Consider the following 144,179-nt stretch of genomic DNA (forward strand, 5'->3'; position numbering starts at 1 on the left):
GAGTGTCAAATTCATGTGAATATTTTCATATTAAGATTGTGGTGATAGGGTGAAAAACCTATGATTTTTTTTACAAAAGTAGGTTTCACATATTGTGCAAATTATCGATCTCAGTGGGCAGAGCTTAGAGTTCCATCAACCTTTTTTGTTTGGTTTGAGCCAAGGAAAGCAAAAGAAGTGGAAATGTATCTCTATGCTTTATACTGTGGGAGATAATCACAGAAATGTAAATGGCTGTGCTATAGCGCCACCATGAGGCCAAAGAAGGCCCCAGTACCTGTTACTTTGTATAATATTGATGCATAATCAATCAGTCAGACTGGAGGGCTACAAATTAAAGTTGTGAAGTAATGTGTGAAGCTTTGTTGTTAGTGGAATAAGTGAATGAAAGCACAGGTGTATGTGAAGTTTGGTATAGACTGAACTAGGTATTGTATTTTTTACTGAAGGGTTCAATGGATCTGAAGGTCCATTTCTTTGCAGGTTTGATTAAAAGTCTGTCACTTTGCAACATTTTAAAGACAAATTAATGGTGTTTAAAATGTACAAACTGACATAATGAATTTTACCTGCACTGATTATATGATATAACTGCAAGTATTGCTTGCTTTGCACATGTGTAAAATTTACAAAGTGGCAATTTTGGCTCATAACCTCTTGAATCTGAATTCAATATACAAGGTTTTTTTGTACTTACTTGAATATGTGTAAATTTATGTTTGGATATGAACTACTTTTCCTGTCTTTCACTTCACAAGGCCTGTCGTTATATGTTAATTAGAGAATTCTGCACTGTAGAGCCTCCTGATCTCCATCAAACTTTGCAAGGAATGTCAGAATTGTCATAGCGTATATGTTTATATATCTCTGTATTGATTTGAACTACTTTTCCTGACCTTTGTCTATATGGATTTAAACACAAAAATTTTTGATTATATGCATAGTAGTTAATTTAGTCAAACCCATAAGTACAACATGAGAATGGCCTCAAAACTCTTTAATTGCTCTCAATTATAGTGCCACTGTTTTACCTGGAGCTTCACAGTTGGGAGTTTTGGTACCAGGTGGGGTGTTGGTTCCTTCTATCTTCTGCCCTGTACTGTTCACACACCAGCAGTATCCTGTGGAGGGGTGGCACTGTAGAGGCCTGTAGTGACCTTCCTCATCACACTGAGGGATGAAGGCTCCTATCATGTGTTTGACCGTCACATTGTCCCTCTCCTGCTCACACTTAGTCTTAGGATGATCTGATGAGGATACATATACAGATAGCGGGAGAATAAAGTCATCATATTAGATTGATATTGTCCTTCACAGGGCCTCAAATTCTATACACAGACTTGAGTAAAATCTGAGGAGCACTTCATCTGATATTTTGATATTTTGTTCTTTAGCGTATGCTAATTTTATGCTGTAGAGCCTCCCGATGAATTAACTGTCTCAAACTTGCAGGCCATATCAGACTGTTGTTACATGTATGTCTGTGAATGTTTCTGTTGATGTGAACTACTTTTCATGACTTTTGCCCATGTATGGATTCAAACACAAGGCTTCTGCTAATATGCAAAACAGGTGATTTTCACTGATCGGCCTCTTGAGCGTCTGTCTCTCCCAAATTTGGCACTTAACATCACAGTCACTTACAGTGCATGTCATTTATCTGTTGATGGGATCTACATTTCATGATTTCTGTCCATTTAGATATGAGCATGCAAGGCCTGTGCTAATATGCAAAATAGGCAATTGTGCATTTTAATGCCTCTCTGTGACCGATTTGTCTCAAACTTTAGTTTTCCTCAAAATGTTATACTGTGAATAGATCTGTTCATTTTGGTCAAAATCACTCAAACTGTCAGAGCTTCAGCAATAGAGTATCCTGAGCATCTATGTCAATGCCTCTTGGTGACCGATTTGTCTCAAACTTTGTAGTTTTCCTAAGCATGTTATACCGTCATAAGATTTGGCCATTTTGGTCAAAATCACACAAACTGTCATGGAGTTTCAGAGATACAACTAAGAAAAGTCATACAGGAATGCATTTGATTAATGGGTTGCAGCCACATGCAGTAAAAAAATCAATATTTTTTTTATAATATTTTAGTTTAAGACTTTGATGGTTATTGCAAGTCCTAATTTGATGTAACTGAATAAAAATCCTAGGGCTAGCTTGAAAAGTGCAAATTTTCTATAATTAATGATCCAAAAATAGCATACATTTCTGAAAGGCAGTTATAAATGCATTGTTGTTAGCACTCCTGCAAAGAATCACATGCATCCAATATTATGTTCCTAAATTAAAATTTGTTGGAGATATACTTGATTATCTTGAATAGGGCTCCCTAATGCCAAATGTTTTGAAACTTTACAGAGTAACAGAATCTTTCAGGATCCACAGCAAATAAGTTTCATCATGATTGGTCAATTTGCAGCATTTCAAATTTCTAATGAAAGCTAATTGGCTGAGTTTTAATTGTTCATGCTAAATATGCTAACTTCCTGAATGATTCATTTGCGTATTGCAGCCATATTGTTTGACAATTTCAAAATGATTTTGATAAATATTGAGTGTCAAATTCGTGTGAATATTTTCATATTAAGATTGTGGTGATAGGGTGAAAAACCTATGATTTTTTTTACAAAAGTAGGTTTCACATATTGTGCAAATTATCGATCTCAGTGGGCAGAGCTTAGAGTTCCATCAACCTTTTTTGTTTGGTTTGAGCCAAGGAAAGCAAAAGAAGTGGAAATGTATCTCTATGCTTTATACTGTGGGAGATAATCACAGAAATGTAAATGGCTGTGCTATAGCGCCACCATGAGGCCAAAGAAGGCCCCAGTACCTGTTACTTTGTATAATATTGATGCATAATCAATCAGTCAGACTGGAGGGCTACAAATTAAAGTTGTGAAGTAATGTGTGAAGCTTTGTTGTTAGTGGAATAAGTGAATGAAAGCACAGGTGTATGTGAAGTTTGGTATAGACTGAACTAGGTATTGTATTTTTTACTGAAGGGTTCAATGGATCTGAAGGTCCATTTCTTTGCAGGTTTGATTAAAAGTCTGTCACTTTGCAACATTTTAAAGACAAATTAATGGTGTTTAAAATGTACAAACTGACATAATGAATTTTACCTGCACTGATTATATGATATAACTGCAAGTATTGCTTGCTTTGCACATGTGTAAAATTTACAAAGTGGCAATTTTGGCTCATAACCTCTTGAATCTGAATTCAATATACAAGGTTTTTTTGTACTTACTTGAATATGTGTAAATTTATGTTTGGATATGAACTACTTTTCCTGTCTTTCACTTCACAAGGCCTGTCGTTATATGTTAATTAGAGAATTCTGCACTGTAGAGCCTCCTGATCTCCATCAAACTTTGCAAGGAATGTCAGAATTGTCATAGCGTATATGTTTATATATCTCTGTATTGATTTGAACTACTTTTCCTGACCTTTGTCTATATGGATTTAAACACAAAAATTTTTGATTATATGCATAGTAGTTAATTTAGTCAAACCCATAAGTACAACATGAGAATGGCCTCAAAACTCTTTAATTGCTCTCAATTATAGTGCCACTGTTTTACCTGGAGCTTCACAGTTGGGAGTTTTGGTACCAGGTGGGGTGTTGGTTCCTTCTATCTTCTGCCCTGTACTGTTCACACACCAGCAGTATCCTGTGGAGGGGTGGCACTGTAGAGGCCTGTAGTGACCTTCCTCATCACACTGAGGGATGAAGGCTCCTATCATGTGTTTGACCGTCACATTGTCCCTCTCCTGCTCACACTTAGTCTTAGGATGATCTGATGAGGATACATATACAGATAGCGGGAGAATAAAGTCATCATATTAGATTGATATTGTCCTTCACAGGGCCTCAAATTCTATACACAGACTTGAGTAAAATCTGAGGAGCACTTCATCTGATATTTTGATATTTTGTTCTTTAGCGTATGCTAATTTTATGCTGTAGAGCCTCCCGATGAATTAACTGTCTCAAACTTGCAGGCCATATCAGACTGTTGTTACATGTATGTCTGTGAATGTTTCTGTTGATGTGAACTACTTTTCATGACTTTTGCCCATGTATGGATTCAAACACAAGGCTTCTGCTAATATGCAAAACAGGTGATTTTCACTGATCGGCCTCTTGAGCGTCTGTCTCTCCCAAATTTGGCACTTAACATCACAGTCACTTACAGTGCATGTCATTTATCTGTTGATGGGATCTACATTTCATGATTTCTGTCCATTTAGATATGAGCATGCAAGGCCTGTGCTAATATGCAAAATAGGCAATTGTGCATTTTAATGCCTCTCTGTGACCGATTTGTCTCAAACTTTAGTTTTCCTCAAAATGTTATACTGTGAATAGATCTGTTCATTTTGGTCAAAATCACTCAAACTGTCAGAGCTTCAGCAATAGAGTATCCTGAGCATCTATGTCAATGCCTCTTGGTGACCGATTTGTCTCAAACTTTGTAGTTTTCCTAAGCATGTTATACCGTCATAAGATTTGGCCATTTTGGTCAAAATCACACAAACTGTCATGGAGTTTCAGAGATACAACTAAGAAAAGTCATACAGGAATGCATTTGATTAATGGGTTGCAGCCACATGCAGTAAAAAAATCAATATTTTTTTTATAATATTTTAGTTTAAGACTTTGATGGTTATTGCAAGTCCTAATTTGATGTAACTGAATAAAAATCCTAGGGCTAGCTTGAAAAGTGCAAATTTTCTATAATTAATGATCCAAAAATAGCATACATTTCTGAAAGGCAGTTATAAATGCATTGTTGTTAGCACTCCTGCAAAGAATCACATGCATCCAATATTATGTTCCTAAATTAAAATTTGTTGGAGATATACTTGATTATCTTGAATAGGGCTCCCTAATGCCAAATGTTTTGAAACTTTACAGAGTAACAGAATCTTTCAGGATCCACAGCAAATAAGTTTCATCATGATTGGTCAATTTGCAGCATTTCAAATTTCTAATGAAAGCTAATTGGCTGAGTTTTAATTGTTCATGCTAAATATGCTAACTTCCTGAATGATTCATTTGCGTATTGCAGCCATATTGTTTGACAATTTCAAAATGATTTTGATAAATATTGAGTGTCAAATTCGTGTGAATATTTTCATATTAAGATTGTGGTGATAGGGTGAAAAACCTATGATTTTTTTTACAAAAGTAGGTTTCACATATTGTGCAAATTATCGATCTCAGTGGGCAGAGCTTAGAGTTCCATCAACCTTTTTTGTTTGGTTTGAGCCAAGGAAAGCAAAAGAAGTGGAAATGTATCTCTATGCTTTATACTGTGGGAGATAATCACAGAAATGTAAATGGCTGTGCTATAGCGCCACCATGAGGCCAAAGAAGGCCCCAGTACCTGTTACTTTGTATAATATTGATGCATAATCAATCAGTCAGACTGGAGGGCTACAAATTAAAGTTGTGAAGTAATGTGTGAAGCTTTGTTGTTAGTGGAATAAGTGAATGAAAGCACAGGTGTATGTGAAGTTTGGTATAGACTGAACTAGGTATTGTATTTTTTACTGAAGGGTTCAATGGATCTGAAGGTCCATTTCTTTGCAGGTTTGATTAAAAGTCTGTCACTTTGCAACATTTTAAAGACAAATTAATGGTGTTTAAAATGTACAAACTGACATAATGAATTTTACCTGCACTGATTATATGATATAACTGCAAGTATTGCTTGCTTTGCACATGTGTAAAATTTACAAAGTGGCAATTTTGGCTCATAACCTCTTGAATCTGAATTCAATATACAAGGTTTTTTTGTACTTACTTGAATATGTGTAAATTTATGTTTGGATATGAACTACTTTTCCTGTCTTTCACTTCACAAGGCCTGTCGTTATATGTTAATTAGAGAATTCTGCACTGTAGAGCCTCCTGATCTCCATCAAACTTTGCAAGGAATGTCAGAATTGTCATAGCGTATATGTTTATATATCTCTGTATTGATTTGAACTACTTTTCCTGACCTTTGTCTATATGGATTTAAACACAAAAATTTTTGATTATATGCATAGTAGTTAATTTAGTCAAACCCATAAGTACAACATGAGAATGGCCTCAAAACTCTTTAATTGCTCTCAATTATAGTGCCACTGTTTTACCTGGAGCTTCACAGTTGGGAGTTTTGGTACCAGGTGGGGTGTTGGTTCCTTCTATCTTCTGCCCTGTACTGTTCACACACCAGCAGTATCCTGTGGAGGGGTGGCACTGTAGAGGCCTGTAGTGACCCTCCTCATCACACTGAGGGATGAAGGCTCCTATCATGTGTTTGACCGTCACATTGTCCCTCTCCTGCTCACACTTAGTCTTAGGATGATCTGATGAGGATACATATACAGATAGCGGGAGAATAAAGTCATCATATTAGATTGATATTGTCCTTCACAGGGCCTCAAATTCTATACACAGACTTGAGTAAAATCTGAGGAGCACTTCATCTGATATTTTGATATTTTGTTCTTTAGCGTATGCTAATTTTATGCTGTAGAGCCTCCCGATGAATTAACTGTCTCAAACTTGCAGGCCATATCAGACTGTTGTTACATGTATGTCTGTGAATGTTTCTGTTGATGTGAACTACTTTTCATGACTTTTGCCCATGTATGGATTCAAACACAAGGCTTCTGCTAATATGCAAAACAGGTGATTTTCACTGATCGGCCTCTTGAGCGTCTGTCTCTCCCAAATTTGGCACTTAACATCACAGTCACTTACAGTGCATGTCATTTATCTGTTGATGGGATCTACATTTCATGATTTCTGTCCATTTAGATATGAGCATGCAAGGCCTGTGCTAATATGCAAAATAGGCAATTGTGCATTTTAATGCCTCTCTGTGACCGATTTGTCTCAAACTTTAGTTTTCCTCAAAATGTTATACTGTGAATAGATCTGTTCATTTTGGTCAAAATCACTCAAACTGTCAGAGCTTCAGCAATAGAGTATCCTGAGCATCTATGTCAATGCCTCTTGGTGACCGATTTGTCTCAAACTTTGTAGCTTTCCTAAGCATGTTATACCGTCATAAGATTTGGCCATTTTGGTCAAAATCACACAAACTGTCATGGAGTTTCAGAGATACAACTAAGAAAAGTCATACAGGAATGCATTTGATTAATGGGTTGCAGCCACATGCAGTAAAAAAGTCAATTTTTTTTTATAATATTTTAGTTTAAGACTTTGATGGTTATTGCAAGTCCTAATTTGATGTAACTGAATAAAAATCCTAGGGCTAGCTTGAAAAGTGCAAATTTTCTATAATTAATGATCCAAAAATAGCATACATTTCTGAAAGGCAGTTATAAATGCATTGTTGTTAGCACTCCTGCAAAGAATCACATGCATCCAATATTATGTTCCTAAATTAAAATTTGTTGGAGATATACTTGATTATCTTGAATAGGGCTCCCTAATGCCAAATGTTTTGAAACTTTACAGAGTAACAGAATCTTTCAGGATCCACAGCAAATAAGTTTCATCATGATTGGTCAATTTGCAGCATTTCAAATTTCTAATGAAAGCTAATTGGCTGAGTTTTAATTGTTCATGCTAAATATGCTAACTTCCTGAATGATTCATTTGCGTATTGCAGCCATATTGTTTGACAATTTCAAAATGATTTTGATAAATATTGAGTGTCAAATTCGTGTGAATATTTTCATATTAAGATTGTGGTGATAGGGTGAAAAACCTATGATTTTTTTTACAAAAGTAGGTTTCACATATTGTGCAAATTATCGATCTCAGTGGGCAGAGCTTAGAGTTCCATCAACCTTTTTTGTTTGGTTTGAGCCAAGGAAAGCAAAAGAAGTGGAAATGTATCTCTATGCTTTATACTGTGGGAGATAATCACAGAAATGTAAATGGCTGTGCTATAGCGCCACCATGAGGCCAAAGAAGGCCCCAGTACCTGTTACTTTGTATAATATTGATGCATAATCAATCAGTCAGACTGGAGGGCTACAAATTAAAGTTGTGAAGTAATGTGTGAAGCTTTGTTGTTAGTGGAATAAGTGAATGAAAGCACAGGTGTATGTGAAGTTTGGTATAGACTGAACTAGGTATTGTATTTTTTACTGAAGGGTTCAATGGATCTGAAGGTCCATTTCTTTGCAGGTTTGATTAAAAGTCTGTCACTTTGCAACATTTTAAAGACAAATTAATGGTGTTTAAAATGTACAAACTGACATAATGAATTTTACCTGCACTGATTATATGATATAACTGCAAGTATTGCTTGCTTTGCACATGTGTAAAATTTACAAAGTGGCAATTTTGGCTCATAACCTCTTGAATCTGAATTCAATATACAAGGTTTTTTTGTACTTACTTGAATATGTGTAAATTTATGTTTGGATATGAACTACTTTTCCTGTCTTTCACTTCACAAGGCCTGTCGTTATATGTTAATTAGAGAATTCTGCACTGTAGAGCCTCCTGATCTCCATCAAACTTTGCAAGGAATGTCAGAATTGTCATCGTGTATATGTTTATATATCTCTGTATTGATTTGAACTACTTTTCCTGACCTTTGTCTATATGGATTTAAACACAAAAATTTTTGATTATATGCATAGTAGTTAATTTAGTCAAACCCATAAGTACAACATGAGAATGGCCTCAAAACTCTTTAATTGCTCTCAATTATAGTGCCACTGTTTTACCTGGAGCTTCACAGTTGGGAGTTTTGGTACCAGGTGGGGTGTTGGTTCCTTCTATCTTCTGCCCTGTACTGTTCACACACCAGCAGTATCCTGTGGAGGGGTGGCACTGTAGAGGCCTGTAGTGACCCTCCTCATCACACTGAGGGATGAAGGCTCCTATCATGTGTTTGACCGTCACATTGTCCCTCTCCTGCTCACACTTAGTCTTAGGATGATCTGATGAGGATACATATACAGATAGCGGGAGAATAAAGTCATCATATTAGATTGATATTGTCCTTCACAGGGCCTCAAATTCTATACACAGACTTGAGTAAAATCTGAGGAGCACTTCATCTGATATTTTGATATTTTGTTCTTTAGCGTATGCTAATTTTATGCTGTAGAGCCTCCCGATGAATTAACTGTCTCAAACTTGCAGGCCATATCAGACTGTTGTTACATGTATGTCTGTGAATGTTTCTGTTGATGTGAACTACTTTTCATGACTTTTGCCCATGTATGGATTCAAACACAAGGCTTCTGCTAATATGCAAAACAGGTGATTTTCACTGATCGGCCTCTTGAGCGTCTGTCTCTCCCAAATTTGGCACTTAACATCACAGTCACTTACAGTGCATGTCATTTATCTGTTGATGGGATCTACATTTCATGATTTCTGTCCATTTAGATATGAGCATGCAAGGCCTGTGCTAATATGCAAAATAGGCAATTGTGCATTTTAATGCCTCTCTGTGACCGATTTGTCTCAAACTTTAGTTTTCCTCAAAATGTTATACTGTGAATAGATCTGTTCATTTTGGTCAAAATCACTCAAACTGTCAGAGCTTCAGCAATAGAGTATCCTGAGCATCTATGTCAATGCCTCTTGGTGACCGATTTGTCTCAAACTTTGTAGTTTTCCTAAGCATGTTATACCGTCATAAGATTTGGCCATTTTGGTCAAAATCACACAAACTGTCATGGAGTTTCAGAGATACAACTAAGAAAAGTCATACAGGAATGCATTTGATTAATGGGTTGCAGCCACATGCAGTAAAAAAGTCAATTTTTTTTAATAATATTTTAGTTTAAGACTTTGATGGTTATTGCAAGTCCTAATTTGATGTAACTGAATAAAAATCCTAGGGCTAGCTTGAAAAGTGCAAATGTTCTATAATTAATGATCCAAAAATAGCATACATTTCTGAAAGGCAGTTATAAATGCATTGTTGTTAGCACTCCTGCAAAGAATCACATGCATCCAATATTATGTTCCTAAATTAAAATTTGTTGGAGATATACTTGATTATCTTGAATAGGGCTCCCTAATGCCAAATGTTTTGAAACTTTACAGAGTAACAGAATCTTTCAGGATCCACAGCAAATAAGTTTCATCATGATTGGTCAATTTGCAGCATTTCAAATTTCTAATGAAAGCTAATTGGCTGAGTTTTAATTGTTCATGCTAAATATGCTAACTTCCTGAATGATTCATTTGCGTATTGCAGCCATATTGTTTGACAATTTCAAAATGATTTTGATAAATATTGAGTGTCAAATTCGTGTGAATATTTTCATATTAAGATTGTGGTGATAGGGTGAAAAACCTATGATTTTTTTTACAAAAGTAGGTTTCACATATTGTGCAAATTATCGATCTCAGTGGGCAGAGCTTAGAGTTCCATCAACCTTTTTTGTTTGGTTTGAGCCAAGGAAAGCAAAAGAAGTGGAAATGTATCTCTATGCTTTATACTGTGGGAGATAATCACAGAAATGTAAATGGCTGTGCTATAGCGCCACCATGAGGCCAAAGAAGGCCCCAGTACCTGTTACTTTGTATAATATTGATGCATAATCAATCAGTCAGACTGGAGGGCTACAAATTAAAGTTGTGAAGTAATGTGTGAAGCTTTGTTGTTAGTGGAATAAGTGAATGAAAGCACAGGTGTATGTGAAGTTTGGTATAGACTGAACTAGGTATTGTATTTTTTACTGAAGGGTTCAATGGATCTGAAGGTCCATTTCTTTGCAGGTTTGATTAAAAGTCTGTCACTTTGCAACATTTTAAAGACAAATTAATGGTGTTTAAAATGTACAAACTGACATAATGAATTTTACCTGCACTGATTATATGATATAACTGCAAGTATTGCTTGCTTTGCACATGTGTAAAATTTACAAAGTGGCAATTTTGGCTCATAACCTCTTGAATCTGAATTCAATATACAAGGTTTTTTTGTACTTACTTGAATATGTGTAAATTTATGTTTGGATATGAACTACTTTTCCTGTCTTTCACTTCACAAGGCCTGTCGTTATATGTTAATTAGAGAATTCTGCACTGTAGAGCCTCCTGATCTCCATCAAACTTTGCAAGGAATGTCAGAATTGTCATCGTGTATATGTTTATATATCTCTGTATTGATTTGAACTACTTTTCCTGACCTTTGTCTATATGGATTTAAACACAAAAATTTTTGATTATATGCATAGTAGTTAATTTAGTCAAACCCATAAGTACAACATGAGAATGGCCTCAAAACTCTTTAATTGCTCTCAATTATAGTGCCACTGTTTTACCTGGAGCTTCACAGTTGGGAGTTTTGGTACCAGGTGGGGTGTTGGTTCCTTCTATCTTCTGCCCTGTACTGTTCACACACCAGCAGTATCCTGTGGAGGGGTGGCACTGTAGAGGCCTGTAGTGACCCTCCTCATCACACTGAGGGATGAAGGCTCCTATCATGTGTTTGACCGTCACATTGTCCCTCTCCTGCTCACACTTAGTCTTAGGATGATCTGATGAGGATACATATACAGATAGCGGGAGAATAAAGTCATCATATTAGATTGATATTGTCCTTCACAGGGCCTCAAATTCTATACACAGACTTGAGTAAAATCTGAGGAGCACTTCATCTGATATTTTGATATTTTGTTCTTTAGCGTATGCTAATTTTATGCTGTAGAGCCTCCCGATGAATTAACTGTCTCAAACTTGCAGGCCATATCAGACTGTTGTTACATGTATGTCTGTGAATGTTTCTGTTGATGTGAACTACTTTTCATGACTTTTGCCCATGTATGGATTCAAACACAAGGCTTCTGCTAATATGCAAAACAGGTGATTTTCACTGATCGGCCTCTTGAGCGTCTGTCTCTCCCAAATTTGGCACTTAACATCACAGTCACTTACAGTGCATGTCATTTATCTGTTGATGGGATCTACATTTCATGATTTCTGTCCATTTAGATATGAGCATGCAAGGCCTGTGCTAATATGCAAAATAGGCAATTGTGCATTTTAATGCCTCTCTGTGACCGATTTGTCTCAAACTTTAGTTTTCCTCAAAATGTTATACTGTGAATAGATCTGTTCATTTTGGTCAAAATCACTCAAACTGTCAGAGCTTCAGCAATAGAGTATCCTGAGCATCTATGTCAATGCCTCTTGGTGACCGATTTGTCTCAAACTTTGTAGTTTTCCTAAGCATGTTATACCGTCATAAGATTTGGCCATTTTGGTCAAAATCACACAAACTGTCATGGAGTTTCAGAGATACAACTAAGAAAAGTCATACAGGAATGCATTTGATTAATGGGTTGCAGCCACATGCAGTAAAAAAGTCAATTTTTTTTAATAATATTTTAGTTTAAGACTTTGATGGTTATTGCAAGTCCTAATTTGATGTAACTGAATAAAAATCCTAGGGCTAGCTTGAAAAGTGCAAATGTTCTATAATTAATGATCCAAAAATAGCATACATTTCTGAAAGGCAGTTATAAATGCATTGTTGTTAGCACTCCTGCAAAGAATCACATGCATCCAATATTATGTTCCTAAATTAAAATTTGTTGGAGATATACTTGATTATCTTGAATAGGGCTCCCTAATGCCAAATGTTTTGAAACTTTACAGAGTAACAGAATCTTTCAGGATCCACAGCAAATAAGTTTCATCATGATTGGTCAATTTGCAGCATTTCAAATTTCTAATGAAAGCTAATTGGCTGAGTTTTAATTGTTCATGCTAAATATGCTAACTTCCTGAATGATTCATTTGCGTATTGCAGCCATATTGTTTGACAATTTCAAAATGATTTTGATAAATATTGAGTGTCAAATTCGTGTGAATATTTTCATATTAAGATTGTGGTGATAGGGTGAAAAACCTATGATTTTTTTTACAAAAGTAGGTTTCACATATTGTGCAAATTATCGATCTCAGTGAGCAGAGCTTAGAGTTCCATCAACCTTTTTTGTTTGGTTTGAGCCAAGGAAAGCAAAAGAAGTGGAAATGTATCTCTATGCTTTATACTGTGGGAGATAATCACAGAAATGTAAATGGCTGTGCTATAGCGCCACCATGAGGCCAAAGAAGGCCCCAGTACCTGTTACTTTGTATAATATTGATGCATAATCAATCAGTCAGACTGGAGGGCTACAAATTAAAGTTGTGAAGTAATGTGTGAAGCTTTGTTGTTAGTGGAATAAGTGAATGAAAGCACAGGTGTATGTGAAGTTTGGTATAGACTGAACTAGGTATTGTATTTTTTACTGAAGGGTTCAATGGATCTGAAGGTCCATTTCTTTGCAGGTTTGATTAAAAGTCTGTCACTTTGCAACATTTTAAAGACAAATTAATGGTGTTTAAAATGTACAAACTGACATAATGAATTTTACCTGCACTGATTATATGATATAACTGCAAGTATTGCTTGCTTTGCACATGTGTAAAATTTACAAAGTGGCAATTTTGGCTCATAACCTCTTGAATCTGAATTCAATATACAAGGTTTTTTTGTACTTACTTGAATATGTGTAAATTTATGTTTGGATATGAACTACTTTTCCTGTCTTTCACTTCACAAGGCCTGTCGTTATATGTTAATTAGAGAATTCTGCACTGTAGAGCCTCCTGATCTCCATCATACTTTGCAAGGAATGTCAGAATTGTCATCGTGTATATGTTTATATATCTCTGTATTGATTTGAACTACTTTTCCTGACCTTTGTCTATATGGATTTAAACACAAAAATTTTTGATTATATGCATAGTAGTTAATTTAGTCAAACCCATAAGTACAACATGAGAATGGCCTCAAAACTCTTTAATTGCTCTCAATTATAGTGCCACTGTTTTACCTGGAGCTTCACAGTTGGGAGTTTTGGTACCAGGTGGGGTGTTGGTTCCTTCTATCTTCTGCCCTGTACTGTTCACACACCAGCAGTATCCTGTGGAGGGGTGGCACTGTAGAGGCCTGTAGTGACCCTCCTCATCACACTGAGGGATGAAGGCTCCTATCATGTGTTTGACCGTCACATTGTCCCTCTCCTGCTCACACTTAGTCTTAGGATGATCTGATGAGGATACATATACAGATAGCGGGAGAATAAAGTCATCATATTAGATTGATATTGTCCTTCACAGGGCCTCAAATTCTATACACAGACTTGAGTAAAATCTGAGGAGCACTTCATCTGATATTTTGATATTTTGTTCTTTAGCGTATGCTAATTTTATGCTGTAGAGCCTCCCGATGAATTAACTGTCTCAAACTTGCAGGCCATATCAGACTGTTGTTACATGTATGTCTGTGAATGTTTCTGTTGATGTGAACTACTTTTCATGACTTTTGCCCATGTATGGATTCAAACACAAGGCTTCTGCTAATATGCAAAACAGGTGATTTTCACTGATCGGCCTCTTGAGCGTCTGTCTCTCCCAAATTTGGCACTTAACATCACAGTCACTTACAGTGCATGTCATTTATCTGTTGATGGGATCTACATTTCATGATTTCTGTCCATTTAGATATGAGCATGCAAGGCCTGTGCTAATATGCAAAATAGGCAATTGTGCATTTTAATGCCTCTCTGTGACCGATTTGTCTCAAACTTTAGTTTTCCTCAAAATGTTATACTGTGAATAGATCTGTTCATTTTGGTCAAAATCACTCAAACTGTCAGAGCTTCAGCAATAGAGTATCCTGAGCATCTATGTCAATGCCTCTTGGTGACCGATTTGTCTCAAACTTTGTAGTTTTCCTAAGCATGTTATACCGTCATAAGATTTGGCCATTTTGGTCAAAATCACACAAACTGTCATGGAGTTTCAGAGATACAACTAAGAAAAGTCATACAGGAATGCATTTGATTAATGGGTTGCAGCCACATGCAGTAAAAAAATCAATATTTTTTTTATAATATTTTAGTTTAAGACTTTGATGGTTATTGCAAGTCCTAATTTGATGTAACTGAATAAAAATCCTAGGGCTAGCTTGAAAAGTGCAAATTTTCTATAATTAATGATCCAAAAATAGCATACATTTCTGAAAGGCAGTTATAAATGCATTGTTGTTAGCACTCCTGCAAAGAATCACATGCATCCAATATTATGTTCTTAAATTAAAATTTGTTGGAGATATACTTGATTATCTTGAATAGGGCTCCCTAATGCCAAATGTTTTGAAACTTTACAGAGTAACAGAATCTTTCAGGATCCACAGCAAATAAGTTTCATCATGATTGGTCAATTTGCAGCATTTCAAATTTCTAATGAAAGCTAATTGGCTGAGTTTTAATTGTTCATGCTAAATATGCTAACTTCCTGAATGATTCATTTGCGTATTGCAGCCATATTGTTTGACAATTTCAAAATGATTTTGATAAATATTGAGTGTCAAATTCGTGTGAATATTTTCATATTAAGATTGTGGTGATAGGGTGAAAAACCTATGATTTTTTTTACAAAAGTAGGTTTCACATATTGTGCAAATTATCGATCTCAGTGGGCAGAGCTTAGAGTTCCATCAACCTTTTTTGTTTGGTTTGAGCCAAGGAAAGCAAAAGAAGTGGAAATGTATCTCTATGCTTTATACTGTGGGAGATAATCACAGAAATGTAAATGGCTGTGCTATAGCGCCACCATGAGGCCAAAGAAGGCCCCAGTACCTGTTACTTTGTATAATATTGATGCATAATCAATCAGTCAGACTGGAGGGCTACAAATTAAAGTTGTGAAGTAATGTGTGAAGCTTTGTTGTTAGTGGAATAAGTGAATGAAAGCACAGGTGTATGTGAAGTTTGGTATAGACTGAACTAGGTATTGTATTTTTTACTGAAGGGTTCAATGGATCTGAAGGTCCATTTCTTTGCAGGATTGATTAAAAGTCTGTCACTTTGCAACATTTTAAAGACAAATTAATGGTGTTTAAAATGTACAAACTGACATAATGAATTTTACCTGCACTGATTATATGATATAACTGCAAGTATTGCTTGCTTTGCACATGTGTAAAATTTACAAAGTGGCAATTTTGGCTCATAACCTCTTGAATCTGAATTCAATATGCAAGGTTTTTTTGTACTTACTTGAATATGTGTAAATTTATGTTTGGATATGAACTACTTTTCCTGTCTTTCACTTCACAAGGCCTGTCGTTATATGTTAATTAGAGAATTCTGCACTGTAGAGCCTCCTGATCTCCATCAAACTTTGCAAGGAATGTCAGAATTGTCATCGTGTATATGTTTATATATCTCTGTATTGATTTGAACTACTTTTCCTGACCTTTGTCTATATGGATTTAAACACAAAAATTTTTGATTATATGCATAGTAGTTAATTTAGTCAAACCCATAAGTACAACATGAGAATGGCCTCAAAACTCTTTAATTGCTCTCAATTATAGTGCCACTGTTTTACCTGGAGCTTCACAGTTGGGAGTTTTGGTACCAGGTGGGGTGTTGGTTCCTTCTATCTTCTGCCCTGTACTGTTCACACACCAGCAGTATCCTGTGGAGGGGTGGCACTGTAGAGGCCTGTAGTGACCCTCCTCATCACACTGAGGGATGAAGGCTCCTATCATGTGTTTGACCGTCACATTGTCCCTCTCCTGCTCACACTTAGTCTTAGGATGATCTGATGAGGATACATATACAGATAGCGGGAGAATAAAGTCATCATATTAGATTGATATTGTCCTTCACAGGGCCTCAAATTCTATACACAGACTTGAGTAAAATCTGAGGAGCACTTCATCTGATATTTTGATATTTTGTTCTTTAGCGTATGCTAATTTTATGCTGTAGAGCCTCCCGATGAATTAACTGTCTCAAACTTGCAGGCCATATCAGACTGTTGTTACATGTATGTCTGTGAATGTTTCTGTTGATGTGAACTACTTTTCATGACTTTTGCCCATGTATGGATTCAAACACAAGGCTTCTGCTAATATGCAAAACAGGTGATTTTCACTGATCGGCCTCTTGAGCGTCTGTCTCTCCCAAATTTGGCACTTAACATCACAGTCACTTACAGTGCATGTCATTTATCTGTTGATGGGATCTACATTTCATGATTTCTGTCCATTTAGATATGAGCATGCAAGGCCTGTGCTAATATGCAAAATAGGCAATTGTGCATTTTAATGCCTCTCTGTGACCGATTTGTCTCAAACTTTAGTTTTCCTCAAAATGTTATACTGTGAATAGATCTGTTCATTTTGGTCAAAATCACTCAAACTGTCAGAGCTTCAGCAATAGAGTATCCTGAGCATCTATGTCAATGCCTCTTGGTGACCGATTTGTCTCAAACTTTGTAGTTTTCCTAAGCATGTTATACCGTCATAAGATTTGGCCATTTTGGTCAAAATCACACAAACTGTCATGGAGTTTCAGAGATACAACTAAGAAAAGTCATACAGGAATGCATTTGATTAATGGGTTGCAGCCACATGCAGTAAAAAAATCAATATTTTTTTTATAATATTTTAGTTTAAGACTTTGATGGTTATTGCAAGTCCTAATTTGATGTAACTGAATAAAAATCCTAGGGCTAGCTTGAAAAGTGCAAATTTTCTATAATTAATGATCCAAAAATAGCATACATTTCTGAAAGGCAGTTATAAATGCATTGTTGTTAGCACTCCTGCAAAGAATCACATGCATCCAATATTATGTTCTTAAATTAAAATTTGTTGGAGATATACTTGATTATCTTGAATAGGGCTCCCTAATGCCAAATGTTTTGAAACTTTACAGAGTAACAGAATCTTTCAGGATCCACAGCAAATAAGTTTCATCATGATTGGTCAATTTGCAGCATTTCAAATTTCTAATGAAAGCTAATTGGCTGAGTTTTAATTGTTCATGCTAAATATGCTAACTTCCTGAATGATTCATTTGCGTATTGCAGCCATATTGTTTGACAATTTCAAAATGATTTTGATAAATATTGAGTGTCAAATTCGTGTGAATATTTTCATATTAAGATTGTGGTGATAGGGTGAAAAACCTATGATTTTTTTTACAAAAGTAGGTTTCACATATTGTGCAAATTATCGATCTCAGTGGGCAGAGCTTAGAGTTCCATCAACCTTTTTTGTTTGGTTTGAGCCAAGGAAAGCAAAAGAAGTGGAAATGTATCTCTATGCTTTATACTGTGGGAGATAATCACAGAAATGTAAATGGCTGTGCTATAGCGCCACCATGAGGCCAAAGAAGGCCCCAGTACCTGTTACTTTGTATAATATTGATGCATAATCAATCAGTCAGACTGGAGGGCTACAAATTAAAGTTGTGAAGTAATGTGTGAAGCTTTGTTGTTAGTGGAATAAGTGAATGAAAGCACAGGTGTATGTGAAGTTTGGTATAGACTGAACTAGGTATTGTATTTTTTACTGAAGGGTTCAATGGATCTGAAGGTCCATTTCTTTGCAGGATTGATTAAAAGTCTGTCACTTTGCAACATTTTAAAGACAAATTAATGGTGTTTAAAATGTACAAACTGACATAATGAATTTTACCTGCACTGATTATATGATATAACTGCAAGTATTGCTTGCTTTGCACATGTGTAAAATTTACAAAGTGGCAATTTTGGCTCATAACCTCTTGAATCTGAATTCAATATACAAGGTTTTTTTGTACTTACTTGAATATGTGTAAATTTATGTTTGGATATGAACTACTTTTCCTGTCTTTCACTTCACAAGGCCTGTCGTTATATGTTAATTAGAGAATTCTGCACTGTAGAGCCTCCTGATCTCCATCAAACTTTGCAAGGAATGTCAGAATTGTCATCGTGTATATGTTTATATATCTCTGTATTGATTTGAACTACTTTTCCTGACCTTTGTCTATATGGATTTAAACACAAAAATTTTTGATTATATGCATAGTAGTTAATTTAGTCAAACCCATAAGTACAACATGAGAATGGCCTCAAAACTCTTTAATTGCTCTCAATTATAGTGCCACTGTTTTACCTGGAGCTTCACAGTTGGGAGTTTTGGTACCAGGTGGGGTGTTGGTTCCTTCTATCTTCTGCCCTGTACTGTTCACACACCAGCAGTATCCTGTGGAGGGGTGGCACTGTAGAGGCCTGTAGTGACCCTCCTCATCACACTGAGGGATGAAGGCTCCTATCATGTGTTTGACCGTCACATTGTCCCTCTCCTGCTCACACTTAGTCTTAGGATGATCTGATGAGGATACATATACAGATAGCAGGAGAATAAAGTCATCATATTAGATTGATATTGTCCTTCACAGGGCCTCAAATTCTATACACAGACTTGAGTAAAATCTGAGGAGCACTTCATCTGATATTTTGATATTTTGTTCTTTAGCGTATGCTAATTTTATGCTGTAGAGCCTCCCGATGAATTAACTGTCTCAAACTTGCAGGCCATATCAGACTGTTGTTACATGTATGTCTGTGAATGTTTCTGTTGATGTGAACTACTTTTCATGACTTTTGCCCATGTATGGATTCAAACACAAGGCTTCTGCTAATATGCAAAACAGGTGATTTTCACTGATCGGCCTCTTGAGCGTCTGTCTCTCCCAAATTTGGCACTTAACATCACAGTCACTTACAGTGCATGTCATTTATCTGTTGATGGGATCTACATTTCATGATTTCTGTCCATTTAGATATGAGCATGCAAGGCCTGTGCTAATATGCAAAATAGGCAATTGTGCATTTTAATGCCTCTCTGTGACCGATTTGTCTCAAACTTTAGTTTTCCTCAAAATGTTATACTGTGAATAGATCTGTTCATTTTGGTCAAAATCACTCAAACTGTCAGAGCTTCAGCAATAGAGTATCCTGAGCATCTATGTCAATGCCTCTTGGTGACCGATTTGTCTCAAACTTTGTAGTTTTCCTAAGCATGTTATACCGTCATAAGATTTGGCCATTTTGGTCAAAATCACACAAACTGTCATGGAGTTTCAGAGATACAACTAAGAAAAGTCATACAGGAATGCATTTGATTAATGGGTTGCAGCCACATGCAGTAAAAAAGTCAATTTTTTTTTATAATATTTTAGTTTAAGACTTTGATGGTTATTGCAAGTCCTAATTTGATGTAACTGAATAAAAATCCTAGGGCTAGCTTGAAAAGTGCAAATTTTCTATAATTAATGATCCAAAAATAGCATACATTTCTGAAAGGCAGTTATAAATGCATTGTTGTTAGCACTCCTGCAAAGAATCACATGCATCCAATATTATGTTCCTAAATTAAAATTTGTTGGAGCTATACTTGATTATCTTGAATAGGGCTCCCTAATGCCAAATGTTTTGAAACTTTACAGAGTAACAGAATCTTTCAGGATCCACAGCAAATAAGTTTCATCATGATTGGTCAATTTGCAGCATTTCAAATTTCTAATGAAAGCTAATTGGCTGAGTTTTAATTGTTCATGCTAAATATGCTAACTTCCTGAATGATTCATTTGTGTATTGCAGCCATATTGTTTGACAATTTCAAAATGATTTTGATAAATATTGAGTGTCAAATTCGTGTGAATATTTTCATATTAAGATTGTGGTGATAGGGTGAAAAACCTATGATTTTTTTTACAAAAGTAGGTTTCACATATTGTGCAAATTATCGATCTCAGTGGGCAGAGCTTAGAGTTCCATCAACCTTTTTTGTTTGGTTTGAGCCAAGGAAAGCAAAAGAAGTGGAAATGTATCTCTATGCTTTATACTGTGGGAGATAATCACAGAAATGTAAATGGCTGTGCTATAGCGCCACCATGAGGCCAAAGAAGGCCCCAGTACCTGTTACTTTGTATAATATTGATGCATAATCAATCAGTCAGACTAGAGGGCTACAAATTAAAGTTGTGAAGTAATGTGTGAAGCTTTGTTGTTAGTGGAATAAGTGAATGAAAGCACAGGTGTATGTGAAGTTTGGTATAGACTGAACTAGGTATTGTATTTTTTACTGAAGGGTTCAATGGATCTGAAGGTCCATTTCTTTGCAGGTTTGATTAAAAGTCTGTCACTTTGCAACATTTTAAAGACAAATTAATGGTGTTTAAAATGTACAAACTGACATAATGAATTTTACCTGCACTGATTATATGATATAACTGCAAGTATTGCTTACTTTGCACATGTGTAAAATTTACAAAGTGGCAATTTTGGCTCATAACCTCTTGAATCTGAATTCAATATACAAGGTTTTTTTGTACTTACTTGAATATGTGTAAATTTATGTTTGGATATGAACTACTTTTCCTGTCTTTCACTTCACAAGGCCTGTCGTTATATGTTAATTAGAGAATTCTGCACTGTAGAGCCTCCTGATCTCCATCAAACTTTGCAAGGAATGTCAGAATTGTCATCGTGTATATGTTTATATATCTCTGTATTGATTTGAACTACTTTTCCTGACCTTTGTCTATATGGATTTAAACACAAAAATTTTTGATTATATGCATAGTAGTTAATTTAGTCAAACCCATAAGTACAACATGAGAATGGCCTCAAAACTCTTTAATTGCTCTCAATTATAGTGCCACTGTTTTACCTGGAGCTTCACAGTTGGGAGTTTTGGTACCAGGTGGGGTGTTGGTTCCTTCTATCTTCTGCCCTGTACTGTTCACACACCAGCAGTATCCTGTGGAGGGGTGGCACTGTAGAGGCCTGTAGTGACCTTCCTCATCACACTGAGGGATGAAGGCTCCTATCATGTGTTTGACCGTCACATTGTCCCTCTCCTGCTCACACTTAGTCTTAGGATGATCTGATGAGGATACATATACAGATAGCGGGAGAATAAAGTCATCATATTAGATTGATATTGTCCTTCACAGGGCCTCAAATTCTATACACAGACTTGAGTAAAATCTGAGGAGCACTTCATCTGATATTTTGATATTTTGTTCTTTAGCGTATGCTAATTTTATGCTGTAGAGCCTCCCGATGAATTAACTGTCTCAAACTTGCAGGCCATATCAGACTGTTGTTACATGTATGTCTGTGAATGTTTCTGTTGATGTGAACTACTTTTCATGACTTTTGCCCATGTATGGATTCAAACACAAGGCTTCTGCTAATATGCAAAACAGGTGATTTTCACTGATCGGCCTCTTGAGCGTCTGTCTCTCCCAAATTTGGCACTTAACATCACAGTCACTTACAGTGCATGTCATTTATCTGTTGATGGGATCTACATTTCATGATTTCTGTCCATTTAGATATGAGCATGCAAGGCCTGTGCTAATATGCAAAATAGGCAATTGTGCATTTTAATGCCTCTCTGTGACCGATTTGTCTCAAACTTTAGTTTTCCTCAAAATGTTATACTGTGAATAGATCTGTTCATTTTGGTCAAAATCACTCAAACTGTCAGAGCTTCAGCAATAGAGTATCCTGAGCATCTATGTCAATGCCTCTTGGTGACCGATTTGTCTCAAACTTTGTAGTTTTCCTAAGCATGTTATACCGTCATAAGATTTGGCCATTTTGGTCAAAATCACACAAACTGTCATGGAGTTTCAGAGATACAACTAAGAAAAGTCATACAGGAATGCATTTGATTAATGGGTTGCAGCCACATGCAGTAAAAAAATCAATATTTTTTTTATAATATTTTAGTTTAAGACTTTGATGGTTATTGCAAGTCCTAATTTGATGTAACTGAATAAAAATCCTAGGGCTAGCTTGAAAAGTGCAAATTTTCTATAATTAATGATCCAAAAATAGCATACATTTCTGAAAGGCAGTTATAAATGCATTGTTGTTAGCACTCCTGCAAAGAATCACATGCATCCAATATTATGTTCCTAAATTAAAATTTGTTGGAGATATACTTGATTATCTTGAATAGGGCTCCCTAATGCCAAATGTTTTGAAACTTTACAGAGTAACAGAATCTTTCAGGATCCACAGCAAATAAGTTTCATCATGATTGGTCAATTTGCAGCATTTCAAATTTCTAATGAAAGCTAATTGGCTGAGTTTTAATTGTTCATGCTAAATATGCTAACTTCCTGAATGATTCATTTGCGTATTGCAGCCATATTGTTTGACAATTTCAAAATGATTTTGATAAATATTGAGTGTCAAATTCGTGTGAATATTTTCATATTAAGATTGTGGTGATAGGGTGAAAACCCTATGATTTTTTTTACAAAAGTAGGTTTCACATATTGTGCAAATTATCGATCTCAGTGGGCAGAGCTTAGAGTTCCATCAACCTTTTTTGTTTGGTTTGAGCCAAGGAAAGCAAAAGAAGTGGAAATGTATCTCTATGCTTTATACTGTGGGAGATAATCACAGAAATGTAAATGGCTGTGCTATAGCGCCACCATGAGGCCAAAGAAGGCCCCAGTACCTGTTACTTTGTATAATATTGATGCATAATCAATCAGTCAGACTGGAGGGCTACAAATTAAAGTTGTGAAGTAATGTGTGAAGCTTTGTTGTTAGTGGAATAAGTGAATGAAAGCACAGGTGTATGTGAAGTTTGGTATAGACTGAACTAGGTATTGTATTTTTTACTGAAGGGTTCAATGGATCTGAAGGTCCATTTCTTTGCAGGTTTGATTAAAAGTCTGTCACTTTGCAACATTTTAAAGACAAATTAATGGTGTTTAAAATGTACAAACTGACATAATGAATTTTACCTGCACTGATTATATGATATAACTGCAAGTATTGCTTGCTTTGCACATGTGTAAAATTTACAAAGTGGCAATTTTGGCTCATAATCTCTTGAATCTGAATTCAATATACAAGGTTTTTTTGTACTTACTTGAATATGTGTAAATTTATGTTTGGATATGAACTACTTTTCCTGTCTTTCACTTCACAAGGCCTGTCGTTATATGTTAATTAGAGAATTCTGCACTGTAGAGCCTCCTGATCTCCATCAAACTTTGCAAGGAATGTCAGAATTGTCATAGCGTATATGTTTATATATCTCTGTATTGATTTGAACTACTTTTCCTGACCTTTGTCTATATGGATTTAAACACAAAAATTTTTGATTATATGCATAGTAGTTAATTTAGTCAAACCCATAAGTACAACATGAGAATGGCCTCAAAACTCTTTAATTGCTCTCAATTATAGTGCCACTGTTTTACCTGGAGCTTCACAGTTGGGAGTTTTGGTACCAGGTGGGGTGTTGGTTCCTTCTATCTTCTGCCCTGTACTGTTCACACACCAGCAGTATCCTGTGGAGGGGTGGCACTGTAGAGGCCTGTAGTGACCTTCCTCATCACACTGAGGGATGAAGGCTCCTATCATGTGTTTGACCGTCACATTGTCCCTCTCCTGCTCACACTTAGTCTTAGGATGATCTGATGAGGATACATATACAGATAGCGGGAGAATAAAGTCATCATATTAGATTGATATTGTCCTTCACAGGGCCTCAAATTCTATACACAGACTTGAGTAAAATCTGAGGAGCACTTCATCTGATATTTTGATATTTTGTTCTTTAGCGTATGCTAATTTTATGCTGTAGAGCCTCCCGATGAATTAACTGTCTCAAACTTGCAGGCCATATCAGACTGTTGTTACATGTATGTCTGTGAATGTTTCTGTTGATGTGAACTACTTTTCATGACTTTTGCCCATGTATGGATTCAAACACAAGGCTTCTGCTAATATGCAAAACAGGTGATTTTCACTGATCGGCCTCTTGAGCGTCTGTCTCTCCCAAATTTGGCACTTAACATCACAGTCACTTACAGTGCATGTCATTTATCTGTTGATGGGATCTACATTTCATGATTTCTGTCCATTTAGATATGAGCATGCAAGGCCTGTGCTAATATGCAAAATAGGCAATTGTGCATTTTAATGCCTCTCTGTGACCGATTTGTCTCAAACTTTAGTTTTCCTCAAAATGTTATACTGTGAATAGATCTGTTCATTTTGGTCAAAATCACTCAAACTGTCAGAGCTTCAGCAATAGAGTATCCTGAGCATCTATGTCAATGCCTCTTGGTGACCGATTTGTCTCAAACTTTGTAGTTTTCCTAAGCATGTTATACCGTCATAAGATTTGGCCATTTTGGTCAAAATCACACAAACTGTCATGGAGTTTCAGAGATACAACTAAGAAAAGTCATACAGGAATGCATTTGATTAATGGGTTGCAGCCACATGCAGTAAAAAAATCAATATTTTTTTTATAATATTTTAGTTTAAGACTTTGATGGTTATTGCAAGTCCTAATTTGATGTAACTGAATAAAAATCCTAGGGCTAGCTTGAAAAGTGCAAATTTTCTATAATTAATGATCCAAAAATAGCATACATTTCTGAAAGGCAGTTATAAATGCATTGTTGTTAGCACTCCTGCAAAGAATCACATGCATCCAATATTATGTTCCTAAATTAAAATTTGTTGGAGATATACTTGATTATCTTGAATAGGGCTCCCTAATGCCAAATGTTTTGAAACTTTACAGAGTAACAGAATCTTTCAGGATCCACAGCAAATAAGTTTCATCATGATTGGTCAATTTGCAGCATTTCAAATTTCTAATGAAAGCTAATTGGCTGAGTTTTAATTGTTCATGCTAAATATGCTAACTTCCTGAATGATTCATTTGCGTATTGCAGCCATATTGTTTGACAATTTCAAAATGATTTTGATAAATATTGAGTGTCAAATTCGTGTGAATATTTTCATATTAAGATTGTGGTGATAGGGTGAAAAACCTATGATTTTTTTTACAAAAGTAGGTTTCACATATTGTGCAAATTATCGATCTCAGTGGGCAGAGCTTAGAGTTCCATCAACCTTTTTTGTTTGGTTTGAGCCAAGGAAAGCAAAAGAAGTGGAAATGTATCTCTATGCTTTATACTGTGGGAGATAATCACAGAAATGTAAATGGCTGTGCTATAGCGCCACCATGAGGCCAAAGAAGGCCCCAGTACCTGTTACTTTGTATAATATTGATGCATAATCAATCAGTCAGACTGGAGGGCTACAAATTAAAGTTGTGAAGTAATGTGTGAAGCTTTGTTGTTAGTGGAATAAGTGAATGAAAGCACAGGTGTATGTGAAGTTTGGTATAGACTGAACTAGGTATTGTATTTTTTACTGAAGGGTTCAATGGATCTGAAGGTCCATTTCTTTGCAGGTTTGATTAAAAGTCTGTCACTTTGCAACATTTTAAAGACAAATTAATGGTGTTTAAAATGTACAAACTGACATAATGAATTTTACCTGCACTGATTATATGATATAACTGCAAGTATTGCTTGCTTTGCACATGTGTAAAATTTACAAAGTGGCAATTTTGGCTCATAACCTCTTGAATCTGAATTCAATATACAAGGTTTTTTTGTACTTACTTGAATATGTGTAAATTTATGTTTGGATATGAACTACTTTTCCTGTCTTTCACTTCACAAGGCCTGTCGTTATATGTTAATTAGAGAATTCTGCACTGTAGAGCCTCCTGATCTCCATCAAACTTTGCAAGGAATGTCAGAATTGTCATAGCGTATATGTTTATATATCTCTGTATTGATTTGAACTACTTTTCCTGACCTTTGTCTATATGGATTTAAACACAAAAATTTTTGATTATATGCATAGTAGTTAATTTAGTCAAACCCATAAGTACAACATGAGAATGGCCTCAAAACTCTTTAATTGCTCTCAATTATAGTGCCACTGTTTTACCTGGAGCTTCACAGTTGGGAGTTTTGGTACCAGGTGGGGTGTTGGTTCCTTCTATCTTCTGCCCTGTACTGTTCACACACCAGCAGTATCCTGTGGAGGGGTGGCACTGTAGAGGCCTGTAGTGACCTTCCTCATCACACTGAGGGATGAAGGCTCCTATCATGTGTTTGACCGTCACATTGTCCCTCTCCTGCTCACACTTAGTCTTAGGATGATCTGATGAGGATACATATACAGATAGCGGGAGAATAAAGTCATCATATTAGATTGATATTGTCCTTCACAGGGCCTCAAATTCTATACACAGACTTGAGTAAAATCTGAGGAGCACTTCATCTGATATTTTGATATTTTGTTCTTTAGCGTATGCTAATTTTATGCTGTAGAGCCTCCCGATGAATTAACTGTCTCAAACTTGCAGGCCATATCAGACTGTTGTTACATGTATGTCTGTGAATGTTTCTGTTGATGTGAACTACTTTTCATGACTTTTGCCCATGTATGGATTCAAACACAAGGCTTCTGCTAATATGCAAAACAGGTGATTTTCACTGATCGGCCTCTTGAGCGTCTGTCTCTCCCAAATTTGGCACTTAACATCACAGTCACTTACAGTGCATGTCATTTATCTGTTGATGGGATCTACATTTCATGATTTCTGTCCATTTAGATATGAGCATGCAAGGCCTGTGCTAATATGCAAAATAGGCAATTGTGCATTTTAATGCCTCTCTGTGACCGATTTGTCTCAAACTTTAGTTTTCCTCAAAATGTTATACTGTGAATAGATCTGTTCATTTTGGTCAAAATCACTCAAACTGTCAGAGCTTCAGCAATAGAGTATCCTGAGCATCTATGTCAATGCCTCTTGGTGACCGATTTGTCTCAAACTTTGTAGTTTTCCTAAGCATGTTATACCGTCATAAGATTTGGCCATTTTGGTCAAAATCACACAAACTGTCATGGAGTTTCAGAGATACAACTAAGAAAAGTCATACAGGAATGCATTTGATTAATGGGTTGCAGCCACATGCAGTAAAAAAATCAATATTTTTTTTATAATATTTTAGTTTAAGACTTTGATGGTTATTGCAAGTCCTAATTTGATGTAACTGAATAAAAATCCTAGGGCTAGCTTGAAAAGTGCAAATTTTCTATAATTAATGATCCAAAAATAGCATACATTTCTGAAAGGCAGTTATAAATGCATTGTTGTTAGCACTCCTGCAAAGAATCACATGCATCCAATATTATGTTCCTAAATTAAAATTTGTTGGAGATATACTTGATTATCTTGAATAGGGCTCCCTAATGCCAAATGTTTTGAAACTTTACAGAGTAACAGAATCTTTCAGGATCCACAGCAAATAAGTTTCATCATGATTGGTCAATTTGCAGCATTTCAAATTTCTAATGAAAGCTAATTGGCTGAGTTTTAATTGTTCATGCTAAATATGCTAACTTCCTGAATGATTCATTTGCATATTGCAGCCATATTGTTTGACAATTTCAAAATGATTTTGATAAATATTGAGTGTCAAATTCGTGTGAATATTTTCATATTAAGATTGTGGTGATAGGGTGAAAAACCTATGATTTTTTTTACAAAAGTAGGTTTCACATATTGTGCAAATTATCGATCTCAGTGGGCAGAGCTTAGAGTTCCATCAACCTTTTTTGTTTGGTTTGAGCCAAGGAAAGCAAAAGAAGTGGAAATGTATCTCTATGCTTTATACTGTGGGAGATAATCACAGAAATGTAAATGGCTGTGCTATAGCGCCACCATGAGGCCAAAGAAGGCCCCAGTACCTGTTACTTTGTATAATATTGATGCATAATCAATCAGTCAGACTGGAGGGCTACAAATTAAAGTTGTGAAGTAATGTGTGAAGCTTTGTTGTTAGTGGAATAAGTGAATGAAAGCACAGGTGTATGTGAAGTTTGGTATAGACTGAACTAGGTATTGTATTTTTTACTGAAGGGTTCAATGGATCTGAAGGTCCATTTCTTTGCAGGTTTGATTAAAAGTCTGTCACTTTGCAACATTTTAAAGACAAATTAATGGTGTTTAAAATGTACAAACTGACATAATGAATTTTACCTGCACTGATTATATGATATAACTGCAAGTATTGCTTGCTTTGCACATGTGTAAAATTTACAAAGTGGCAATTTTGGCTCATAACCTCTTGAATCTGAATTCAATATACAAGGTTTTTTTGTACTTACTTGAATATGTGTAAATTTATGTTTGGATATGAACTACTTTTCCTGTCTTTCACTTCACAAGGCCTGTCGTTATATGTTAATTAGAGAATTCTGCACTGTAGAGCCTCCTGATCTCCATCAAACTTTGCAAGGAATGTCAGAATTGTCATAGCGTATATGTTTATATATCTCTGTATTGATTTGAACTACTTTTCCTGACCTTTGTCTATATGGATTTAAACACAAAAATTTTTGATTATATGCATAGTAGTTAATTTAGTCAAACCCATAAGTACAACATGAGAATGGCCTCAAAACTCTTTAATTGCTCTCAATTATAGTGCCACTGTTTTACCTGGAGCTTCACAGTTGGGAGTTTTGGTACCAGGTGGGGTGTTGGTTCCTTCTATCTTCTGCCCTGTACTGTTCACACACCAGCAGTATCCTGTGGAGGGGTGGCACTGTAGAGGCCTGTAGTGACCTTCCTCATCACACTGAGGGATGAAGGCTCCTATCATGTGTTTGACCGTCACATTGTCCCTCTCCTGCTCACACTTAGTCTTAGGATGATCTGATGAGGATACATATACAGATAGCGGGAGAATAAAGTCATCATATTAGATTGATATTGTCCTTCACAGGGCCTCAAATTCTATACACAGACTTGAGTAAAATCTGAGGAGCACTTCATCTGATATTTTGATATTTTGTTCTTTAGCGTATGCTAATTTTATGCTGTAGAGCCTCCCGATGAATTAACTGTCTCAAACTTGCAGGCCATATCAGACTGTTGTTACATGTATGTCTGTGAATGTTTCTGTTGATGTGAACTACTTTTCATGACTTTTGCCCATGTATGGATTCAAACACAAGGCTTCTGCTAATATGCAAAACAGGTGATTTTCACTGATCGGCCTCTTGAGCGTCTGTCTCTCCCAAATTTGGCACTTAACATCACAGTCACTTACAGTGCATGTCATTTATCTGTTGATGGGATCTACATTTCATGATTTCTGTCCATTTAGATATGAGCATGCAAGGCCTGTGCTAATATGCAAAATAGGCAATTGTGCATTTTAATGCCTCTCTGTGACCGATTTGTCTCAAACTTTAGTTTTCCTCAAAATGTTATACTGTGAATAGATCTGTTCATTTTGGTCAAAATCACTCAAACTGTCAGAGCTTCAGCAATAGAGTATCCTGAGCATCTATGTCAATGCCTCTTGGTGACCGATTTGTCTCAAACTTTGTAGTTTTCCTAAGCATGTTATACCGTCATAAGATTTGGCCATTTTGGTCAAAATCACACAAACTGTCATGGAGTTTCAGAGATACAACTAAGAAAAGTCATACAGGAATGCATTTGATTAATGGGTTGCAGCCACATGCAGTAAAAAAATCAATATTTTTTTTATAATATTTTAGTTTAAGACTTTGATGGTTATTGCAAGTCCTAATTTGATGTAACTGAATAAAAATCCTAGGGCTAGCTTGAAAAGTGCAAATTTTCTATAATTAATGATCCAAAAATAGCATACATTTCTGAAAGGCAGTTATAAATGCATTGTTGTTAGCACTCCTGCAAAGAATCACATGCATCCAATATTATGTTCCTAAATTAAAATTTGTTGGAGATATACTTGATTATCTTGAATAGGGCTCCCTAATGCCAAATGTTTTGAAACTTTACAGAGTAACAGAATCTTTCAGGATCCACAGCAAATAAGTTTCATCATGATTGGTCAATTTGCAGCATTTCAAATTTCTAATGAAAGCTAATTGGCTGAGTTTTAATTGTTCATGCTAAATATGCTAACTTCCTGAATGATTCATTTGCGTATTGCAGCCATATTGTTTGACAATTTCAAAATGATTTTGATAAATATTGAGTGTCAAATTCGTGTGAATATTTTCATATTAAGATTGTGGTGATAGGGTGAAAAACCTATGATTTTTTTTACAAAAGTAGGTTTCACATATTGTGCAAATTATCGATCTCAGTGGGCAGAGCTTAGAGTTCCATCAACCTTTTTTGTTTGGTTTGAGCCAAGGAAAGCAAAAGAAGTGGAAATGTATCTCTATGCTTTATACTGTGGGAGATAATCACAGAAATGTAAATGGCTGTGCTATAGCGCCACCATGAGGCCAAAGAAGGCCCCAGTACCTGTTACTTTGTATAATATTGATGCATAATCAATCAGTCAGACTGGAGGGCTACAAATTAAAGTTGTGAAGTAATGTGTGAAGCTTTGTTGTTAGTGGAATAAGTGAATGAAAGCACAGGTGTATGTGAAGTTTGGTATAGACTGAACTAGGTATTGTATTTTTTACTGAAGGGTTCAATGGATCTGAAGGTCCATTTCTTTGCAGGTTTGATTAAAAGTCTGTCACTTTGCAACATTTTAAAGACAAATTAATGGTGTTTAAAATGTACAAACTGACATAATGAATTTTACCTGCACTGATTATATGGTATAACTGCAAGTATTGCTTCCTTTGCACATGTGTAAAATTTACAAAGTGGCAATTTTGGCTCATAACCTCTTGAATCTGAATTCAATATACAAGGTTTTTTTGTACTTACTTGAATATGTGTAAATTTATGTTTGGATATGAACTACTTTTCCTGTCTTTCACTTCACAAGGCCTGTCGTTATATGTTAATTAGAGAATTCTGCACTGTAGAGCCTCCTGATCTCCATCAAACTTTGCAAGGAATGTCAGAATTGTCATCGTGTATATGTTTATATATCTCTGTATTGATTTGAACTACTTTTCCTGACCTTTGTCTATATGGATTTAAACACAAAAATTTTGATTATATGCATAGTAGTTAATTTAGTCAAACCCATAAGTACAACATGAGAATGGCCTCAAAACTCTTTAATTGCTCTCAATTATAGTGCCACTGTTTTACCTGGAGCTTCACAGTTGGGAGTTTTGGTACCAGGTGGGGTGTTGGTTCCTTCTATCTTCTGCCCTGTACTGTTCACACACCAGCAGTATCCTGTGGAGGGGTGGCACTGTAGAGGCCTGTAGTGACCCTCCTCATCACACTGAGGGATGAAGGCTCCTATCATGTGTTTGACCGTCACATTGTCCCTCTCCTGCTCACACTTAGTCTTAGGATGATCTGATGAGGATACATATACAGATAGCGGGAAAATAAAGTCATCATATTAGATTGATATTGTCCTTCACAGGGCCTCAAATTCTATACACAGACTTGAGTAAAATCTGAGGAGCACTTCATCTGATATTTTGATATTTTGTTCTTTAGCGTATGCTAATTTTATGCTGTAGAGCCTCCCGATGAATTAACTGTCTCAAACTTGCAGGCCATATCAGACTGTTGTTACATGTATGTCTGTGAATGTTTCTGTTGATGTGAACTACTTTTCATGACTTTTGCCCATGTATGGATTCAAACACAAGGCTTCTGCTAATATGCAAAACAGGTGATTTTCACTGATCGGCCTCTTGAGCGTCTGTCTCTCCCAAATTTGGCACTTAACATCACAGTCACTTACAGTGCATGTCATTTATCTGTTGATGGGATCTACATTTCATGATTTCTGTCCATTTAGATATGAGCATGCAAGGCCTGTGCTAATATGCAAAATAGGCAATTGTGCATTTTAATGCCTCTCTGTGACCGATTTGTCTCAAACTTTAGTTTTCCTCAAAATGTTATACTGTGAATAGATCTGTTCATTTTGGTCAAAATCACTCAAACTGTCAGAGCTTCAGCAATAGAGTATCCTGAGCATCTATGTCAATGCCTCTTGGTGACCGATTTGTCTCAAACTTTGTAGTTTTCCTAAGCATGTTATACCGTCATAAGATTTGGCCATTTTGGTCAAAATCACACAAACTGTCATGGAGTTTCAGAGATACAACTAAGAAAAGTCATACAGGAATGCATTTGATTAATGGGTTGCAGCCACATGCAGTAAAAAAATCAATATTTTTTTTATAATATTTTAGTTTAAGACTTTGATGGTTATTGCAAGTCCTAATTTGATGTAACTGAATAAAAATCCTAGGGCTAGCTTGAAAAGTGCAAATTTTCTATAATTAATGATCCAAAAATAGCATACATTTCTGAAAGGCAGTTATAAATGCATTGTTGTTAGCACTCCTGCAAAGAATCACATGCATCCAATATTATGTTCCTAAATTAAAATTTGTTGGAGATATACTTGATTATCTTGAATAGGGCTCCCTAATGCCAAATGTTTTGAAACTTTACAGAGTAACAGAATCTTTCAGGATCCACAGCAAATAAGTTTCATCATGATTGGTCAATTTGCAGCATTTCAAATTTCTAATGAAAGCTAATTGGCTGAGTTTTAATTGTTCATGCTAAATATGCTAACTTCCTGAATGATTCATTTGCGTATTGCAGCCATATTGTTTGACAATTTCAAAATGATTTTGATAAATATTGAGTGTCAAATTCGTGTGAATATTTTCATATTAAGATTGTGGTGATAGGGTGAAAAACCTATGATTTTTTTTACAAAAGTAGGTTTCACATATTGTGCAAATTATCGATCTCAGTGGGCAGAGCTTAGAGTTCCATCAACCTTTTTTGTTTGGTTTGAGCCAAGGAAAGCAAAAGAAGTGGAAATGTATCTCTATGCTTTATACTGTGGGAGATAATCACAGAAATGTAAATGGCTGTGCTATAGCGCCACCATGAGGCCAAAGAAGGCCCCAGTACCTGTTACTTTGTATAATATTGATGCATAATCAATCAGTCAGACTGGAGGGCTACAAATTAAAGTTGTGAAGTAATGTGTGAAGCTTTGTTGTTAGTGGAATAAGTGAATGAAAGCACAGGTGTATGTGAAGTTTGGTATAGACTGAACTAGGTATTGTATTTTTTACTGAAGGGTTCAATGGATCTGAAGGTCCATTTCTTTGCAGGTTTGATTAAAAGTCTGTCACTTTGCAACATTTTAAAGACAAATTAATGGTGTTTAAAATGTACAAACTGACATAATGAATTTTACCTGCACTGATTATATGGTATAACTGCAAGTATTGCTTCCTTTGCACATGTGTAAAATTTACAAAGTGGCAATTTTGGCTCATAACCTCTTGAATCTGAATTCAATATACAAGGTTTTTTTGTACTTACTTGAATATGTGTAAATTTATGTTTGGATATGAACTACTTTTCCTGTCTTTCACTTCACAAGGCCTGTCGTTATATGTTAATTAGAGAATTCTGCACTGTAGAGCCTCCTGATCTCCATCAAACTTTGCAAGGAATGTCAGAATTGTCATCGTGTATATGTTTATATATCTCTGTATTGATTTGAACTACTTTTCCTGACCTTTGTCTATATGGATTTAAACACAAAAATTTTGATTATATGCATAGTAGTTAATTTAGTCAAACCCATAAGTACAACATGAGAATGGCCTCAAAACTCTTTAATTGCTCTCAATTATAGTGCCACTGTTTTACCTGGAGCTTCACAGTTGGGAGTTTTGGTACCAGGTGGGGTGTTGGTTCCTTCTATCTTCTGCCCTGTACTGTTCACACACCAGCAGTATCCTGTGGAGGGGTGGCACTGTAGAGGCCTGTAGTGACCCTCCTCATCACACTGAGGGATGAAGGCTCCTATCATGTGTTTGACCGTCACATTGTCCCTCTCCTGCTCACACTTAGTCTTAGGATGATCTGATGAGGATACATATACAGATAGCGGGAAAATAAAGTCATCATATTAGATTGATATTGTCCTTCACAGGGCCTCAAATTCTATACACAGACTTGAGTAAAATCTGAGGAGCACTTCATCTGATATTTTGATATTTTGTTCTTTAGCGTATGCTAATTTTATGCTGTAGAGCCTCCCGATGAATTAACTGTCTCAAACTTGCAGGCCATATCAGACTGTTGTTACATGTATGTCTGTGAATGTTTCTGTTGATGTGAACTACTTTTCATGACTTTTGCCCATGTATGGATTCAAACACAAGGCTTCTGCTAATATGCAAAACAGGTGATTTTCACTGATCGGCCTCTTGAGCGTCTGTCTCTCCCAAATTTGGCACTTAACATCACAGTCACTTACAGTGCATGTCATTTATCTGTTGATGGGATCTACATTTCATGATTTCTGTCCATTTAGATATGAGCATGCAAGGCCTGTGCTAATATGCAAAATAGGCAATTGTGCATTTTAATGCCTCTCTGTGACCGATTTGTCTCAAACTTTAGTTTTCCTCAAAATGTTATACTGTGAATAGATCTGTTCATTTTGGTCAAAATCACTCAAACTGTCAGAGCTTCAGCAATAGAGTATCCTGAGCATCTATGTCAATGCCTCTTGGTGACCGATTTGTCTCAAACTTTGTAGTTTTCCTAAGCATGTTATACCGTCATAAGATTTGGCCATTTTGGTCAAAATCACACAAACTGTCATGGAGTTTCAGAGATACAACTAAGAAAAGTCATACAGGAATGCATTTGATTAATGGGTTGCAGCCACATGCAGTAAAAAAATCAATATTTTTTTTATAATATTTTAGTTTAAGACTTTGATGGTTATTGCAAGTCCTAATTTGATGTAACTGAATAAAAATCCTAGGGCTAGCTTGAAAAGTGCAAATTTTCTATAATTAATGATCCAAAAATAGCATACATTTCTGAAAGGCAGTTATAAATGCATTGTTGTTAGCACTCCTGCAAAGAATCACATGCATCCAATATTATGTTCCTAAATTAAAATTTGTTGGAGATATACTTGATTATCTTGAATAGGGCTCCCTAATGCCAAATGTTTTGAAACTTTACAGAGTAACAGAATCTTTCAGGATCCACAGCAAATAAGTTTCATCATGATTGGTCAATTTGCAGCATTTCAAATTTCTAATGAAAGCTAATTGGCTGAGTTTTAATTGTTCATGCTAAATATGCTAACTTCCTGAATGATTCATTTGCGTATTGCAGCCATATTGTTTGACAATTTCAAAATGATTTTGATAAATATTGAGTGTCAAATTCGTGTGAATATTTTCATATTAAGATTGTGGTGATAGGGTGAAAAACCTATGATTTTTTTTACAAAAGTAGGTTTCACATATTGTTCAAATTATCGATCTCAGTGGGCAGAGCTTAGAGTTCCATCAACCTTTTTTGTTTGGTTTGAGCCAAGGAAAGCAAAAGAAGTGGAAATGTATCTCTATGCTTTATACTGTGGGAGATAATCACAGAAATGTAAATGGCTGTGCTATAGCGCCACCATGAGGCCAAAGAAGGCCCCAGTACCTGTTACTTTGTATAATATTGATGCATAATCAATCAGTCAGACTGGAGGGCTACAAATTAAAGTTGTGAAGTAATGTGTGAAGCTTTGTTGTTAGTGGAATAAGTGAATGAAAGCACAGGTGTATGTGAAGTTTGGTATAGACTGAACTAGGTATTGTATTTTTTACTGAAGGGTTCAATGGATCTGAAGGTCCATTTCTTTGCAGGTTTGATTAAAAGTCTGTCACTTTGCAACATTTTAAAGACAAATTAATGGTGTTTAAAATGTACAAACTGACATAATGAATTTTACCTGCACTGATTATATGATATAACTGCAAGTATTGCTTGCTTTGCACATGTGTAAAATTTACAAAGTGGCAATTTTGGCTCATAACCTCTTGAATCTGAATTCAATATACAAGGTTTTTTTGTACTTACTTGAATATGTGTAAATTTATGTTTGGATATGAACTACTTTTCCTGTCTTTCACTTCACAAGGCCTGTCGTTATATGTTAATTAGAGAATTCTGCACTGTAGAGCCTCCTGATCTCCATCAAACTTTGCAAGGAATGTCAGAATTGTCATCGTGTATATGTTTATATATCTCTGTATTGATTTGAACTACTTTTCCTGACCTTTGTCTATATGGATTTAAACACAAAAATTTTGATTATATGCATAGTAGTTAATTTAGTCAAACCCATAAGTACAACATGAGAATGGCCTCAAAACTCTTTAATTGCTCTCAATTATAGTGCCACTGTTTTACCTGGAGCTTCACAGTTGGGAGTTTTGGTACCAGGTGGGGTGTTGGTTCCTTCTATCTTCTGCCCTGTACTGTTCACACACCAGCAGTATCCTGTGGAGGGGTGGCACTGTAGAGGCCTGTAGTGACCCTCCTCATCACACTGAGGGATGAAGGCTCCTATCATGTGTTTGACCGTCACATTGTCCCTCTCCTGCTCACACTTAGTCTTAGGATGATCTGATGAGGATACATATACAGATAGCGGGAGAATAAAGTCATCATATTAGATTGATATTGTCCTTCACAGGGCCTCAAATTCTATACACAGACTTGAGTAAAATCTGAGGAGCACTTCATCTGATATTTTGATATTTTGTTCTTTAGCGTATGCTAATTTTATGCTGTAGAGCCTCCCGATGAATTAACTGTCTCAAACTTGCAGGCCATATCAGACTGTTGTTACATGTATGTCTGTGAATGTTTCTGTTGATGTGAACTACTTTTCATGACTTTTGCCCATGTATGGATTCAAACACAAGGCTTCTGCTAATATGCAAAACAGGTGATTTTCACTGATCGGCCTCTTGAGCGTCTGTCTCTCCCAAATTTGGCACTTAACATCACAGTCACTTACAGTGCATGTCATTTATCTGTTGATGGGATCTACATTTCATGATTTCTGTCCATTTAGATATGAGCATGCAAGGCCTGTGCTAATATGCAAAATAGGCAATTGTGCATTTTAATGCCTCTCTGTGACCGATTTGTCTCAAACTTTAGTTTTCCTCAAAATGTTATACTGTGAATAGATCTGTTCATTTTGGTCAAAATCACTCAAACTGTCAGAGCTTCAGCAATAGAGTATCCTGAGCATCTATGTCAATGCCTCTTGGTGACCGATTTGTCTCAAACTTTGTAGTTTTCCTAAGCATGTTATACCGTCATAAGATTTGGCCATTTTGGTCAAAATCACACAAACTGTCATGGAGTTTCAGAGATACAACTAAGAAAAGTCATACAGGAATGCATTTGATTAATGGGTTGCAGCCACATGCAGTAAAAAAATCAATATTTTTTTTATAATATTTTAGTTTAAGACTTTGATGGTTATTGCAAGTCCTAATTTGATGTAACTGAATAAAAATCCTAGGGCTAGCTTGAAAAGTGCAAATTTTCTATAATTAATGATCCAAAAATAGCATACATTTCTGAAAGGCAGTTATAAATGCATTGTTGTTAGCACTCCTGCAAAGAATCACATGCATCCAATATTATGTTCCTAAATTAAAATTTGTTGGAGATATACTTGATTATCTTGAATAGGGCTCCCTAATGCCAAATGTTTTGAAACTTTACAGAGTAACAGAATCTTTCAGGATCCACAGCAAATAAGTTTCATCATGATTGGTCAATTTGCAGCATTTCAAATTTCTAATGAAAGCTAATTGGCTGAGTTTTAATTGTTCATGCTAAATATGCTAACTTCCTGATTGATTCATTTGCGTATTGCAGCCATATTGTTTGACAATTTCAAAATGATTTTGATAAATATTGAGTGTCAAATTCGTGTGAATATTTTCATATTAAGATTGTGGTGATAGGGTGAAAAACCTATGATTTTTTTTACAAAAGTAGGTTTCACATATTGTGCAAATTATCGATCTCAGTGGGCAGAGCTTAGAGTTCCATCAACCTTTTTTGTTTGGTTTGAGCCAAGGAAAGCAAAAGAAGTGGAAATGTATCTCTATGCTTTATACTGTGGGAGATAATCACAGAAATGTAAATGGCTGTGCTATAGCGCCACCATGAGGCCAAAGAAGGCCCCAGTACCTGTTACTTTGTATAATATTGATGCATAATCAATCAGTCAGACTGGAGGGCTACAAATTAAAGTTGTGAAGTAATGTGTGAAGCTTTGTTGTTAGTGGAATAAGTGAATGAAAGCACAGGTGTATGTGAAGTTTGGTATAGACTGAACTAGGTATTGTATTTTTTACTGAAGGGTTCAATGGATCTGAAGGTCCATTTCTTTGCAGGATTGATTAAAAGTCTGTCACTTTGCAACATTTTAAAGACAAATTAATGGTGTTTAAAATGTACAAACTGACATAATGAATTTTACCTGCACTGATTATATGATATAACTGCAAGTATTGCTTGCTTTGCACATGTGTAAAATTTACAAAGTGGCAATTTTGGCTCATAACCTCTTGAATCTGAATTCAATATACAAGGTTTTTTTGTACTTACTTGAATATGTGTAAATTTATGTTTGGATATGAACTACTTTTCCTGTCTTTCACTTCACAAGGCCTGTCGTTATATGTTAATTAGAGAATTCTGCACTGTAGAGCCTCCTGATCTCCATCAAACTTTGCAAGGAATGTCAGAATTGTCATCGTGTATATGTTTATATATCTCTGTATTGATTTGAACTACTTTTCCTGACCTTTGTCTATATGGATTTAAACACAAAAATTTTTGATTATATGCATAGTAGTTAATTTAGTCAAACCCATAAGTACAACATGAGAATGGCCTCAAAACTCTTTAATTGCTCTCAATTATAGTGCCACTGTTTTACCTGGAGCTTCACAGTTGGGAGTTTTGGTACCAGGTGGGGTGTTGGTTCCTTCTATCTTCTGCCCTGTACTGTTCACACACCAGCAGTATCCTGTGGAGGGGTGGCACTGTAGAGGCCTGTAGTGACCCTCCTCATCACACTGAGGGATGAAGGCTCCTATCATGTGTTTGACCGTCACATTGTCCCTCTCCTGCTCACACTTAGTCTTAGGATGATCTGATGAGGATACATATACAGATAGCGGGAGAATAAAGTCATCATATTAGATTGATATTGTCCTTCACAGGGCCTCAAATTCTATACACAGACTTGAGTAAAATCTGAGGAGCACTTCATCTGATATTTTGATATTTTGTTCTTTAGCGTATGCTAATTTTATGCTGTAGAGCCTCCCGATGAATTACCTGTCTCAAACTTGCAGGCCATATCAGACTGTTGTTACATGTATGTCTGTGAATGTTTCTGTTGATGTGAACTACTTTTCATGACTTTTGCCCATGTATGGATTCAAACACAAGGCTTCTGCTAATATGCAAAACAGGTGATTTTCACTGATCGGCCTCTTGAGCGTCTGTCTCTCCCAAATTTGGCACTTAACATCACAGTCACTTACAGTGCATGTCATTTATCTGTTGATGGGATCTACATTTCATGATTTCTGTCCATTTAGATATGAGCATGCAAGGCCTGTGCTAATATGCAAAATAGGCAATTGTGCATTTTAATGCCTCTCTGTGACCGATTTGTCTCAAACTTTAGTTTTCCTCAAAATGTTATACTGTGAATAGATCTGTTCATTTTGGTCAAAATCACTCAAACTGTCAGAGCTTCAGCAATAGAGTATCCTGAGCATCTATGTCAATGCCTCTTGGTGACCGATTTGTCTCAAACTTTGTAGTTTTCCTAAGCATGTTATACCGTCATAAGATTTGGCCATTTTGGTCAAAATCACACAAACTGTCATGGAGTTTCAGAGATACAACTAAGAAAAGTCATACAGGAATGCATTTGATTAATGGGTTGCAGCCACATGCAGTAAAAAAATCAATATTTTTTTTATAATATTTTAGTTTAAGACTTTGATGGTTATTGCAAGTCCTAATTTGATGTAACTGAATAAAAATCCTAGGGCTAGCTTGAAAAGTGCAAATTTTCTATAATTAATGATCCAAAAATAGCATACATTTCTGAAAGGCAGTTATAAATGCATTGTTGTTAGCACTCCTGCAAAGAATCACATGCATCCAATATTATGTTCCTAAATTAAAATTTGTTGGAGATATACTTGATTATCTTGAATAGGGCTCCCTAATGCCAAATGTTTTGAAACTTTACAGAGTAACAGAATCTTTCAGGATCCACAGCAAATAAGTTTCATCATGATTGGTCAATTTGCAGCATTTCAAATTTCTAATGAAAGCTAATTGGCTGAGTTTTAATTGTTCATGCTAAATATGCTAACTTCCTGAATGATTCATTTGCGTATTGCAGCCATATTGTTTGACAATTTCAAAATGATTTTGATAAATATTGAGTGTCAAATTCGTGTGAATATTTTCATATTAAGATTGTGGTGATAGGGTGAAAAACCTATGATTTTTTTTACAAAAGTAGGTTTCACATATTGTGCAAATTATCGATCTCAGTGGGCAGAGCTTAGAGTTCCATCAACCTTTTTTGTTTGGTTTGAGCCAAGGAAAGCAAAAGAAGTGGAAATGTATCTCTATGCTTTATACTGTGGGAGATAATCACAGAAATGTAAATGGCTGTGCTATAGCGCCACCATGAGGCCAAAGAAGGCCCCAGTACCTGTTACTTTGTATAATATTGATGCATAATCAATCAGTCAGACTGGAGGGCTACAAATTAAAGTTGTGAAGTAATGTGTGAAGCTTTGTTGTTAGTGGAATAAGTGAATGAAAGCACAGGTGTATGTGAAGTTTGGTATAGACTGAACTAGGTATTGTATTTTTTACTGAAGGGTTCAATGGATCTGAAGGTCCATTTCTTTGCAGGATTGATTAAAAGTCTGTCACTTTGCAACAGTTTAAAGACAAATTAATGGTGTTTAAAATGTACAAACTGACATAATGAATTTTACCTGCACTGATTATATGATATAACTGCAAGTATTGCTTGCTTTGCACATGTGTAAAATTTACAAAGTGGCAATTTTGGCTCATAACCTCTTGAATCTGAATTCAATATACAAGGTTTTTTTGTACTTACTTGAATATGTGTAAATTTATGTTTGGATATGAACTACTTTTCCTGTCTTTCACTTCACAAGGCCTGTCGTTATATGTTAATTAGAGAATTCTGCACTGTAGAGCCTCATGATCTCCATCAAACTTTGCAAGGAATGTCAGAATTGTCATCGTGTATATGTTTATATATCTCTGTATTGATTTGAACTACTTTTCCTGACCTTTGTCTATATGGATTTAAACACAAAAATTTTGATTATATGCATAGTAGTTAATTTAGTCAAACCCATAAGTACAACATGAGAATGGCCTCAAAACTCTTTAATTGCTCTCAATTATAGTGCCACTGTTTTACCTGGAGCTTCACAGTTGGGAGTTTTGGTACCAGGTGGGGTGTTGGTTCCTTCTATCTTCTGCCCTGTACTGTTCACACACCAGCAGTATCCTGTGGAGGGGTGGCACTGTAGAGGCCTGTAGTGACCCTCCTCATCACACTGAGGGATGAAGGCTCCTATCATGTGTTTGACCGTCACATTGTCCCTCTCCTGCTCACACTTAGTCTTAGGATGATCTGATGAGGATTCATATACAGATAGCGGGAGAATAAAGTCATCATATTAGATTGATATTGTCCTTCACAGGGCCTCAAATTCTATACACAGACTTGAGTAAAATCTGAGGAGCACTTCATCTGATATTTTGATATTTTGTTCTTTAGCGTATGCTAATTTTATGCTGTAGAGCCTCCCGATGAATTAACTGTCTCAAACTTGCAGGCCATATCAGACTGTTGTTACATGTATGTCTGTGAATGTTTCTGTTGATGTGAACTACTTTTCATGACTTTTGCCCATGTATGGATTCAAACACAAGGCTTCTGCTAATATGCAAAACAGGTGATTTTCACTGATCGGCCTCTTGAGCGTCTGTCTCTCCCAAATTTGGCACTTAACATCACAGTCACTTACAGTGCATGTCATTTATCTGTTGATGGGATCTACATTTCATGATTTCTGTCCATTTAGATATGAGCATGCAAGGCCTGTGCTAATATGCAAAATAGGCAATTGTGCATTTTAATGCCTCTCTGTGACCGATTTGTCTCAAACTTTAGTTTTCCTCAAAATGTTATACTGTGAATAGATCTGTTCATTTTGGTCAAAATCACTCAAACTGTCAGAGCTTCAGCAATAGAGTATCCTGAGCATCTATGTCAATGCCTCTTGGTGACCGATTTGTCTCAAACTTTGTAGTTTTCCTAAGCATGTTATACCGTCATAAGATTTGGCCATTTTGGTCAAAATCACACAAACTGTCATGGAGTTTCAGAGATACAACTAAGAAAAGTCATACAGGAATGCATTTGATTAATGGGTTGCAGCCACATGCAGTAAAAAAATCAATATTTTTTTTATAATATTTTAGTTTAAGACTTTGATGGTTATTGCAAGTCCTAATTTGATGTAACTGAATAAAAATCCTAGGGCTAGCTTGAAAAGTGCAAATTTTCTATAATTAATGATCCAAAAATAGCATACATTTCTGAAAGGCAGTTATAAATGCATTGTTGTTAGCACTCCTGCAAAGAATCACATGCATCCAATATTATGTTCCTAAATTAAAATTTGTTGGAGATATACTTGATTATCTTGAATAGGGCTCCCTAATGCCAAATGTTTTGAAACTTTACAGAGTAACAGAATCTTTCAGGATCCACAGCAAATAAGTTTCATCATGATTGGTCAATTTGCAGCATTTCAAATTTCTAATGAAAGCTAATTGGCTGAGTTTTAATTGTTCATGCTAAATATGCTAACTTCCTGAATGATTCATTTGCGTATTGCAGCCATATTGTTTGACAATTTCAAAATGATTTTGATAAATATTGAGTGTCAAATTCGTGTGAATATTTTCATATTAAGATTGTGGTGATAGGGTGAAAAACCTATGATTTTTTTTACAAAAGTAGGTTTCACATATTGTGCAAATTATCGATCTCAGTGGGCAGAGCTTAGAGTTCCATCAACCTTTTTTGTTTGGTTTGAGCCAAGGAAAGCAAAAGAAGTGGAAATGTATCTCTATGCTTTATACTGTGGGAGATAATCACAGAAATGTAAATGGCTGTGCTATAGCGCCACCATGAGGCCAAAGAAGGCCCCAGTACCTGTTACTTTGTATAATATTGATGCATAATCAATCAGTCAGACTGGAGGGCTACAAATTAAAGTTGTGAAGTAATGTGTGAAGCTTTGTTGTTAGTGGAATAAGTGAATGAAAGCACAGGTGTATGTGAAGTTTGGTATAGACTGAACTAGGTATTGTATTTTTTACTGAAGGGTTCAATGGATCTGAAGGTCCATTTCTTTGCAGGATTGATTAAAAGTCTGTCACTTTGCAACATTTTAAAGACAAATTAATGGTGTTTAAAATGTACAAACTGACATAATGAATTTTACCTGCACTGATTATATGATATAACTGCAAGTATTGCTTGCTTTGCACATGTGTAAAATTTACAAAGTGGCAATTTTGGCTCATAACCTCTTGAATCTGAATTCAATATACAAGGTTTTTTTGTACTTACTTGAATATGTGTAAATTTATGTTTGGATATGAACTACTTTTCCTGTCTTTCACTTCACAAGGCCTGTCGTTATATGTTAATTAGAGAATTCTGCACTGTAGAGCCTCCTGATCTCCATCAAACTTTGCAAGGAATGTCAGAATTGTCATCGTGTATATGTTTATATATCTCTGTATTGATTTGAACTACTTTTCCTGACCTTTGTCTATATGGATTTAAACACAAAAATTTTTGATTATATGCATAGTAGTTAATTTAGTCAAACCCATAAGTACAACATGAGAATGGCCTCAAAACTCTTTAATTGCTCTCAATTATAGTGCCACTGTTTTACCTGGAGCTTCACAGTTGGGAGTTTTGGTACCAGGTGGGGTGTTGGTTCCTTCTATCTTCTGCCCTGTACTGTTCACACACCAGCAGTATCCTGTGGAGGGGTGGCACTGTAGAGGCCTGTAGTGACCCTCCTCATCACACTGAGGGATGAAGGCTCCTATCATGTGTTTGACCGTCACATTGTCCCTCTCCTGCTCACACTTAGTCTTAGGATGATCTGATGAGGATACATATACAGATAGCGGGAGAATAAAGTCATCATATTAGATTGATATTGTCCTTCACAGGGCCTCAAATTCTATACACAGACTTGAGTAAAATCTGAGGAGCACTTCATCTGATATTTTGATATTTTGTTCTTTAGCGTATGCTAATTTTATGCTGTAGAGCCTCCCGATGAATTAACTGTCTCAAACTTGCAGGCCATATCAGACTGTTGTTACATGTATGTCTGTGAATGTTTCTGTTGATGTGAACTACTTTTCATGACTTTTGCCCATGTATGGATTCAAACACAAGGCTTCTGCTAATATGCAAAACAGGTGATTTTCACTGATCGGCCTCTTGAGCGTCTGTCTCTCCCAAATTTGGCACTTAACATCACAGTCACTTACAGTGCATGTCATTTATCTGTTGATGGGATCTACATTTCATGATTTCTGTCCATTTAGATATGAGCATGCAAGGCCTGTGCTAATATGCAAAATAGGCAATTGTGCATTTTAATGCCTCTCTGTGACCGATTTGTCTCAAACTTTAGTTTTCCTCAAAATGTTATACTGTGAATAGATCTGTTCATTTTGGTCAAAATCACTCAAACTGTCAGAGCTTCAGCAATAGAGTATCCTGAGCATCTATGTCAATGCCTCTTGGTGACCGATTTGTCTCAAACTTTGTAGTTTTCCTAAGCATGTTATACCGTCATAAGATTTGGCCATTTTGGTCAAAATCACACAAACTGTCATGGAGTTTCAGAGATACAACTAAGAAAAGTCATACAGGAATGCATTTGATTAATGGGTTGCAGCCACATGCAGTAAAAAAGTCAATTTTTTTTTATAATATTTTAGTTTAAGACTTTGATGGTTATTGCAAGTCCTAATTTGATGTAACTGAATAAAAATCCTAGGGCTAGCTTGAAAAGTGCAAATTTTCTATAATTAATGATCCAAAAATAGCATACATTTCTGAAAGGCAGTTATAAATGCATTGTTGTTAGCACTCCTGCAAAGAATCACATGCATCCAATATTATGTTCCTAAATTAAAATTTGTTGGAGCTATACTTGATTATCTTGAATAGGGCTCCCTAATGCCAAATGTTTTGAAACTTTACAGAGTAACAGAATCTTTCAGGATCCACAGCAAATAAGTTTCATCATGATTGGTCAATTTGCAGCATTTCAAATTTCTAATGAAAGCTAATTGGCTGAGTTTTAATTGTTCATGCTAAATATGCTAACTTCCTGAATGATTCATTTGCGTATTGCAGCCATATTGTTTGACAATTTCAAAATGATTTTGATAAATATTGAGTGTCAAATTCGTGTGAATATTTTCATATTAAGATTGTGGTGATAGGGTGAAAAACCTATGATTTTTTTTACAAAAGTAGGTTTCACATATTGTTCAAATTATCGATCTCAGTGGGCAGAGCTTAGAGTTCCATCAACCTTTTTTGTTTGGTTTGAGCCAAGGAAAGCAAAAGAAGTGGAAATGTATCTCTATGCTTTATACTGTGGGAGATAATCACAGAAATGTAAATGGCTGTGCTATAGCGCCACCATGAGGCCAAAGAAGGCCCCAGTACCTGTTACTTTGTATAATATTGATGCATAATCAATCAGTCAGACTGGAGGGCTACAAATTAAAGTTGTGAAGTAATGTGTGAAGCTTTGTTGTTAGTGGAATAAGTGAATGAAAGCACAGGTGTATGTGAAGTTTGGTATAGACTGAACTAGGTATTGTATTTTTTACTGAAGGGTTCAATGGATCTGAAGGTCCATTTCTTTGCAGGTTTGATTAAAAGTCTGTCACTTTGCAACATTTTAAAGACAAATTAATGGTGTTTAAAATGTACAAACTGACATAATGAATTTTACCTGCACTGATTATATGATATAACTGCAAGTATTGCTTGCTTTGCACATGTGTAAAATTTACAAAGTGGCAATTTTGGCTCATAACCTCTTGAATCTGAATTCAATATACAAGGTTTTTTTGTACTTACTTGAATATGTGTAAATTTATGTTTGGATATGAACTACTTTTCCTGTCTTTCACTTCACAAGGCCTGTCGTTATATGTTAATTAGAGAATTCTGCACTGTAGAGCCTCCTGATCTCCATCAAACTTTGCAAGGAATGTCAGAATTGTCATCGTGTATATGTTTATATATCTCTGTATTGATTTGAACTACTTTTCCTGACCTTTGTCTATATGGATTTAAACACAAAAATTTTTGATTATATGCATAGTAGTTAATTTAGTCAAACCCATAAGTACAACATGAGAATGGCCTCAAAACTCTTTAATTGCTCTCAATTATAGTGCCACTGTTTTACCTGGAGCTTCACAGTTGGGAGTTTTGGTACCAGGTGGGGTGTTGGTTCCTTCTATCTTCTGCCCTGTACTGTTCACACACCAGCAGTATCCTGTGGAGGGGTGGCACTGTAGAGGCCTGTAGTGACCCTCCTCATCACACTGAGGGATGAAGGCTCCTATCATGTGTTTGACCGTCACATTGTCCCTCTCCTGCTCACACTTAGTCTTAGGATGATCTGATGAGGATACATATACAGATAGCGGGAGAATAAAGTCATCATATTAGATTGATATTGTCCTTCACAGGGCCTCAAATTCTATACACAGACTTGAGTAAAATCTGAGGAGCACTTCATCTGATATTTTGATATTTTGTTCTTTAGCGTATGCTAATTTTATGCTGTAGAGCCTCCCGATGAATTAACTGTCTCAAACTTGCAGGCCATATCAGACTGTTGTTACATGTATGTCTGTGAATGTTTCTGTTGATGTGAACTACTTTTCATGACTTTTGCCCATGTATGGATTCAAACACAAGGCTTCTGCTAATATGCAAAACAGGTGATTTTCACTGATCGGCCTCTTGAGCGTCTGTCTCTCCCAAATTTGGCACTTAACATCACAGTCACTTACAGTGCATGTCATTTATCTGTTGATGGGATCTACATTTCATGATTTCTGTCCATTTAGATATGAGCATGCAAGGCCTGTGCTAATATGCAAAATAGGCAATTGTGCATTTTAATGCCTCTCTGTGACCGATTTGTCTCAAACTTTAGTTTTCCTCAAAATGTTATACTGTGAATAGATCTGTTCATTTTGGTCAAAATCACTCAAACTGTCAGAGCTTCAGCAATAGAGTATCCTGAGCATCTATGTCAATGCCTCTTGGTGACCGATTTGTCTCAAACTTTGTAGTTTTCCTAAGCATGTTATACCGTCATAAGATTTGGCCATTTTGGTCAAAATCACACAAACTGTCATGGAGTTTCAGAGATACAACTAAGAAAAGTCATACAGGAATGCATTTGATTAATGGGTTGCAGCCACATGCAGTAAAAAAGTCAATTTTTTTTTATAATATTTTAGTTTAAGACTTTGATGGTTATTGCAAGTCCTAATTTGATGTAACTGAATAAAAATCCTAGGGCTAGCTTGAAAAGTGCAAATTTTCTATAATTAATGATCCAAAAATAGCATACATTTCTGAAAGGCAGTTATAAATGCATTGTTGTTAGCACTCCTGCAAAGAATCACATGCATCCAATATTATGTTCCTAAATTAAAATTTGTTGGAGCTATACTTGATTATCTTGAATAGGGCTCCCTAATGCCAAATGTTTTGAAACTTTACAGAGTAACAGAATCTTTCAGGATCCACAGCAAATAAGTTTCATCATGATTGGTCAATTTGCAGCATTTCAAATTTCTAATGAAAGCTAATTGGCTGAGTTTTAATTGTTCATGCTAAATATGCTAACTTCCTGAATGATTCATTTGCGTATTGCAGCCATATTGTTTGACAATTTCAAAATGATTTTGATAAATATTGAGTGTCAAATTCGTGTGAATATTTTCATATTAAGATTGTGGTGATAGGGTGAAAAACCTATGATTTTTTTTACAAAAGTAGGTTTCACATATTGTGCAAATTATCGATCTCAGTGGGCAGAGCTTAGAGTTCCATCAACCTTTTTTGTTTGGTTTGAGCCAAGGAAAGCAAAAGAAGTGGAAATGTATCTCTATGCTTTATACTGTGGGAGATAATCACAGAAATGTAAATGGCTGTGCTATAGCGCCACCATGAGGCCAAAGAAGGCCCCAGTACCTGTTACTTTGTATAATATTGATGCATAATCAATCAGTCAGACTGGAGGGCTACAAATTAAAGTTGTGAAGTAATGTGTGAAGCTTTGTTGTTAGTGGAATAAGTGAATGAAAGCACAGGTGTATGTGAAGTTTGGTATAGACTGAACTAGGTATTGTATTTTTTACTGAAGGGTTCAATGGATCTGAAGGTCCATTTCTTTGCAGGTTTGATTAAAAGTCTGTCACTTTGCAACATTTTAAAGACAAATTAATGGTGTTTAAAATGTACAAACTGACATAATGAATTTTACCTGCACTGATTATATGATATAACTGCAAGTATTGCTTGCTTTGCACATGTGTAAAATTTACAAAGTGGCAATTTTGGCTCATAACCTCTTGAATCTGAATTCAATATACAAGGTTTTTTTGTACTTACTTGAATATGTGTAAATTTATGTTTGGATATGAACTACTTTTCCTGTCTTTCACTTCACAAGGCCTGTCGTTATATGTTAATTAGAGAATTCTGCACTGTAGAGCCTCCTGATCTCCATCAAACTTTGCAAGGAATGTCAGAATTGTCATCGTGTATATGTTTATATATCTCTGTATTGATTTGAACTACTTTTCCTGACCTTTGTCTATATGGATTTAAACACAAAAATTTTTGATTATATGCATAGTAGTTAATTTAGTCAAACCCATAAGTACAACATGAGAATGGCCTCAAAACTCTTTAATTGCTCTCAATTATAGTGCCACTGTTTTACCTGGAGCTTCACAGTTGGGAGTTTTGGTACCAGGTGGGGTGTTGGTTCCTTCTATCTTCTGCCCTGTACTGTTCACACACCAGCAGTATCCTGTGGAGGGGTGGCACTGTAGAGGCCTGTAGTGACCCTCCTCATCACACTGAGGGATGAAGGCTCCTATCATGTGTTTGACCGTCACATTGTCCCTCTCCTGCTCACACTTAGTCTTAGGATGATCTGATTAGGATACATATACAGATAGCGGGAGAATAAAGTCATCATATTAGATTGATATTGTCCTTCACAGGGCCTCAAATTCTATACACAGACTTGAGTAAAATCTGAGGAGCACTTCATCTGATATTTTGATATTTTGTTCTTTAGCGTATGCTAATTTTATGCTGTAGAGCCTCCCGATGAATTAACTGTCTCAAACTTGCAGGCCATATCAGACTGTTGTTACATGTATGTCTGTGAATGTTTCTGTTGATGTGAACTACTTTTCATGACTTTTGCCCATGTATGGATTCAAACACAAGGCTTCTGCTAATATGCAAAACAGGTGATTTTCACTGATCGGCCTCTTGAGCGTCTGTCTCTCCCAAATTTGGCACTTAACATCACAGTCACTTACAGTGCATGTCATTTATCTGTTGATGGGATCTACATTTCATGATTTCTGTCCATTTAGATATGAGCATGCAAGGCCTGTGCTAATATGCAAAATAGGCAATTGTGCATTTTAATGCCTCTCTGTGACCGATTTGTCTCAAACTTTAGTTTTCCTCAAAATGTTATACTGTGAATAGATCTGTTCATTTTGGTCAAAATCACTCAAACTGTCAGAGCTTCAGCAATAGAGTATCCTGAGCATCTATGTCAATGCCTCTTGGTGACCGATTTGTCTCAAACTTTGTAGTTTTCCTAAGCATGTTATACCGTCATAAGATTTGGCCATTTTGGTCAAAATCACACAAACTGTCATGGAGTTTCAGAGATACAACTAAGAAAAGTCATACAGGAATGCATTTGATTAATGGGTTGCAGCCACATGCAGTAAAAAAATCAATATTTTTTTTATAATATTTTAGTTTAAGACTTTGATGGTTATTGCAAGTCCTAATTTGATGTAACTGAATAAAAATCCTAGGGCTAGCTTGAAAAGTGCAAATTTTCTATAATTAATGATCCAAAAATAGCATACATTTCTGAAAGGCAGTTATAAATGCATTGTTGTTAGCACTCCTGCAAAGAATCACATGCATCCAATATTATGTTCCTAAATTAAAATTTGTTGGAGATATACTTGATTATCTTGAATAGGGCTCCCTAATGCCAAATGTTTTGAAACTTTACAGAGTAACAGAATCTTTCAGGATCCACAGCAAATAAGTTTCATCATGATTGGTCAATTTGCAGCATTTCAAATTTCTAATGAAAGCTAATTGGCTGAGTTTTAATTGTTCATGCTAAATATGCTAACTTCCTGAATGATTCATTTGCGTATTGCAGCCATATTGTTTGACAATTTCAAAATGATTTTGATAAATATTGAGTGTCAAATTCGTGTGAATATTTTCATATTAAGATTGTGGTGATAGGGTGAAAAACCTATGATTTTTTTTACAAAAGTAGGTTTCACATATTGTGCAAATTATCGATCTCAGTGGGCAGAGCTTAGAGTTCCATCAACCTTTTTTGTTTGGTTTGAGCCAAGGAAAGCAAAAGAAGTGGAAATGTATCTCTATGCTTTATACTGTGGGAGATAATCACAGAAATGTAAATGGCTGTGCTATAGCGCCACCATGAGGCCAAAGAAGGCCCCAGTACCTGTTACTTTGTATAATATTGATGCATAATCAATCAGTCAGACTGGAGGGCTACAAATTAAAGTTGTGAAGTAATGTGTGAAGCTTTGTTGTTAGTGGAATAAGTGAATGAAAGCACAGGTGTATGTGAAGTTTGGTATAGACTGAACTAGGTATTGTATTTTTTACTGAAGGGTTCAATGGATCTGAAGGTCCATTTCTTTGCAGGTTTGATTAAAAGTCTGTCACTTTGCAACATTTTAAAGACAAATTAATGGTGTTTAAAATGTACAAACTGACATAATGAATTTTACCTGCACTGATTATATGATATAACTGCAAGTATTGCTTGCTTTGCACATGTGTAAAATTTACAAAGTGGCAATTTTGGCTCATAACCTCTTGAATCTGAATTCAATATACAAGGTTTTTTTGTACTTACTTGAATATGTGTAAATTTATGTTTGGATATGAACTACTTTTCCTGTCTTTCACTTCACAAGGCCTGTCGTTATATGTTAATTAGAGAATTCTGCACTGTAGAGCCTCCTGATCTCCATCAAACTTTGCAAGGAATGTCAGAATTGTCATCGTGTATATGTTTATATATCTCTGTATTGATTTGAACTACTTTTCCTGACCTTTGTCTATATGGATTTAAACACAAAAATTTTGATTATATGCATAGTAGTTAATTTAGTCAAACCCATAAGTACAACATGAGAATGGCCTCAAAACTCTTTAATTGCTCTCAATTATAGTGCCACTGTTTTACCTGGAGCTTCACAGTTGGGAGTTTTGGTACCAGGTGGGGTGTTGGTTCCTTCTATCTTCTGCCCTGTACTGTTCACACACCAGCAGTATCCTGTGGAGGGGTGGCACTGTAGAGGCCTGTAGTGACCCTCCTCATCACACTGAGGGATGAAGGCTCCTATCATGTGTTTGACCGTCACATTGTCCCTCTCCTGCTCACACTTAGTCTTAGGATGATCTGATGAGGATACATATACAGATAGCGGGAGAATAAAGTCATCATATTAGATTGATATTGTCCTTCACAGGGCCTCAAATTCTATACACAGACTTGAGTAAAATCTGAGGAGCACTTCATCTGATATTTTGATATTTTGTTCTTTAGCGTATGCTAATTTTATGCTGTAGAGCCTCCCGATGAATTAACTGTCTCAAACTTGCAGGCCATATCAGACTGTTGTTACATGTATGTCTGTGAATGTTTCTGTTGATGTGAACTACTTTTCATGACTTTTGCCCATGTATGGATTCAAACACAAGGCTTCTGCTAATATGCAAAACAGGTGATTTTCACTGATCGGCCTCTTGAGCGTCTGTCTCTCCCAAATTTGGCACTTAACATCACAGTCACTTACAGTGCATGTCATTTATCTGTTGATGGGATCTACATTTCATGATTTCTGTCCATTTAGATATGAGCATGCAAGGCCTGTGCTAATATGCAAAATAGGCAATTGTGCATTTTAATGCCTCTCTGTGACCGATTTGTCTCAAACTTTAGTTTTCCTCAAAATGTTATACTGTGAATAGATCTGTTCATTTTGGTCAAAATCACTCAAACTGTCAGAGCTTCAGCAATAGAGTATCCTGAGCATCTATGTCAATGCCTCTTGGTGACCGATTTGTCTCAAACTTTGTAGTTTTCCTAAGCATGTTATACCGTCATAAGATTTGGCCATTTTGGTCAAAATCACACAAACTGTCATGGAGTTTCAGAGATACAACTAAGAAAAGTCATACAGGAATGCATTTGATTAATGGGTTGCAGCCACATGCAGTAAAAAAATCAATATTTTTTTTATAATATTTTAGTTTAAGACTTTGATGGTTATTGCAAGTCCTAATTTGATGTAACTGAATAAAAATCCTAGGGCTAGCTTGAAAAGTGCAAATTTTCTATAATTAATGATCCAAAAATAGCATACATTTCTGAAAGGCAGTTATAAATGCATTGTTGTTAGCACTCCTGCAAAGAATCACATGCATCCAATATTATGTTCCTAAATTAAAATTTGTTGGAGATATACTTGATTATCTTGAATAGGGCTCCCTAATGCCAAATGTTTTGAAACTTTACAGAGTAACAGAATCTTTCAGGATCCACAGCAAATAAGTTTCATCATGATTGGTCAATTTGCAGCATTTCAAATTTCTAATGAAAGCTAATTGGCTGAGTTTTAATTGTTCATGCTAAATATGCTAACTTCCTGAATGATTCATTTGCGTATTGCAGCCATATTGTTTGACAATTTCAAAATGATTTTGATAAATATTGAGTGTCAAATTCGTGTGAATATTTTCATATTAAGATTGTGGTGATAGGGTGAAAAACCTATGATTTTTTTTACAAAAGTAGGTTTCACATATTGTGCAAATTATCGATCTCAGTGGGCAGAGCTTAGAGTTCCATCAACCTTTTTTGTTTGGTTTGAGCCAAGGAAAGCAAAAGAAGTGGAAATGTATCTCTATGCTTTATACTGTGGGAGATAATCACAGAAATGTAAATGGCTGTGCTATAGCGCCACCATGAGGCCAAAGAAGGCCCCAGTACCTGTTACTTTGTATAATATTGATGCATAATCAATCAGTCAGACTGGAGGGCTACAAATTAAAGTTGTGAAGTAATGTGTGAAGCTTTGTTGTTAGTGGAATAAGTGAATGAAAGCACAGGTGTATGTGAAGTTTGGTATAGACTGAACTAGGTATTGTATTTTTTACTGAAGGGTTCAATGGATCTGAAGGTCCATTTCTTTGCAGGTTTGATTAAAAGTCTGTCACTTTGCAACATTTTAAAGACAAATTAATGGTGTTTAAAATGTACAAACTGACATAATGAATTTTACCTGCACTGATTATATGGTATAACTGCAAGTATTGCTTCCTTTGCACATGTGTAAAATTTACAAAGTGGCAATTTTGGCTCATAACCTCTTGAATCTGAATTCAATATACAAGGTTTTTTTGTACTTACTTGAATATGTGTAAATTTATGTTTGGATATGAACTACTTTTCCTGTCTTTCACTTCACAAGGCCTGTCGTTATATGTTAATTAGAGAATTCTGCACTGTAGAGCCTCCTGATCTCCATCAAACTTTGCAAGGAATGTCAGAATTGTCATCGTGTATATGTTTATATATCTCTGTATTGATTTGAACTACTTTTCCTGACCTTTGTCTATATGGATTTAAACACAAAAATTTTGATTATATGCATAGTAGTTAATTTAGTCAAACCCATAAGTACAACATGAGAATGGCCTCAAAACTCTTTAATTGCTCTCAATTATAGTGCCACTGTTTTACCTGGAGCTTCACAGTTGGGAGTTTTGGTACCAGGTGGGGTGTTGGTTCCTTCTATCTTCTGCCCTGTACTGTTCACACACCAGCAGTATCCTGTGGAGGGGTGGCACTGTAGAGGCCTGTAGTGACCCTCCTCATCACACTGAGGGATGAAGGCTCCTATCATGTGTTTGACCGTCACATTGTCCCTCTCCTGCTCACACTTAGTCTTAGGATGATCTGATGAGGATACATATACAGATAGCGGGAGAATAAAGTCATCATATTAGATTCACATTGTCTGTGACCAGGCCACAAATTATGTATACAGACTTTAGCAAAATCTGAGGAGCATTCATCTGATATTTTGTAAAATCACTCTGCTTCATTCTGATATTTTGTTCTTTAGCGTATGCTAATTTTATGCTGTACAGCCCCCAGACCTACTAACTGCCTGAAACTTTGCACGCCATATCAAACTGTTCTTCCATGTATGTCTGAATATTTTTGTGTTGATGTGACCTACTTTTCCTGACTTTTGCGCATATATAGATTCAAACACAAGGCTTCTGAGAATATGTAAAATATGTCATTTTCACTGAGTGGCCTCCTGAGCGTCTGTCTCTCCCAAACTTGGCACTTAACATCACAGTCACTTATAGTGTATGTCTGTCATTTATCTGTTGATGTGACCTACATTTCACAAAACATTTTTAAAAAGTCATACAGGAATGCATTAGATCAATTGTAGCCACGTACAGTCAAAAAGTCAACATTTTTTGATAATTTTTTAGTTTAAGACTTCGATGATTATTGCAAGTCCTAATTTGATGTGATTGAATGAGAATCCAAGGGCTAGCTTGAAAAATGCAAATGTTCTATAATTAATGATCCAAAAATAGCATACATTTCTGAAAGGCAGTTGTAAATGCACTGTTGTTAGCACTCCTGCAAAGAATCACATGCATCCAATATTATGTTCCTAAATTAAATATTTTGGAGATAGACTTGATTATCTTGAATAGGGGCCCCTAATGACCAAATGTTTTGAAACTTTACAGAGTAACAGAATCTTTAAGGATCCACAGCAATTAAGTTTCATCATGATTGCTCAATTTGAAGCATGTCTGGAACGTCAACTTGAAGCATGTCTTATCATTGTCATCTACCGCACTCCAGGTTCCCTAGATCACTTCACTGATGAGCTCAACATCCTCCTGAGTCAATTCCCCATTGAAGGAAATCCAATCATTCTCCTTGGTGACTTCAACCTTCCATCAGACAAACTGCATTCCTCCTGCAGCCTTCCACTGTTGACAGCATTCAACCTCACCCTCAACCACTCTCCTCCAACTCACAAAGCAGGCAATGTTCTCGACCTGATCTTCACCCGTACCACCACAGCATTGGACAACACAGTCACCCCCCTCCACCTCTCAGACCATCACTTTCTATCCTTCTCTCTCCCCCTTCCTTCTCTTTCCATCCAGTCCTCCCTAACGAGTTCCTCCTCCTTCCGTCGCAATCTGCACTCCATAACTCCCTCTTCCCTTGCTTCTGCTATTTTGTCCACCCTTCCGCACCCTGACTCCGTCTTCTCTTTCGTTAGATATAGTTACAAATTCTTTCATTTCTACACTCTCCACATCAATGAATCTTCTGTGCCCTCTCTCCTCTAGACCGGCTAAGTCCTCCCCATCTGCTCCCTGGCTAACAGAAACACTTCGCTGCCACAGGAGAGAACTAAGGACCGCAGACAGGCGGTGGAGGAAATCTCATCTAGATTCAGACCTCAGCTCATACCAGTCTCTCCTTTCCAAGCTCTCACTGGAAGTAACAGCCGCAGTCATCCTAGTACAGAGAAAAATTTGAATCATCAGCATCCGATCCACGCAAGCTCTTCACTATTTTTTCTTCTCTCCTTAATCCTCCACCTCCTTCATCTCTTACTCCTGAGGATTTTATTACCTTCTTTGAGGAGAAGGTTGCAGCAATCTGCCAGTCCTTTTTCTCTGTTCCCACCCCTCCAACCAATGTGTATTCCCCAACATCCAACTCTCTTACTTCTTTTACTCCCATCTCCTCAGATAAAATTCTTCAACTCCTGACTTCCAGCAACCCGACTACATGTCCGCTGGATCCAATTCCTTCTGCTCTGTTCCAGACAATCGCAAGAGATCTGCTTCCTTTCATCTCTGTCATCAACAACTCCTTATCTTCTGGATATGTGCCAACTGCATTCAAAACTGCCAGGGTGGTACCAATCTTCAAGCAAGCCATACTCGACAGCTCCAACATTACCAACTACAGACCGGTATCACTTCTCTCTTTCCTATCAAAAGCCCTCGAATGAGCAGTTTACAGTCAATTGTCTCTTTTCCTCACCCAGAACCAGCTGCATGATCTTAACCAGTTTGGCTACAAACCAGCACATTCTACAGAAACAGCCCTCATAGCAGTGATAGAGAAACTTCATGCTGCTAAAGCTGCCAAACTGTCATCTGTTTTGATTCTTCTAGACCTTTCAGCAGCTTTTGACACAGTGAATAACAACATTCTTCTTTCTGTTCTCTCCAGGCTTGGTGTGACTGGGTCTGCTTGGAGATAGGATCATCCCTCCAGATAGGACGGAAACTATCAGGTGACATGGAGAGGATCCACATCCAAACCATTTAGACTCTCCACTGGTGTTCCACAGGGCTCAGTATCGGGCCCCCTTCTCTTCTCTTTGTATACTCATTCTCTTGGTGATATAATATCTTCTCATAGTTTCTCCTACCACTGCTATACTAATGACACGCAATTATTTATTTCTTTTCCACCCTCTGACATGCAGGTCTCGAGATGTATCTCAGCATGCTTGACTAACATTGCGTCTTTGATCACAGCCCACCACTTGAAGCTCAACCCCAATAAAACTGAGCTTCTGTTCATCCCAGGTACTTCCAACCCTTAACATGACCTCACAGTTTCTTTTAAGAACTCCCTGGTATCACCATCCGAAGCTGCCCGTAGCCTGGGCATAACTTTGGACAGCCAGTTCTCAACTCATGTTTCAAATCTAATCCGGTCTTGCAGATTTCTCCTTTGTAACGTACAAAGGATTCGGCCCTTTCTCTTGCAGGAAGGTACGCAGATGCTTGTGCAGTCTCTTGTGATCTCAAAGATAGACTACTGCAATGTGCTACTTGCTGGTTTTCCTCTAAGAGCCATCAAACCTCTACAACTTGTCCAGAATGCAGCAGCAAGACTGGTCTTCAATCTTCTGAAGTTGACACGTTACTCCACTGCTTCCAGTAGCTGCACGCATCTGATTTAAAATCTTGATGCTTGCCTACAAAGCCAAAAATTAACCAGCTCCTTCATACGAGGTCAATGGTCAAAGCCCGATCCATACCTCGAGTACTTTGAACCTCAAGTACAGCTCGGCTTGAAATACTGTGCTTCAGGTCTCATGGAAGACAAGCATCGAGACTATTTTCTGTCCTGACTCCAAAATGGTGGAATGAACTTCCACTTCCTGTCCGGACAGCAGAGTCCTTTGCAGGCTTCAAATACAAACTAAAGACCCATGTATTCATGGAATATGTAAAGGACTACTGACCCTGCTCCAATATTGACTGACTAAATTAGTACTTATTGTAGGGTATTGTTTATTACACTGATGTTGTTTAACAAACTCTAGCACTTATTGTTTATTGCACTTATCATTGTTTAAGATAGACCTTATGTATTTCATACTTCTAGGTTTCAGCATTGATCCCTGTATTTCTACAGTATTCTAGTTCATTGGTATGTTGGACTCTAACCTACTGTACTAGGATATATACAAAGCATTTTTGTAAGTCACTCTGGATAAGAGCATCTGCTAAATGCTTTAAATGTAAAGGTAAATGTCAAATGTCTTATGAAAGCTAGTTGGCTGAGTTTTAACTGTTCCGGCTAAATATGCTAACTTCCTGAATGATTCATTTGTGTATAGCAGCCATATTGTTTGACAATTTCAAAATGATTTTGATAAATATTGAGTGTCAAATTCGTGTGAATATTTTCATATTAAGATTGTGGTGATAGGGTGAAAAACCTATGATTAGTTTACCAAATTAGGTTTTGCATTTTATGCAAATGATCAATCTCAGTGGGCAGAGCTTAGAGTTCCATCAACCTTTTTTGTTTGGTTTCAGCCAAGGAATGCAATGGAAGTGGAAATGTATCTCTATGCTTTATGCTGTGGGAGATAATCACAAAAATATAAAAGGCTGTGCTATAGTGCCACCATGAGGTCAAAGAAGGCCCCAGTACCTGTTACTTTAAATAATATTTATGGATATCAAGCAGTCCGAATGGAGGGCTGCAAATTAAAGTTATGAAGTAGTGTGTGAAGCTTAGTTGTTAGTGCACTAAGTGAGTGAAAGCACAGATGTATGTGAAGTTTGGTAAAGACTGAACTAGGTATTATATTTTTTCTGAAGGGTTCATTGGCTCTGGAGGTCCATTTCTTTGCAAGTTTGATGAAAGGTCTGTCACATGCAAGTAGTGCATACCTTGCACATGTGTAAAATTTACAAAGTGGCACTTTTGGCTCATAACCTATTGAATCTGTATTGAATATGCAGGGTTTTTTTGTCTTTACATGAATATGTGTAAATTTCTGTGTGGATATGAACTACCTTTCCTGACTCTCACTTCACAAGGCCTATCATAATATGTTAAGTAGAGAATTCTGTACTATAGAGCCCCAGTACCTGTTACTTTAAATAATATTTATGGATATCAATCAGTCAGACAGGAGGGCTGCAAGTTAAAGTTGTGAAGTAATGTGTGAAGCTTTGTTGTTAGTGGAATAAGTGAATGAAAGCACAGGTGTATGTGAAGTTTGGTATAGACTGAACTAAGTATTGTATTTTTTTCTGAAGGGTTCAATGGATCTGGAGGTCCATTTCTTTGCAGGTTTGATTAAAAGTCTGTCACTTTGCAACATTTTAAAGACAAATTAATGGTGTTTAAAATTGTACAAACTGACCTAATGAATTTTACCTGCACTGATTATATGATATAACTGCAAGTATTGCTTGCTTTGCACATGTGTAAAATGTACAGAGTGGCACTTTTGGCTCATAACCTATTGAATCTGAATTCAATATACAAGGTTTTTTTGTACTTACTTGAATATGTGTAAATTTATGTTTGGATATGAACTACTTTTCCTGTCTTTCACTTCACAAGGCCTGTCGTTATATGTTAATTAGAGAATTCTGCACTGTAGAGCCTCCTGATCTCCATCAAACTTTGCAAGGAATGTCAGAATTGTCATCGTGTATATGTTTATATATCTCTGTATTGATTTGAACTACTTTTCCTGACCTTTGTCTATATGGATTTAAACACAAAAATTTTGATTATATGCATAGTAGTTAATTTAGTCAAACCCATAAGTACAACATGAGAATGGCCTCAAAACTCTTTAATTGCTCTCAATTATAGTGCCACTGTTTTACCTGGAGCTTCACAGTTGGGAGTTTTGGTACCAGGTGGGGTGTTGGTTCCTTCTATCTTCTGCCCTGTACTGTTCACACACCAGCAGTATCCTGTGGAGGGGTGGCACTGTAGAGGCCTGTAGTGACCCTCCTCATCACACTGAGGGATGAAGGCTCCCATCATGTGTTTGACCGTCACATTGTCCCTCTCCTGCTCACACTTAGTCTTAGGATGATCTGATGAGGATACATATACAGATAGCGGGAGAATAAAGTCATCATATTAGATTGATATTGTCCTTCACAGGGCCTCAAATTCTATACACAGACTTGAGTAAAATCTGAGGAGCACTTCATCTGATATTTTGATATTTTGTTCTTTAGCGTATGCTAATTTTATGCTGTAGAGCCTCCCGATGAATTAACTGTCTCAAACTTGCAGGCCATATCAGACTGTTGTTACATGTATGTCTGTGAATGTTTCTGTTGATGTGAACTACTTTTCATGACTTTTGCCCATGTATGGATTCAAACACAAGGCTTCTGCTAATATGCAAAACAGGTGATTTTCACTGATCGGCCTCTTGAGCGTCTGTCTCTCCCAAATTTGGCACTTAACATCACAGTCACTTACAGTGCATGTCATTTATCTGTTGATGGGATCTACATTTCATGATTTCTGTCCATTTAGATATGAGCATGCAAGGCCTGTGCTAATATGCAAAATAGGCAATTGTGCATTTTAATGCCTCTCTGTGACCGATTTGTCTCAAACTTTAGTTTTCCTCAAAATGTTATACTGTGAATAGATCTGTTCATTTTGGTCAAAATCACTCAAACTGTCAGAGCTTCAGCAATAGAGTATCCTGAGCATCTATGTCAATGCCTCTTGGTGACTGATTTGTCTCAAACTTTGTAGTTTTCCTAAGCATGTTATACCGTCATAAGATTTGGCCATTTTGGTCAAAATCACACAAACTGTCATGGAGTTTCAGAGATACAACTAAGAAAAGTCATACAGGAATGCATTTGATTAATGGGTTGCAGCCACATGCAGTAAAAAAAAGTCAATATTTTTTTTATAATATTTTAGTTTAAGACTTTGATGGTTATTGCAAGTCCTAATTTGATGTAACTGAATAAAAATCCTAGGGCTAGCTTGAAAAGTGCAAATTTTCTATAATTAATGATCCAAAAATAGCATACATTTCTGAAAGGCAGTTATAAATGCATTGTTGTTAGCACTCCTGCAAAGAATCACATGCATCCAATATTATGTTCCTAAATTAAAATTTGTTGGAGATATACTTGATTATCTTGAATAGGGCTCCCTAATGCCAAATGTTTTGAAACTTTACAGAGTAACAGAATCTTTCAGGATCCACAGCAAATAAGTTTCATCATGATTGGTCAATTTGCAGCATTTCAAATTTCTAATGAAAGCTAATTGGCTGAGTTTTAATTGTTCATGCTAAATATGCTAACTTCCTGAATGATTCATTTGCGTATTGCAGCCATATTGTTTGACAATTTCAAAATGATTTTGATAAATATTGAGTGTCAAATTCGTGTGAATATTTTCATATTAAGATTGTGGTGATAGGGTGAAAAACCTATTATTTTTTTTACAAAAGTAGGTTTCACATATTGTGCAAATTATCGATCTCAGTGGGCAGAGCTTAGAATTCCATCAACCTTTTTTGTTTGGTTTGAGCCAAGGAAAGCAAAAGAAGTGGAAATGTATCTCTATGCTTTATACTGTGGGAGATAATCACAGAAATGTAAATGGCTGTGCTATAGCGCCACCATGAGGCCAAAGAAGGCCCCAGTACCTGTTACTTTGTATAATATTGATGCATAATCAATCAGTCAGACTGGAGGGCTACAAATTAAAGTTGTGAAGTAATGTGTGAAGCTTTGTTGTTAGTGGAATAAGTGAATGAAAGCACAGGTGTATGTGAAGTTTGGTATAGACTGAACTAGGTATTGTATTTTTTACTGAAGGGTTCAATGGATCTGAAGGTCCATTTCTTTGCAGGTTTGATTAAAAGTCTGTCACTTTGCAACATTTTAAAGACAAATTAATGGTGTTTAAAATGTACAAACTGACATAATGAATTTTACCTGCACTGATTATATGATATAACTGCAAGTATTGCTTGCTTTGCACATGTGTAAAATTTACAAAGTGGCAATTTTGGCTCATAACCTCTTGAATCTGAATTCAATATACAAGGTTTTTTTGTACTTACTTGAATATGTGTAAATTTATGTTTGGATATGAACTACTTTTCCTGTCTTTCACTTCACAAGGCCTGTCGTTATATGTTAATTAGAGAATTCTGCACTGTAGAGCCTCCTGATCTCCATCAAACTTTGCAAGGAATGTCAGAATTGTCATCGTGTATATGTTTATATATCTCTGTATTGATTTGAACTACTTTTCCTGACCTTTGTCTATATGGATTTAAACACAAAAATTTTGATTATATGCATAGTAGTTAATTTAGTCAAACCCATAAGTACAACATGAGAATGGCCTCAAAACTCTTTAATTGTTCTCAATTATAGTGCCACTGTTTTACCTGGAGCTTCACAGTTGGGAGTTTTGGTACCAGGTGGGGTGTTGGTTCCTTCTATCTTCTGCCCTGTACTGTTCACACACCAGCAGTATCCTGTGGAGGGGTGGCACTGTAGAGGCCTGTAGTGACCCTCCTCATCACACTGAGGGATGAAGGCTCCTATCATGTATTTGACCGTCACATTGTCCCTATCCTGCTCACACTTAGTCTTAGGATGATCTGATGAGGATACATATACAGATAGCGGGAGAATAAAGTCATCATATTAGATTCACATTGTCTGTGACCAGGCCACAAATTATGTATACAGACTTTAGCAAAATCTGAGGAGCATTCATCTGATATTTTGTAAAATCACTCTGCTTCATTCTGATATTTTGTTCTTTAGCGTATGCTAATTTTATGCTGTACAGCCCCCAGACCTACTAACTGCCTGAAACTTTGCACCCCATATCAAACTGTTCTTCCATGTATGTCTGAATATTTTTGTGTTGATGTGACCTACTTTTCCTGACTTTTGCGCATATATAGATTCAAACACAAGGCTTCTGAGAATATGTAAAATATGTCATTTTCACTGAGTGGCCTCCTGAGCGTCTGTCTCTCCCAAACTTGGCACTTAACATCACAGTCACTTATAGTGTATGTCTGTCATTTATCTGTTGATGTGACCTACATTTCACAAAACATTTTTAAAAAGTCATACAGGAATGCATTAGATCAATTGTAGCCACGTACAGTCAAAAAGTCAACATTTTTTGATAATTTTTTAGTTTAAGACTTCGATGATTATTGCAAGTCCTAATTTGATGTGATTGAATGAGAATCCAAGGGCTAGCTTGAAAAATGCAAATTTTCTATAATTAATGATCCAAAAATAGCATACATTTCTGAAAGGCAGTTGTAAATGCACTGTTGTTAGCACTCCTGCAAAGAATCACATGCATCCAATATTATGTTCCTAAATTAAATATTTTGGAGATAGACTTGATTATCTTGAATAGGGGCCCCTAATGACCAAATGTTTTGAAACTTTACAGAGTAACAGAATCTTTAAGGATCCACAGCAATTAAGTTTCATCATGATTGCTCAATTTGAAGCATGTCTGGAACGTCAACTTGAAGCATGTCTTATCATTGTCATCTACCGCACTCCAGGTTCCCTAGATCACTTCACTGATGAGCTCAACATCCTCCTGAGTCAATTCCCCATTGAAGGAAATCCAATCATTCTCCTTGGTGACTTCAACCTTCCATCAGACAAACTGCATTCCTCCTGCAGCCTTCCACTGTTGACAGCATTCAACCTCACCCTCAACCACTCTCCTCCAACTCACAAAGCAGGCAATGTTCTCGACCTGATCTTCACCCGTACCACCACAGCATTGGACAACACAGTCACCCCCCTCCACCTCTCAGACCATCACTTTCTATCCTTCTCTCTCCCCCTTCCTTCTCTTTCCATCCAGTCCTCCCTAACGAGTTCCTCCTCCTTCCGTCGCAATCTGCACTCCATAACTCCCTCTTCCCTTGCTTCTGCTATTTTGTCCACCCTTCCGCACCCTGACTCCGTCTTCTCTTTCGTTAGATATAGTTACAAATTCTTTCATTTCTACACTCTCCACATCAATGAATCTTCTGTGCCCTCTCTCCTCTAGACCGGCTAAGTCCTCCCCATCTGCTCCCTGGCTAACAGAAACACTTCGCTGCCACAGGAGAGAACTAAGGACCGCAGACAGGCGGTGGAGGAAATCTCATCTAGATTCAGACCTCAGCTCATACCAGTCTCTCCTTTCCAAGCTCTCACTGGAAGTAACAGCCGCAGTCATCCTAGTACAGAGAAAAATTTGAATCATCAGCATCCGATCCACGCAAGCTCTTCACTATTTTTTCTTCTCTCCTTAATCCTCCACCTCCTTCATCTCTTACTCCTGAGGATTTTATTACCTTCTTTGAGGAGAAGGTTGCAGCAATCTGCCAGTCCTTTTTCTCTGTTCCCACCCCTCCAACCAATGTGTATTCCCCAACATCCAACTCTCTTACTTCTTTTACTCCCATCTCCTCAGATAAAATTCTTCAACTCCTGACTTCCAGCAACCCGACTACATGTCCGCTGGATCCAATTCCTTCTGCTCTGTTCCAGACAATCGCAAGAGATCTGCTTCCTTTCATCTCTGTCATCAACAACTCCTTATCTTCTGGATATGTGCCAACTGCATTCAAAACTGCCAGGGTGGTACCAATCTTCAAGCAAGCCATACTCGACAGCTCCAACATTACCAACTACAGACCGGTATCACTTCTCTCTTTCCTATCAAAAGCCCTCGAATGAGCAGTTTACAGTCAATTGTCTCTTTTCCTCACCCAGAACCAGCTGCATGATCTTAACCAGTTTGGCTACAAACCAGCACATTCTACAGAAACAGCCCTCATAGCAGTGATAGAGAAACTTCATGCTGCTAAAGCTGCCAAACTGTCATCTGTTTTGATTCTTCTAGACCTTTCAGCAGCCTTTGACACAGTGAATAACAACATTCTTCTCTCTGTTCTCTCCAGGCTTGGTGTGACTGGCTCTGCTTGGATATAGGATCATCCTTCCAGATAGGACTGAAACTATCAGGTGTCATGGAGAGGATCCACATCCAAACCATTTAGACTCTCCACTGGTGTTCCACAGGGCTCAGTATTGGGCCCCCTTCTCTTCTCTTTGTATACTCATTCTCTTGGTGATATAATATCTTCTCATAGTTTCTCCTACCACTGCTATGCTAATGACACTCAATTATTTATTTCTTTTCCACCCTCTGACATGCAGGTCTCGAGATGTATCTCAGCATGCTTGACTAACATTGCGTCTTTGATCACAGCCCACCACTTGAAGCTCAACCCCAATAAAACTGAGCTTCTGTTCATCTCAGGTACTTCCAACCCTTAACATGACCTCACAGTTTCTTTTAAGAACTCCCTGGTATCACCATCCGAAGCTGCCCGTAGCCTGGGCATAACTTTGGACAGCCAGTTCTCAACTCATGTTTCAAATCTAATCCGGTCTTGCAGATTTCTCCTTTGTAACGTACAAAGGATTCGGCCCTTTCTCTTGCAGGAAGGTACGCAGATGCTTGTGCAGTCTCTTGTGATCTCAAAGATAGACTACTGCAATGTGCTACTTGCTGGTTTTCCTCTAAGAGCCATCAAACCTCTACAACTTGTCCAGAATGCAGCAGCAAGACTGGTCTTCAATCTTCTGAAGTTGACACGTTACTCCACTGCTTCCAGTAGCTGCACGCATCTGATTTAAAATCTTGATGCTTGCCTACAAAGCCAAAAATTAACCAGCTCCTTCATACGAGGTCAATGGTCAAAGCCCGATCCATACCTCGAGTACTTTGAACCTCAAGTACAGCTCGGCTTGAAATACTGTGCTTCAGGTCTCATGGAAGACAAGCATCGAGACTATTTTCTGTCCTGACTCCAAAATGGTGGAATGAACTTCCACTTCCTGTCCGGACAGCAGAGTCCTTTGCAGGCTTCAAATACAAACTAAAGACCCATGTATTCATGGAATATGTAAAGGACTACTGACCCTGCTCCAATATTGACTGACTAAATTAGTACTTATTGTAGGGTATTGTTTATTACACTGATGTTGTTTAACAAACTCTAGCACTTATTGTTTATTGCACTTATCATTGTTTAAGATAGACCTTATGTATTTCATACTTCTAGGTTTCAGCATTGATCCCTGTATTTCTACAGTATTCTAGTTCATTGGTATGTTGGACTCTAACCTACTGTACTAGGATATATACAAAGCATTTTTGTAAGTCACTCTGGATAAGAGCATCTGCTAAATGCTTTAAATGTAAAGGTAAATGTCAAATGTCTTATGAAAGCTAGTTGGCTGAGTTTTAACTGTTCCGGCTAAATATGCTAACTTCCTGAATGATTCATTTGTGTATAGCAGCCATATTGTTTGACAATTTCAAAATGATTTTGATAAATATTGAGTGTCAAATTCGTGTGAATATTTTCATATTAAGATTGTGGTGATAGGGTGAAAAACCTATGATTAGTTTACCAAATTAGGTTTTGCATTTTATGCAAATGATCAATCTCAGTGGGCAGAGCTTAGAGTTCCATCAACCTTTTTTGTTTGGTTTCAGCCAAGGAATGCAATGGAAGTGGAAATGTATCTCTATGCTTTATGCTGTGGGAGATAATCACAAAAATATAAAAGGCTGTGCTATAGTGCCACCATGAGGTCAAAGAAGGCCCCAGTACCTGTTACTTTAAATAATATTTATGGATATCAAGCAGTCCGAATGGAGGGCTGCAAATTAAAGTTATGAAGTAGTGTGTGAAGCTTAGTTGTTAGTGCACTAAGTGAGTGAAAGCACAGATGTATGTGAAGTTTGGTAAAGACTGAACTAGGTATTATATTTTTTCTGAAGGGTTCATTGGCTCTGGAGGTCCATTTCTTTGCAAGTTTGATGAAAGGTCTGTCACATGCAAGTAGTGCATACCTTGCACATGTGTAAAATTTACAAAGTGGCACTTTTGGCTCATAACCTATTGAATCTGTATTGAATATGCAGGGTTTTTTTGTCTTTACATGAATATGTGTAAATTTCTGTGTGGATATGAACTACCTTTCCTGACTCTCACTTCACAAGGCCTATCATAATATGTTAAGTAGAGAATTCTGTACTATAGAGCCCCAGTACCTGTTACTTTAAATAATATTTATGGATATCAATCAGTCAGACAGGAGGGCTGCAAGTTAAAGTTGTGAAGTAATGTGTGAAGCTTTGTTGTTAGTGGAATAAGTGAATGAAAGCACAGGTGTATGTGAAGTTTGGTATAGACTGAACTAAGTATTGTATTTTTTTCTGAAGGGTTCAATGGATCTGGAGGTCCATTTCTTTGCAGGTTTGATTAAAAGTCTGTCACTTTGCAACATTTTAAAGACAAATTAATGGTGTTTAAAATGTACAAACTGACCTAATGAATTTTACCTGCACTGATTATATGATATAACTGCAAGTATTGCTTGCTTTGCACATGTGTAAAATGTACAGAGTGGCACTTTTGGCTCATAACCTATTGAATCTGAATTCAATATACAAGGTTTTTTTGTACTTACTTGAATATGTGTAAATTTATGTTTGGATATGAACTACTTTTCCTGTCTTTCACTTCACAAGGCCTGTCGTTATATGTTAATTAGAGAATTCTGCACTGTAGAGCCTCCTGATCTCCATCAAACTTTGCAAGGAATGTCAGAATTGTCATCGTGTATATGTTTATATATCTCTGTATTGATTTGAACTACTTTTCCTGACCTTTGTCTATATGGATTTAAACACAAAAATTTTGATTATATGCATAGTAGTTAATTTAGTCAAACCCATAAGTACAACATGAGAATGGCCTCAAAACTCTTTAATTGCTCTCAATTATAGTGCCACTGTTTTACCTGGAGCTTCACAGTTGGGAGTTTTGGTACCAGGTGGGGTGTTGGTTCCTTCTATCTTCTGCCCTGTACTGTTCACACACCAGCAGTATCCTGTGGAGGGGTGGCACTGTAGAGGCCTGTAGTGACCCTCCTCATCACACTGAGGGATGAAGGCTCCCATCATGTGTTTGACCGTCACATTGTCCCTCTCCTGCTCACACTTAGTCTTAGGATGATCTGATGAGGATACATATACAGATAGCGGGAGAATAAAGTCATCATATTAGATTGATATTGTCCTTCACAGGGCCTCAAATTCTATACACAGACTTGAGTAAAATCTGAGGAGCACTTCATCTGATATTTTGATATTTTGTTCTTTAGCGTATGCTAATTTTATGCTGTAGAGCCTCCCGATGAATTAACTGTCTCAAACTTGCAGGCCATATCAGACTGTTGTTACATGTATGTCTGTGAATGTTTCTGTTGATGTGAACTACTTTTCATGACTTTTGCCCATGTATGGATTCAAACACAAGGCTTCTGCTAATATGCAAAACAGGTGATTTTCACTGATCGGCCTCTTGAGCGTCTGTCTCTCCCAAATTTGGCACTTAACATCACAGTCACTTACAGTGCATGTCATTTATCTGTTGATGGGATCTACATTTCATGATTTCTGTCCATTTAGATATGAGCATGCAAGGCCTGTGCTAATATGCAAAATAGGCAATTGTGCATTTTAATGCCTCTCTGTGACCGATTTGTCTCAAACTTTAGTTTTCCTCAAAATGTTATACTGTGAATAGATCTGTTCATTTTGGTCAAAATCACTCAAACTGTCAGAGCTTCAGCAATAGAGTATCCTGAGCATCTATGTCAATGCCTCTTGGTGACTGATTTGTCTCAAACTTTGTAGTTTTCCTAAGCATGTTATACCGTCATAAGATTTGGCCATTTTGGTCAAAATCACACAAACTGTCATGGAGTTTCAGAGATACAACTAAGAAAAGTCATACAGGAATGCATTTGATTAATGGGTTGCAGCCACATGCAGTAAAAAAAAGTCAATATTTTTTTTATAATATTTTAGTTTAAGACTTTGATGGTTATTGCAAGTCCTAATTTGATGTAACTGAATAAAAATCCTAGGGCTAGCTTGAAAAGTGCAAATTTTCTATAATTAATGATCCAAAAATAGCATACATTTCTGAAAGGCAGTTATAAATGCATTGTTGTTAGCACTCCTGCAAAGAATCACATGCATCCAATATTATGTTCCTAAATTAAAATTTGTTGGAGATATACTTGATTATCTTGAATAGGGCTCCCTAATGCCAAATGTTTTGAAACTTTACAGAGTAACAGAATCTTTCAGGATCCACAGCAAATAAGTTTCATCATGATTGGTCAATTTGCAGCATTTCAAATTTCTAATGAAAGCTAATTGGCTGAGTTTTAATTGTTCATGCTAAATATGCTAACTTCCTGAATGATTCATTTGCGTATTGCAGCCATATTGTTTGACAATTTCAAAATGATTTTGATAAATATTGAGTGTCAAATTCGTGTGAATATTTTCATATTAAGATTGTGGTGATAGGGTGAAAAACCTATTATTTTTTTTACAAAAGTAGGTTTCACATATTGTGCAAATTATCGATCTCAGTGGGCAGAGCTTAGAATTCCATCAACCTTTTTTGTTTGGTTTGAGCCAAGGAAAGCAAAAGAAGTGGAAATGTATCTCTATGCTTTATACTGTGGGAGATAATCACAGAAATGTAAATGGCTGTGCTATAGCGCCACCATGAGGCCAAAGAAGGCCCCAGTACCTGTTACTTTGTATAATATTGATGCATAATCAATCAGTCAGACTGGAGGGCTACAAATTAAAGTTGTGAAGTAATGTGTGAAGCTTTGTTGTTAGTGGAATAAGTGAATGAAAGCACAGGTGTATGTGAAGTTTGGTATAGACTGAACTAGGTATTGTATTTTTTACTGAAGGGTTCAATGGATCTGAAGGTCCATTTCTTTGCAGGTTTGATTAAAAGTCTGTCACTTTGCAACATTTTAAAGACAAATTAATGGTGTTTAAAATGTACAAACTGACATAATGAATTTTACCTGCACTGATTATATGATATAACTGCAAGTATTGCTTGCTTTGCACATGTGTAAAATTTACAAAGTGGCAATTTTGGCTCATAACCTCTTGAATCTGAATTCAATATACAAGGTTTTTTTGTACTTACTTGAATATGTGTAAATTTATGTTTGGATATGAACTACTTTTCCTGTCTTTCACTTCACAAGGCCTGTCGTTATATGTTAATTAGAGAATTCTGCACTGTAGAGCCTCCTGATCTCCATCAAACTTTGCAAGGAATGTCAGAATTGTCATCGTGTATATGTTTATATATCTCTGTATTGATTTGAACTACTTTTCCTGACCTTTGTCTATATGGATTTAAACACAAAAATTTTGATTATATGCATAGTAGTTAATTTAGTCAAACCCATAAGTACAACATGAGAATGGCCTCAAAACTCTTTAATTGTTCTCAATTATAGTGCCACTGTTTTACCTGGAGCTTCACAGTTGGGAGTTTTGGTACCAGGTGGGGTGTTGGTTCCTTCTATCTTCTGCCCTGTACTGTTCACACACCAGCAGTATCCTGTGGAGGGGTGGCACTGTAGAGGCCTGTAGTGACCCTCCTCATCACACTGAGGGATGAAGGCTCCTATCATGTATTTGACCGTCACATTGTCCCTATCCTGCTCACACTTAGTCTTAGGATGATCTGATGAGGATACATATACAGATAGCGGGAGAATAAAGTCATCATATTAGATTCACATTGTCTGTGACCAGGCCACAAATTATGTATACAGACTTTAGCAAAATCTGAGGAGCATTCATCTGATATTTTGTAAAATCACTCTGCTTCATTCTGATATTTTGTTCTTTAGCGTATGCTAATTTTATGCTGTACAGCCCCCAGACCTACTAACTGCCTGAAACTTTGCACGCCATATCAAACTGTTCTTCCATGTATGTCTGAATATTTTTGTGTTGATGTGACCTACTTTTCCTGACTTTTGCGCATATATAGATTCAAACACAAGGCTTCTGAGAATATGTAAAATATGTCATTTTCACTGAGTGGCCTCCTGAGCGTCTGTCTCTCCCAAACTTGGCACTTAACATCACAGTCACTTATAGTGTATGTCTGTCATTTATCTGTTGATGTGACCTACATTTCACAAAACATTTTTAAAAAGTCATACAGGAATGCATTAGATCAATTGTAGCCACGTACAGTCAAAAAGTCAACATTTTTTGATAATTTTTTAGTTTAAGACTTCGATGATTATTGCAAGTCCTAATTTGATGTGATTGAATGAGAATCCAAGGGCTAGCTTGAAAAATGCAAATTTTCTATAATTAATGATCCAAAAATAGCATACATTTCTGAAAGGCAGTTGTAAATGCACTGTTGTTAGCACTCCTGCAAAGAATCACATGCATCCAATATTATGTTCCTAAATTAAATATTTTGGAGATAGACTTGATTATCTTGAATAGGGGCCCCTAATGACCAAATGTTTTGAAACTTTACAGAGTAACAGAATCTTTAAGGATCCACAGCAATTAAGTTTCATCATGATTGCTCAATTTGAAGCATGTCTGGAACGTCAACTTGAAGCATGTCTTATCATTGTCATCTACCGCACTCCAGGTTCCCTAGATCACTTCACTGATGAGCTCAACATCCTCCTGAGTCAATTCCCCATTGAAGGAAATCCAATCATTCTCCTTGGTGACTTCAACCTTCCATCAGACAAACTGCATTCCTCCTGCAGCCTTCCACTGTTGACAGCATTCAACCTCACCCTCAACCACTCTCCTCCAACTCACAAAGCAGGCAATGTTCTCGACCTGATCTTCACCCGTACCACCACAGCATTGGACAACACAGTCACCCCCCTCCACCTCTCAGACCATCACTTTCTATCCTTCTCTCTCCCCCTTCCTTCTCTTTCCATCCAGTCCTCCCTAACGAGTTCCTCCTCCTTCCGTCGCAATCTGCACTCCATAACTCCCTCTTCCCTTGCTTCTGCTATTTTGTCCACCCTTCCGCACCCTGACTCCGTCTTCTCTTTCGTTAGATATAGTTACAAATTCTTTCATTTCTACACTCTCCACATCAATGAATCTTCTGTGCCCTCTCTCCTCTAGACCGGCTAAGTCCTCCCCATCTGCTCCCTGGCTAACAGAAACACTTCGCTGCCACAGGAGAGAACTAAGGACCGCAGACAGGCGGTGGAGGAAATCTCATCTAGATTCAGACCTCAGCTCATACCAGTCTCTCCTTTCCAAGCTCTCACTGGAAGTAACAGCCGCAGTCATCCTAGTACAGAGAAAAATTTGAATCATCAGCATCCGATCCACGCAAGCTCTTCACTATTTTTTCTTCTCTCCTTAATCCTCCACCTCCTTCATCTCTTACTCCTGAGGATTTTATTACCTTCTTTGAGGAGAAGGTTGCAGCAATCTGCCAGTCCTTTTTCTCTGTTCCCACCCCTCCAACCAATGTGTATTCCCCAACATCCAACTCTCTTACTTCTTTTACTCCCATCTCCTCAGATAAAATTCTTCAACTCCTGACTTCCAGCAACCCGACTACATGTCCGCTGGATCCAATTCCTTCTGCTCTGTTCCAGACAATCGCAAGAGATCTGCTTCCTTTCATCTCTGTCATCAACAACTCCTTATCTTCTGGATATGTGCCAACTGCATTCAAAACTGCCAGGGTGGTACCAATCTTCAAGCAAGCCATACTCGACAGCTCCAACATTACCAACTACAGACCGGTATCACTTCTCTCTTTCCTATCAAAAGCCCTCGAATGAGCAGTTTACAGTCAATTGTCTCTTTTCCTCACCCAGAACCAGCTGCATGATCTTAACCAGTTTGGCTACAAACCAGCACATTCTACAGAAACAGCCCTCATAGCAGTGATAGAGAAACTTCATGCTGCTAAAGCTGCCAAACTGTCATCTGTTTTGATTCTTCTAGACCTTTCAGCAGCTTTTGACACAGTGAATAACAACATTCTTCTTTCTGTTCTCTCCAGGCTTGGTGTGACTGGGTCTGCTTGGAGATAGGATCATCCCTCCAGATAGGACGGAAACTATCAGGTGACATGGAGAGGATCCACATCCAAACCATTTAGACTCTCCACTGGTGTTCCACAGGGCTCAGTATCGGGCCCCCTTCTCTTCTCTTTGTATACTCATTCTCTTGGTGATATAATATCTTCTCATAGTTTCTCCTACCACTGCTATACTAATGACACGCAATTATTTATTTCTTTTCCACCCTCTGACATGCAGGTCTCGAGATGTATCTCAGCATGCTTGACTAACATTGCGTCTTTGATCACAGCCCACCACTTGAAGCTCAACCCCAATAAAACTGAGCTTCTGTTCATCCCAGGTACTTCCAACCCTTAACATGACCTCACAGTTTCTTTTAAGAACTCCCTGGTATCACCATCCGAAGCTGCCCGTAGCCTGGGCATAACTTTGGACAGCCAGTTCTCAACTCATGTTTCAAATCTAATCCGGTCTTGCAGATTTCTCCTTTGTAACGTACAAAGGATTCGGCCCTTTCTCTTGCAGGAAGGTACGCAGATGCTTGTGCAGTCTCTTGTAATCTCAAAGATAGACTACTGCAATGTGCTACTTGCTGGTTTTCCTCTAAGAGCCATCAAACCTCTACAACTTGTCCAGAATGCAGCAGCAAGACTGGTCTTCAATCTTCTGAAGTTGACACGTTACTCCACTGCTTCCAGTAGCTGCACGCATCTGATTTAAAATCTTGATGCTTGCCTACAAAGCCAAAAATTAACCAGCTCCTTCATACGAGGTCAATGGTCAAAGCCCGATCCATACCTCGAGTACTTTGAACCTCAAGTACAGCTCAGCTTGAAATACTGTGCTTCAGGTCTCATGGAAGACAAGCATCGAGACTATTTTCTGTCCTGACTCCAAAATGGGGGAATGAACTTCCACTTCCTGTCCGGACAGCAGAGTCCTTTGCAGGCTTCAAATACAAACTAAAGACCCATGTATTCATGGAATATTTAAAGGACTACTGACCCTGCTCCAATATTGACTGACTAAATTAGTACTTATTGTAGGGTATTGTTTATTACACTGATGTTGTTTAACAAACTCTAGCACTTATTGTTTATTGTACTTATCATTGTTTAAGATAGACCTTATGTATTTCATACTTCTAGGTTTCAGCATTGATCCCTGTATTTCTACAGTATTCTAGTTCATTGGTATGTTGGACTCTAACCTACTGTACTAGGATATATACAAAGCATTTTTGTAAGTCACTCTGGATAAGAGCATCTGCTAAATGCTTTAAATGTAAAGGTAAATGTCAAATGTCTTATGAAAGCTAGTTGGCTGAGTTTTAACTGTTCCGGCTAAATATGCTAACTTCCTGAATGATTCATTTGTGTATAGCAGCCATATTGTTTGACAATTTCAAAATGATTTTGATAAATATTGAGTGTCGAATTCGTGTGAATATTTTCATATTAAGATTGTGGTGATAGGGTGAAAAACCTATGATTAGTTTACCAAATTAGGTTTTGCATTTTATGCAAATGATCAATCTCAGTGGGCAGAGCTTAGAGTTCCATCAACTTTTTTTGTTTGGTTTCAGCCAAGGAATGCAATGGAAGTGGAAATGTATCTCTATGCTTTATGCTGTGGGAGATAATCACAAAAATATAAAAGGCTGTGCTATAGTGCCACCATGAGGTCAAAGAAGGCCCCAGTACCTGTTACTTTAAATAATATTTATGGATATCAAGCAGTCCGAATGGAGGGCTGCAAATTAAAGTTATGAAGTAGTGTGTGAAGCTTAGTTGTTAGTGCACTAAGTGAGTGAAAGCACAGATGTATGTGAAGTTTGGTAAAGAATGAACTAGGTATTATATTTTTTCTGAAGGGTTCATTGGCTCTGGAGGTCCATTTCTTTGCAAGTTTGATGAAAGGTCTGTCACATGCAAGTAGTGCATACCTTGCACATGTGTAAAATTTACAAAGTGGCACTTTTGGCTCATAACCTATTGAATCTGTATTGAATATGCAAGGCTTTTTTGTCTTTACATGAATATGTGTAAATTTCTGTGTGGATATGAACTACCTTTCCTGACTCTCACTTCACAAGGCCTATCAGAATATGTTAAGTAGAGAATTCTGTACTATAGAGCCCCAGTACCTGTTACTTTAAATAATATTTATGGATATCAATCAGTCAGACAGGAGGGCTGCAAATTAAAGTTGTGAAGTAATGTGTGAAGCTTTGTTGTTAGTGGAATAAGTGAATGAAAGCACAGGTGTATGTGAAGTTTGGTATAGACTAAACTAAGTATTGTATTTTTTTCTGAAGGGTTCAATGGATCTGGAGGTCCATTTCTTTGCAGATTTGATAAAAAGTCTGTCACTTTGCAACATTTTAAAGACAAATTAATGGTGTTTAAAATGTACAAACTGACCTAATGAATTTTACCTGCACTGATTATATGATATAACTGCAAGTATTGCTTGCTTTGCACATGTGTAAAATTTACAGAGTGGCACTTTTGGCTCATAACCTATTGAATCTGAATTCAATATACAAGGTTTTTTTGTCTTCACATGAATATGTGTAAATTTCTGTGTGGATATGAACTACCTTTCCTGACTTTCACTTCACAAGGCCTATCATAATATGTTAAGTAGAGAACTCTGTACTATAGAGCCTCCTGATGGGCTATCTTCATCAAACTTTGCAAGGAATGTCAGAATTGTCATAGCGTATATGTTTATAGATCTCTGTATTGGTGTGAACTACTTTTCCTGGCTTTTGTCCAGATGGATTTAAACACTAAGACTTTGATTATATGTATAATAGTTAATTTCTTTTAGTCAAACCCATATGTACAACATGAGACAGGCCTCAAAACTCTTTAATTGTACTAAATATTTTTCCCACCGAAATTTAGTGCCACTGTTTTACCTTCAGATTCATAGTCGGGTGTTGGGGTACCAGGTGGGCTGATGGTGCCTTCTATCTTCTGCCCCGTACTGTTTACACACCAGCAGTATCCTGTGGAGGGGTGGCACTGTAGAGGCCTGTAGTGACCCTCCTCATCACACTGAGGGATGAAGGCTCCCATCATGTGTTTGACCGTCACATTGTCCCTCTCCTGCTCACACTTAGTCTTAGGATGATCTGATGAGGATACATATACAGATAGCGGGAGAATAAAGTCATCATATTAGATTGATATTGTCCTTCACAGGGCCTCAAATTCTATACACAGACTTGAGTAAAATCTGAGGAGCACTTCATCTGATATTTTGATATTTTGTTCTTTAGCGTATGCTAATTTTATGCTGTAGAGCCTCCCGATGAATTAACTGTCTCAAACTTGCAGGCCATATCAGACTGTTGTTACATGTATGTCTGTGAATGTTTCTGTTGATGTGAACTACTTTTCATGACTTTTGCCCATGTATGGATTCAAACACAAGGCTTCTGCTAATATGCAAAACAGGTGATTTTCACTGATCGGCCTCTTGAGCGTCTGTCTCTCCCAAATTTGGCACTTAACATCACAGTCACTTACAGTGCATGTCATTTATCTGTTGATGGGATCTACATTTCATGATTTCTGTCCATTTAGATATGAGCAAGCAAGGCCTGTGCTAATATGCAAAATAGGCAATTGTGCATTTTAATGCCTCTCTGTGACCGATTTGTCTCAAACTTTAGTTTTCCTCAAAATGTTATACTGTGAATAGATCTGTTCGTTTTGGTCAAAATCACTCAAACTGTCAGAGCTTCAGCAATAGAGTATCCTGAGCATCTATGTCAATGCCTCTCGGTGACCGATTTGTCTCAAACTTTGTAGTTTTCCTAAGCATGTTATACCGTCAGAAGATTTGGCCATTTTGGTCAAAATCACACAAACTGTCATGGAGTTTCAGAGATACAACTAAGAAAAGTCATACAGGAATGCATTTGATTAATGGGTTGCAGCCACATGCAGTAAAAAAGTCAATATTTTTTTATAATATTTTAGTTTAACACTTTGATGGTTATTGCAAGTCCTAATTTAATGTAACTGAATAAAAATCCTAGGGCTAGCTTGAAAAGTGCAAATTTTCTATAATTAATGATCCAAAAATAGCATACATTTCTGAAAGGCAGTTGTAAATGCACTGTTGTTAGCACTCCTGCAAAGAATCACATGCATCCAATATTATGTTCCTAAATTAAATATTTTGGAGATAGACTTGATTATCTTGAATAGGGGCCCCTAATGACCAAATGTTTTGAAACTTTACAGAGTAACAGAATCTTTAAGGATCCACAGCAATTAAGTTTCATCATGATTGCTCAATTTGAAGCATGTCTGGAATGTCAACTTGAAGCATGTCTTATCATTGTCATCTACCGCACTCCAGGTTCCCTAGATCACTTCACTGATGAGCTCAACATCCTCCTGAGTCAATTCCCCATTGAAGGAAATCCAATCATTCTCCTTGGTGACTTCAACCTTCCATCAGACAAACTGCATTCCTCCTGCAGCCTTCCACTGTTGACAGCATTCAACCTCACCCTCAACCACTCTCCTCCAACTCACAAAGCAGGCAATGTTCTCGACCTGATCTTCCCCCGTACCACCACAGCATTGGACAACACAGTCACCCCCCTCCACCTCTCAGACCATCACTTTCTATCCTTCTCTCTCCCCCTTCCTTCTCTTTCCATCCAGTCCTCCCTAACGAGTTCCTCCTCCTTCCGTCGCAATCTGCACTCCATAACTCCCTCTTCCCTTACTTCTGCTATTTTGTCCACCCTTCCGCACCCTGACTCCGTCTTCTCTCTCGTTAGATATAGTTACAAATTCTTTCATTTCTACACTCTCCACATCAATGAATCTTCTGTGCCCTCTCTCCTCTAGACCGGCTAAGTCCTCCCCATCTGCTCCCTGGCTAACAGAAACACTTCGCTGCCACAGGAGAGAACTAAGGACCGCAGACAGGCGGTGGAGGAAATCTCATCTAGATTCAGACCTCAGCTCATACCAGTCTCTCCTTTCCAAGCTCTCACTGGAAGTAACAGCCGCAGTCATCCTAGTACAGAGAAAAATTTGAATCATCAGCATCCGATCCACGCAAGCTCTTCACTATTTTTTCTTCTCTCCTTAATCCTCCACCTCCTTCATCTCTTACTCCTGAGGATTTTATTACCTTCTTTGAGGAGAAGGTTGCAGCAATCTGCCAGTCCTTTTTCTCTGTTCCCACCCCTCCAACCAATGTGTATTCCCCAACATCCAACTCTCTTACTTCTTTTACTCCCATCTCCTCAGATGAAATTCTTCAACTCCTGACTTCCAGCAACCCGACTACATGTCCGCTGGATCCAATTCCTTCTGCTCTGTTCCAGACAATCGCAAGAGATCTGCTTCCTTTCATCTCTGTCATCAACAACTCCTTATCTTCTGGATATGTGCCAACTGCATTCAAAACTGCCAGGGTGGTACCAATCTTCAAGCAAGCCATACTCGACGGCTCCAACGTTACCAACTACAGACCGGTATCACTTCTCTCTTTCCTCTCAAAAGCCCTCGAATGAGCAGTTTACAGTCAATTGTCTCTTTTCCTCACCCAGAACCAGCTGCATGATCTTAACCAGTTTGGCTACAAACCAGCACATTCTACAGAAACAGCCTTCATAGCAGTGATAGAGAAACTTCATGCTGCTAAAGCTGCCAAACTGTCATCTGTTTTGATTCTTCTAGACCTTTCAGCAGCCTTTGACACAGTGAATAACAACATTCTTCTCTCTGTTCTCTCCAGGCTTGGTGTGACTGGCTCTGCTTGGATATAGGATCATCCTTCCAGATAGGACTGAAACTATCAGGTGTCATGGAGAGGATCCACATCCAAACCATTTAGACTCTCCACTGGTGTTCCACAGGGCTCAGTATTGGGCCCCCTTCTCTTCTCTTTGTATACTCATTCTCTTGGTGATATAATATCTTCTCATAGTTTCTCCTACCACTGCTATGCTAATGACACTCAATTATTTATTTCTTTTCCACCCTCTGACATGCAGGTCTCGAGATGTATCTCAGCATGCTTGACTAACATTGCGTCTTTGATCACAGCCCACCACTTGAAGCTCAACCCCAATAAAACTGAGCTTCTGTTCATCCCAGGTACTTCCAACCCTTAACATGACCTCACAGTTTCTTTTAAGAACTCCCTGGTATCACCATCCGAAGCTGCCCGTAGCCTGGGCATAACTTTGGACAGCCAGTTCTCAACTCATGTTTCAAATCTAATCCGGTCTTGCAGATTTCTCCTTTGTAACGTACAAAGGATTCGGCCCTTTCTCTTGCAGGAAGGTACGCAGATGCTTGTGCAGTCTCTTGTGATCTCAAAGATAGACTACTGCAATGTGCTACTTGCTGGTTTTCCTCTAAGAGCCATCAAACCTCTACAACTTGTCCAGAATGCAGCAGCAAGACTGGTCTTCAATCTTCTGAAGTTGACACGTTACTCCACTGCTTCCAGTAGCTGCACGCATCTGATTTAAAATCTTGATGCTTGCCTACAAAGCCAAAAATTAACCAGCTCCTTCATACGAGGTCAATGGTCAAAGCCCGATCCATACCTCGAGTACTTTGAACCTCAAGTACAGCTCGGCTTGAAATACTGTGCTTCAGGTCTCATGGAAGACAAGCATCGAGACTATTTTCTGTCCTGACTCCAAAATGGTGGAATGAACTTCCACTTCCTGTCCGGACAGCAGAGTCCTTTGCAGGCTTCAAATACAAACTAAAGACCCATGTATTCATGGAATATGTAAAGGACTACTGACCCTGCTCCAATATTGACTGACTAAATTAGTACTTATTGTAGGGTATTGTTTATTACACTGATGTTGTTTAACAAACTCTAGCACTTATTGTTTATTGCACTTATCATTGTTTAAGATAGACCTTATGTATTTCATACTTCTAGGTTTCAGCATTGATCCCTGTATTTCTACAGTATTCTAGTTCATTGGTATGTTGGACTCTAACCTACTGTACTAGGATATATACAAAGCATTTTTGTAAGTCACTCTGGATAAGAGCATCTGCTAAATGCTTTAAATGTAAAGGTAAATGTCAAATGTCTTATGAAAGCTAGTTGGCTGAGTTTTAACTGTTCCGGCTAAATATGCTAACTTCCTGAATGATTCATTTGTGTATAGCAGCCATATTGTTTGACAATTTCAAAATGATTTTGATAAATATTGAGTGTCAAATTCGTGTGAATATTTTCATATTAAGATTGTGGTGATAGGGTGAAAAACCTATGATTAGTTTACCAAATTAGGTTTTGCATTTTATGCAAATGATCAATCTCAGTGGGCAGAGCTTAGAGTTCCATCAACCTTTTTTGTTTGGTTTCAGCCAAGGAATGCAATGGAAGTGGAAATGTATCTCTATGCTTTATGCTGTGGGAGATAATCACAAAAATATAAAAGGCTGTGCTATAGTGCCACCATGAGGTCAAAGAAGGCCCCAGTACCTGTTACTTTAAATAATATTTATGGATATCAAGCAGTCCGAATGGAGGGCTGCAAATTAAAGTTATGAAGTAGTGTGTGAAGCTTAGTTGTTAGTGCACTAAGTGAGTGAAAGCACAGATGTATGTGAAGTTTGGTAAAGAATGAACTAGGTATTATATTTTTTCTGAAGGGTTCATTGGCTCTGGAGGTCCATTTCTTTGCAAGTTTGATGAAAGGTCTGTCACATGCAAGTAGTGCATACCTTGCACATGTGTAAAATTTACAAAGTGGCACTTTTGGCTCATAACCTATTGAATCTGTATTGAATATGCAAGGCTTTTTTGTCTTTACATGAATATGTGTAAATTTCTGTGTGGATATGAACTACCTTTCCTGACTCTCACTTCACAAGGCCTATCAGAATATGTTAAGTAGAGAATTCTGTACTATAGAGCCCCAGTACCTGTTACTTTAAATAATATTTATGGATATCAATCAGTCAGACAGGAGGGCTGCAAATTAAAGTTGTGAAGTAATGTGTGAAGCTTTGTTGTTAGTGGAATAAGTGAATGAAAGCACAGGTGTATGTGAAGTTTGGTATAGACTGAACTAAGTATTGTATTTTTTTCTGAAGGGTTCAATGGATCTGGAGGTCCATTTCTTTGCAGATTTGATAAAAAGTCTGTCACTTTGCAACATTTTAAAGACAAATTAATGGTGTTTAAAATGTACAAACTGACCTAATGAATTTTACCTGCACTGATTATATGATATAACTGCAAGTATTGCTTGCTTTGCACATGTGTAAAATTTACAGAGTGGCACTTTTGGCTCATAACCTATTGAATCTGAATTCAATATACAAGGTTTTTTTGTCTTCACATGAATATGTGTAAATTTCTGTGTGGATATGAACTACCTTTCCTGACTTTCACTTCACAAGGCCTATCATAATATGTTAAGTAGAGAACTCTGTACTATAGAGCCTCCTGATGGGCTATCTTCATCAAACTTTGCAAGGAATGTCAGAATTGTCATAGCGTATATGTTTATAGATCTCTGTATTGGTGTGAACTACTTTTCCTGGCTTTTGTCCAGATGGATTTAAACACTAAGACTTTGATTATATGTATAATAGTTAATTTCTTTTAGTCAAACCCATATGTACAACATGAGACAGGCCTCAAAACTCTTTAATTGTACTAAATATTTTTCCCACCGAAATTTAGTGCCACTGTTTTACCTTCAGATTCATAGTCGGGTGTTGGGGTACCAGGTGGGCTGATGGTGCCTTCTATCTTCTGCCCCGTACTGTTTACACACCAGCAGTATCCTGTGGAGGGGTGGCACTGTAGAGGCCTGTAGTGACCCTCCTCATCACACTGAGGGATGAAGGCTCCCATCATGTGTTTGACCGTCACATTGTCCCTCTCCTGCTCACACTTAGTCTTAGGATGATCTGATGAGGATACATATACAGATAGCGGGAGAATAAAGACATCATATTAGATTGATATTGTCCTTCACAGGGCCTCAAATTCTATACACAGACTTGAGTAAAATCTGAGGAGCACTTCATCTGATATTTTGATATTTTGTTCTTTAGCGTATGCTAATTTTATGCTGTAGAGCCTCCCGATGAATTAACTGTCTCAAACTTGCAGGCCATATCAGACTGTTGTTACATGTATGTCTGTGAATGTTTCTGTTGATGTGAACTACTTTTCATGACTTTTGCCCATGTATGGATTCAAACACAAGGCTTCTGCTAATATGCAAAACAGGTGATTTTCACTGATCGGCCTCTTGAGCGTCTGTCTCTCCCAAATTTGGCACTTAACATCACAGTCACTTACAGTGCATGTCATTTATCTGTTGATGGGATCTACATTTCATGATTTCTGTCCATTTAGATATGAGCAAGCAAGGCCTGTGCTAATATGCAAAATAGGCAATTGTGCATTTTAATGCCTCTCTGTGACCGATTTGTCTCAAACTTTAGTTTTCCTCAAAATGTTATACTGTGAATAGATCTGTTCGTTTTGGTCAAAATCACTCAAACTGTCAGAGCTTCAGCAATAGAGTATCCTGAGCATCTATGTCAATGCCTCTCGGTGACCGATTTGTCTCAAACTTTGTAGTTTTCCTAAGCATGTTATACCGTCAGAAGATTTGGCCATTTTGGTCAAAATCACACAAACTGTCATGGAGTTTCAGAGATACAACTAAGAAAAGTCATACAGGAATGCATTTGATTAATGGGTTGCAGCCACATGCAGTAAAAAAGTCAATATTTTTTTATAATATTTTAGTTTAACACTTTGATGGTTATTGCAAGTCCTAATTTGATGTAACTGAATAAAAATCCTAGGGCTAGCTTGAAAAGTGCAAATTTTCTATAATTAATGATGCAAAAATAGCATACATTTCTGAAAGGCAGTTATAAATGCATTGTTGTTAGCACTCCTGCAAAGAATCACATGCATCCAATATTATGTTCCTAAATTAAAATATGTTGGAGATATACTTGATTATCTTGAATAGGGATCCCTAATGCCAAATGTTTTGAAACTTTACAGAGTAACAGAATCTTTCAGGATCCACAGCAAATAAGTTTCATCATGATTGGTCAATTTGCAGCATTTCAAATTTCTAATGAAAGCTAATTGGCTGAGTTTTAATTGTTCATGCTAAATATGCTAACTTCCTGAATGATTCATTTGCGTATTGCAGCCATATTGTTTGACAATTTCAAAATGATTTTGATAAATATTGAGTGTCAAATTCATGTGAATATTTTCATATTAAGATTGTGGTGATAGGGTGAAAAACCTATGATTATTTTGCAAAAGTAGGTTTCACATATTGTGCAAATTATCGATCTCAGTGGGCAGAGCTTAGAGTTCCATCAACCTTTTTTGTTTGGTTTGAGCCAAGGAAAGCAAAAGAAGTGGAAATGTATCTCTATGCTTTATACTGTGGGAGATAATCACAGAAATGTAAATGGCTGTGCTATAGCGCCACCATGAGGCCAAAGAAGGCCCCAGTACCTGTTACTTTAAATAATATTTATGGATATCAATCAGTCAGACTGGAGGGCTGCAAATTAAAGTTTTCAAGTAATGTGTGAAGCTTTGTTGTTAGTGGAATAAGTGAATGAAAGCACAGGTGTATGTGAAGTTTGGTATAGACTGAACTAGGTATTGTATTTTTTTCTGAAGGGTTCAATGGATCTGAAGGTCCATTTCTTTGCAGGTTTGATTAAAAGTCTCACTTTGCAACATTTTAAAGACAAATTAATGGTGTTTAAAATGTACAAACTGACATAATGAATTTTACCTGCACTGATTATATGATATAACTGCAAGTATTGCTTGCTTTGCTCATGTGTAAAATTTACAAAGTGGCAATTTTGGCTCATAACCTCTTGAATCTGAATTCAATATACAAGGTTTTTTTGTACTTACTTGAATATGTGTAAATTTATGTTTGGATATGAACTACTTTTCCTGTCTTTCACTTCACAAGGCCTGTCGTTATATGTTAATTAGAGAATTCTGCACTGTAGAGCCTCCTGATCTCCATCAAACTTTGCAAGGAATGTCAGAATTGTCATCGTGTATATGTTTATATATCTCTGTATTGATTTGAACTACTTTTCCTGACCTTTGTCTATATGGATTTAAACACAAAAATTTTGATTATATGCATAGTAGTTAATTTAGTCAAACCCATAAGTACAACATGAGAATGGCCTCAAAACTCTTTAATTGCTCTCAATTATAGTGCCACTGTTTTACCTGGAGCTTCACAGTTGGGAGTTTTGGTACCAGGTGGGGTGTTGGTTCCTTCTATCTTCTGCCCTGTACTGTTCACACACCAGCAGTATCCTGTGGAGGGGTGGCACTGTAGAGGCCTGTAGTGACCCTCCTCATCACACTGAGGGATGAAGGCTCCTATCATGTGTTTGACCATCACATTGTCCCTCTCCTGCTCACACTTAGTCTTACGACTTTCTGATGGGGCTACATATAGAGAGAGAGGGAGAGAAAAGTCATCATATTAGATTCACATTGTCCTTCACAGGGCCTCAAATTCTATACACAGACTTGAGTAAAATCTGAGTAGCACTTCATCTGATATTTTGTAAAATCTCTCTGCTTCATTCTGACGTTTTGTTTTTTAGTGTATGCTAATTTTACGTTGTAGAGCCTCTTGATGTATTAACTGTCTCAAACTTTGCAGACCGCATCAGAATGTTGTTACATATATGTCTGTAAATGTTTCTGTTAATGTGAACTACTTTTCCTGACTTTTGCCCCTATATGGAGTTAAACACAAGGCTTGTGCTAATAATTTACACTGTAGAGCATCCTGAACATCTATGTCTCTCAAACCTAGCAGTCAACATCACACTCAATTATAGTGCATGTCTGTAAATTTCTGTTGATGTGACCTTCATTTCAGTCCATTTAGATATGAAAATACAAGGTCTGTGCTAATATTTAAAATAGACAATTGTGCACTGTAATGCCTCTCGGTGACCGATTTGTCTCAAACTTTGTAGTTTTCCTCAAAATGTTATACTGTGAATAGATCTGTCCATTTTGGTCAAAATCAATCAATCAGAGTTTCAGCGTTACAACTAAGAAAATCATACAGGAACGCATTTGATCAATGTTTTCAGCCACATAGTCAAAAAGTCAATATTTTTTTATAATTATTTAGTTTAAGACATTGTTGATTATTGCACGACCTAATTTGATGTGATTAAATTAAAATCCTAGGACTAGCTCGAAAAGTGCAAATTTTATATAATTATTGATGCAAAAATAGCATACATTTCTGAAAGGCAGTTATAAATGCACTGTTGTTAGCACTCCTGCAAAGAATCACATTCATCCAATAACATCTTCCTAAATTAAAATATGTAAAAGATATACTTGATAATCTTGAATAGGCCCCCCTAATGGCCAAATGTTTTGAAATTTTACAGAGTCACAGAGAATCTTTAGGAATCCACAGCAATTAAGTTTCATCATGATTGGTCAATTTGAAGCATGTCAAATTCCTTCTGAAAGCGGACTGGCCAATGGCAATCACAGTTTTTGACATATTGTTTAATCCTTAACATAACTTGTATGTTATAACTCAATGGTGCAGCATACAAAGTTTCAGCTTCATCTGATATCAGGATGCTGAGATATAGTTTTCTTGCATTTATAGAACCCCCTATTGACATACATCTTGGAATCACGTGTTTAAAATAATTCTTAAGATTCATAAAAATTGGATGAAGCACTCGTGAGTTTTAACTGTTCAACGTAATTATGCTAAGGATTAATTTGTATATAGCACCCATATTGATTGAAAATTTGCAAAATTAGGTTTCGCATATTATGTAAATTATTGATCTCATTGGACAGAGCTTAGAGTTCCATCAACCTTTTTTGTTTGGTTTGAGCCAAGGAATGCAATGGAAGTGGAAATGTATCTCTATGCTTTATACTGTGGGAGATAATCACAAAAATATAAAAGGCTGTGCTATAGCGCCACCATAAGGTCAAAGAAGGCCCCAGTACCTGTTACTTTAAATATTTATGGATATCAAGCAGTCTGACTGGAGGGCTGCAAATGAAAGTTAGGAACTAGTCTTTGAAGCTTAGTTGTTAGTGGACTAAGTGAGTGAAAGCATAGGTGTATGTGAAGTTTGGTATAGTCTGAACTAGGTATTATATTTTTTTATTGGATCAGGAGGTCCGTTACTTTGCAACATTTTAAAGACAAGTCAGAGGTGTTTAAAATATACAAACTGACATAATGCATTTTACCTTCACTGATTATATGATTTAACTGAAAGTAGTGCAGGCCTTGCACATGTGTCAAATTTACAAAGTGGCACTTTTGGCCCATAATCTATTGGATCTGAATTCAATATGCAAGGTTGTTGGTTTTTTGGGGTTTTTTTTTTTGGTCTTTACATGAATGTGTAAATGTCTGTGTCGATATGAACTACTTATCCTGACTTTCACTTCACAAGGTCTGTCATTAAATGTTAAGTAGGTAATTGTGCACTGTAAAGCCTCCTGATGGGCTATCTCCATCAAACTTTGCAAGCAACACCAGTCATAACATGTATGTCTATACATTTCTGTAATGATGTGAACAAGTTTTCCTGACTTTTGACAATAAGGATTTAAACACAAGAGCTTTGATTATATGCATATTAGTTAACAATAGAGTGTCCCGATGTACTAACTGCCTCAAACTTTGCAGTCAACAACAGACCATTGTTACATGTGTTCGTGATTTTGTAAAATCATTAAAGCAATATTGAATTTCAAAAATTAATGTAACAACAGTATGATGTTGACTGCAAAGCTTGAGGCACACATACCTCAACAGCAAAACTGGTCAGGAATTTACTTTGCAAAACCAGCCTGGCTGTGCTCAGTAATTTCCCTCTGTGGTGCTGTAGAATCACAAACAAGCAGCTCACATCATGATCCCAGCAAACTAATGACTGACCCATTTTTCCTGGTTTGGTAGTTTGTTATTTTCCTCCCTCTCTGTGTATGAATGTGGGTTCAGTAATCAGTCCCACAGTCCTGCTCTGGTGATGCTGCTCTCTCCTACACTGACAGTAATGCAGCTGAGTAAATTTAGGAGACTCACCACTAGAGACCAGCTGGAGAGAACAGAGCAGCAGCACAAACAGCAGAGCAGACAGGTTCCTCATTCTAGCAGAATGGCTGACTTCACACACAGACAGTCACAGCTGTAGTAAGTGCAGTGTCCTCTGCTGTGGAATAGAGATCAGTGTGTGTAGAATCAGTGTTCTGATCCCTGTTATATAGGGAGAGAGAGGGCTGTTCTCCAAATATGAACACAGGAAGTCTCCTCCCTCTTTTATTTATGTCTACTCAGTGAGTTGTGAATTAAAAATGGGAACAAATTTGAAATAATTCTTAGACTCAAATATATTCCACCATTTTACTGAGCAATTTATGAATCATTTACTAGCAGTAGTTTATTTTAAATGCTGGCTTTTAGTTTGAGTCATCAATTGGTCTTGATTATCTTGTCTGTCTGTCCAGCTGATGGATCCCACTCTCAGTATATGTGAATTGGGATTCAAATACTATAAATGATCTTACACTGAGGTCTGCTGAAGCCTGATGAGTTCTTATATGTTCTCTGAAACCAGAAATGAGTTTGAATTCCCTGTGTTTCGATCAATAAATTACTATCTATAAGTTTATTTCATGAGTTCTTCAAAACCAACAATTCTAAGCCATTTAGATAGCCTAGATAGTATTAGATAGCCTAGATAGTATTAGAAATGCTATTTAATTCAGTTTAGACAAACAAAATCACCAGCAAACTCATTAGAACTCATTATACAAACTCAATAGACAAGCAAAATGAACCGCAAAAGGACAAACAAGCAAACACTTTAGACAAGCAAAACGAACTGCATTTAACTTGTATATCTTTGCATGCTTTTTCCTTTTACTCTGAGCTCTTTTATGTTTTATCTCTCTCTCTGCGCAGTTTCTCATCTCATTGTGTGTTTTTTTTTTGTTTGTTTTTTTATCAAGCCAGGTTTTTGTATGGTTAGTTTCATTTTTATAAGCTTCTCACTTTATTGTCATTTTTGTACATCAGCCATTTTTCTATTACTCCTTTGTTATTGTTCTTATAATGTCTATTCTCATTCACCAACACTCAATCTGCACTTTCTATAACACCTAGACCCAACCACCACAAAACTCTGAACAAAGGTCTCAAATTTCCAACTAGGCAAAACTTTTAAAAGGCATCTGCTTACATTCAATATGCACACTTTTGGAAATTTCAGCCCTCACACACAGAATAATGCAGTTTTTAGGTCATCCGTCAGTTGATGCTGATAACATTGTGTGTCCACAGCCAAAGATGCCTGTAATATGGGCCACCACTAAATGTCATTCCTAGTTTTACATTTCTACATTGAAATAGAAAATAAAGATGCAGACTTCAGAATTAGTTGAAGAGAATAAATGGTCCTGTCCTTTATTGCAGGTTAACATTAACAGGCATTATTGAGGCACCCTCCGGAGAATGTCTAACAATTATACAAAACCCACATTGTTATATATGCTGTGAGAAGTGATTATGTGTCCACCCCACCTTCTTTTACATATTAGACTTCTCTTGACCTCATTCTAAAGAAGATTGTTTTCCTATACGGTCCTGTGCCTGGTGGAGAGATAATACATCTTACACTGAGGTCTGCTGAAGCCTACCCAGGATCCTTTGCAGAAGCCTGCAGAGGCCTCTACAGAGGCATCTGCCCTGTTTGCAAATCATTCTGAAAGGAAACAAAATATCTATACTCCCTTATGTGTTATATATCTAATGCAATAATAATCCTGTTTTACCTCATTTCCCCCCTTTCGTGACTTTGTCACAAACCAATCTACTGTTCTTTTATGCTACTCTTTTCAATGTTTAATCACATATATAATATATAGAGAATATACATAAGGTTGGCATGAGCACACTTATTTTAATATGTGTAATATACTTCATGGCAAATTTAACCATTGTGGGTAACTCCACTATTATATACCTACAATTCTTCTTATGTTATCTCTTTTATTGCTAGTATCAATACATTAATGTAAGGAGAAATACCAAATGAATACTTAAATGAATACTTAAAATTACATATATTCCATTTACTAATGCTAAGCTTACTACAGTCTTAACTTCTAACTTCTAACAAGTCAACTGGACTAGCACTTAGATTAATCATTTCTCCTGGCCATACATCAAGGGATACATGGACCTAGGCTGCCATAAGGAGCTCAAGCCAGTAATGCAACAGTGCCTGCCTTAGGTTGTCCCAGTGTACAACCAGGGTCTTACCCGACCTCAATCACATGCCTTCCTTGACTGAATATCATCACTGACTCATCACTCAGGTAATGTCAGCCCGGTGGCTAGCTCATGAAAACTGTTGGAATGAATTTACAATAATAGTTATATGTGACACCCCTTTCTGGTCATCACAGACCATAAAAATTTATAATACTTTCCAACTGCAAAAAGGCTTCCAGGCAAGCCAGATGGTTGCTAAAATTAAATTTCTGTTACCAGGAGAATCCAGAGACCTGGAGTGCCTACCTCCCCTGGGCAGAATATGCCCAGAACTTACTGCATCATGCAGCAACAGAACTAACGCCATTTGAATGTGTCCTAGGGTTCCAACCCCTGCTCTCTGTGGAATCCACCTATGTCCAACCAGCCAGCAGTGGAGACATGGAGACATGGTGGAGACAAGGCAGATAGAAGGCTTGGGGAGACCCCTCCCCCACTACGACCCAGGACAGAAGGTGAAATATAAGGGTCCATACACCATCAACGAATGGATTAACGTGGTTGCCTACCGCGTTGGTCTGCCCGGACACAGTCAGGCTTTTCGGGCCTTCCATGTGTTGGCCCTGAAGCCAGTGGTGGAGGGTACCCTGTTGGAAGACAACCCCTCGAGTGCTCTGCCTCCTCCCCTAGAGATAGAGGTAGGGCCAGCATATAAGGTGAGGGCACTGCTCGATTCCAGATGGAGAGGCGCGCAGTTGCAGTATCTTGTAGACTGGGAAGGGTACAGACTGGAGGAACACTGCTGGATACCGGCCTCCTAAGTGTTGGGCCCCAACCTCACCACCTCCTTCCACTCAAACCTCTTACCTGCCCTGCTCACAATCTCCAGAGTACTGATTAGGTTCACCTGTTCCCAAATTGCTTTTACCTTTATTTAAACCCACAGATCCCAGGAGACGAGGCTGCACATTAGTAGACCTACAACATTCAGTCAAGGAGTCATTGCATTTACCTTGAAGATTATTTCTGTTTTGTGTTACGCACTTCCATCATTGAAAGCCTGATGGATGCACTTTTTCACAACCCCGCCAGTGTCACGCTTACCTCATGCATATTGTAAACAAATTGCTACCTTCATTCTAAGATGAGGGGGTAGAAATGGATATGAATGTGTGGGGTTTTTTAATTCCTTTTATTGCTTTTTCTTTAATTGATTCATGGTGGATTCTATGTATTCCTATATCTCAAACTCCCCCCACCCAAGTCGTGGTCAGAGGTTATGGAATATGCATGACCTAGGCAGGCCTCATTTCTTCTAAAAGATCATTGACACATTCTACCCCCTTAGTTGAGAGGAGAGGTTGAGGGGAAATGTGGAGTCTGTGTCAGGCAGTCTAGTTGGGTCTGAGGCGTGAACTGTGCTGTAAACAAAAAGGAGGGATGGGGGGCACAACCCCCCACTGGATGACTGCATGACTGCTTACCATAGAATCTAATGGACAGTGTTAGTCAGAATCCCCAGATTGTTCAGCTGGTATTTCTTGACATGTAATTTCTAGTCACTGGCCTGGAAATCTCACTTGGTCTCAGGTCTTTTGCTTGGCTATCTTTTGTAGTTATCAGTGACACATGTGGAATGGCATTGTTTGATGTAGTGTATGAATGGTCAGCTCTAGCTGCTCAGTAAATTTTAATGTTTGTATTTTCCCAGAGAAACCTTGTGTCCTGGGGGGAGGTGAGCTCCTTCTGGTCCAATCACTGAGTGTGGCACTTGTAGCTAACAGGAACAGAGATTTTTGCTGACCATTAATTGAAACTTGCATTTTGGGCTCCCCTACCAGGGAGGTCAATGTTACCAATTGCAAGCGATTCTCTCCCCCCCCCACCCAAGTCCTCTGGGCACCTTCAGTAGCATCCTTCATTGGGGCATCCAGGTTGCCCTCACATCCAGAAATATATCTGGGGTATTTGATCTTGATCACCTTCTATTAATTGTTGGATTTGTTGATTTCCACCTTGCTGGTAAACACCATTTGTTGGCTCATGTGTGTGTGTGACTGTAAAGTGTCCTTGAGTTCGAGAGTGGTGCTGAATAAATGTAACTAAAAATTAATGTTGACAGGTTTTTGCACTCCTCCTCGTGCTCTACCTTTTCCTCCACTTCTTCCTTCACTATTCACAGACATTAATTGGAGGCATTATAGGAGTTATGATGTTCCTGAAGCTGTTTGGCTCTGCAAATTTCTAGGATTTGAATTGTTACATGCACTTCCAACTCCCTGAGCTGCCTACTGTCTTCTGGTGTGGGCAATGTTTCACCTGCCCTCCATGGCACAAGTTCCAAACATAATATTGCCTTTAATGATAACTGGTTAGACAAGAACAGGTTAAACACTGGTATCAATAGCTCCCCTCCCCCCCCTCCCCATCTCCTTTATTCGCTCCCTTAGTCTCAAGTGAAGAAATGCGATTTCTACGTAATTTAAGTTGTCACTCGGTCAATAGCCAAAGTTTGGCATTCACCAATTTTGACAACTGCCAAAGTTCTATCCCTAAGGAATTGTATTGATGGAGTCAAATGCAGGTAAAATAGTTTAATAATGACAAAGGGCAATCCAAAGGCATAGTCAAAACACAAGTAGAGGCAATATCCAGCAAACAGGTGGCAAGAAAACAAATTCAACAAGGAGCAGGCAAAAGAGGAAATCCAAAAACAAGTATAAATAGTATAAATCAGAATAGCAGACAAAGAATACCAATGCATGAAATCATGAGGCAGGCAGCTGAGACTTGACAATGAAAGACTGGATGAATTGAGTTTATATGGCTGAACATATGAGAAATAACTAGATACAGGTGCAGTTAAGTCAGGTGATCTGGATCAAACTAGGGGCTTATGGGTAGTGTAGAAGACATGATACTTATGTTCTCTCAAACCAGAAATGAGTTTGAATTCCCTGTGTTTCTATCAATAAATTACTATCCATAATTTTATTTCATGTTTTCTTCAAAACCAACAATTCTACACTGTTTATATGACCTAAAGTGCTATTTACTTCACTTTAGACAAAACAAAATGACAAGTAGACAAACTTTAGACAAGCAAAAGGAACTGCAAAATGAGAAACAGATGAACATTTTAGACAAGCAAAATAAACTATATTTAACTTTTATTGAATTGAGGGGCGGACTCAGCACTTATTGAACTGAGATAAATTAGGACAACTCTGCTACAGACATATATGTCTGTATCAACATCTGGTGAAGGCTTTGCGGTGCTCTCAGTCCATTCATCTACATCTCCTCTACCAGACTTCACAAACTCATCTAATTATCTTCTCATATTATCTCAATCGTTCATCTCATATATCCACAAATCAAGCATCTGAAATGTGTTTCACAATTCCTGTCCACATATCCCACAAACCTCCATGGCGCTTTCATCATAGACGTCACAACCTCAGCAACCTCATTTACTCACAATGTTCGGCACCATCACAGTTCCTGGTGGCAGGAGGGCTCTGGAATTGCCAGTCTGCTGTCCAGAAGGCTAACTTAATCTCAGCATTAGCATCCCTCCACTTCCTACACTTCCTGGCTCTAACAGAGACCTGGATCACCCCTGAGAACTCGGCGACTCCGGCTGCCCTGTCCTCTGCCTTTTCATCCACACATTCTCCAAGGCGTCTCGGCAGGGGTGGTGGCACAGGTTTACTAATGTCTCCAGAGTGGCATTTCACTCCACTTTCCTTCTCTACTCTTTCCATCTCCTCTTTTGAATTTCATGCCATTACAGTGTCTTTCCCCACCAAACTTCTTATCATTGTCATCTACCGCCCTCCAGGTTCCCTAGATCACTTAATTGATGAGCTTGACATCTTCCTGATTCAATTCCCCATTGAAGGAAATGCACTCATTCTCCTTGGTGACTTCAACCTTCCATCAGACAAGCTGCATTCCTCCTGCATCCTTCCGCTGTTGACAGCATTTGACCTCGCCACTCTGAACACCACTCTCCTCTGACTCCCAAAGCAGGCAATGTTCTAGACCTGATCTTCACTCAGACCTCGACAATATCGGACATTGCAGCCACTCCCCTCCACCTCTCGGACCATCACTTTCCATTCTTCTCTCTCTCCCTTCCTTCCTTCTCTTTCCATCCAGTCCTCGCCAGCATGTTCCTCCTTCTTCCATCACAATCTGCCTTTACTTCTAGTATTTTTCCACCCTTCCTACCCTGACTCTCTCTCTTCTCTCTCTTTGGATACAGTTACAAATACTTTCATTTCTCTCTACATCAGTGAATCTGTAACATTGGAGAGGTGGAGAGTGAAAACACTTGTGGAGTGCCTCGGCCTTGGACATGATACTGAACTGAATTACATAGGGAAGCCATAATAAAAGGCACAGATGGGATAGAATAACTAAATATATTTAATAAGAGACATAGACTAACAATACAGAATATAACAAAGAACAAACAATCTAACAGGGTGTGGCCGAGAACTAGGGAACAAGGGAATTAAACAAAAAGGAAACACTAACAGAGAACAACAAAGAGGTATTAAAACTAATCTTCAATCTTCTTATCTTCCGAAGTTCACACGTTACTCAACTTCTGCGCTCCCTTCAGTGGCTTCCAGTAGCTGTATGCATCAGATTTAAAACCTTGATGCTTGCCTACAAAGCCAAAAATGGACCAGCCCCTTCATACATGAGGTCAATGGTCAAAGCCCGATCCATACCTCAAGTACTTTGAACCTCAAGTATGGCTTGGCTTGAAATATCATGCTTCAGGTCTCATGGACGACAAGCATCAAGACTATTTTCTGTCCTGACTCCAGAATGGTGGAATGAACTTCCACTTGCTGCCCGGGCAGCAGAGTCCCTTGCAGTCTTCAAACACAGACTAAAGACCCATCTATTCATGGAATATTTAAATGACAACTGACCTTGCTCCTATATTGACTAATACTTATTGTAGGGTATTGTTTATTACACTTATCATTGTCTAATATAGAGCTTATATGTAGTTCGTCACTGCTGCTAGTCATCAGCAGTGATCCCTGTATTTCTACAGTATTCTAGTTCACTGGTATCTTCGACTCCAACCTACTGTACTGTACTAGGATGTACTCTATGAGTAAATGATAAAGCAGTTTTGTAAGTCGCTCTGGATAAGAGCATCTGCTAAATGCCGTACATGTAAATAAGTTTGTGTGTGTGGTTTATGTATCGCTTATGTGTGAAATAATCGTCTGTTTGATCTTTGATCTTTGCTCTTTGATCTTTGATTGTGCCTCTTCCCTGTTTGCCTCGAATCTTCACTTTTTACTCTGAGCTCTTTTATTTTATCTCTCTCTGCACAGTTTCTCATCTCATAATTATCTGGTTTTTCCATCACTTTCTATCACATATTTCTATTCTATAGGTTATTTTCATTTTTATAACAGTTGTTCTCGCTTTATTTTCATTTTTGTACATCAGCCATTTTTCTATTACTCCTTTGTTATTGTTCTTATAATGTCTATTCTCATTCACTAACACTCAATCTGCACTTTCTATGACCCCTAGACCCAACCACCACAAAACTCTGAACAAAGGTCTCAAATTTCCAACTAGGCAGAACTTGTAAAAAGCATTTGCTTACATTCAATATGCGTACTTTTGGAAATTTCAGCCCTCACACACAGAATAATGCAGTTTTTAGGTCATCTGTCAGTTGGTGCTGATAAGATTGTGTGTCCACAGCCAAAGATGCCTGTAATACGGGCCACCACTAAATGTCATTCGTAGTTTTACATTTCTACATTGAAATAGAAAATAAAGACACAGACTTCAGAATTAGTTGAAGAGAATAGATGGTCCTGTCCTTTATTGCAGGTTAACATTTACATTTACATTTACGACATTTAGCAGACGCTCTCATACAGAGCGTCTTACAAAAGTGCTTTGTCATTTACTCATAGAGTACATCCTAGTACAGTACAGTAGGTTAGAGTCCAAGATACCAGTGAACTAGAATACTGTAGAATACAGTGATCACTGCTGATGACTAGAAGTATGAACACATAAAGGTCTATCTTAGACATTAATAAGTGCAATAAACAATAAGTGCTAGAGTTTGTTAAAAAGCATAAATAATATCCTACAATAAGTACTAAATTAGTCAATCAATAAGGGAGCAGTGTCAGTTGTCCTTTAAATATTCTGCAAATAGATGGGTCTTCAGTCTGTGTTTGAAGATTGCAAGGGACTCTGCTGTCCGGACAGCAAGTGGGAAATCATTCCACCATCTTGGAGCCAGGACAGAAAATAGTCTCGATGCTTGTCGTCCATGAGACCTGAAGCAAGGTATTTCAAGCCGAGCCGTACTTGAGGTTCAAAGTACTCAAGGTACAGTTTGGGCTTTGACCATTGACCTAATGTATGAAGGGGCTGGTCCATTTTTGGCTTTGTAAGTAAGCATCAAGGTTTTAAAGCTGATGCGTGCAGCTACAGGGAGCCAATGAAGGGAGCGCAGCAGTGGAGTAACATGTAGCATTAACAGGCATTATTGAGGCACCCTCCGGAGAATGTCTAACAATTACACAAAACCCACATTGTTATATATGCTGTGAGAAGTGATTATGTGTCCACCCCACCTTCTTTTACATATTAGACTTTTCTTGACCTCATTCTAAAGAAGATTGTTTTCCTATACGGTCCTGAGCCTGGTAGAGAGATAATACATCTTACACTGAGGTCTGCTGAAGCCTACCCAGGATCCTTTGCAGAAGCCTGAAGAGGCTTCTACAGAGGCATCTGCCCTGTATGCAAATCATTCTGAAAAGAAACAGAATCTCTATAGTCCCTTATTTTTTTGTTATTAATATGTCTAATGCATTGTTAAATCTTATTTCACTGTAAACGCTCTTTTTACTACCTCACTGTATTACTTCTGTCTGTCTATCTCATGGATCCCACTCTCGGTATATTTGAATTTGAAACTCTCTCTTAGTTTGCCCCGTCAAGCAAGTCCTGACCACAGATGACTCTGCACACCTCAGGCATATCATTCTTATATTGGAAGTAAGGTGGTTATCTATTTATTATATACAGGAGCATTATCAGATATTCTGGAATTGCAATAGTGTCCCAATGACCATATACAGGAGCCTCATCAGTGTTTACAATCGTTTGTCTAGCTAAAGTAGCCCTGTTCTGTACTTCATCTTTGTTCTCCCATTAGCCATTCCTTTGTACTTAGTTTCCTTAGTGGCCTAGTTATCATCCTCACCCTGTTAGCCTGTTAGTCTTCTGTTTGTTTCCTTTGTTCTATTTTCTCTGTGTTTCTCTCGTTAATGTGTTTCTTTTATTAAACTTGCTATTCATATGTTTTATCCTATCTGTTCATTTGCTTATTCTCATGGCTTCCCTAGCCAGTGATTCAGTTCACTCTCACATGTTACTTCTTGTGTGTGTTCGCCCTCAACCTCCCAAGCATATATATAGTAATACATATATACAGTTGGACACCCCATCCAACTCCCAGTGTATTTGACACAACTCATATATATGGGAACTGGACATCATCCCATTCCCAGTAAATATGTCTTGGATGGTATATACTTGAATTGGGACCTCTAGGTACCAATCTGTGGGTAGGGGTTGAACTGCAAAGAATAGGCCAGATATTTGATTATTTTAGGGAGGCTAGATGGACCATGCCACCTCAGACTGACATGGGGTACCCCCGAGCGCCCCAGATGTGCCCCCCAGTTTGGCAAAAATCTGGGGGCGCTCTGCGCAGTGTCTGCCAAATGGAGTATAATATACTTGGATTGGAATGGTGAGGTACTACCTAATGGTAATTATTTAGTAGTAACAAGTTTAATATGCAAATACTACAATAATAGTATATGTATAGTAATTTCATGAATAACTGCAATGACAAGACATTAGGAATAGTTAACAAAATTAGAGAGAGGGAATCTCTCAGTAGTGATGGCTAGTTAGATTTTAATTTAGAATACTTATATTGTTAAGTGTATCACAGCCTCCAGTGTTGTGCCATACATGGTTATTCAGTCCAGGATGGAGAACTTGTTATAGTCACTGCAGGGTGCTGTGGGTTCATAGCCCACACAATCCAAGATTTTGTCTAACTCATCCAATTCAATGAAGAATGCATCCTTTATTTGTGTGAGATGGGCTTGAACCCAGGTCAACTAGGTGAGGACACCAATAGCCCACTGGGTGAGCAACCACTCTCTAATATCCATGGGCCTGTGTGCAGAACAGTTAGAGCTTGGATCAAGTAAAACGAAAGGAAAAAACTAAACACCATGTGGAGCATGGAAAAAGGGAGAACAAAAGGATGCCATGGGAAGAAAGCAACCCTGATGCACTGGGGAAAACTAAAACTAAAACTTCCCAAACAAAACCAGAAAATGGGGAGAAACATGCATGGCTAAGGGAAGCCTCGGGAGAGAGACAGATTCGAGAGGGCAAAACTGGAGAAGGGAGGGGATGTGTAAAAACACAGACACCCTCGCAGAGCAGAAAAGAGGCATAGCACAAGGGCTCACAAACCTCAATACCCAGAGTTACCTGCTAGGAGCTTGGCTCAAAACTTTAGCAAAGACCCAGCACTGAGTGACTGGGTCACTGGGCTTATATAAGGTCCAGCCCAGCTGTTGGGTGTTAAGACCGATTATTGGTGTGGTTGACTCTGGCCACCAGAGGGAGGCCTCGGCCTGGTGCCAACCCTTACAGTACCCCCACCCCCACGGAAGGGGCGGCTCATGACGTCCCAGGGCCAGCCGCACGATTCCGCCGAAAAGCCCGAATGAGGTCATGGTCCAGGATGTGACGGGAGGAATCTCAGGACCACTCTTCGGGCCCGTTTCCCTCCCAGTCCACCAAATACTGGACCCCACCATGAACCCTCCAGACGTCCAAGAGATGCTTGACCATGTACACTGGTGCACCGTCCACCATGCACGGACCCGGTGGGTTGGAGGGACCCACCATACAAATATGGACCGAAGGCAAGATATGTGGAAAGTAGGGTGGACACGCAATGACAGGGGAAGGGCAAGGTGATAAGAAACAGGGTTTATGAGGCGAAGAATCTTGAACGGCCCGATGTAGCGAGGGGCAAGTTTGCAAGTATAACCATGCAAAGGCAGGTCCTTGGCTGATAGCCAGACCCTCTGACCCGGCCTATAAGTCGGCACTGGTCACCGTCTCTTATCAGCATATCATTTCTGAGCAGCAGCGGCAGACAAAAGAGCCCTGCGTGCTCGTCACCAGGTGAAGAGGCAGCGCCTGACCGTCTGCTCAGCAGACCAAACACCCACGTTGGCCTCTTGGTCGGTAAACATGGGCAGAGCATACCCATACTGGCACTTGAATGGTGACATGCCTAAGGAGGAGTGCCACAGGGTGTTGTGAGCAAACTCCACCCATAATAAGTGTTCAGAGCAAGAGGATGGACAGAAAGAGGCCAGAGAGCGGAGGTTGCACTCCAAGTCCTGATTAACCCTTTCGGTCTGGCTGTTGGTTTGGGGGTGGAAGCTGGAGGACAAGCTGGCTTCTGCCCCAAACAACAAACAAAAGGCCCCCCAGAACCGGCTAGTGAATTGAGGCCCACGGTCTGACACGATGTCGCTAGGCAGCCCATGAAGATGGACAACTGGAGTAAGGAATAGTTTAGTTGTCTTTTTCACAGATGGCAGTTTTGGCAGTGCAACAAAGTGGTCGGCCTTGGAGAACTTGTCGATGACCACCAAAATCACAGTGTTGCCCCTTGATGGGGCAACTCGATAAAATCGAGTGACAGATGAGACCAAGGGCATGAAGGGACAGCCAGTGGATGCAACAGACCAGCGGGCCTTGTCCTGGGGTCCTTGCACTGAGCGCAGATGCAACAGGAGTTCACAAATGCTCGGACGTCGGGTTCCATGCGTGGCCACCAAAATCGCCAACAGAGAAACTCAAGCATCCGTGTGACTCCTGGGTGTGCTGAAAAGGGGGATGCATGTCCTCACTTGAGGACCTGAGCTCTAACCACCTTAGGTACATACAGCCATTCTTGTAGACCTCCACCTGGGTCTGGTTCAGCCATGAGAGTATGACGTACTGCATTCTCAACCCCCCACTGGATTGGTGCCATGACGTGGGCCTAGGCCAGCAGAGAACCTTGGCCGGGTCCATGCATAACATAGGCCCGTACCTTGGCCGGGTCCATGCATAACGTGTTATGGGAGATGATAAATCCCAAAAAGGAAATGGTTTGTGCATGGAATGTGGACTTCTCCAGCTTGACAAAAAGGTGGTTCTCGAGTAGGAACTGAAGGGTAACATGGGTAACATGTTCATCTACCATTTGCCTGTAAATCAATATGTCATCTAAGTAGACGAACACGTACCTGTCAAGGGCTTCCCTTAAGACCTCATGATGTACCGTTGGAAGACAGCAGGTGCGTTCATCAACCCAAATGGCATGACAAGGTATTCATAGTGCCCAAAGGGGGTGATGAATGCTGTCTTCCACTCGTATCCCTCCTGGATTCTCACCAAGTTGTAGGCACTGCGCAGGTCCAGTTTAGTAAAAACGGAGGCCTGCTGCAGTGTCTCGAATGCCGATGTCATGAGGGGCAATGGATAGCAGTACTTGATGGTTTTTTTGTTAAAGCCCCGGTAGTCTATACAGGGGCATAGCCCACCATCTTTCTTTCCGACAAAGAAGAACCCCATGCCAGCCGGGGAAGTGGACAGTTGGATGAACCCTAGGGCCAAGGACTCTTGGATATATTCATCCATTGCCTGACGTTCAGGCCCTGAAAGGGAGAACAGGCAGCCTCTAGGGGGACTGGAGCCTGGGAGGAGGTTTATGGCCATGTCATATGGCTGGTGGGGAGGCAATAGTTGGGCCTTCTATTTGCTAAAGGTGTCCCTGAAGTCCCAGTATTCCTGGGGGACCCGAGACAGGTCCGGACTGCCAGGACCATGACCGGACCCAAACCGAGGCTTGAGTAGCTACAAACAGGAGCTCTGACATGACAAACCCCAAGACAGCACTGTCCAGGTCAATCAGTCCACATGGGGATTATGTTGCTGAAGCCAGGGGTACCCCAAAATCAGTTGCAAGTCGGGAGCATGGATAATATATGGCGCAATCTGTTCAGTGTGTGGGCTGACTCGCATTGTGATTAGATGAGTCTGATGACTAACAACCTCTGGCTCGAGGGACCGACCATCGATGGCAGCAATGGGTAAGGGTTCGTCCAGTGGGACCAGTGGCAGGGCTAACTTATTGGCTAACCCAGCATCAAGAAAGTTGCCCGCCGCTCCCGAGGGCCACGAATGCCCGGAGACGTGTTTCAGACATTCCCCAAGCAATTGTGGTACTTAAGAACAACCCTTGAGCTCAGAGAGGACTGGTTGAGTATCAAAGCAGCTGGAAGACCTTGTCATGGTCAAGACTCACACCAGATCCAAAGCGGTTGCAAATTTCACAGCTAAACTGGCTATGGTGTACAATGGACCAGATAATCCAGAAGCTCTCAGATGTGACATATAGGCTAGAAAGGGTGGATACAGGTGAGGATGCTGGTGTCTTCCACTTTATAAACCTGCAACATGTCCATACGTGGGACACAGCTGCCTGTAGCAGGTATACCTGGTGCCAAATAGTGCATCAAGATTCCAGAAGTACAGAGGACTGTTTTATGTCTGGCCACAGTGGCTCAGATCATAACTCTCCTGAATGTATGTGTGCTGAGTTATCAGGCAATCTTTTTGACTTATTCTGTGACCATGACAAGATCTATCTGACTATGACTGTAATACTACTGACCTTACCTCAAGTGACACCAACAATGAGACTATTACATATAATTCACAAGATGCATCCCAAGATGAGGATACATTGACTGACTTCAATGTTGTCCCTGATACATTTAGTTGGTATAACTTTAGGCTTCACATACTGACAGGATAAACCTTTAGTCAGGGCTATACTCATTCCTTATAGTTAAAAGAAAGAAAAAAAAATGATAGCCTTTGATTCGTTTTATTTGATTTAATATTTACTGCTGTGTGTTGGAAGTGTTAGTGTTCAAAACATTGGAAGGTGACGGCATAATAGTGTTGTGTACCCAGAGACTAAAAAATGGGCAGTTCTGAATGTTAGTTTGCAAAAAGTCCTGTTTTATTTGTATGCCTTCAATAGCTTCCTATGGGCTCCATACTGACATGTATGCCAGCTACCAGCACTATCCTGTGTATGTTCTGCGTGTATACCCTACGTGTGGAAGAGTATGCACAGTTCGTCTAGAATTCGGTCACGCCAAGCTCTTCCATTCTCTCACATGAGCATAATCAACTGGCCCTTCATTGACTCTGAAATGTAATATTTTCTACTCCATTTGCATGCTAACCTCTGGGTACCAGCCATGTGCCATTATTCCCATAGATAATTTCATACAGGATGATCATTTTTCCCGCCAAGATCCCCCAGATAAATATTCCTCATTCTCAAGCATTTGCCTCTATTCTAATTGACTTAGCCGTAGTAACTTCTTGGGTAGTTAGCGTCAGCTAAACTGTGTGTGTAGTCCCCCATTTCCCTGGCAGCCTAATCACGTCCTTTTTTCCTCACTCATCTGTTTCTATGGTTTCCTGTCTCCTCACCTTTAGCTCCAGCTGATGCTAGTTTATCGTTCAGTAGTGTGTCTACTTAAACCCTGTCTCTTTGTCTTCTGGTTGTTGGTCATTGTTTTGGTAGATCCCACTTGAGCTCTCATCTTTTTTCTCTGTACTTTCCCCTCTGTCTGTGTTGCCTTCCCTGTTCATGTTCGCTAGTCTGTTGTACTTTCTCTAGATAGTCCCCCAACATCTCAATTCAAGTATAATACACTTCATCTGGTGGACACTGCGCACAGCCCCCCCAAGATTTTTCCAGAACCGGGGGGCACGTCAGAGGCGCTCTGTGGGTCCCCCCGACTCGATCAGAGGTGGCGCAGGACTTCTAGCCCATGTGTGGGGGGCGCTATAAATCATCAAATATTTGTCATTTTCTTGCGATTTGACATTTTGCCACAGAGTGGCAGATGTCCAACTATACTTGAATTGGTATTTTCATCCCATTTGCAGTATATTTGACAAACTCAATTAAATAAACTTGAAGTGGGATTTTCATCCCATTTGCAGTATATTTGACACACCACTGAAATATACTTGAAGTGGGATTATCATCCCATTTATGGTATATTTGACACACTCAATGACATATTTTTGAATTGGGATTTTCATCCCATTTGCAATATATTTGACACACTCAATTACATATACCTGAATTGGGATTTTGATCCCTTTTGCAGTATATTTGACACACTAAATGACATATATTTGAAGTGGGATTTTGATCCCATTTGCAGTATATTTGACACACTAAATGACATATATTTGAATTGGGATTTTGATCCCTTTTGCAGTATATTTGACACAATGACATTTTTGAATTGGGATTCAGAATGCGGTGTAGAAATCTGCAACAACCGTCACCAAATTTCAAACGTTTATTAATATATTATACAACATACAAATGAACATGTAAAATTTAAAATGTAAAAACTTAACTGAACAGGTTTAAACACACAGCACACAAGTGAACAAATAACAACACACATATAAATTATTTCAATAAGGCTCTCCTTACAGCTTGTCTTTTTTGGTGCTTTGCCTTTTACTGAGCCATATGTTTGATTCCATGTCGGCTTGGTGAAGCCCCTGATCATTTAAGTGGTGACATCTTGTGGACTACCACTTGAGGACATTTTCTTGCTGACCATGATGATGTCCTTTTTGCCTCCGGCTTCTCCTCGTTCTCCTCCTGCTCACTGCTTGACTTTTCCTGGAAAATACACACACACACACATGGGAGAGAGCAAGAGAGAGAGAGAGGTAGTTTGAGAGAGCATGAGTGAAGCAGTAGCACCTACCTCTTCAAAGGAAGAACCACTCTCCTGATAGATTACCATATCTTCCGCACTGCTTTCCTGTTCTTCCAAACCAGCTGTTTTGGGGGGATTTTTTCTTTTCCTCTTCCCTGATTTTTCAGCCACTGATTCCTCCTCAGGGCAGGGGGTGTCTTTGGCAGCAGCGTCCAGCTCCACATCATTCAACCCTTCCTGCCGCTCTTCCTCCTAGATGTCCAAATTAAATTCATCTTTATTCGCCACACCGTAGCTAACATCAAGATACTGTCTGACTGACAAAATGTATTGTTGGCATATAGGGCACACCTGCGATGCCATTGTCTAATCTGGATCAGAAGAGAAACAAGAATAGTTGGAGTTGCAGTTCAGTATTAAATAAAACCGGGCACCCATTTAAGGTCCTCTGCTCAAATGACCTTTCCTTAACACAGCAAGGTTTCCCAGATCATCCAAGCAGAGGTCAAAGAGAGATCTCATCTCAAGTTGGGGGCCTGCCCTGGTAGAAACCAAAGCCAGACACCATGAGCCCAGGGCCAGCCACAAATGAATCACTGCCTCCCAGAGCCCCTGAGACTGAAGTCTGTACCCTAAGCTTGCCATCTGTTAACACTTCAAGGTTTCCTGGCAGCTTAGTCCCTATGAAAAGAAGGAAGGAGCCTGCTCCAACATGGCTGGAGCCAGGTCATAAAAGTCATGAACAGGTCTCCAGAGCCTGTGCCCTAACCACCCATTGCCATTTGGTTGACACTAAAAGCTGGGAAAGCAGGTAACCAGGTTACATGCAGTATATCACCTCCCAGTGACCTCAGATTGAGGTCCAATGGAATGTTTCAGAAAGATACCAAGCTTCTACTGCTTTGGCACTCACAGGGTTACACATAAACAGCAGACATTCCCTTACCTTTTGCAAGGTGCTAGTATTGCCAAGCTTCTACTTACTACCTGTACTGCTCCCATCTGACTATCAGTGGCTCAGGGACACAGAGCCTATTTTGTCACTACATCTTACATATGTGGTGAAAATTATATAATATATGTAATTATTGATATAATATGAAAAATATAACAGAGGACACTGTGAACAAAAAAGCAACTAGTTTCTGATTGCTTATATTCCTGAAATATTGTATTTTAAAGTAGCTTTCATGATTACCCACGATGCACTGGGCTGTGTATGCAAAAGCAAGAGTGTGAATGTGAGTCTGTAAGGCTCTGTAAGTCTATGCCCAAACTTGGTCATCCCACTTGCAATATATTTGACACAACTAAAATAGTTTCGGACACCTACATTGTGTTTAGGGCCCTGAAACGTTAGTTAGGCCTCTCTTATTCAAATGCTTTGCCTTTAAGTGCATATATTACGGCTTGGTGTACGTAGACCTTTTAACCTAGAGACTTCAAACTTGGGATACTTCAACTCAATTACGTCTAGTATCTAGCTAGTGAGCTTGGGGCTCCTATGTTACACCACTGGTGTTTAGAGCCCTAAAACATACACATCAATGTTTAGGGTTATTATTTCAGGAACAGGACATCATAGGGTCACGAGACTTCATGGGTGGGATGTATGAGGCCTCATGGATGACATATTGGAGCAGTGTCCCCATAGATCATCAGAAACAACAAAAATCAACTGTTTTATAGGGTGTCCAAAACAAGTATATGACATATGAATGAAAATATACTTGGAGTGGGATGTTTACAAACAGACTTTGCCAAAGAACGGACCATCCCACTCCAAGTATATATGACACCATTCAATATGCTTGATTTGGGATTATAGCTTTCTCTGTGCTCAAACTTCTTTCAGGGTGTTCAATCTGTATGTGGAAGTAGGGCCTAGAGTGGGGTGAGGGGCAAGAAAGCGTAAGAGCACCCCTAGTGAGTCCAAAAACCTGTATATTGACCGTGGTAATCGGGTCAGTAAAGGTTAGTGAACACTGTTCGAACGATCACTTAACCTAGCGTGTATTGGGATCCCAAATGAGCTCGCTTTGCACATATATGTGTCCAATGGCAGTATATAAGAATGGGGCCAAATCCCACGAAGTGTATATTTGTACTAACTCTCTGTGTTTTCATCTATGCTGCTTTCCCCATTAGTATTCGATTCTCTTTAGGTATTTTCTTCTCCTTTTCATATACGCTAGTGTTGTCTGGTTTAACCTTTCAGTTGTTCCACTGTTCTCTGTTAGTCTTTCCTAACCATTTATGTCTTTTTTGCCTAGTTCTTGCCCTCAACATGTTTGCCTGTTATTCATGTTAGCCTGTTTGTTCGTCATTCTGTTCCGAATTGTTAGTCTGTTTCTGTTATTAAACTTATGTATTTATTCCACTCGATCCGTCTCGTTCCTTGTGGCTTCTTTAATTAGCGTTAGTTCTGTTCCTTCTCATGTCCAAGGCGCCAACACTTAGCCCTTCGCCTCCCCAACATTAGAATTGTATTGCAATTTTAGTAATAATTGCAGTAATGATTGTCTGAAGGCAGAAAAAAGTCTTCTTTACTGCCACAAAGACAGGGGGAGTAACACAGTAAGTGGTAACACTCAGCAAGGCCAGAACTTACATCCAGAGTCAAACTGCAGTAAAACAAAGAATGTAGCACAGGGAAAACAATGAACTAAAAAAAAAGATTCCAAATGGCACATAGCTTAGCAAGTCTTGTGATGGACTACATTACAAGTCTTGTAATGGCTTTTTGAAATGTGTGTTCTGTATAACAGAACATAGTGACACTAACATGCGAAATAAGAAAAAAAGCAATTCTATCAAAACCAAAGAGAAAATCCTTAAAACAACTAAGCAAATTGGAGTAACACATAAAAAACAAAAGACTAGACAATAAATAGCGAAATCCTTAATTAAAGTCTAGGGGTATGAGGTCAGGATGAACTGCTGCCCTTTCACTTCCACTTCCTGCCTGAGGCCATGATGTCTATCTGACCACACTTTAAACATCACACACACTGGTGGGGTAGAAGACTCTCACCATCTCACATTTACAGGCTGATTCTCTCTGTTCATTTCAGTGTGCATATTTCTTTCTGGCTGGATTATTTCACCTAATGAGATGGTGTTATTACATACATGCATGTTAGTTCAATAAAAGCACACACACACAATACTGGTTTTAGGTCGTCTATCAGTACGGAGAGGGGATGCCAGTGACGTTGTGAATTTTCATTGTTTATTTTTTACCCAAGAAGACTCTGCATGAGATTCTCTGCTCCTTTTTCTGTGGAAGTAGATATAAATAAATAAATAAATAAATAAATAAATAAACAGACTAGAGTCGATATAATCAGAGAAACTTTCGTTTATTTACAGAAAGGGAAGGTGTGTGTGTGTGTGTGTGTGTGTGTGTGTGTGTGTGTGTGTGTGTGTGTGTGTGTGTGTAAGAAAAATGGAATACATGAACTTGATCAAAATCTTCTAGATACTTCTATGTAAAGGGTTACATACATGAACCTCAATCTCAAGTTCAGTCTGCCCTCTTGTGTACAGTGACTGCTACTGCACTCTTGTAGGAGGACCATCTATTTAGTGACTATGATAAGCAGGATGTTAATAACTAACCCTCTGACAGCTAACTCAAACTTTGGGTGTACCAGTTTTATCTGCTGCTTGTGCTTCCATGTTTCCTCACACAAAAAAACAATGTGGGGTTCATAGATAATTGGACCACATTTAAGGGCAAGCCTGGCCTTTTAGGGTGGGATGGTATCCATCCTACTAGGGAGGGCGCTGCTCTCCTCTCTTGTAACATAAGACACAGTCATATGACAGACATATTTAATCCATGACAATCCAGATTTGAGCCCAGTCAGCAGACAAAGAGGGTAAACTGACCTCTGCTGATTGCTATGAGATGCTAATTTTAACCCAAGGTTCACCATACTGGCACTGTGTCTGTACCCCAAGCTAAGCAGAAATACAGAAAGCAAAGAAAAACCTAATGACTTAATTAGAATTAAAGTAAGTCACTCACAGAACACTGCCAGCACCTTTGATCTAAAGCTAGGATTACTAAATGCAAGAGCTCTAACATCGAAAGTGCTCATGATAAATTAAATCATCACAGATTTAATGTATTTTGTCTAACAGAAAACTAGATCAAGCCAAATCAGTACTTAGCTTTAAACGTAGCTTTCCTTCAGGCCCTCGACTAACTGGCCATGGAGGTGGCACTGCAGTTATTTATACAGACACGTTATGCATAAACCAGGAAGCTGGTTATGATTTTGACTCCTTTTAAATTATTTTTACCAACATAAACAATGTAGCCAGCGACAAGAAGCCCACCCAGCCTCTTCTACTAATTGGCATCTACAGGCTACCAGGACCCTATTCAGAAAGTGCTAATGAGTTTGCAGATGTTCTCTCTAATCTAGCCACTGTAGTAGAAAGAGCCATTGTTGTTGGTGATTTCAATATTCACTTTGACAGTGCCCAAGACCCTCTGAGATCGGCCTTTAGTTTTATATTAGAATCAATTGGTTTCACCCAATGCATAAGAGAACCCACACAGTCTGGTGGACATGTTTGGTTTAGTGCTGACATACGGTGTAGACATAGAGAACACATTCATACTACCTCAGTCTTAGACCATTCTCTTATTTCATTTGGACTACATATATAGTATATATATATATTTACTATATAGAATATAGTAACCTTGGCTCACTACCACACCAAACGCACAATCACGTCAGCCACTGCATGTAGATTTATTGTGGATCTCCCAGATTAATCATTTGTGACAGTGAAACCCTCAAACCCCACGGAACTTGATTGAATGACTGAATGCTTAGAATCAATGTTTTGCTGTGTACTCAATGATGTTGCTACTCTTTAAGGACAAAAAATTAGTACCTTGGCATAATGATCATATTCAAAAACTGAACACTCAGAAAACAGAATTTAAGTAGTGCCACACTAAACTTACAGCTCACATTGAAGGAGAGGCTTTTCAAGTATAGAAAGGCACTTATTACCAATCAAACAGCTTATCACTCACAGCTTATCACAAAATCACAAAAATAATTCAAGATTTGTATTTAGTACAATTGCCTATCTATAAATAAAACTGACACCAATGCTCAGATTACAACATCACATAGTACTAATGAGTTCATTAATTTTTTTCAATAAAACAATTTAGCATATTAGAGATAACATTGAGAGTATTAATGTGACATCGGGCAGCTACTTAGAGATCAGAACAACCGAGCCAAAAAAGACTCTGGAATCCTTTACTCCTACACAAGAACCTGAACCTGCATCTCTGATCTCTTGCTGAAAATCCTCCACTTGATTACTAAATTTGCTTCCCACACACTTTCTTAAGGAAATCCTACCTGAAGTAACTGAACCTTTACTAAATGTAATAAACTCCTCCTTGAACATTAGCTACATACCTAAATCATTCAAATTAGCAGGTATCAGACCACCCAGACAATCTAACCTCAACCCATGTCAGCTGTCAAAATACAGGCTGATCTCAAACCTTCCATTTATTTCAAAGGTCCTAGAAAAAGCTGTAGCTCAGCAGCTAAGATCATACCTGAATCAGAACAAGATACAGAACCAGTCTTTCAGTCAGGACAGAACACATAATAGTACAGAGACAGCACTGATTAAAAGAGTTAATGACCTGTGTTTGGCTTCTGACCAGGGTTGTGTCTTTGCTTATATTGGTTGATCTGGGTGCAGGATTTGATACTACCGATCAGAACATTTTACTAGACAGATGCAAAAATGTTGTTGGGATTAGGGGAACAGCCCTTTCCTGGTTTAAATCTTATCTAGCTGTTCGCTACCAGTTTGCTACTATAAATGTAGACTTTTCAACATACAGCAAGGTTAGCTATGGTGTCCCACAAGGATCTGTTCAAGGGCCTCTGCTTTTTTATATATTTTATATATGCTACCTCTAGGTAAAATTATATGTAAACACTGTGCTAGTTTCCACTGCTATACTGATAATATTCAGTTATATGTCTCAGCCAAACCAGAGGACATATTTCGGCTTAGTATTATTGAGAGATGCATAAAGGACATCAGACACTGGATGTTGAGAAATTTTCTCTCACTTTATCCTGACAAAATATAAGTGCTTCTATTAGGCCCACAGACAGCTAGGACCTTTCTATCTGATTACTTAATGAACCTCAATTGTCTCTCAATCATATCTTCTTTAACAATTAAAGATCATAGAGTGATTATGGATGCCAGTCTCTCGTTTGAAGCTCAGGTAAATAATATTTCTAAGACCACCTTTTTTTTCCACCTTAGGAACATTTCAAAGATTAGGAACATGCTCTCCTCACATGATGCAGAAAAGTTAATCACGATTTCACAATTGGACTATTGTAACGCCATCCTATCTGGCTGTACCACTAAGTGTCTAAACAAGCTCCAGCTAGTTCAAAATGCAGCAACCAAAGTTTTTACTAGAACTAGAAAGTTTGATCACATTATTCCTATCGTAGCTACATTACGTTTGCTCCCAGCAAAATTTCGTACTGATTATAAAATACTTCTAATGACACCTACCCCTGATGTCATGTTGTTACTGAGCCTCAAACAATCTCAGCTGCCATGGCTCTTCCCCAGAAGCCCCCTGCTGTGGCCCACCACACCTCCACCCCAGCACTCCAGTCGACTACCTCTCTGTTGCCCCTGATGGACTTTCTCAGGCGGAATGGGTTTTGGACACTTGCACACTGTCGAGACCAGAAGAATATATTGTTATATTGTTGTTTATATTGTTGTAGTGTCTGTTTTTAGCCAGAGGAAGATGAGTTTCTTCCTCATGCTCTGGGGCGTTTTGCTTGCCCCCGTCACCCCTGGGTTTGCTCACAGTGGGCTCGGTCTGGACCATTCGTGGTGGTGCAGTATAAATGGATGGGCAGTGGACTCGGCTCTAAATTAGAGCAGTGGCTCTGCTGTACTGTTTTGCTGTGTCAGCTTTATAGAATCAGCTCCTGTTACCTCTGGGATGACTGACTACATGTAGTGATAGTCCTATAGAGGGCTGGACGGCCAATGAAGGCTAAGATCCTGGACAGAGTACAGGACAACCTAAGGGCAACCGCAGATGTGGGACTTTGCATCACCACTCTCCTCATTCTGGTTATAGTTTAAATTGTATGTTTGTTCAATGGAGGGGGGATGAGGAGCATAGGCTACATTAATACATTATGCATAGGCTACACTTTGCATAGGCTACATTAATACATTATGCATAGGCTACATTTTGCATAGGCTACATTAATACATTATGCATAGGCTACATTAATACATTATACCTAGGCTAATACATTTTATTAGAGTTATTCATCATTCATCACTGACATTTATTCATTTGTGATCTTTTGTACTCTAGGAGTATAGGCCACACTACCCATTCAATACATTACTTACTCAGTATCTACATTTACTCATTCAATGTGCACTTAATGTTTTTCAATCTTTTTCCTATTATTTTTTCTACTATTTTTTCTCCTTTTTGGTTATACACATTTAACGGCTAATCAGAACTATGACAAATCAGCACTTCATTAATGAAATAATCATCCAGTACATATATATAGTGGTAACTGCAACAGCGTGGGTACCATCCTGACCTTCTAGAAGGCAAGAGTGTATTAATACAGTAGAAGATCACATTTATAATTTACAGTTACTAGACATTTAAATCATAGTATTAGCATCATTTATGGATTGAAGTAACTTAATTAGCAATGAGGTACAACATAGTGAAAACTGTGTATATACAGTAAGTGTGATAACTCAACTGGCCTTCCCCATGTTGGATGGTTGTTACACAAGGGCTCTACTGGCAGGGTTAGACTCGCACACCGTCGAGGCCAGACTGGGACTTCTAAGAAACCAGAATAGAAATTGATTGCTTATTTCCTTATTCTCTCTCTCTCTCTCTCTCTCTCTCTCTCTCTCTCTCTCTCTCTCTCTCTCTCTCTACTTATTCTGCTCCTTATTGTTTATATTGTTGGTATTGTAATGTCTGTTTTCAGCCAGAAGAGGATGAGTCTCTCCAGGTTTCTTCCTCATGCTCTAGGGAGTTTTTCCTTGCCTCTGTCACCCTTGGCTTGCTCACTGGGGGCTTGGCATCGGACATGTGTAAAGCTGCTTTGTGCTTTGTGTAGTGCTGTAAAATCACTATATAAATCAATTTGACTTTGGCTTGACTTGACGACGTATTCACTTTGTTAGAGTGATTGTTTCTCATTCTTCCACAAGAGGGCGCTCACATGATGAGAGCGTCAGTGCGTAGATGATGGTGGTTGTCAATGTTGGCTGAAATGAAGCCGTATGTGACAAGCCAAGATCAGTGGAACGCAAGAGTTTACAGGAGTTGCGTTTAAAGAACATTTTATGTTGTGCGCTTAAAGTCTGTGTTTATGGCATTACCTTGTGCAGTGTGTTTGGGTGCATTAACCTTTCTCCAACCATTCCTAATCCAATATCACATTCATTATTTTCTTTTTTATGTTTTTATATGCATGTTGTATAAACAACCGGTATGTACAGTAACACTATTAAAGATGAAATGGTTTTACTAAGTGTGCTGTATCACCCTTCTCTCTGCAGACTGTTACACACCTCTGGAGTGAGCAGCTGTCATATATCACTCTGGTTTAATAATATGCATATATTTCAATGTAGTGACATTATAGTAACTCTATGGTGATTTTTACATTTGTTTTATTGGTTGCATTTGTATATTTGTTATAAAGCAAGCACTGATAGTCAGAAGGAAGCGTCATACTGGTAAATAACTGATAACCATTATGTGAGAAGTAAACAGTTATATGAAGCTGGGTAGATATACGGGGTGATGCATCTGGCGTGAGTAGAAGCTGCTCCACTACAGTCTAGTCATTCTCGAGCTCGCTGGTGAGGTCTTCACGCAGGCAAATCTGCTTCTTTTCCGTAGTAACCCTGACAGACAGAGATGACATAGTTATCCATCGCTGTGAAGAGCATTAGAGCTGGAATCATTCTATCAGACAAGAGGGTCTTATCTACAGATAACTGAATAGCCAGTCAGGTTTAACTGGAAAGCAATTTAGTTTGTGTTATATAACAATTAATCCACAACACATGTGAATGTCAGATACTCACAAAAAGCCTGGGTTTGCACATCTTGAATCTAATTTTTCTATTTTTTTAATTTTGTTGACAGGAATTTTCCCTTTGAAAAAGTCAAAACAGCAGGTTTGAGGAGTGCCAGGAGCATGAGCTGAGGAAGAGAAGCGATCTTTTAGTTTATGTTTTAAGTGTTGAAATTTAACTATCGGCAAAATACAATAAGCTTTCGTCAGCTCCATTACAGCCCATATCTGACCAAAAACACAAGTCATGTAGAAATGATCAGGGTTAACTGAAGGTGCCTCAGACATATGAAATATTCCTAAACCAAAGCTCTCACCTGTCTTCTCATCATGAAGAGTTTGACAGTAACATTGAATGTTTTACTGCTACTAATGCTTCTAATAATAGTATAACAATAATAATAGTAATAGTAGTAGTAGGTTTTATTATTGGGTTTTCTTGTGTAAATCTATGTTCTAGTCTATGCCAGCATTTATATTTAAAGCTACAGAATGTGTTGAAAGTCCTGAATAAACTCACGGTGAGCCTCAGAGGAGATTGCTGCGAGCAGGACCAGCCCCAGAGCCAAGCACACACAGCTCATCTTCACCTTCCTCATGTTCTCTGCAGGTGTCTGAAATTTGGTGTTTTCTCTCTTTCTCTCTGTCTGTCTTAGTCTTTATAACTCACTTTATTTTCATCTGTATATTTACAGATGAGTCATCCAACTCTTCCCCACCTACATTCCCTCCTGAGACCGTCCCCAATCAGAACATCTCACTCTCATCTCACTCTCACTCTCTGACAGAGCTCAGAGACAGAGATGTAACCTGAAGATAAACTACACTCACATGTCTGTGGTAGAAACCCAACGCTGGGTCATCAGAGTTGCCAATGATCTACGAATAAGTCTGTATAGTATATAGTAACTGATTACTGTACCAATGAATTTAACTTAAGTAAATTATTCCCCACCTGCTATGTAAATCTGTCAATATACAATAACTGCCATGTAACCATTTTGCTCCCATCCACTACAACTCCCAAAATTCCAAACACCCCCCGGAGGAGAACGTGACCAATCAGTGTCAACTCACAGGTTCCTCATCAGCAGACTATTAACTTCAGCTATTACTTATTTTCATTGCCTATTAAAATGTGCAAATTCAACTCATTGTGAAGTGTTGCCATTTATTTCTATAGTGAATGCCGAGCGGTTTTCTTGTTGCCTGTTTTTCATGCCAGCCCAGTTCTGTTCGCCTGTCATCGTTTTTGCTTTAACCCTCTGTGATTTGTCTGCCTGGTTTTTTGACTCAGACTGTTCTCTGATGGCATGTGTGAAGCTCCCTGGTTCTGGTAACTCCCTTTGTGCTGGCTCTGACCCTCTCGCATCTTTTTACTGATGTGTTGGATTGTCGTACTTACAATAAAACTGTAGCCTTTTTGAACCGCAAGTGTCTGGATAGTTCTGAAATGTTACAGTACCAGACAAAAGCCTGGACACACCTATTCTTTGTTTATTTTTAATACAGACCAGTGAAATAACACATGAAATGACACATATATGATTACGCTATGATAAACAAATATTGAATAGCTTAGATTTTAAATGGTTCAAAGTAACTATCGTATACTCTGATGACAGCTTTGCACACTCTTGCTGTTCTCTTACCCAGCTTCATACGGAAACACTTATGATACATTAACATCAGTGTTGATGTTAAAATGCCTTCATTGCTATTAAAAGCATACATTCAGTCATGTGTGTCCAAACATTTGACTGATACTGTATAAAAAACACTACCAATAATAAATATTTTTCCAGAACCGGGGGGCACGTCAGAGGCGCTCTGTGGGTCCCCCCGACTCGATCAGAGGTGGCGCAGGACTTCTAGCCCATGTGTGGGGGGCGCTATAAATCATCAAATATTTGTCATTTTCTTGCGATTTGACATTTTGCCACAGAGTGGCAGATGTCCAACTATACTTGAATTGGTATTTTCATCCCATTTGCAGTATATTTGACAAACTCAATTAAATAAACTTGAAGTGGGATTTTCATCCCATTTGCAGTATATTTGACACACCACTGAAATATACTTGAAGTGGGATTATCATCCCATTTATGGTATATTTGACACACTCAATGACATATTTTTGAATTGGGATTTTCATCCCATTTGCAATATATTTGACACACTCAATTACATATACCTGAATTGGGATTTTGATCCCTTTTGCAGTATATTTGACACACTAAATGACATATATTTGAAGTGGGATTTTGATCCCATTTGCAGTATATTTGACACACTAAATGACATATATTTGAATTGGGATTTTGATCCCTTTTGCAGTATATTTGACACAATGACATTTTTGAATTGGGATTCAGAATGCGGTGTAGAAATCTGCAACAACCGTCACCAAATTTCAAACGTTTATTAATATATTATACAACATACAAATGAACATGTAAAATTTAAAATGTAAAAACTTAACTGAACAGGTTTAAACACACAGCACACAAGTGAACAAATAACAACACACATATAAATTATTTCAATAAGGCTCTCCTTACAGCTTGTCTTTTTTGGTGCTTTGCCTTTTACTGAGCCATATGTTTGATTCCATGTCGGCTTGGTGAAGCCCCTGATCATTTAAGTGGTGACATCTTGTGGACTACCACTTGAGGACATTTTCTTGCTGACCATGATGATGTCCTTTTTGCCTCCGGCTTCTCCTCGTTCTCCTCCTGCTCACTGCTTGACTTTTCCTGGAAAATACACACACACACACATGGGAGAGAGCAAGAGAGAGAGAGAGGTAGTTTGAGAGAGCATGAGTGAAGCAGTAGCACCTACCTCTTCAAAGGAAGAACCACTCTCCTGATAGATTACCATATCTTCCGCACTGCTTTCCTGTTCTTCCAAACCAGCTGTTTTGGGGGGATTTTTTCTTTTCCTCTTCCCTGATTTTTCAGCCACTGATTCCTCCTCAGGGCAGGGGGTGTCTTTGGCAGCAGCGTCCAGCTCCACATCATTCAACCCTTCCTGCCGCTCTTCCTCCTAGATGTCCAAATTAAATTCATCTTTATTCGCCACACCGTAGCTAACATCAAGATACTGTCTGACTGACAAAATGTATTGTTGGCATATAGGGCACACCTGCGATGCCATTGTCTAATCTGGATCAGAAGAGAAACAAGAATAGTTGGAGTTGCAGTTCAGTATTAAATAAAACCGGGCACCCATTTAAGGTCCTCTGCTCAAATGACCTTTCCTTAACACAGCAAGGTTTCCCAGATCATCCAAGCAGAGGTCAAAGAGAGATCTCATCTCAAGTTGGGGGCCTGCCCTGGTAGAAACCAAAGCCAGACACCATGAGCCCAGGGCCAGCCACAAATGAATCACTGCCTCCCAGAGCCCCTGAGACTGAAGTCTGTACCCTAAGCTTGCCATCTGTTAACACTTCAAGGTTTCCTGGCAGCTTAGTCCCTATGAAAAGAAGGAAGGAGCCTGCTCCAACATGGCTGGAGCCAGGTCATAAAAGTCATGAACAGGTCTCCAGAGCCTGTGCCCTAACCACCCATTGCCATTTGGTTGACACTAAAAGCTGGGAAAGCAGGTAACCAGGTTACATGCAGTATATCACCTCCCAGTGACCTCAGATTGAGGTCCAATGGAATGTTTCAGAAAGATACCAAGCTTCTACTGCTTTGGCACTCACAGGGTTACACATAAACAGCAGACATTCCCTTACCTTTTGCAAGGTGCTAGTATTGCCAAGCTTCTACTTACTACCTGTACTGCTCCCATCTGACTATCAGTGGCTCAGGGACACAGAGCCTATTTTGTCACTACATCTTACATATGTGGTGAAAATTATATAATATATGTAATTATTGATATAATATGAAAAATATAACAGAGGACACTGTGAACAAAAAAGCAACTAGTTTCTGATTGCTTATATTCCTGAAATATTGTATTTTAAAGTAGCTTTCATGATTACCCACGATGCACTGGGCTGTGTATGCAAAAGCAAGAGTGTGAATGTGAGTCTGTAAGGCTCTGTAAGTCTATGCCCAAACTTGGTCATCCCACTTGCAATATATTTGACACAACTAAAATAGTTTCGGACACCTACATTGTGTTTAGGGCCCTGAAACGTTAGTTAGGCCTCTCTTATTCAAATGCTTTGCCTTTAAGTGCATATATTACGGCTTGGTGTACGTAGACCTTTTAACCTAGAGACTTCAAACTTGGGATACTTCAACTCAATTACGTCTAGTATCTAGCTAGTGAGCTTGGGGCTCCTATGTTACACCACTGGTGTTTAGAGCCCTAAAACATACACATCAATGTTTAGGGTTATTATTTCAGGAACAGGACATCATAGGGTCACGAGACTTCATGGGTGGGATGTATGAGGCCTCATGGATGACATATTGGAGCAGTGTCCCCATAGATCATCAGAAACAACAAAAATCAACTGTTTTATAGGGTGTCCAAAACAAGTATATGACATATGAATGAAAATATACTTGGAGTGGGATGTTTACAAACAGACTTTGCCAAAGAACGGACCATCCCACTCCAAGTATATATGACACCATTCAATATGCTTGATTTGGGATTATAGCTTTCTCTGTGCTCAAACTTCTTTCAGGGTGTTCAATCTGTATGTGGAAGTAGGGCCTAGAGTGGGGTGAGGGGCAAGAAAGCGTAAGAGCACCCCTAGTGAGTCCAAAAACCTGTATATTGACCGTGGTAATCGGGTCAGTAAAGGTTAGTGAACACTGTTCGAACGATCACTTAACCTAGCGTGTATTGGGATCCCAAATGAGCTCGCTTTGCACATATATGTGTCCAATGGCAGTATATAAGAATGGGGCCAAATCCCACGAAGTGTATATTTGTACTAACTCTCTGTGTTTTCATCTATGCTGCTTTCCCCATTAGTATTCGATTCTCTTTAGGTATTTTCTTCTCCTTTTCATATACGCTAGTGTTGTCTGGTTTAACCTTTCAGTTGTTCCACTGTTCTCTGTTAGTCTTTCCTAACCATTTATGTCTTTTTTGCCTAGTTCTTGCCCTCAACATGTTTGCCTGTTATTCATGTTAGCCTGTTTGTTCGTCATTCTGTTCCGAATTGTTAGTCTGTTTCTGTTATTAAACTTATGTATTTATTCCACTCGATCCGTCTCGTTCCTTGTGGCTTCTTTAATTAGCGTTAGTTCTGTTCCTTCTCATGTCCAAGGCGCCAACACTTAGCCCTTCGCCTCCCCAACATTAGAATTGTATTGCAATTTTAGTAATAATTGCAGTAATGATTGTCTGAAGGCAGAAAAAAGTCTTCTTTACTGCCACAAAGACAGGGGGAGTAACACAGTAAGTGGTAACACTCAGCAAGGCCAGAACTTACATCCAGAGTCAAACTGCAGTAAAACAAAGAATGTAGCACAGGGAAAACAATGAACTAAAAAAAAAGATTCCAAATGGCACATAGCTTAGCAAGTCTTGTGATGGACTACATTACAAGTCTTGTAATGGCTTTTTGAAATGTGTGTTCTGTATAACAGAACATAGTGACACTAACATGCGAAATAAGAAAAAAAGCAATTCTATCAAAACCAAAGAGAAAATCCTTAAAACAACTAAGCAAATTGGAGTAACACATAAAAAACAAAAGACTAGACAATAAATAGCGAAATCCTTAATTAAAGTCTAGGGGTATGAGGTCAGGATGAACTGCTGCCCTTTCACTTCCACTTCCTGCCTGAGGCCATGATGTCTATCTGACCACACTTTAAACATCACACACACTGGTGGGGTAGAAGACTCTCACCATCTCACATTTACAGGCTGATTCTCTCTGTTCATTTCAGTGTGCATATTTCTTTCTGGCTGGATTATTTCACCTAATGAGATGGTGTTATTACATACATGCATGTTAGTTCAATAAAAGCACACACACACAATACTGGTTTTAGGTCGTCTATCAGTACGGAGAGGGGATGCCAGTGACGTTGTGAATTTTCATTGTTTATTTTTTACCCAAGAAGACTCTGCATGAGATTCTCTGCTCCTTTTTCTGTGGAAGTAGATATAAATAAATAAATAAATAAATAAATAAATAAACAGACTAGAGTCGATATAATCAGAGAAACTTTCGTTTATTTACAGAAAGGGAAGGTGTGTGTGTGTGTGTGTGTGTGTGTGTGTGTGTGTGTGTGTGTGTGTGTGTGTGTGTGTAAGAAAAATGGAATACATGAACTTGATCAAAATCTTCTAGATACTTCTATGTAAAGGGTTACATACATGAACCTCAATCTCAAGTTCAGTCTGCCCTCTTGTGTACAGTGACTGCTACTGCACTCTTGTAGGAGGACCATCTATTTAGTGACTATGATAAGCAGGATGTTAATAACTAACCCTCTGACAGCTAACTCAAACTTTGGGTGTACCAGTTTTATCTGCTGCTTGTGCTTCCATGTTTCCTCACACAAAAAAACAATGTGGGGTTCATAGATAATTGGACCACATTTAAGGGCAAGCCTGGCCTTTTAGGGTGGGATGGTATCCATCCTACTAGGGAGGGCGCTGCTCTCCTCTCTTGTAACATAAGACACAGTCATATGACAGACATATTTAATCCATGACAATCCAGATTTGAGCCCAGTCAGCAGACAAAGAGGGTAAACTGACCTCTGCTGATTGCTATGAGATGCTAATTTTAACCCAAGGTTCACCATACTGGCACTGTGTCTGTACCCCAAGCTAAGCAGAAATACAGAAAGCAAAGAAAAACCTAATGACTTAATTAGAATTAAAGTAAGTCACTCACAGAACACTGCCAGCACCTTTGATCTAAAGCTAGGATTACTAAATGCAAGAGCTCTAACATCGAAAGTGCTCATGATAAATTAAATCATCACAGATTTAATGTATTTTGTCTAACAGAAAACTAGATCAAGCCAAATCAGTACTTAGCTTTAAACGTAGCTTTCCTTCAGGCCCTCGACTAACTGGCCATGGAGGTGGCACTGCAGTTATTTATACAGACACGTTATGCATAAACCAGGAAGCTGGTTATGATTTTGACTCCTTTTAAATTATTTTTACCAACATAAACAATGTAGCCAGCGACAAGAAGCCCACCCAGCCTCTTCTACTAATTGGCATCTACAGGCTACCAGGACCCTATTCAGAAAGTGCTAATGAGTTTGCAGATGTTCTCTCTAATCTAGCCACTGTAGTAGAAAGAGCCATTGTTGTTGGTGACTTCAATATTCACTTTGACAGTGCCCAAGACCCTCTGAGATCGGCCTTTAGTTTTATATTAGAGTCAATTGGTTTCACCCAATGCATAAGAGAACCCACACAGTCTGGTGGACATGTTTGGTTTAGTGCTGACATACGGTGTAGACATAGAGAACACATTCATACTACCTCAGTCTTAGACCATTCTCTTATTTCATTTGGACTACATATATAGTATATATATATATTTACTATATAGAATATAGTAACCTTGGCTCACTACCACACCAAACGCACAATCACGTCAGCCACTGCATGTAGATTTATTGTGGATCTCCCAGATTAATCATTTGTGACAGTGAAACCCTCAAACCCCACGGAACTTGATTGAATGACTGAATGCTTAGAATCAATGTTTTGCTGTGTACTCAATGATGTTGCTACTCTTTAAGGACAAAAAATTAGTACCTTGGCATAATGATCATATTCAAAAACTGAACACTCAGAAAACAGAATTTAAGTAGTGCCACACTAAACTTACAGCTCACATTGAAGGAGAGGCTTTTCAAGTATAGAAAGGCACTTATTACCAATCAAACAGCTTATCACTCACAGCTTATCACAAAATCACAAAAATAATTCAAGATTTGTATTTAGTACAATTGCCTATCTATAAATAAAACTGACACCAATGCTCAGATTACAACATCACATAGTACTAATGAGTTCATTAATTTTTTTCAATAAAACAATTTAGCATATTAGAGATAACATTGAGAGTATTAATGTGACATCGGGCAGCTACTTAGAGATCAGAACAACCGAGCCAAAAAAGACTCTGGAATCCTTTACTCCTACACAAGAACCTGAACCTGCATCTCTGATCTCTTGCTGAAAATCCTCCACTTGATTACTAAATTTGCTTCCCACACACTTTCTTAAGGAAATCCTACCTGAAGTAACTGAACCTTTACTAAATGTAATAAACTCCTCCTTGAACATTAGCTACATACCTAAATCATTCAAATTAGCAGGTATCAGACCACCCAGACAATCTAACCTCAACCCATGTCAGCTGTCAAAATACAGGCTGATCTCAAACCTTCCATTTATTTCAAAGGTCCTAGAAAAAGCTGTAGCTCAGCAGCTAAGATCATACCTGAATCAGAACAAGATACAGAACCAGTCTTTCAGTCAGGACAGAACACATAATAGTACAGAGACAGCACTGATTAAAAGAGTTAATGACCTGTGTTTGGCTTCTGACCAGGGTTGTGTCTTTGCTTATATTGGTTGATCTGGGTGCAGGATTTGATACTACCGATCAGAACATTTTACTAGACAGATGCAAAAATGTTGTTGGGATTAGGGGAACAGCCCTTTCCTGGTTTAAATCTTATCTAGCTGTTCGCTACCAGTTTGCTACTATAAATGTAGACTTTTCAACATACAGCAAGGTTAGCTATGGTGTCCCACAAGGATCTGTTCAAGGGCCTCTGCTTTTTTATATATTTTATATATGCTACCTCTAGGTAAAATTATATGTAAACACTGTGCTAGTTTCCACTGCTATACTGATAATATTCAGTTATATGTCTCAGCCAAACCAGAGGACATATTTCGGCTTAGTATTATTGAGAGATGCATAAAGGACATCAGACACTGGATGTTGAGAAATTTTCTCTCACTTTATCCTGACAAAATATAAGTGCTTCTATTAGGCCCACAGACAGCTAGGACCTTTCTATCTGATTACTTAATGAACCTCAATTGTCTCTCAATCATATCTTCTTTAACAATTAAAGATCATAGAGTGATTATGGATGCCAGTCTCTCGTTTGAAGCTCAGGTAAATAATATTTCTAAGACCACCTTTTTTTTCCACCTTAGGAACATTTCAAAGATTAGGAACATGCTCTCCTCACATGATGCAGAAAAGTTAATCACGATTTCACAATTGGACTATTGTAACGCCATCCTATCTGGCTGTACCACTAAGTGTCTAAACAAGCTCCAGCTAGTTCAAAATGCAGCAACCAAAGTTTTTACTAGAACTAGAAAGTTTGATCACATTATTCCTATCGTAGCTACATTACGTTTGCTCCCAGCAAAATTTCGTACTGATTATAAAATACTTCTAATGACACCTACCCCTGATGTCATGTTGTTACTGAGCCTCAAACAATCTCAGCTGCCATGGCTCTTCCCCAGAAGCCCCCTGCTGTGGCCCACCACACCTCCACCCCAGCACTCCAGTCGACTACCTCTCTGTTGCCCCTGATGGACTTTCTCAGGCGGAATGGGTTTTGGACACTTGCACACTGTCGAGACCAGAAGAATATATTGTTATATTGTTGTTTATATTGTTGTAGTGTCTGTTTTTAGCCAGAGGAAGATGAGTTTCTTCCTCATGCTCTGGGGCGTTTTGCTTGCCCCCGTCACCCCTGGGTTTGCTCACAGTGGGCTCGGTCTGGACCATTCGTGGTGGTGCAGTATAAATGGATGGGCAGTGGACTCGGCTCTAAATTAGAGCAGTGGCTCTGCTGTACTGTTTTGCTGTGTCAGCTTTATAGAATCAGCTCCTGTTACCTCTGGGATGACTGACTACATGTAGTGATAGTCCTATAGAGGGCTGGACGGCCAATGAAGGCTAAGATCCTGGACAGAGTACAGGACAACCTAAGGGCAACCGCAGATGTGGGACTTTGCATCACCACTCTCCTCATTCTGGTTATAGTTTAAATTGTATGTTTGTTCAATGGAGGGGGGATGAGGAGCATAGGCTACATTAATACATTATGCATAGGCTACACTTTGCATAGGCTACATTAATACATTATGCATAGGCTACATTTTGCATAGGCTACATTAATACATTATGCATAGGCTACATTAATACATTATACCTAGGCTAATACATTTTATTAGAGTTATTCATCATTCATCACTGACATTTATTCATTTGTGATCTTTTGTACTCTAGGAGTATAGGCCACACTACCCATTCAATACATTACTTACTCAGTATCTACATTTACTCATTCAATGTGCACTTAATGTTTTTCAATCTTTTTCCTATTATTTTTTCTACTATTTTTTCTCCTTTTTGGTTATACACATTTAACGGCTAATCAGAACTATGACAAATCAGCACTTCATTAATGAAATAATCATCCAGTACATATATATAGTGGTAACTGCAACAGCGTGGGTACCATCCTGACCTTCTAGAAGGCAAGAGTGTATTAATACAGTAGAAGATCACATTTATAATTTACAGTTACTAGACATTTAAATCATAGTATTAGCATCATTTATGGATTGAAGTAACTTAATTAGCAATGAGGTACAACATAGTGAAAACTGTGTATATACAGTAAGTGTGATAACTCAACTGGCCTTCCCCATGTTGGATGGTTGTTACACAAGGGCTCTACTGGCAGGGTTAGACTCGCACACCGTCGAGGCCAGACTGGGACTTCTAAGAAACCAGAATAGAAATTGATTGCTTATTTCCTTATTCTCTCTCTCTCTCTCTCTCTCTCTCTCTCTCTCTCTCTCTCTCTCTCTCTACTTATTCTGCTCCTTATTGTTTATATTGTTGGTATTGTAATGTCTGTTTTCAGCCAGAAGAGGATGAGTCTCTCCAGGTTTCTTCCTCATGCTCTAGGGAGTTTTTCCTTGCCTCTGTCACCCTTGGCTTGCTCACTGGGGGCTTGGCATCGGACATGTGTAAAGCTGCTTTGTGCTTTGTGTAGTGCTGTAAAATCACTATATAAATCAATTTGACTTTGGCTTGACTTGACGACGTATTCACTTTGTTAGAGTGATTGTTTCTCATTCTTCCACAAGAGGGCGCTCACATGATGAGAGCGTCAGTGCGTAGATGATGGTGGTTGTCAATGTTGGCTGAAATGAAGCCGTATGTGACAAGCCAAGATCAGTGGAACGCAAGAGTTTACAGGAGTTGCGTTTAAAGAACATTTTATGTTGTGCGCTTAAAGTCTGTGTTTATGGCATTACCTTGTGCAGTGTGTTTGGGTGCATTAACCTTTCTCCAACCATTCCTAATCCAATATCACATTCATTATTTTCTTTTTTATGTTTTTATATGCATGTTGTATAAACAACCGGTATGTACAGTAACACTATTAAAGATGAAATGGTTTTACTAAGTGTGCTGTATCACCCTTCTCTCTGCAGACTGTTACACACCTCTGGAGTGAGCAGCTGTCATATATCACTCTGGTTTAATAATATGCATATATTTCAATGTAGTGACATTATAGTAACTCTATGGTGATTTTTACATTTGTTTTATTGGTTGCATTTGTATATTTGTTATAAAGCAAGCACTGATAGTCAGAAGGAAGCGTCATACTGGTAAATAACTGATAACCATTATGTGAGAAGTAAACAGTTATATGAAGCTGGGTAGATATACGGGGTGATGCATCTGGCGTGAGTAGAAGCTGCTCCACTACAGTCTAGTCATTCTCGAGCTCGCTGGTGAGGTCTTCACGCAGGCAAATCTGCTTCTTTTCCGTAGTAACCCTGACAGACAGAGATGACATAGTTATCCATCGCTGTGAAGAGCATTAGAGCTGGAATCATTCTATCAGACAAGAGGGTCTTATCTACAGATAACTGAATAGCCAGTCAGGTTTAACTGGAAAGCAATTTAGTTTGTGTTATATAACAATTAATCCACAACACATGTGAATGTCAGATACTCACAAAAAGCCTGGGTTTGCACATCTTGAATCTAATTTTTCTATTTTTTTAATTTTGTTGACAGGAATTTTCCCTTTGAAAAAGTCAAAACAGCAGGTTTGAGGAGTGCCAGGAGCATGAGCTGAGGAAGAGAAGCGATCTTTTAGTTTATGTTTTAAGTGTTGAAATTTAACTATCGGCAAAATACAATAAGCTTTCGTCAGCTCCATTACAGCCCATATCTGACCAAAAACACAAGTCATGTAGAAATGATCAGGGTTAACTGAAGGTGCCTCAGACATATGAAATATTCCTAAACCAAAGCTCTCACCTGTCTTCTCATCATGAAGAGTTTGACAGTAACATTGAATGTTTTACTGCTACTAATGCTTCTAATAATAGTATAACAATAATAATAGTAATAGTAGTAGTAGGTTTTATTATTGGGTTTTCTTGTGTAAATCTATGTTCTAGTCTATGCCAGCATTTATATTTAAAGCTACAGAATGTGTTGAAAGTCCTGAATAAACTCACGGTGAGCCTCAGAGGAGATTGCTGCGAGCAGGACCAGCCCCAGAGCCAAGCACACACAGCTCATCTTCACCTTCCTCATGTTCTCTGCAGGTGTCTGAAATTTGGTGTTTTCTCTCTTTCTCTCTGTCTGTCTTAGTCTTTATAACTCACTTTATTTTCATCTGTATATTTACAGATGAGTCATCCAACTCTTCCCCACCTACATTCCCTCCTGAGACCGTCCCCAATCAGAACATCTCACTCTCATCTCACTCTCACTCTCTGACAGAGCTCAGAGACAGAGATGTAACCTGAAGATAAACTACACTCACATGTCTGTGGTAGAAACCCAACGCTGGGTCATCAGAGTTGCCAATGATCTACGAATAAGTCTGTATAGTATATAGTAACTGATTACTGTACCAATGAATTTAACTTAAGTAAATTATTCCCCACCTGCTATGTAAATCTGTCAATATACAATAACTGCCATGTAACCATTTTGCTCCCATCCACTACAACTCCCAAAATTCCAAACACCCCCCGGAGGAGAACGTGACCAATCAGTGTCAACTCACAGGTTCCTCATCAGCAGACTATTAACTTCAGCTATTACTTATTTTCATTGCCTATTAAAATGTGCAAATTCAACTCATTGTGAAGTGTTGCCATTTATTTCTATAGTGAATGCCGAGCGGTTTTCTTGTTGCCTGTTTTTCATGCCAGCCCAGTTCTGTTCGCCTGTCATCGTTTTTGCTTTAACCCTCTGTGATTTGTCTGCCTGGTTTTTTGACTCAGACTGTTCTCTGATGGCATGTGTGAAGCTCCCTGGTTCTGGTAACTCCCTTTGTGCTGGCTCTGACCCTCTCGCATCTTTTTACTGATGTGTTGGATTGTCGTACTTACAATAAAACTGTAGCCTTTTTGAACCGCAAGTGTCTGGATAGTTCTGAAATGTTACAGTACCAGACAAAAGCCTGGACACACCTATTCTTTGTTTATTTTTAATACAGACCAGTGAAATAACACATGAAATGACACATATATGATTACGCTATGATAAACAAATATTGAATAGCTTAGATTTTAAATGGTTCAAAGTAACTATCGTATACTCTGATGACAGCTTTGCACACTCTTGCTGTTCTCTTACCCAGCTTCATACGGAAACACTTATGATACATTAACATCAGTGTTGATGTTAAAATGCCTTCATTGCTATTAAAAGCATACATTCAGTCATGTGTGTCCAAACATTTGACTGATACTGTATAAAAAACACTACCAATAATAAATATATACAGAAAAAGACTTTAGCTTTAAATGAAAACATGCTGTAATTAATTTTACATCCACCACACCCAAGTTTCTGGAAAGTGGCAAAACTATGAACTGCTTTTTCAGTTTTTGTCTTTTAATGAATTGCCACATTACAGTGCACAAATAATACAATACAGATAATAGATAACGAGTATTGCACAGTGCTGTATATTCAGCCTGTACTGGTGGCTGTGGTGGTTGGCAACTGCACATGAACAGATTCAGATGGCATACTGACCAAAAACTCTCGCAGATCACTGTCATTATATACGTCTATGTGTGCATAAGCAGGCTGGCTATGCTGCTTTATCCATTGGCACTGTGAATGCGAGTGACTGATGCTTCAGATGGGATTCAGGCTGTAATTATACATTTAGGGATGATATGTAATACACATTGTAACAGGTCAAAAAAAGTAACAACTTTCTCTGTGATTTAATTCAAACCTTTTGCTTTTCATTCAAAAACTCTGGTTTGATTCAACCCTTTTTCTTTTCATTCAAAAACTGTGATTTAATTAAAACCTTTTGCTTTTAATTCAAAAACTCTGGTTTAATTCAACCCTTTTTCTTTTAATTCAAAAACTGTGATTTAATTCAAATCTTTATCTATCAGCAGACTAATATGACCAACAATCAGCTCAGGTGCAGTCAGTACAAAAACATGGCAAAATAAACAAATATTCTTAAAAATAAACAAATAAAAATTAAATCAGAGGTGACTATGCAACTCCATATAAAGCAAATTTATACCTGTATAAAACTTGACTCCAAAAGGAGAAATTCTTCCAAATTTGACTAATGGACTATGAATAAGAGAGGCTTACTACTGCAAGCCACAGGCCTGTTCGCAGACCTAAGGTGTCAGTGCATAGTGGTTGTGCTAAAATTCAGAGGACTAAGAAAGTTTGCCACTATGAGCATTGCACTTTGGCCCTGTGGCTGTTTGACCTTTGAGTGCATTCAGCCGCAATTACATCATTCAAAAGATTTGTTTTGGTATCAGATACAATCATGTTATTTATGCAATGTCATACTGTTAAGATTACCTTAAAATCAGAAAAGTTTTTAAAAAGATGACAGTACTTCAGACACACTCCTCCTTACCTCTATAAAGCTACTGAAAAACTCACCACATAGTTCATGTGGCTGATGTGATAACTTTACTTCACACTTTTTTTTCTCTCTCCTTGCGATGTGGAAACACTTGGGTTCTCAGTATTGTTTCCTTGCATGCTGATCTGGTGTGCTGATGCACATCTAGTCAGAGATACAGCGCTTATCTGTTGCATCTTTCAGATCTTATCTGTCAATCTGCATGTTGCACGGCAAATACCGTGGTCTCTTTATCTCCAGTGTTTGCAGTTTTACTTTTTGCAGGCTCATTCCAACCCACTTTCATACAGTTATGTGGGTTAAAGGTGTTCCATCATGAGTACATTTCAAACATCATCTTTTTGTGGGGGTTTGAGAGTACTTGAGTATTTACACATCTTCCCAAACAAATAACACCTTCACATTGAAAACAGGGTCTTGAGCACAAGTGAGAATTTGAGAAGCTGTAAAGCATAGTATAATTTTGAATGTGCATGACCTTCTCAGACACGCTGGGGGGGGGGGTGTAAGAACTGCCCCATACGTTACATGAGTTCAAACTACCCCATAACAGGAAACTGCACACAGTAAGTTCAGCACTTGTTATCTTACTGTGCTGATTTTGCATGCTGTATTCAAAATCTACATTTAAAATGTACAGAAAGCCACATTAGTAATGAGCTTCATCACCAGTAAGTAATAAAGAATCTGAAGTCAAATAATGAAGCCTAGTTGCCTTTTTTGTAGAGAGAATAATTAACTAAATAAAAAACAAACAATGCTACTTAATATGAAATGTTTATCGGCTTCCCCCTACCTTGTTTACAATATGTAGGAGGTACAACTTCTCACAGTTATACCTAATAGGCTGTAATTCAGGTGTAACATACAGTCTGTCATGCCTGCCACAAGAGCACCGTCTACCAAGGACTACGTTAACCATAAACCCCCTGTTCATTCCCAGTCACCGGATTATTAGTCTCAACTATGTCTTTTTATCCTTATGTGTCTCTGTATATATAATCTCCCTGTGTTCAATCTGTGTTTGTGAGAGTTTTGTTTGCCTGCCGTAGGGTGCTGAGCATTTAGATATTGTTGTGTGGTTTGTCTTGTTACTCTGATCTCTGCCTGTATTTTTTAAATACCCCTTTTGCCTGTTCCTCATTAGATTTTTTTTGCATGGTTAGATTGTCTCTGGATATTACCTCTGCCTGTTTTTTGACTATGACATGGATGTCCCTTACCTAATTAAACTCCATCTCTGTTCACCAAATATTACAGAAGACTTCGCCAACTATGGAGTCGGCAGGTACTGGAATGTTTCTGACACTTCAGCCACTAAGGGCCAGCTATTAAGTCGCATCATCAGTGACTTGAGTCCTTGAGTAATATGGTGGAGGAGCTTACAGGACAAACACAGCAACGTGCTGCACTGGATCCCTCAGTAATGGAGTTAACGCATCGTTTGACTACCAGTGAGATGAGAACTCCCAGTGCCATCGCAATCCCTCCACTCGGACAGTCACTTTCCCTTTCATCTTGCTCTTCCTGAAAAGTATAATGTGGATCCTGTAAAAGTGTAAAAGTGAAATAATTGCTTCAGATACTTGTGAAAAGTCAGAATCAAAGTAATATTTTTAAAGTCTGCAAATATTGGAAAAGAAACCATTTAATGGAACATCTCTGATGAGATTTGTCACAGAATGCTCCCCCCTCCACGAGTTACGTGGTATGGCCCGCCGCGTGCAGGGGAATTTATGTTTGTTGCCAAGCCCTCCATGATGGCATGCACCTGCACGGGGTTCACATTGAGTGTATGTCTGTTTTTTTAAACCCCTGTCAGTGTGGGCCTCATGGTTGGTCATTGTAGCATGTTATTGTCAATGAATGTGTAGCCACTGTTAGTGTAACCCAGCATTTGTATCATTTTATGTTGTCATTGTTACTGTTTATATTGTTTGTGGATTCCTGTCCATTAGTGTTATTATATGTAAGTACCACGAGTGTCCTTTCCTGTAGGGTAAATCAGTAACTTGCCAGAAACATCCTTTATATTGTGTACTAATCAACAAGTTATTATAAACAGTTTAAGATCATCTGATTAAAATACAAGTTTTGTTTCTGCTTGCCTCCATTTAGCAAGGAAAAAATGTCTTCTTTGAGAAAATCAGTACCAGTATATCAGTACCAGTACTGATGTAAACTCAGAGACTTTGTCATATCCTGAAAATATTATAATCCCATCCCAGGCTCATCCATTATAATCCCATCCCAGGTTCATCCATTATAATCCCATCCCAAGATCATCGATTATAATCCCATCCCAGGCTCATCAATTATAATCCCATCCCAGGCTCATCCATTATAATCCCATCCTAGGCTCATCCATTATAATCCCATCCCAGGCCTTCTTTATGTCACCTTCCAGCCATCTACTCATCCTAAAAGAAGACCTAGAAGATATCAAAAAGAAGGATATAATATTTTTGTGGCATTCTGTTTATCTGAATATTGGAGGGTTAAACTAATTCCACACATCCTGAGTATTAAAAGAATACTAAGAGGACAAAGAATTCTAAATAAAGGTTCCATGGATCTTAAGTTTCTGACCAATGAAAAAACATAAATAGTAAACCAAAAGGTTCACACTGAATTTAAGAAAGCTGAAGATGAATTGAGGGGAAAGGTTAATCAAGAGACGTTTGATTGAGCCACAAAGAATATCTCTGAATCTTTACAAGGAGACCTTCAACCCTACAAAATAAGCAAATATGAGTGTAACACAAAAGAACATTTCAGGCTTTATTTGCTATTTATAGTACTACATACAAATTAAAGGAAGATCCTGGCCAAATGGTCAGAAACTTTTAGCTGAATTCACAACCAGTTATTTTGCACTTGCTCACTGGCTCCCTCTACCATTTTCCAGAAGGGTCTGCTGTAAATCTCATCTCTTGGTCCAACTCTCCAGAGACATGTCCAAGGTTTAGGTTCACTGGGACTTTAAAGACAGGTGAACTATCTTATGCTAATCTGTCCTTTCTACCAAGTATGTCTCAATTAAGATCCATTAGGAACCTCATTCAAGTGAATAAAATATATAGCCATGTTAATGAATGTGATGTGAGGATTAATATTCTGGAACTAAGCAGACAGTTCATCAGGAGGTGAAATGCCCTATTCAAATAAACATTAGAGAAGAAGAGGGCCAAAAAACACACACACACATACACATACATATATATATATAACATACAAAAAATAATTAGATTCATTGATTAGACATATATTGGACACTAAAGGTGGGAATCAGGCTATATATATATATATATATATATATATATATATATATATAACATACAAAAAATAATTAGATTCATTGATTAGACATATATTGGACACTAAAGGTGGGAATCAGGCTATATATATATATATATATATATATATATATATATATATATATATATATATATATATATATAACATACAAAAAATAATTAGATTCATTGATTAGACATATATTGGACACTAAAGGTGGGAATCAGGCTATATATATATATATATATATATATATATATATATATATATATATATATATATATATATATATATATATATATATATAACATTATATATATATAAAACGTGTGTGTGTATGTATGTATATATATATATATATATATATATATATATATATATATATATATATATATATATATATATATATATATATACACAAAATATAATATCTAATTACACAAAATATAATATCTAATTACACAAAATATAATTTGAATAATTGATTAGACATTTATTGGACACTAAAGGTGAGAATCAGGCTTTGTCCAAAAAGGGGAACCACTGCCCCAGTGGTTGTGTTGAGTACTTTAATTTTGGAGAAGAAGGAAGTGTTTCTGTGTATTTGTAGTTTTTATTAGTGAGCATTTTCTGGTTGGGTGCAGGAGGACGTTTAGCACCTGAGATGATGCTCAGTAATTTCTAGAGCGCTATCATGTTTAAAACATTTATGGCATTTAGCAGACAATTTCACCCAAAGAAACTGACAGTTAAGGGCCTTCCTCAGGGGCCCAAAAGCTCGGTAGCATTAGGGCTTGAACCAGCAACCTTCTAATTACATGTCAAGTACCTTAACCACTGAGCTACCACTCAGAAACAATGATGTGTTTCTAAAAGGTTTCCTGGGGACAAAACCATAAAAGGCTGCTACTCATTGGATATCATCAGTCCATTCAGTGAGAGACAGGATGATTTTTGTTAAGTTCTCCCATCAAAACCAGGCTTTGGTGCTCACAGCTCTGGTGCTTATGGTAAGTGGACTGATACGACTCCGCTGTTCAACAAGGTACTTGACAAACGCACAAACTGTAGGGAGAATAAAAACAGCATTATTTTCTGACAAGAAAACTGAAAACTGTATTGTAATCACATTGGCTTTCATCTGTGTTAAAAGAACAGGAATCCATTTATTGTGTTTAAATGCACAATAAAAAAGGATCCATCTTTACAAGCAGTCAAACAAATACTGCAATACCCACAACCTACAACCTTGTAACAGCCTCCAGTTAAAGCACAGTGTTAGAAAGCCAGTGGGAGGCTTACACCTGGGAATCCAGCTGCTTCCACCTGATATTTCGTGCCAATAGAAACATAAAAAATAAATATGTTCAGGATCACAGATGACTGAATGGCCAATTAGAAAACCAATAAATTGTCAGTATACACCCAACCGCAAACAAACATGGGAATATTATAAAAAATTATAGAAAAAATCCAATAGGGCTCCCTTAAAGTCATCTCCTCTTTTTCTTTCAAGTCACTGGAAACAAAAAAACATATATATAAGTCCCACAGGATCTTACCATTGTCACCTCTGTGGGTGTATCCCACTTATACCTTGAAACGTCCAGCCCGTACTCAGCACAGATGTTTCTGTACACTATGCCAGACACTTGGTAATGTCATTCCATGTATGCCCTACCTGCTAGCATCTAGCTTTCCGCTGTTATGTGCTGGATTGTCTCAAGGACATCTTTGCACAGACTGCATATGGAGTCCTGCCTGGTGTAGTACATCCCAGCCTGTATTGATCTTGTATTCACAGCTTGTTACTGTGCTGCCATGATTAGTGCCTCAGTGCTGTCTTTCAGTCCAGCTGTTTCCAGCCATTGGTAAGAGTCCTCCATATCAGTCACTTCCACTATCTGTTGGTGGTACATACAGTGCAGGGGTTTATCCTCCCATGATGGTTCCTGTTCCATCCTCCTCAGGTTTCTGTTGTCTGAGTTCTCACTAAGCGCGTCATCATTTGGGGCCATCATCCTTGTGTACTCCTGGATCTTGGTTGCTGCATCCTGGATAGTGGTTCACTAGTCCTCAGCCCCCCTCCTTCCATAGCCAGTATCCATTGAAAGTCTTGGTGATGATCTCACTGAGGGGGTTCAGGCCTATGGAGAACAGCAGTGGGGACAAGGCAACTTCTTGGTAAATCCTGCACTTGATGGTGACTCACGCAATTGGTCTGATGTTGGCCTCTAGGATCATCCACATTTGACCTAGATAAAGTGTTTCTCCTAAGAGATAAGATAATTAAGCCAGTTCTGGTCAAACCCAATTTCTGTCTGTAAAGCATCCTTGAGTTTGATAAAGTTGTTATATAAATGTCACTAATAATAACAACAACAACAACAAGACTTATTATTATTATGATTATGGTGATTAATATTATTATTAAACACATTTAAGAAAAATCGCTATCCATATGATCCTTTAAAAAATATCAGTTATTTCCAGTCAGTTATTTTCACACAATTAATTCTAACAAAACACAAATAGATTGAAAATTGTAGTGAAATACACAAAGTTTCCAAAGAAGATTCCAGGTGGGTAACTAAAGTGATCTATGAAAGTAGAACGGTGATTGACATGACTGTCTTAAATAAAGAAACACTTCATCCAAACCAGCAGGTGGCGATAAGGAGTTGACCTGAACTATTGTGTTGGCGCTGTCTGCTTTTGCGATGTTTCTTGCAGGCATCTGTGTGGATATCTACCGGCCGCGAAATTAAACGTTGTCTGTGTCCAGCCGCCAAATCTAATCATGGTACAGCTAGTGGGACCCTTGCGTAAAGAACTCGCCGACTCGCTTTCGTCCTGTCGGGTGTTAGTTGTCGGAGCAGGGGGCATTGGTTGCGAGCTGCTGAAAAATCTTGTCCTCACCGGCTTCAAAAACATTGAAGTGGTAAGAAGAGGGGCGGTCTGCTACTGGGCTCTTTGTGCTTCTAATGTTGGGGCCTAGATAAGTTCACTCTGCTTAGCTTTAGTAATAATGTGGCTACGGTCTTAGCTGTTCGAGAATTGCGATTCATTAAACCGTGCTGAAGTCGTTATGTCCGTTAATTTAAATGAGGTCGTTTGATGTTGGTAGATCCAACGGTTCTCCTGGTCTCGCGCCACGCTTTGCGTAGAGTAGCAGTAACGTTTTTCGCCAGTTAGCTTTCTAAGCTAACGCTCATACAGTCGTATATCCTAGTATACTCCTTGTCTTTCAGTTGCAAATGTATGGTTGGCGAAATAATGTGGTTCGCTATTTCAGTTTTAAATCATGTCCAGACTAATATCCACGATACATTAGCGTAAAATAGCCAGTTAACTATTTAGCTACTCTAGCTAGCTAAGCATCTACAATTTTCCTAAATGTAAATGGGAACTAAAGTTATAGCGATTTATCTTGCTTAAATGTGTCTTTCTCGCTATTTATTCAAACCATAGGCGATTGTTTATTCACACGTCTTAACTGCGAACCGATCATTTTTGGGAAGGTAAAGCGGCGGATTTGTTGACGTTTTCCACAGATTTGTTGGTTCTTAGCAAGCGCTATCTACGTCTCTGGCTCTACCGGCCTGCACGAAACTTTCCCGTTACTTGCAGATACAAAGTGCACGGTCTTTCTGTTCGCCCATGCAGATTGACCTGGACACGATCGATGTCAGCAATCTGAACAGACAGTTCCTCTTTCAGAAGAACCATGTGGGCAAGTCCAAAGCGCAGGTAACGCTGCAGCTCCTATCGGCTGATCTAGCTAGCTACCTGTCTGAATTATCAACAGCACCAGCTCTTGACGCTTTAAAAATACGTTTCAGGTTGCCAAAGAAAGTGTGCTGCGGTTCTGTCCCTCTGCCAACATAACAGCCTACCATGACAGCGTAATGAAGTGAGTCAACACGATTCCTATCTTCACTGCACCTGTTTGCAGCTTTAGTATTGCCTCCTGAAACATATCGTGATGTTGAGATTGATCACACCGACTGTGTCTGTGGTGACTTTCCCAAGTGTTTTGTTTTTTTTCTCAGAGATACTTAAGTTACTTAATCACTTATGCTCTATTTATTATTATGCTCTATTATTTAGGTAGCAATGTGATTTCTGAGAAATTAACATTACTTACTGTTAGTCTTGTTATGGATATCTTGTGTGATGCATATATTTTTTTCTGTCCCCCATAGCCCAGATTACAATGTGGAATTCTTCAGGAATTTCCAGCTTGTCATGAATGCCCTGGACAACAGAGGTTTGAATCTTTCAGCACCGTAACATGCACAGTGTGTGAGATGACTCCTCGTGTTCACATTAGCTGACAACTCCATGTTTTCCCACCCAGCGGCCCGGAATCACGTGAACAGGATGTGTTTGGCCGCAGACATTCCTCTGATAGAGAGTGGGACAGCGGGCTACCTGGGTCAGGTCACTGTCATCAAGAAGGTAAGGCACAGCTATCAGCTCGTTGGCTTGCCAGAGGAGGACTTGTGTACATTCTGTGCTGTTTGGAGTGTTTAGCAGTATGTTAAAATGATAACCTTGGTTTAACGCCAAGTTATTTTTAGAGGGCATTTTTGAAGCAGTGGTGCCTTTTACACAGCTGGATATAGACATTGTGGTGGTAGGCACGTAACAATACATATTTCATTGAATTGATTGATTGGAGAGCCTTGTGCCTAATGATTCTACAAGGTAGTAATTTAGTTTTTATTCATCTTGGCTTTCTGTCCAAATACACATTTCCCTGGTGCGTGTTTGCCAATAAGGTATAATTCTGCAGTAGTAAAGATAAGTTGCAAGTGGCAATGTAAGGCACATTTGCGTCCACTCTATTTTTGCTTTTTTGACAAATTGTATTAAATCGTGATGCTTCTCTTTCATATTTAACCAAACCGTGACTTTAGTGAAGTGTTACACCCCTATATGTTAGCCATACCAGGTGACCATTAAAACTGTTTAAAGGTATTTGTTAATTTGTAGGGCATGACGGAGTGCTATGAGTGTCAGCCCAAGCCTACTCAGAAGACCTTCCCTGGGTGCACCATCCGCAACACTCCCTCTGAGCCCATCCACTGCATTGTGTGGGCCAAATACCTCTTCAAGTAGGTTTCCAACTCTGTACACAGATGGGCTTTTTTCCTGCAGGACTGTGGTCTGAAGTAGTGTTTTAAGCACAATAAATGTAAAGTTATTCCCCTCCGTAGTGTTTAATGTGTGATTGAGGTGTTCAGTTATTGCCATTTGGTGAGCCTTTAGTGGCATACATAAAATTGTCAAATATATTTCAGCCTCCTAACACTACATATGTAAGACTCCCAGCACTACATTGGCCTAACTCGGTAATGTGATTGAAATTGTAAGCCGCTCTAGATAAGAGTGAAAGCTCTAAATGTCAAATGTAAATGTTGTGGTGATGTTTTATCAGTCAGCTCTTTGGAGAGGAGGATGCGGATCAGGAGGTGTCCCCTGACACAGCCGACCCCGAGGCTGCCTGTGAGTGACCTCTGCTGCAGAAGGCCATGTGGCTAGCTGTTTTGTCACTATTCTCTTCATACCATACCGTTTTAAGACTGTGTGTCTGGTTGGGGAGCGTCCTTTTCAGTTCTCCTTTGGTGATTTTATTGTGTATCTTTGCTTGTGTTGCCCTATACCTCTAGGGCATGTGACCTGACCTGGTTAGAATTGGTTCTTTGTGTGTGTTTGCACGCTTTAGGGAATCCTGAAGAAACTGCAGCACGAGCCTCAGCTTCAGATCAGGATGGTGATATCAAACGCGTTTCCACCAAAGACTGGGCACGTTCCACAGGCTATGACCCCGTCAAACTCTTCAACAAGGTGAAAACCAGTGCACTACACTCAAACCAATATGCCACGCTGAAACTTCTTTCCCAGCCTTGCACACCACCGCTTATTCTCTTCAGTCCAGTTTGCACCATATTCATGTACATTTGGTCATACCTTTGTTTAAATAGTGCTGCGACATGCTACTGTCGATATGTAGAGTCTGTTTGCCATTTTAGCCAAGCAAATGGCACTTGTTGGAATTCTAGGACATAATGGACAATATGGTGCCATTCAGAATTTTTTTTCCCCAAAGGTAGGTAAAATAAAGTTCAGGAAATTTATCGGTGTTTTCTCCAGAACTGAGAGAAATGGCTGTGATTTACCTGTCGGAGTGGTTATGTCACACTTGATTCTTCTTTCTTTGTGACTGTGCAGCTGTTTAAAGATGACATTATGTACCTGCTGACCATGGATAAGCTTTGGAAGAAGAGGAAAGCTCCTGTGCCATTGGACTGGGCCGAGGTCCATCAGCTCGGTGAGGGGTCCTGCCACTATGCTTCTCTGCATGGCTGCTTTAGGAACCCAAACATCAGCGATTTGCTACCCAGGAACCCGTTTCCGATGTGTAAACAGGGGCTATGTTGTCGTTACTGTTACCAGTGTCCCTGTCTTGGTGCTGGTGTATTCTTGCATCCTGCACGTTTTTCCCTGCTCTCAGCACTGGACCTATGGCCCTTGACTGAAAAATTTGCTAGGAGTAGGACTATGATTAAAATATGGGATTTTCAGTTTCATACATCGGTTTGAGTAGTGGGTTTTTTTTTTTTTTTACATTATTTATTTATTTGTGTGTGTGTGTGTGTGTGTGTTTTAGGAAGGTCTCAGGATGACATGTGTGGTGCAGGACTGAAGGACCAGCAAGTGCTCAGTGTGGGGGGATACTCACAGCTGTTCCAGCGCAGTGTGGAGACCCTTCGTGCGCAGCTCAAAGAAAAGGGAGACAGCGCCGAACTTGTCTGGGACAAGGTGGGCATACTTGCTGGGGCTCATGCATGCGTGCTTGCTCGCTTGCATACAGAATCGCACACTCTCACTAAAAGTGTGCTTAGACTCACTGTTGTTGTGTGGGATCTGGCCAGGCAGGGTGTAGCACTGTGATGTATAGTGTGGGAATGTGTGGGTAACAGTTTAAACCAAACAGGAGCTGATTATGAGAACATGGACTACTTCATGTTTTGTTCTGTCTGATGCCCCCCCCAGGACGACCCTCCAGCGATGGACTTTGTGACTGCCGCTGCCAACCTGCGCATGCACATCTTCAGTATGAACATGAAGAGCCGCTTTGATGTCAAATGTGAGCGGCTTCTCTTTGTCTCCTCCCCCAATCCACCCCCACCCCACTGATGGTGAACAATGTTTTCTGCATTAAGCCTACAGTCAAGACTTTGTTTAAAGACAGTGGTGGACATTTGCTATTGAATAATCTCTGCTTTAACATGCACTGTGCAGAAAAATGCTTTGTGGAAATGCATTCCTGAACACTGCTCATGTGAAGTGGGATTATTTCAAACATGTCCTTTATGTTGTAATTGCATTACTGATAGATGCTAAACCAGAAAATTTTAAATTATAAAATTGAGATTGTCCTTGATGTCATTATTGCAAAGTACACTTCAAAAGTAATTTTCTTTTGCAACAAAAGAATTTGCAAAATAATTCTTAAACCATTTACGGATTTTTATAACTGCAACCCCTGAATGTCAAGTCCCTTTACACAGCTTCACTTTGAATTAATCATGTATTTTTAATGTGTGTGTGTGTGTAGCCATGGCAGGAAACATCATCCCTGCGATCGCCACCACTAATGCAGTTATCGCAGGTCTCATTGTCCTGGAGGCTCTGAAGATCCTGAACTCCGACTTCCAGCAATGCCGTACAGTGAGAATAGCAGAACACTTTTACACTTTTCTTGTATGTGTTTGCCATACTCATGCTGTGAGTGTGTGCTTACCATTGATAGCAAAGCCAGAGATAGGGCTTGTCTGGTTTCCACCATCTTGACAGTGATTTTGAGCTTAATCGCTGTTTAAGAGGCCTAATGCCTGTCTTAGAATCAATTCCTTTATACACATTTTCTCCAAGGTTATTTCTACTTTTCCACATGAATTGAGAGCCTTTTCAAAACAAACGTTTAATAGTCTTGTTTGACTTATAATTTCAGAAACAATCTACGATTCTCAGTGTCGTTCATGAGTTGTGTGGTGCCGATCCAGCTTGGCTGCATCGGTGGGACCAAATAAACTTGGTTTTTCTTTGGGTCTCTCAGATCTTCCTGAACAAGCAGCCAAACCCCCGCAAGAAACTACTGGTTCCATGTGCTCTGGACCGGCCCAACCCGAACTGCTATGTGTGCGCCAGCAAACCCGAAGTCACAGTCAAACTCTGTGTGCATAAAACTATCGTCCAGACTCTGCAAGACAAGGTATGGAAGCTGAGACGAGGGGCTCAAATACACCACAGACTTGGCTTGTTTGCTTGTTACTTGGCAGGTTTGGTTTTTTTGTCTGTCTGTTTGGCAAAAAATTATGATCCGTTTTACATTTTGCACTATTCCATGTATTTTATACAGATGTCCGCAGAGTTTTTCATTCCACCCTGGTTATTATACTGTTGATGTGATATTCTTTATGACCGTGTGTGTGTGACACACACAAAGATTTTCAAAATTGTAGTGAAGTGCGCAATGCTTCCAGAGAAATGGGCCATTCGAATAGATGTCTTTCATCAGCTGTACAAGCAGAATGCTTAATAAATTTCAGCAAAGTACATAGAGACAGGTCCTTCAGCACTTGTACAGCTGATGAAGGAGCTCTGTCTGAAATAGTGCGTGTGAGAAAATAAATGTATATAATGAGAGAGAAATGACTCAGATCTAGTTTGATATGAAAAATACTTGTGTTCTACTTTTCCTGACGGCAAGTGTCTGTTTTGTCAGATACTGAAGGAGAAGTTTGGCATGGTGGCGCCAGACGTGCAGATCGAAGACGGCAAAGGGACTATCTTAATCTCCTCAGAGGAAGGAGAAACGGAAGGTGAAACTGCAGTTTGCAAGAAGACCTGTAGGGGTCGTGGTGCTTCATAAAACCAGTTAACAGGAAAGCTGTATGACACTGTTACCCATCCATTAGAGTTTAGGTATGATATTAGCTAATGTGTCTCTTGGCTCCAGTGCTTATATTCTTCTGAAGACATTGATTACCTGCACCCAGTGACTTATTAGGGTTGAAGGTCAAGACCACTATTCTGCACCCTGGTCAGCCATGTTGACTTTGATTCTCTTGTTTTCTAGCAAACAACGGCAAGTTTTTGTCAGACTTTGGGATACGGAATGGTAGCCGTCTTCAAGCTGATGACTTCCTTCAGGATTACACACTTCTGGTCAATGTACTCCACTGGTAGGTGTGTGTGTGTCTGTGTCATGAGTCCTCTATACATGCCCTGACAGATAAGTATTGTATTTGCTGATTTGTCATTTGTGTTTGTGTGCATCTCAGTGAAGAGTTGCCAAGGGATGTAGAGTTTGAGGTAGTGGGTGATGCCCCTGAGAAGGCTCCACCCCCAAGTGTTCCAGAGGAAGAGAAGAGCATCACCAATGGGAACAAAGACTCCGCCCAACCATCTACCTCGACTAAAGGTAATATTAAAACTGCAGCTTTAGCACACATGCAGATTTGATATGGAAATTTGCAATACAGTTCAAGGATTCTAGTTTTAACTTTCTAAGTTTGAAATGAAGCATACATGCCATCAGTAGTGATTAAAATTAAAAATGTTTGAGTAGGATGCTGGAATTTAATTCTAATTAGCTGTGTTAAAGTTCTAATGGAAGTGTTTAGATGTGATGCGTAATGTCATTTTGGTTGAACTGTTCATTTTTGTGCACTCAGCTGAAGCTGAGGATGACGACATCCTCATCGTAGACTCTGATGAAGAACCTTCCTCCAGCACAACGGACGTTTCCATGGAAACTGGCAGCCTAAAGAGGAAGTTGCAGGATGCAGAAACGGGCGAGACGGCGTCCAAGCGCAAACGCCTCGACCAGCAACCAGCTGCTGAGGACGACGACGATGACGACGACATCATCGCTCTAGACTAGCAAGTCCTCTGGACCTCTTTTTTTCCCCCCCAGAGAAACATTTGTTGTATTTTCATACTGTTCCCATTACCAACCATGTGTAAATATATCTGTACAAAAACTGCTGAGAGCTTGATGTCATTCTTCTTTTTTGTTCAGTTCTCAGAGATGCTTTAAAAAAAAAAGTTTAGAATCAGGATGGCTTTCTTTTGTGATGATGTTTATGGAGGTTGAAAGAATTGTATTTCAGCTCATTTTATTGTCATTGCAATGTTCCATGTATTTATTTTTGTTTTGCTTTGTGGGGGAGTCGGGGGGTGGGGGGGTGGTTGTAAACCTATATAATGTGGAATGCAGTCATTTCACAGTAAAAAAAAAACAAAACAAAACAAAAAAACATTCATTTCTCGATTCCATCTGTTCACATTTTTTGTTCTTCAACCTCATGTTGGAAAAAAATAATGGTGTCCTTTATTTTTATTTTTATATATATAAATTATACACTTTACTGGCACTTGTTTATGCCATGTTTTGTCCTCAGGAGAATTCAAAAGTTCCTTTCCTGAATGATATCTGCAGTGTACTGTGTTCTAAATCTTTGATTGCACACACACCTCTAACATCTTATCACTTCTTGATCACACTGCATCAGGTAAGTTGGAGCAGAGAATGTTCTGTTTGTTTCTGTGGCCCTCCAGCATGTGAGAGTGAGAACCCTGTGCTGAAGTATCAGCAACCCTTAAGCTCAGTTTTTACCACAGCGCAGCTGAGGCAGCATTTAGTGTATCTGTACAAATTAATTTCTCCACTGTGACCGAAGATCACCTGTTTGTACTGTATTGTTTGTGTATTGGTGCAGTCACGTCTTTGCTCAGTCTTCAAGACGTGAGATGTCTTATCGCTGAACAAAAACACCCTGTTTTTCTCACCATGAGTCCTAATGTTTACCTTAAGGGGCTCAAAGGTCATAGCAGTCGAGTAATTGACGTCAGAAGGCTTTAGCTATGCGTATGGGCGGTTAATTTTGCCCCACTTAACTATTTTGCACGTACACATCATGATGTAAGATGGTACTATTTTAAAATGAACGTTTGAGGTATTTTAACAGCCTTATGATTTTTTTTATATAGACCGCATGCTGGTGTGTGTCTTTTTTCGGTGTGCAATAATTGTTATTTTACCCTGGTTATTTTATTTTAGTCTAGTTATTTTTGGTCGTGTCTGTTTATTGCGTTATGTTGTTCCAAATTATGTGTAGTTTCTTACTCCACTATAAACCAATGAATAACTAAAATGTAAGCATAACTCCTTAAAGACGCCCCTTAGAGCAGGACGCTGATTGGATTGCGCTTCACAAAATCCCTCCCCGCTACAAAAACCGAACGGACCGTTCCGCGTACTTTTGTTCCATATGCGCGAACGCCTGTGTGTCTGCGGTTGGTGTATAGATTAATGCAGTTGAAGGTTTAAAGCTAACCGTTTGTGACCTGCTTAGTTACAACTAGGACCTCGGGCATCTAATAGGTGATAGAAACGTCTGGAGTTGAGTTTTTATGGGTTGACGCTTTAATCTTGCCCTTTTAACACCCGTCGGCGGCTAGCCTCGCCAAGCTATCTCATAAAACTGGGAGGAACAGGCAGGCAAGGGGGTCAAAGCTGAGGTTTGATGAGACACCTCTTGCGCTCAAAGTTAACAGTCAGTTTAAGTAACGTCGTATATTTTATTCCCTCAAAGACCGTAGACCTACAGTAGAGTTTTGCGCCATGGTGATACTGAGGGCCGTTTTGGCTCCGTTGGGCCGTCAGGTCCACAGACAGCTCGAGCAGGTCCGACGTCAGCGATGGGTACCTGCGCGCGGGTGCAACCTGTCCGCGTGCTCCAGCAGATCCCTCCTGTCGCAAAGTAAGTTGTTATTAGAACAATGTCAGACAAACGTTTTATGACATTGGCTTGTCTAGTTTATATGTTATATCTGGGGTTTATTCTGTTGTAAATCATACTTTTCACACTTTGTTATTAAGGACGTATAACGCTGGGGGTTCACTGTTTTGCTCACTTCCGGATCCATGTTGCTTTCCCCTAGCTAGCACGTGTACATTTGTAAAATTTTTAAAATGATTAAATAAAACTGACTTTCTCAACAAAGAAATGCCTGGGTAGCTATTTGGTTAACTACTCTGTAGCTAGCTGTCTAGCTATGTCTTACATCCACCAGCAGTGTGTAATCTCACGGCCGTATTGCGTAGGACGCTACTGATGAAGTAGCTACTAAAGGATGTTATCTTGGCGATCACTGCATTACCTTTAGCTCTACCTACATTAATCACTGCTTTAGGGCGGACTGCTAGCAGGTAATGCCATGTTTTCCAGGCTCTCCTGTGCTTATATTTTGGAAACATTTCGCGTCTAAGCGCGTGCCTTGCGCGTACCCCTGTCTTGTTTACGCCTGCCACAGAAAGGCCTACATGCAAAGCCACCCTTTGTGTTTATACCCAACGCCTCTTATAAGACCAGGTTAATGCACACTATGGTGAACCAAAGGCCTCTTAAGGGAATGTAAACATTAGGAGAGTAGGAACACACGCGATAGCAAAGTGATGGTGATATTGCGAAATCTACTTAATTCTACTCACGATAGCGCCCTGCGTTACTGGATATAGGATTAGGTGCGGAATGTGCTCAGATAAGACGTCCCCCGGTCCCAGCTGTTTTCCTGCGGTCACTTAAAGTGGATTAGAGGAATAACAGCAAAGCTTTCTTTTGTCCATTCAAATGTATAAGGTTACAATTGAGTAACAACCCCCCCCCCCCTCCACACACACACACACACACACACATACACATACACATACAGACATACGTGTGTGTGACTTTGTACGTGTCGTATTGCATCACTTAAACCGTACTGTACTCCAAACGGCGCTTTATTGTCTCGAGGGTTTACTGTTGCAAAGAAAATATTCATTATTAACCTCTACGGATCGGTCTCTGCTGGGAAAGAAAGCAGATTGTTTTGCCAGCACATTCCAAAGCATCAGTCTGGGGAAGAGGCATTTCACACATTTTCGATTCA

The 144,179-nt window shown here is 38.4% G+C and overlaps 6 protein-coding genes across 8 annotated transcripts in view; 2 read left to right on the forward strand and 4 right to left on the reverse strand.

Annotated features, from left to right (window-relative positions):
* Positions 1-882: 882 nt before the first annotated feature.
* LOC145651660 (thyroglobulin-like) lies at positions 883-25,031 on the reverse strand. Its single transcript, XM_081698644.1, has 12 exons — positions 25,013-25,031; positions 24,095-24,310; positions 21,532-21,747; positions 18,970-19,185; positions 16,407-16,622; positions 13,844-14,059; positions 11,282-11,497; positions 8,720-8,935; positions 6,158-6,373; positions 3,595-3,810; positions 1,032-1,247; positions 883-902 (listed from the first exon to the last, which is right to left on the reverse strand). Exons 1-12 carry the CDS (start codon positions 25,029-25,031, stop codon positions 883-885), a joined length of 2,199 nt encoding a protein of 732 aa, XP_081554770.1.
* Positions 25,032-26,508: 1,477 nt separating this feature from the next.
* On the reverse strand, positions 26,509-48,093 carry LOC145651661 (thyroglobulin-like). The gene is made up of 11 exons (XM_081698645.1): positions 48,075-48,093; positions 47,157-47,372; positions 44,595-44,810; positions 42,032-42,247; positions 39,470-39,685; positions 36,907-37,122; positions 34,345-34,560; positions 31,783-31,998; positions 29,221-29,436; positions 26,658-26,873; positions 26,509-26,528 (listed from the first exon to the last, which is right to left on the reverse strand). The coding sequence occupies exons 1-11, from the start codon at positions 48,091-48,093 to the stop codon at positions 26,509-26,511; spliced, it is 1,983 nt and encodes a 660-aa protein (XP_081554771.1).
* Positions 48,094-49,569: 1,476 nt separating this feature from the next.
* Positions 49,570-83,155, reverse strand: LOC118242288 (thyroglobulin-like). The gene is made up of 11 exons (XM_081698647.1): positions 83,137-83,155; positions 82,219-82,434; positions 76,419-76,634; positions 70,918-71,133; positions 68,354-68,569; positions 62,881-63,096; positions 60,317-60,532; positions 54,843-55,058; positions 52,281-52,496; positions 49,719-49,934; positions 49,570-49,589 (listed from the first exon to the last, which is right to left on the reverse strand). The coding sequence occupies exons 1-11, from the start codon at positions 83,153-83,155 to the stop codon at positions 49,570-49,572; spliced, it is 1,983 nt and encodes a 660-aa protein (XP_081554773.1).
* Positions 83,156-112,537: 29,382 nt separating this feature from the next.
* Positions 112,538-113,729, reverse strand: LOC118242277 (C-C motif chemokine 13-like). Its single transcript, XM_035532174.2, has 3 exons — positions 113,486-113,729; positions 112,976-113,093; positions 112,538-112,792 (listed from the first exon to the last, which is right to left on the reverse strand). The coding sequence occupies exons 1-3, from the start codon at positions 113,562-113,564 to the stop codon at positions 112,726-112,728; spliced, it is 264 nt and encodes an 87-aa protein (XP_035388067.1). The 5' UTR covers positions 113,565-113,729; the 3' UTR covers positions 112,538-112,725.
* A 20,143-nt stretch (positions 113,730-133,872) lies between these two features.
* uba2 (ubiquitin-like modifier activating enzyme 2) lies at positions 133,873-141,613 on the forward strand. 2 transcript variants are annotated; one of them, XM_027030251.3, is made up of 17 exons: positions 133,873-134,109; positions 134,835-134,918; positions 135,011-135,081; positions 135,374-135,438; positions 135,529-135,629; positions 136,167-136,288; positions 136,612-136,679; positions 136,900-137,021; positions 137,406-137,505; positions 137,845-137,996; positions 138,231-138,324; positions 138,796-138,908; positions 139,297-139,452; positions 139,966-140,062; positions 140,320-140,425; positions 140,525-140,664; positions 140,918-141,613. In XM_027030251.3, exons 1-17 carry the CDS (start codon positions 133,969-133,971, stop codon positions 141,124-141,126), a joined length of 1,941 nt encoding a protein of 646 aa, XP_026886052.1. In that variant the 5' UTR covers positions 133,873-133,968; the 3' UTR covers positions 141,127-141,613. The 2 variants fall into 2 exon arrangements, with proteins under 2 accessions (XP_026886052.1, XP_081555679.1); XM_081699553.1 differs by having other exon boundaries at positions 133,983-134,109; positions 134,723-134,918.
* Positions 141,614-141,729: 116 nt separating this feature from the next.
* Positions 141,730-144,179, forward strand: part of ca5a (carbonic anhydrase Va) — a 10,470-nt gene continuing 8,020 nt past the window's right edge. The window contains exon 1 of one of the 2 annotated variants that reach the window (XM_035532156.2): positions 141,730-143,008. In XM_035532156.2, the coding sequence (XP_035388049.1) occupies positions 142,870-143,008 (139 nt within the window). In that variant the 5' untranslated portion in view covers positions 141,730-142,869. Of the gene's footprint in view, positions 143,009-144,071 lie in introns of those variants that run through there. The other variant, XM_035532158.2, reaches the window with a different exon arrangement.

The sequence above is a fragment of the Electrophorus electricus genome, chromosome 16 (assembly GCF_041902795.1).
Source record: "Electrophorus electricus isolate QZ-2024a chromosome 16, ASM4190279v1, whole genome shotgun sequence".
In the NCBI taxonomy this organism is placed as follows: domain Eukaryota; kingdom Metazoa; phylum Chordata; class Actinopteri; order Gymnotiformes; family Gymnotidae; genus Electrophorus; species Electrophorus electricus.

Excerpts from the sequence above, each read along its gene's own strand:
- LOC145651660 (XM_081698644.1), bottom strand. Across the intron at positions 3,811-6,157 it reads TCCCAACTGTGAAGCTCCAG|ATCATCCTAAGACTAAGTGT; the intron begins GTAAAACAGTGG and ends TATCCTCATCAG. Across the intron at positions 1,248-3,594 it reads TCCCAACTGTGAAGCTCCAG|ATCATCCTAAGACTAAGTGT; the intron begins GTAAAACAGTGG and ends TATCCTCATCAG.
- LOC145651661 (XM_081698645.1), bottom strand. Across the intron at positions 44,811-47,156 it reads TCCCAACTGTGAAGCTCCAG|ATCATCCTAAGACTAAGTGT; the intron begins GTAAAACAGTGG and ends TATCCTCATCAG. Across the intron at positions 39,686-42,031 it reads TCCCAACTGTGAAGCTCCAG|ATCATCCTAAGACTAAGTGT; the intron begins GTAAAACAGTGG and ends TATCCTCATCAG.
- LOC118242288 (XM_081698647.1), bottom strand. Across the intron at positions 63,097-68,353 it reads TCCCAACTGTGAAGCTCCAG|ATCATCCTAAGACTAAGTGT; the intron begins GTAAAACAGTGG and ends TATCCTCATCAG. Across the intron at positions 49,590-49,718 it reads TCCCAACTGTGAAGCTCCAG|ACAAAGGTCAGGAAAAGTAG; the intron begins GTAAAACAGTGG and ends AAATCCATATAG.
- LOC118242277 (XM_035532174.2), bottom strand. The coding sequence starts at position 113,564 with ATGAGGAAGGTGAAGATGAGCTGTGTGTGCTTGGCTCTGGGGCTGGTC. Across the intron at positions 113,094-113,485 it reads AATCTCCTCTGAGGCTCACC|CTCATGCTCCTGGCACTCCT; the intron begins GTGAGTTTATTC and ends TCTCTTCCTCAG. Across the intron at positions 112,793-112,975 it reads TGTGCAAACCCAGGCTTTTT|GGTTACTACGGAAAAGAAGC; the intron begins GTGAGTATCTGA and ends TCTGTCTGTCAG.
- uba2 (XM_027030251.3), top strand. The coding sequence starts at position 133,969 with ATGGTACAGCTAGTGGGACCCTTGCGTAAAGAACTCGCCGACTCGCTT. Across the intron at positions 136,289-136,611 it reads TGGGCCAAATACCTCTTCAA|TCAGCTCTTTGGAGAGGAGG; the intron begins GTAGGTTTCCAA and ends ATGTTTTATCAG. Across the intron at positions 137,997-138,230 it reads CCGAACTTGTCTGGGACAAG|GACGACCCTCCAGCGATGGA; the intron begins GTGGGCATACTT and ends TGCCCCCCCCAG.